This window comes from Natrix helvetica (genome assembly GCF_964273705.1).
Source record: "Natrix helvetica genome assembly, chromosome: W".
Taxonomy (NCBI): Eukaryota; Metazoa; Chordata; class Lepidosauria; order Squamata; family Natricidae; genus Natrix; species Natrix helvetica.
Genome location: NC_138555.1, coordinates 46,201,631 through 46,345,809, shown reverse-complemented (window position 1 = coordinate 46,345,809; position 144,179 = coordinate 46,201,631). Strand labels below are relative to the sequence as shown.

The 144,179-nt window shown below is 44.3% G+C and overlaps 1 protein-coding gene across 2 annotated transcripts; it reads right to left on the bottom strand.

The window, feature by feature from the left end:
• Window positions 1–35,804: 35,804 nt before the first annotated feature.
• On the bottom strand, window positions 35,805–96,401 carry LOC309400683 (ras-related protein Rab-5A-like; the record flags this gene model as incomplete). Of its 2 annotated transcripts, none has more annotated exons than XM_081969280.1 (5): window positions 35,805–35,920; window positions 46,242–46,335; window positions 58,165–58,287; window positions 86,631–86,782; window positions 96,239–96,401. In XM_081969280.1, the coding sequence occupies 5 exons, from the start codon at window positions 96,399–96,401 to the stop codon at window positions 35,805–35,807; spliced, it is 648 nt and encodes a 215-aa protein (XP_081825406.1). The 2 variants fall into 2 exon arrangements, with proteins under 2 accessions (XP_081825406.1, XP_081825407.1); XM_081969281.1 differs by having other exon boundaries at window positions 86,631–86,740.
• Window positions 96,402–144,179: the final 47,778 nt, after the last annotated feature.

The window sequence follows — 144,179 nt, the reverse complement described above, 5'->3', positions numbered from 1 at the left end:
TGTGGGGGCGTCCTGGATCGCCTTAATTTTCTTCGATGTTGGATGTATGCCCAAACCATCGATTCTATATCCCAGGAATTCTACACTAGGCACGTTAATTTGGCATTTTTCTTTTTTAAGGCGGAGACCCTTCTCTCTAATTCTGGCCAAAACAGTTCTAACTCTTTTTACTAGTTGCTCCTCGTTTGCAGCTGACACCAAGATGTCGTCAAAATACGGGACGACCCCTGGTATTCCCTGCAAAAGCCGTTCCATGACGCTCTGGAACAGACCTGGAGCGATGCTTACACCGAAATGCAACCGGTTGCATTTGAATGCACCCCTATGCGTCACTATAGTCTGGGCCTCCACTGTGGCGCTATCCACTGGCAGTTGCTGGTAAGCTTGTGCCATGTCTAATTTAGCGAATATTTTTCCTGGCCCCAACGAGTGCAATAGGTGTTGGACTACTGGCACAGGATATGCACTTTGTTGTAGGGCGACATTAATTGTGCATTTATAGTCCGCGCAGATGCGGACTGACCCATCTGGTTTAACTGGGGTCATGATGGGCGTTTCCCAGCGCGCGTGATCCACGGGTTCGAGGATCCCCTGTTCTACTAGTTTATCTATCTCCTTATCAATTTTGGGGCGGAGTGCGAAAGGCACTCTCCTTGGTTTGAGTCGGATTGGTGCCATGTTGGGGTCTAGATTGAATGATATAGGTTTACCCACATACTTACCAAGACCAGGGCTGAACACATCCTCGAACTCCTTAAAAATCTGTTCAGCGCTGCTGTTCTCCACGGCGTTGATTCCGGTGACTTCTAGCCACAGGGCTTCAAACCAATCCAATCCCAGGAGGCTCTGTAATGGCGCGCTGGCGACGGTCACAGGCAGCTGGTCTACGATGTCCTTGAACTGCACCCGAAACGTGCCTTGACCCACGATGGGGACCCTGTTCCCCTGGTAGTCTCGTAGCAGGATGTCTGGTGTACGCAGTTGGCGCTTTTTAAGGCTAGGGATTGCCTTCTTCATGGCAGACCATGAAATGATCGTCAGGGACGATCCAGTGTCAACTTCCAGCTCGCAAGGGGAGTCCTCCAGGAGGACAGTGATTTTCAGCTTTTTAGGCCGCTTGGTGCGGACCTGACCTATCGTTGTGAGATAGGTTCGCAATGGTTCTCTCTGGGTCAACTCTCTCTCGGCATCGGTATCCTGGGAATACTCTCTCTCGGTTCTCTGGTAATACGCTCTTTCAGCTCTTTGTGTGTATTCTCTCTCGGCAAACTCCCTTGGATTTCTCTCTGGGCGCCCTTTGTTTTTTCGCCAAGCCCCTGGGTTGGGCTTCTGTTGGCGGTACGTTGGAGGCTGCCGTTGTGAGGCAGGGGCTTCGCTCCGGCACACCCTTGTGATGTGCCCCAGTTTGTCACAATGCGAGCAAACAACGTTTCTGAAACGACAGGTAGACCGGGGGTGGTTCCCTCCGCAACTTGCACATGGTGGTAAACGGAATTCGGGTTTACCCACCGGTCTCATGTGACTGCTCCGCATACGGTAACTGTCCTCGAACTCGGACTCCTCGATTTCTTGATCGGTGTCCTCATAGTGAACTCTGGCGTGTCTGGTGCCGGTCTGGATCGCGCTGTATCCGCGTTGTATGGTCTCGGATGATCTGTCTGCTGATTCGGACGCCCTTGCTTCATCGAGTGCAATCTGTAGGCTTAAATTTGACTTGGCCAACAATCGTTTCTGTAGAGAGATGTCTCTCAAACCGCATATAAGTCTTGCCAGGATTTGCTCGTCCAGATCCCTGAACTCGCAATGCGTGGCCACTTTCCGTAGCGCTGCAACATATTGGTTGATTGATTCTCCCGCCTTCTGGTTCCTCGTGTTGAATTCCTGGCAGCGAACGTGGCGGGAAGGTTTTGGCGCGTAGTGCGTTTGTAAAGTCTGTTGTAGCGCCGCCCATGATACCGCTTGTATAGGTGTTGGCTCAGAGAGGTCTCTGGCCGTCTCGAAGACTTCTCGCCCACAGTAGCTCAGGAATATGTTCTTCTTACGAGAGTCAGGTACTCCCGTGTATTCGTTTGCTTCGAGAAAGCACTCGAATCTGATCATGTAGGACTCCCAATGATCGTTCATCGGGTCGAACGGAGCTGGAGGAGTGTGCATCGCCATCTTGTCTGCGTTTGAATTTGCCGCGCTGAGATGGCTGCCGGAATTCCCGCCGAATTCCTAGGCTGGATCGAATCCTTGGATTCTGGAGGTAGCGTCTTCGTCCTATCTGTCTCTCGATCCCACCCTCATCGCCAGTGTTAGATTCGGGCAACGAGAGAACAGACTCCGGACAAGTAGTGACTTAACAGCTCTTTATTAATAGTAGTAGTGATCCAGCTTTGTGTGTGGTCTGAGGGTTCCCCTTTTATAGGGATCGGGTACGCCTCTCGACCAATCATAATGATCCCTAGTTCCCGCCCTAGCGGCGGACCTGAGAGGAGACTTACAGCGATATATGCTAATATCTAACACCTGCTGTGGCTAAAGAGAGCCTCTTTTAGCTTAATGAAGATGAATAGTCCTTAAAATGATTAAGAAATGAAGGGCACAACTTACTGTCCATTTGAAAAATAAATTCCAAAACAGCGCCTTCTGATTGCAGCCCCGCCCCAGCTTTCAGCACACAAGCTGCTTGGAAGCACAGCTCCTGAAGCTACTTCCAGACCTTTGCTGTATTGGAGGATCTTGAGGGATAATTCTAGGACTTTCCCTAACCCAGGACACTCATATAAACTAAAGCAGGGGTCCTCAAACTACAGCCCCTGGGCCAGATACAGCCCATCGAAGCAGTTTATCCGACCCAAGCTCTTCTAACCGCCCCCTGCCCACATCCAAGCAAGCAATGTCACAGCAGGCAAAACCCCAGGGCAGCTCTGACAAGGCACCCGGAGGGAGGGGCTGGAGTTCCTAAACAAGCAACCAAGCTAAATGTCTGAAGGACCCCATCCCTTCACCAGGAGTCCAGGCGCCTCAGCAGGCAGCGTGCAAGGCCTCATCCGGGCTCCTCGGCAGACAAAGGGCTTCATAGGGGTCCGATCTAGCACCTGGGGCCGGCTCTGCCCTAAGGAGCCCAGGGGTGTCGTTGGGGCTCCTGCGAAGAGGGGCTCAGGCCCAGTTCCCACACGGCGCCATGATAGACTAGCTGCTGTTGGCGCTGCTCGGTACCCGGACAGCCTCTTCATGGACCGCCGTGGCTTGCAGGTGAGCACAGCAGTGGCACTCCCTCCACGGGCCCATCGCTCTTCATCCTCCTCCCCCACAATTGTCCCTGGAGCCACCATTCCAGCACCTGAGTGAGGCCACTCTCCTGGCCCACATCTGTTGCCTGGGCGCGCTCTATGTCCGCCTGCCTTAGTTCATCGAGCAGTTTGCCGAGCACGGCCAGCCGCCACTGCCCACCACCCCACCGCAGCTGCGCCTTTCCCAGCCTGCATAGTGGACTGTGGCACTGGGTGAGCCAGGGATGAATGAGTGGCTGGGCGCATGGATGGACTTCCAGTGCCGGAGAAGGTGGGGAAGGGAAGCAGCTGGGCTGCCATTGCCTTTCACTGGGGTGTGTGGAGAGAGACAGGGCTCCTCTTGTCATCTCTTCTCTCCCCCTATACGGGTTCCAAGTACAATACCCCCAACAAAATCAAAACTCCAAGGCAGGCTTTTTCCTCAAAGTTTGAATTTATTAGAGATGTCATATTGGCACATCTGGGAAAACTCGAATCTGAAAACTCCAGGTTTCCCCCACCCATAGTAAAGTCAAAGTTCACATGGGCATCACATGGTTGACTCCCAGGTCTGACAGTCATGTGTCCCCAGGTGCAGACTGAACGTCCTTGACTACCAAGGAAAAAAATGTTATGACTATACACCCCACGCTGTGTCCACCCCCCTCCTGTTCCCACAGCTTGCCCATCCACCACTGTGGCAGCCCTGAAGATTCCAATTTAAAGATGGCTCTGATGTGGTTTATTGAAGAAAAATGAAAAAGTGGTTGCAAGCGTGGCCTCCTAGTCTCTTCCCAAGTTGGACTGAGAACAAGGAGAGCAAAAAACAATACTCAAGCTCTACATTTTATACTTTCTACACAATGCATGCCATGCCTAATAAGCCCTCCCCTTCTCTTAAGTCAGTGATGGCTAACCTTTTTCTAAAGGTGTGCTAAAACTGTGTGTGTGCGTGTGCTATCGCGCTCGTGCATGCGCCCACCCATCTACACATTTGCGAGCGACCCCCCCCCCACACACACATGTGCAAGCGACCCCCGCATGAGGGATTTTCGCCCTCCCCAGGCTTCGGAGGCTTTCCTGAAGCCTGGGGAGAGCGAAAAATGGTGCAGCAGCTCAACCGGAAGTGCAGGAAGCCTCCAGAACCTGGGGAGGGTGAAAAATGGCCCAACAGTCCAACCAGAAATTCATTTCCAAACTTCCACTTTGCCTGTTGGGCCATTTTTCGCCCTCCCCAGGCTCCAGGAAAGCCTCCAGAGCCTAGGGAGGCCAAAAAACAGGCCCGATGGGCCAACCGGAAGTTCAGGGGGGAAAATCAGCTGAGGAATGCCAAATATGGCTCCGCGTGCCACCTGTGCCATAGGTTCACCATCACAGTCCTAAGTCATTCTTTAAGTCATTTTACACTATTAAAGGTCAGCATGACCCTTCCTGCAGAATCCCAGTTATCTTATCTTTGTTTCCTTGTGGGTTCGCCCTAGGCGGCAGATGTTCCTATCTCACCAAATGGTGGCCTTGCCTCATTTCTGTTTTCAAAGGAAGTTAGTTTTAGCAAGTCATCACGTAATGTTTTATTGAGTACATTTGGTTGTTAATTTGCAACAGGAAGAACTTTTATAGCTTATTGATACATTTAACACTTTTATAAAAGAGTAACTTATTATTTATTTCCTTCAAATCCACCCTTTTTCTATTCTACCTGAAATACTCTTTTATACTTGCAACATTTCATAACTTCCTATTTTCTCTCTTGGCTCATGCGGAAGCAAGTTTTTTTAATATTCCTAATTCTCTGTCCCTAGCCTCTGCCTTCCTACTTTCATTATTAACATGGTTTCCTTTTTCCCACTTTTTCATATAAAGTTTTTTTTATTTTTTCATTTTCATAACAAATAGCCACATGTATACTATTACATAACCAACGTCATATTATATTGCTAAATGTTTACATCAATACGTCTTACCATCAACTCCCCAAAACAATTATTGGCTCTTCTGCTCTCCATACACCATATTTGTCACTTTCTTCTCCCTCTCTCCTCCTCCTCCCTACCTCCTTTCTTCCCTCTGTCACCCTTCTCTTCTCTACTTCCCCTTCCTCTCTCCTTCTCCTCTCCCCTTTCCACTCCTTCGTTCTCTCCTCCTCTTCCCCCCGCCCTCTCTCCTATCCCTCTCTTCTTCCCAGAAGAAGAGACCTCTCTCCTCTACTTCACACTCTTCATCTTATTTACTTGGTATATTTCAGCCTCTGAGCGAGCTCCACTTTATGTTGATGGTATTTATAATTCCTTTTCAATATACATATTTAATTTTAACATATATCTTCCTCCTTTTCTAAAAGAAAAAAAGTATACATATATAGTAATTGTATTTTTAAACACACATACACACACGGCTATTTTTGGCCGAGATGTAGACCTGGTTACGATTCCCAGCTATTCTCATCATTATATTTATATAGTTATGCATCCTTACACGCCCCAAATTTGTAGTTCTGTCTTTATAATCTCAATAATTTCCCATTGTAAGTATATTTCGTGTTCCCTCTCCATTTTCCATATCTTGACTTAGATTACCCTTAATTATCTTTAAATAACAATCCTTACTGTTCAATGTTCAATTACAGTAACATTAATCTACTATATAGAACAACAAGCGGTACACATCTCACTTTGTTCATCATCTTAGGAGTTCTATATGTGTCCATATTTCATGTATTTTAGCCTATACTTAATTGTCCTTTCATTGTCATACTCAATCAATTAGCAACTCAGTTTAATTATCATGTATAAAAGTGAATCACATACTTCTACTTTACATTCTCCACATCACAGTTTCATATTTCTCCATATTCCATATATTTTAACCTTTATTTAATTATCTTTCCATTATCATATTCAATCAGTTAGCAACTCAGTTTTATTATCATATATAGGAGTAAATCACATATCTCAGCTTTATGTTTCCCATATAACAATTTCTAATGTCTGATTTTTTCCTAGTAAGTCTTTTGTCCCACTTGTCTATTACAAAAACGGAATGCACAGGTACAGTATAGGTGGTACCGTGCTCAAGAGTAGTAACTGTGAGACGGATCTTGGAGTTCTAGTGGACAACCATTTAAATATGAGCCAGCAGTGTCAGGGGAAGATTTATTTCACCCTGAACTAGATGAGGTCTTAGACCGCGGCGTTTCCAACAGGCATATTCTTTAAGGTGCGAAGAAAAGAAATAAAACATTCTGGAGAAACATATTCTAATTAATAAACAAATTTTAATACAAAAATAATAAATGGAAATAAAACAAAACTAACTAATTGTTACATTTTGAAAAAAGCAATCGTCTCCCAGTTTCCTGGTAGACGGACGAAGATCAAAAGGAAAACTCTGGAATGTGTGAAGAGCAGGCGCAGTACATCATTGTCAGATAAGCCCTTATGACCTGCACAGTAACTCTTTCAGTTTAACTATTTAGTTTCAATTCGTCAGTTCAGGCTAGCAAACAATTTAACGCAGTGACACCCCTTCTTTTGCTAGTTGGGCTGACGTCATCAAATCATCAATTAAGGCACATCTTCTTTCGCAGATACTCGTGTTGTGCTACTGGAAGTGGTTTGTTAAGCATGTCTGCAATCTGATCATGTGTAGAAACATATTGCAATTTAACAAAACCTTGCTTAACTAATTGCTTTGTGTTTTGATAACGAATGTCAATGTGTCTGGACCTAGAACCTGTGAAATGTGACTCAGAAATATAAACCACAGATACATTATCTTCCATCACGGTGATTGGTCGAATCGGACGTGTCCAGATATCTGTGATCAAAGCATCAAACCACGTTAGAGAATTACAAGCATCTGAAACACAAGCATATTCAGCTTCAGTAGATGAACATGAAACAAAACTCTGTTTTCTCACTTGCCAGTAAACAGGACATCCATTCAGGAACATCATGTAACCAGAAGTGCTTTTGCGTGATTTCTTATCACTTGCCCAGTCAGCGTCAGCATAACAAATTAACTGTGGATGATCAGTGTGTGTTGGTTCTAGCAATAACTTCATGTGTTTAGTGTGTTTCAGATATTTCAACAACTTCTTAATGCATGCCCAATGAAATTGTGTTGCCTTACCTACGTGTCGCGATAAAAGATTAACACTAAGTGCAATGTCAGGTCTGGTCCAACTACTAATGTATAATAGTGAACCAATGACTGAACGATAAAGTGTTTGATCCTCGAACTCAGGACTTGGTTCATGTGTCAAGTTGTGAAAATCTGTTTGCATGGGTGTCTTTGTTGCGTTAGCATCTTTCATGTTGCAATGATGCAGAATGTGGTCAATTTTCTCTTCTTGTGAAAGACTAAACCCCTTCTGTGTCTTTTCAATCTGAACACCTAAATAAGTGCTAATGTGTCCTAAAGATTTCAGTGTGAAGTATCTCTGCAAACTTTTGGCAAAAATCTCACTCATTTTCTTATTTGGACCAATGTAAACAATGTCATCAACATAAACAAGAATTATCTCATATGCATTGTTAGATCTTTTTGTGAACACGCATTCATCAGTTTCGGACTTAATAAAGCCCATTGAATTTAGTTTGTCAGTAAGACATAAGTACCACATTAAACCTGACTGTTTCAGACCATAAAGACTTTTGTTCAGGAACCAGGTATCCCCTTCTTGCTTTCGGAATCCTGGAGGGCTTCTTACGTAGATCTCTTCATCTAGGTCTGCATGTAGATAAGCTGTGTCCACATCAAATTGGAAAACTTCTAAACCAAGAAAAGTTGCAGTGGTTAAAGCAATTTTTACACTTTCAGTTCTGACTGTTGGTGAGTAAGTGTTTGTGTAGTCCTCAGGATAACGTTGAGCGAAACCCTGAGCTACAAGTCTGGCTTTGTACAAAGACTCACCATTCGGTTTCTTCTTGATTCTGTAGACCCATTGAGTGCCAATGACTTTCTTGTTTGCTGGAGGTTTTGCAGGTGTGAATACATTACATTTCTTTAAACTGTCCATTTCATCCTGCATTGCATCATACCATTTGTCTTGCTCTGAATCAGGAAGCTGTTTGATTTGTGTGAATGTCTCAGGAGGAAGAGTAACGTTGCAAATCAAAGGTAATGGTGTTTTTGTCAGTTGCCACAAATATCGTTGTGGAGGGATTCCTTTTGTGACCCTCTTGGAACGTCTAGGAACAATAGTCCAGTCTTCTTCTTCTTCGTCGTCGTCCTCGTCCTCACGTTCGTCGCTAGCATCAGCATCCGCGGCTTGCGAAGACGGAACATCAGGTTGTGAAGAACTGGTAGAAGGAATATCTGCCTGTAAATTGTCATCAGGCTGTGTGGCATCTGGAACACCATCTCTAGGAAAATAAACTCCAGGATCATTGGAATGAATCCTGGACCAGTCAATGTCTTCCTCAAAATTAGCAGATTGTGAAATGACAATCACATGTTTAGGATCAATAAATTTGCACCATTTTGAGTTATCATCAATACCCATAAATCTCAGTCTCTTTGCTACTGGACCTCCCTTTCTTCTTTGACTTAAGGGAGTGTTCACCATAGCATACGAACCAAAGATGTGGAGGTTCTTGAGATCAGGCTTGTAGCCATACAGCATGTAGAAAGGAGTTTGATTTATTACACTGCTCCAAGTACGGTTGACAATGTAATTTGCATATTTGATTGCTTCACCCCAGTATATGCTACCAAGATTGGCATCTTCTAGGAGACAACGCATCATGGTTTGTAGGACTCCTTGTCTTCTTTCTACGACTCCGTTATGAGCCGGTGTATATGGAGTGGATGTCTGATGAAGAATTCCATTCTTACGCATCCAGTCCTGGAAACGCTGAGACATGAATTCTGCACCACGGTCACTCTGGATTCTGGCGATGCGAACTTGGTATTGTGTAGAAACAAAAGCTGCAAAGTCTTTAAAGATCTGAAAGGTCTCAGATTTCTCTCTCATAGGATATACAAATCCATATCTAGAATGATTATCTACTATTGTTAGAAAATATTTTCTACCACCAATTGTTGGTGGGAAAGGACCCACTATGTCAGTGTGTACCAAATCAAAAATGCGTGTTGACAGGCGTGTAGCGTGTTTGGGAATCGCAGCTGCTTTGGATTTAGCTTTCCTGCAAACTGCACAATCCAAAAACACCTTACACCCCTTTAGATCCAAACCTTTTGCGAACTCCGGCATCTTTCTAAGAACACGGAAACTGGCATGCCCCAATCTTCTGTGCCACTTGTGGATACACCTGGAATGCAAAGGTTTACCAGTTAGTGAATTCTCAACATTAACAGTTTCATGAGGAACCTCAGGCTTGCTCTGAGCAACCTGCTTCTGTTTTCTCTGTTTGTTGGCTTTAGGAGCCTTTGGAATAGCAACGGGTTCTCTCTCTGAAGCAACTCTCTCTGGGCCCGTGCTGTCCCTTTTTGGAGTTTGCATACTTGCCTGTGCTTGCTTTTTAGGCTTTGGCTTTAAGAAATAAACACCACCAAACAGCATGGTTTCAGCAACAATATCTCCATCTTTAACTATGTAACTTGCTTTTTCGAGGTGGTGAACCTGGAACTTTAAATCTCTAGACAAGTGACTTTGACTAAGCAAATTACTGGTTGCTGAAGGTATGTAATAAACATCAGGGATGTATGTATCGAGCTCTTCAATGTAAACAGTTCCTTTTCCCACGACCTTGCAAGTGTGGTTGGTGAAGTACAGTTCTCGATACTCGGGCTCTGGCTCGCCCATCTCTGTGAAAAGTTCCTTTCTATGGGTAACGTGCACAGCTGCTCCACTATCTAAAGTCCACAAAAGACGTCTGTCGTACTTTGGATCAGGTTGTGGAACGTTGGTTATGGCCAATGTTGCGAGTGGAGCTTGTGGATCACGCCTTGGACTACGATGACCTTGTCTTCCGCCTCTACCTCTGCCTCTGGAGTCTGTTCCTCTGGGCTGGTATGTGACGGGAGCTGGGACTCGTTGGGGACAATCCCGGATGTCATGTCCCACACGGTTGCAGGTGTAGCATTTTGGCATCCTTGGAGTGTAGCCTCTTCCTCGGAAGGGACGTCTAGCTGGAGCCTTTGATGCTGTGGGTCGTTGCAGATGTGGCGTAGCTAACTTGATAGCTTCTTCCTCCACTAAAAGTCTGCAAACGTGGTTAACTGTGCGTTGAGCAATAGGCACGTAGTTAATCTTTGCAACAGCATCTTTCCATTCATAATTCAATGAGTTAATGATGATGCTAATCATTTGGATATCATCGATTACATGGCCACTTTGTCTCAATTCACTTCTCATTCTTTTCAGTTTGGTCAAATGTCCACCAATTCGTTCACCTTCGAACCATGGAACTCAGACATGAGCAAACATGAAGATTCAATTGAAACGGGCCTGTAGCAATCTTCCAAAATAGCCCCAATTTGTTGGGCTGTTGCATCAGGTGGAAAGGTAACCTGGAGTTCAGTTTCCATCGACATGAGCAAAGTGGTGGCTGCTCTGGTTTCTAGATCTCTCATTGCAGGAGTCCATGGCTGGGCAGGAGGATTAAAAACCATACAGTGTGTGCCTTCTCTGCGAAGCAAGAGTGCAATTTCACTGACCCAGGCTTTATAATTCTCTCCTGACTCCTTTAATTTTGACTCACCAGTCAAAGGAGTGACAGAAAATGCCTGCTGAGGGATATGCATTTGAACAACTTGCTGTGCAGGTTGAAAAGCTGGTTGTTGAACCAGGGGGTGCTGTAATTGCACCATTGGCCTTTGTGTGTGCTTGCTTGCATTTGCCTTTGGCTTTGCCTTGTTCCATCTAGGGAGGATCCAACACCACCAGGGGGAACTGAAGACTTAACCTTTGGAGGCAAAGCTTGGGCATCTAGAAGACTTATAGATAAATCTGCCCAGTTCCGGTGCAATTCTTTTAACTTGTGCTCTAATAAATTTTCTCCACCAGCAGATGGCAGTGCAGCTTCACTTCTTGGCTGCATCAGGCCTTTATACGGAGAAGTAGAACAAAGGAGATCACGTTACCTCGGTGACGTGTACATATCTCTCTGTTCTGATTCACCTAAAGCAATGTCCTCTATGGGGTGTGTCTTAGGTTGTTTAGAAGAAGACAAGATGGCGTCCTCAGACATTTTGGGAGTGGGGAAACCCCTCCTACTTCTTTCCCATCTTTCATAGTATTCTCTAACTTCTCTTGCATATTTTTCAAAAAATTCTATCTGGTCACGATAGCTTTTCATTTCTTCCCCAGTGCCTGAGAAGGATTCATAAGTTTCACTTTCTGCATGGGGGTGTTTTTCCTCTGCCGGCAGTTACCGCGGAGGCTTTGGCCGGACATCAATTGTTTCATAATCTCCAAGAGTTTGGGAGTGAAGTTGCTCTGGCAACGTGGAAAGTTTTGGCTTTGCCCCCAATATGGTATAATCTCTTGGAGATGTTTGGGAGCTTTCATAATGAGAAGGGGGAACTACTGACCTCGGTTCGTAGATCTCACCTCCTGTAGCCCCTTCCTCTTGTTTAAAAACTGCCTCCACAGTTGGCTCGGCTGCTGGAGAAATCTGTTGCTTTTGAAGTAAGTTTGAAGAATCTTGCATCTCTGTGTCTGAAGGAATCTCTGTATCAGAAGAAATGGATCCTTCCGAGCTCGTTCCATGTTTTTTCTTTTTCTTCTTTGGCATGGCTAGTTAGCCTGGTCGCCTTATCTCTTAAAGATAGCTTGAAGGAAAACAGCCGTAAATTATAACCATCTCTCTGCTTCCATTAATTGTCAGGGGAAGATTTATTTCACCCTGAACTGGATGAGGTCTTAGACCGCGGCGTTTCCAACAGACATATTCTTAAGGTGCGAAGAAAAGAAATAAAACATTCTGGAGAAACATATTCTAATTAATAAACAAACTTTAATACAAAAATAATAAATGGAAATAAAACAAAACTAACTAATTGTTACATTTTGAAAGAAACAATTCTGTCTGCCAGTTTCCTGGTAGACGGACAAAGATCAAAAGGGAAGACTCTGGAATGTGTGAACTATTTAGTTTCAATTCGTCAGTTCAGGCTAGCAAACAATTTAACGCAGTGACAAGCAGTGTGCAGCAGCTGCCAAAAAAGCCAACACAGTTCTAGGCTGCATCAACAGAGGGATAGAATCAAGATCACATGAAGTGTTAATACCACTTTATAAAGCCTTGGTAAGGCCACACTTGGAATACTGCATTCAGTTCTGGTCGCCATGATGTAAAAAAGATGTGGAGACTCTAGAAAGAGTGCAGAGAAGAGTAACAAAGATGATTAGGGGACTGGAGACTAAAACATATGAAGAACGGTTGCAGGAACTGGGTATGTCTAGCTTAAGAGAAAGAAGGACTAGGGGAGACATGATAGCAGTGTTCCAATATCTCAGGGGTTGCCACAAAGAAGAGGGAGTCAAACTATTTTCCAAGGCACCTGAGGGTAGAACAAGAAACAATGGGTGGAAACTAATCAAGGAGATAAGCAACTTAGAACTGAGGAGAAATTTCCTGACAGTTAGAACAATTAATCAGTGGAACAGCTTGCCTCCAGAAGTTGTGAATGGGTTTCCTGCCTAGGCAGGGGGTTGGACTAGAAGACCTCCAAGGTCCCTTCCAACTCTACTATTGTATTATTGTATTATTGTATTGTACTATCTTCTCCCTTTTCTTTGTTTTGGCATGTCCACCCTCTTCAATTTTCCCCAAGCCACTGTCAAACCCAGTGAAATCTTTTTTATTTCCCTTTGTTGGGGCGTAACCCCCTCTTCAGTTTTCCCTATACCACTGACAAACTCAGTGAGATCTTTTGTCTGCCTTTTATTCCCTTTTGTTGGGACAGATCCGCCCTTTTCAATTTTCCCTATACCACTGTCAAACCCAATGAAGTTTTTTGTCTCCTTTTTATTTTCCACCATTTCTACCCCTTCATTATCCCCCCCTTCTTCCTTCACTTCCTGCTTCTCCTCATTATCTAACTTCAAAATTCTATTTAGACTTGATTTTAATGATTTATGCATATTTTTTATAATTTCACGTAGTTCTTCAAATTCCCAACTTTCCATAATGTCCAGTTCCAAAATTACAGTTAGTTATACAATTCTTATTTGAGTTCTGGTCCACCTTAAATTTAGCTAGTTCAGCTGATGTGGAGAGGAAGAGAGGTGGGAACCATCTTGATCCTTTGTTCTTCCTTCAGCAAAAACAAAAAAAAAACCTGGAAAAAAAAACCCTTCGTATTTGCCCAGCCCTTGATTTTCTTCCCCTTGTTACATTCCACCTCTCATTAATTGGAGTTTCTTAAGATATGTTAGTTGGAAGAAACTCAAACTAAGCAAATCTCCTCGGTATGGTATGTTTTGGTTTCCGTTTCACCCTCCTAGTCTCTTTTAAAAACACAATCATTTCAAATCCAAATTTAAAGTTTGTGTTTGAATGGGTTTGTCACTTCTCAGTTTTCTCCTTTCTGTCCAAAATGTTTAAAGCAAATGACTCTTTTTGGGCTAGTGATTCAACCCTACATTTTCCCCCTTCGTTCTTTCTTTTTGCCAAAATCCCAATCTGTCTATCAATATTATTTATATTCTCAAAGTTCTTTGCCTTTTCCAAATTCTGATTTATGACTGTGGGTTAATTAGATCTTACCAGGCTTTCATCTCGTCTCCTGCACGCTCCTGTTCAGTTGCTCTGGCCTGAAGCCAGCTTCTTGGGCAGCCATGTTGCCATGCTGCCGCCCCAACGCTGATTCAGAGAGCAAATCTCTGACCTACGAGGGACCTGTTGTACTCCCTCTGGGTCTGATGAGACGCTGCCCCTGTCAACTTGTAAAGCATTGCCATGACTATTATCACTTTGGCATTGGAGGAAGCATTCCATGCATACCTTCGGCCAGAGTCGTTGATCCTAATAAATGAATGGATTTCTTTTGAACTTTGTCTCGAGGCTTGTAAATTAATTAGGTCATCTGGGAACTTCACAGCCCCTTCTTCACCCCACCCCCACCCCCACACAGGGACGTTCCGATCCAAAAAGGATCTCAGCATTGGTTTGTCAGAGAGAGTTCATGTGAGAGTCTTCAGCGCTCAGACCCCCTCATCTGTCCAGCTGGAGAGCTTCTGGTTGAATCTCCTTTTTCCCACTTTTTATTGATGTTGTAATTAAGGTCATGCTACTCAGGGTCCTTTTTATTAACATTTATATGAGGCGAATCAAACGTGGTAAAAACATGAGAGCCAGGAATCCTTATATTGCACATTTTGCTAGTTCTTTCCAAATTTTATATCACTTGGTTGTACAGCTCTTTTTTTCCGGACCTTATTTGATAAATCATCATATACAGTCAGTTTTTGTTCAATGGGGGGAAAAGCTTGGCTTTATTATTCCTAATATGCAAGATCCATACCACTAATCCATACAGTTAAGTAAATCATATTTCCTACTGCTATCATGTTATCATTCTTTCTTTCATAACACACTCTCCCTACTAAATTAGTCATTAAAGCCCACATTCCTTCCTTACCTTTTGTGAATTTTAAAGTATTATTTTTCCACATATCAACTACTATATTGTGACTTAATTCCTGAGCTTCCCATGGCCATTGTTCTCCCATATTTGTTCCTCCACACACAAAACAATTCTTTACCCTAAGAGTCTTAGCAAATTCTTCAGCCAATTGCACGAACATGTTTACTACCTTCTTAGGGAATTCAGGCAATTCTTATAACCACCTTATATTGTTCCAGCACATCTTCAATTATCTTAATATCACACTCTATCTTACACCCAATACAACTTGCACAATCGATGCAATGAGAACAACAACATCCACAAGCAATATTACAAAACCAACACGTCCGGGAAGGCACGTAATGGAATCTGCTCAATGGTAGTCTCCTTCAGCTGGGGAAACAGCATAGGCAACCATTCAATCCCAAAAAGGAAAAATACAAAAGTAGCCCAAATATTGAAGAACGCTATTCCCACTGGTAACATTACTGCCCACCAGTCCATTGGGTTCTTCGGATCATCAACTTCAGTGGATCTCTTTGGTGAGATTCCACCTTCCACTCCTTTGGGGCTGGCACGGGCCCTTTCACTTGGGAGTAATGAGTCCAACCTTTTTCAGTAGTTCCAATTGCCCTCTTGGTGATCAGCAGTACAATGAAAGGTCCTTCCCAAGTTGGAGTCAGTTTTTCGTCTCTCCGGGTATTTATCAGCACCCACTCTCCTGCTTTATATTGGTGTACAGCAAAGTCCAAGGGTGGTGTTTGTGCAAGAATACCTTTCTGTCACAAAAGAGAAAAATATCTGGACAGTACTTGTACATATTTTCTAACCATTCTGTCCTTTAATTCAATTCTTGGTAAACCTTCCCTCCCCATATCCCATCTGGGTATGATATGCTCCAACAAAATTCTAACAGTAGTATTTGCATTTGCATTTGCATTTGCATTTACACAAGGGAATGCTTCCACCCAGCGAGTCAAATGATCCACAATGACCAACAAATATGTCATCCTCCCCACCCTAGTAATCTCCTCTTATTTTCCTACTTCTTCCCTTAATTAAATGCCCTAAGTATTTTGCCTCTTTCTACATATTGTAATTCCTAACTCATCTCTGTAGTAATTCCCCAAAAACCCCTACAACTTGTGTTATTAACAAACAGACAGACAAACAAAATAGGGGCACCTTGACTCATAGGCATTTAAATATGTACTCAGATATAAAGATGTAAAAGAGGTAAGAACAGCTTCAAAAATAAACAAACAATTTAAATGAGATATTTTGAGCCAATGCTCTAAAATATTTTTTGGTTAAATTTTAGTATCAATTCTCTGCTTTTTAAAAAAAGTGAGTCAGATTCAGATTCCATTCAGATGGAAGAAAACTCTCATTAAGTAGTTTAAAAACATTTACAAATCCAAGCAAATGATTTCAGAGTCATTTCATATAAGTTTAATTAAGCATTTTAAATCTCAAAAACTTCCAAAAACATTAAATCAAACTGGTGTTCAGAAAAGAAATATATATATCTACATAGCTTTCTGTATTGCAAACAGTGCAAACTGCAAAACTACAAAGGCAAGTATCAGATGTCACCCTTTACCCCGCCTCCTCTCAGCCTGGCTCAGCAGAGAGGAAGAGGGGTGGGGGAATGGCACTGTGCTTTCCCCCCTTTCCCTCCCATGGTTCCGCAGAGAGGGGGAAAAATGGTGAAATGAACAGAAAACCGCAGCCCCCCCTCCATGCCCCTCCTGCTTCTTTTGCTCTTCCTTGCTGCAAAGAGAATACAGGGAGAGAAAGAAAGGAAAAAACAGGGAAAAACATTTGTAAAGGCTACCTCACCTCCTTTCTACATTCAGTGTCCTTTCAACAAAATAATTTTCTCTATCCCTCTCTAGCCTCAATAAATCACAGACAATTTCCACAAATCTCTTTCCCACAGCCTCCGTGGGATCTTTTTCATTTCTTTTCCTTGCAAACACTGACTATTGCCTTTTTCACTTACTTCACAACAACAAGAAAACTATGCAACTTACTGTTTCTTTATACGAAAGGGAACCCCTCTGAGAGTGGGGGGTCAACACACAGCCATTTACAGATCTCAGGATCACTTCACCTTATCACTCTTTATCAGCTTTGGGGCATCTCTCTCAAACACACTCACATTTGTACTGCAATCAGACTTTTTGTGTAAACCAATTTCACATGCAAAAAATTCATTTCATGCTTTCTCTATGCAAATCAATCATTATAATTATTTCAGGGAGCTTTTTCACAAGCCAATGAGCTCCATTTTCTATTATCAAAGGATCTCAACCTCCCTCCAGGTCTGGAAATGATTACACACAGACACACACAGACACACACACACACCATGGAACAACATTTTCAGACCTGGGGTTCTGTCCCTTTAAATCTTCATTTTTTCTTTCCTCATTCCCGAAGCAGTGGGAAAACTCAAGAGAGTAGCTTCAATCATAAATGTGATTGTGGGCCCTAACTACTACCTCTTCTTTCCCACAGCTTCAAGCTGAGAAGCTTACTTATTTTGCCGGCTGGTCAAACATATCACAATCAATTCAATCCCATTCAATTCTACATGCTATTATTATAGATGCACATCTAAGAATTTTTAACAGAAATCCCATCAAGTCAAATTATCTGAGTCTTCCCATTTAGACAGGCTTTACCTTTTTATTACCTGCTAAACCCTGGGTGGGAAGAACAATAAACCTTTTCTTCTTTATTCTTAGTTCTTTCAGAGTTTTCTGGCTCTTTTGAGAATGGTAAATTCTCAAGATCTTTATAACACTGCAGTATTTCCTTTTTTTTCTTCTACTCCTGGGTCTTCCTACCAGGCATAACAGCATAAACTAACCATATTAAAGTGGAATAAAATATGGATTAAAATATAAGAATGAAGACGTGGCATAAAAGGGACAGTTGGAAACTTGCTTAAAGGGACAGGGAAATGTCATCAGCCCTCAACCACAACATGTTCCAGTAAAAGTCTCTATGTCAAAAGTCCAAAACCACAAAGTTCAAATAAAGTTCGTTAATGACACGTAGCCCTTACCTGTAACAAAAGGAGAAGTAAGACCCCCATCTCCTTATAGGGCTTTTTCCTCAAGGTAACCAATAAGAAATGAGTTAAGTGTTGTTGGGAGAAATGTCCTTCTGGGTTCGACTCCAAGTGGGGAAAAAGACACTGGAGACATGGAAGCTGCTTGGAAAGATGGTTTTAATGGTGGACAGGACCACATGGCCTGAGCCCTGAACAGCAAAGGTGATCACATGCTTCAATGTTGGTGGAGAAGAGAAGAGAAGGGAAGAGAAGGGAAGAGAAGGGCTGAAGAAGGGCTTGCAGGGATTTTTATAATCTGTTCTGCCCCACCTATCTGTTTCCTGTTCCTGTGTAAGAAATGTATTCTGATTGGTTGCCAGACTCCCATGGGCCCGTGCAAGGGCAACCCTCTAGGCTGTTTTGAATTCAGGTTTGATTGAGTTCAGATGCCATGTGGTCAGTTGAGTAAAGGCTTATTATCCTGCCTTAATCCCATCACAGCTGAAGAGGAGAACTCTTTATTATGTAAAGTGGACTAGCTTGGCCTTCTTAATGGCCCATTGACAAAGTGGGGCTGGGCAGGAAGCTGTAGGAAATTAGTGTTTAAAATGTGTTTCTCCCTTTTTCACATCCAGGAAAATATAATATTCTGCCTTATCAATATTTCTTAGGATATTTCATTTTTCTGGGAGAGGGCTAGGTGATAACTTCCTACAGTGTTTCCGTGTTACACTGTCTTTGAGAATGTATAAGAATGCATGCTTCGATAATAAAGATTGTTCAGAATTTCCAATGCTAGCTATGTGCTTGCTTTCTGAACCTGGCTGCCAAATAAACTTTTCCTCACCCCTATTATAAAAGCCTCAAGGAGGAAAGAAAAAGCTTTGAGAGAGTCTCAACGAAACATTTAGTTCCTGTCTGTTTTAACTTGCATGCTTGTCCTTGATGATGTGTTTAAGTGTTTTTTTGTTTTGTTAAAAAGAAAGAACAAACGGTCCCATTAGGTGGGGCCAGGAGAAAGAAAACCAAAAAAGGTTATCGAAGGGATAGATCAAGTGGACCACAAACCTGGTCCAAGGGAGCAGTTGAGATAAAAACTCAAATTGCCCTAAGGGAATTTTATTGCCAGAAGCTGAGGGGGAGCTACGTAAGGTCTGGATATATGCTCCATTCTCAATGGCTGATTTATGTAATTGGAAAAATAAAATTCCTGCTTATAGAGAAAATCCAGATGAGATGCATGTCCTTTTTGCATCCATTTTTCTGAACTCACCAGTCTGCTTGGGCTGACATAAAAAGTCTGATGGAAATTTTATTAACCACAGAGAAAAGAATAAGTCTTTTGAATAAGCCTTTGCAGAAGGATCATGAAGAAAAAAAAACCAGACTGAACATGGTTACTGAAGGAACCAGATTAGGAACCTAGTCCATTCAGCTGCAAAACTATTGGACCTTAGTTTTGTTAGGATTCAAACAAAAGTTAAGAATTTAGGGAAGGTCTATTAAATTCAACAGAAACAGGATTAAAATCCAGGGAATTCCTAGAATGCATTTATCAAACCTTCAGGCAATATACCACATTAGATCCTGAGGTTGAAGAAAATAAGAGAATGGTCAAGATGATCTCCAGAAGATAGGTTAAAGATACAGAAGGATCTTGACAAACTTGAACATTGGCCACTATCTAATAAAATGAAATTCAATGGTGAAAAGAGTAAGATTCTACATTTAGGCAACAAAAATGAAATGCACAAGTACCTTGCTCAACATTAGTAACTATGAAAGGAATCTTGGAGTCCTAGTGGACAACCATTTAAATATGAGCCAGCAGTGTGCAGCAGCTGCCAAAAAAGGCAACACAGTTCTAGGCTGCATAAACAGAGGGATAGAATAAAGATCACTTGGAATACTGCATTCAGTTTTGGTCACCACGATGTAGAAAAGATGTGGAGACTCTAGAAAGAGTGCAGAAAAGAGCAACAAAGAAGAGGGAGTCAAAAAACTATTCTCCAAGGCACCTGAGGGTAGAACAAGAAGCAATGGGTGGAAACTAATCAAAGAGAGAAGCAACTTAGAACTGAGGAGAAACTTCCTGACAGTTAGAAGATCAATCAGTGGAACAGAAATTGCCTCCAGAAGTTGTGAATGCCCCAACACTGGAAGTCTTTAAGAAAATGTTGGATAGTCATTTGTTTGAAACGGTATAGGGTTTCCTGCCTGGGGTTGGACTAGAAGACCTCCAAGGTCCCTTCCAACTCTGCTATTGTATTGTATTGTACCTTCATTGGTCACTCTGCAGATGACATTAGGGAAAAAAGGGGGGTCAGGAAAGGCATCTCTGAACTTGTGGAATGAGCATACAAGGGCTCAAAACCTCAGATAAGAAGGAACTTCAAAAGGCAAAAGGAAACACATTTTTTTCTCGCCAAGGCTCTTAGATAGAGTGGGAGGCAAGGGGACCTGCTGGAAGAATTGTCGAGGAGGTTGTTGCAGGGATCGGTAGTTAGAGGCACACATGCTGTTAATCAGATTGCTGCAGCCTGTCTCTGTTGTGACAAAACAACCCAAAGACAGGATGGAAACTTCCTTTGGAAGTCCTTCTACAGGGCTCCCAGGTGCTGTGTGGCAAATAGATGTCCCCACAATTTTCCCAGAAAGTGAGATTTAGAGATCTCTTGGTTTTGTGTGTACTAAAAGACATTGTGCCAAGATTTGGAGTGCCTTTGAATAGGGCCTCAGATTCTGGCCACCATCAGATGAATCAAGAGCCCCACCCAGATGCAAACGATGTGTTAATGAAAGTCTCCATATATCTGGATCTTTAAAAATATGCCAGCGCGGGCTGGGAGATCCACCTAGAACCCTGGCTGAATGCAAACAATGTATGGACAAACATATCTATACATTGTCTCTATACATCTTGATCTTTAAAAATATGCCAGCGCGGCTGGGAGGACAAGATAGAAAACGGAACACCCCAGGGCAGAGACAGGTATTAACCATCTAGTGCTTAAGGAGATAGAACAACGGGCATAACTTCGAGCAAAAGTAAGAAATTTAGCAGGTTATAAAAAGGTAAAGCCTATTGAATAGGAAGATCTAGGTAATTGGACTTGATTAATTTGATGTAATTCTTAGGTGTGTATGTATACTAATAACATGTAGAATTGAATGGTGTTCAATTGATTTTGATATGTTTGACCAGCGGGCAAAATAAGTAAGCTTCTCAGCTTGGACTTGAAGTTGTGGGGAACAGTAGGATTTAAAGTTTTAATCTCTAAGTTTTCCCACGCTTGGAGAAGACCCACATGTTTCCCAAGGAAAGAAAATTGGAGATTTAAAGGGACGGACTCTTCCCCAGGTCTGAAAGTGTTGTTTCAGGCCATTTGTGCATGTAGGTCTGTGTGGATTGAATAAAATGGAAATTGCATGAAAGGTCTTTGTGAAAAGTAGAAGAAAGAAAGAGAGATGACAGGATGCAAAGTAAAGCTGAATTGCTGACAGTTGCATTGTCAAATAATTCCAAAGCCCAAAGCAGAGGTTGATGTAATTGGTGTAAGAAAAAAGAAAAGGCCACTGGCTACAAGAATGTCCCAAGACATGCTTGAATGCCCAGTCCCTCTTTTGGGTCATGATATCCTATGCAAAATGGGAGCTACACTGTCCTTTGAGGAAGATAAAATGGCTCTAACAATGAGGCACCCCCCAGATGAGATATGGCGAGTGATGGTAATTCAAGATGACCAGATCCCCGATACCTGGCAGGAATTTAAAGTACCTAAACTTTGGGCGGAAGACAACCCCCCCAGCCACGCATCTCATCATGCACCTATAATTATACAAGTGAAGCCTCTAGCTGTGCCTGTCCGCCTGAGACAGAAAAGTTATCCCCGCTCCGTTACGCAGGCAATTCAGGACCATATTGTCAAATATTTGGAAGCTGGCATTCTGAGAACAATACAGTCTCCCTGGAATACCCGAATTTTGCCCATACCAAAACCAGATGGCTCTTACAGGCCAGTTCAAGACCTGAGAATTTTGAACATCGCCACGGTAACTGTACATGCCATTGTCCCCAATCCATATACTCTTTTGAGTCTGATTCCAGCCTCAGCTACTTGGTTTTCAGTGGTAGATTTAAAAGACGCCTTCTTCACCATCTCAATACACAGGGACAGTCAAAAACTGTTTGCGTTTGAATGGGAGGATCCCTTAACAGGTCGTAAGAGGCAATACGCTTGGACTCGGCTTCCCCAAGGTTTCAAAAACTCACCTACCCTTTTTGGTGAAGCCTTGGCCTCCGACTTGGAAAATTTCCAGCCTTGTGAAACCGGAGATGTACTACTCCAATACGTAGACGATATCTTAGTGACAGGACAGACGAAGGAAACTTGTTGGAAAAATACCAACCAATTACTCCATCTATTAATGGAAAAGGGATATCGGGCCTCCAGGAAAAAGGCACAATTAGTAAAAACCCAAGTTAAATACTTGGGATATTCCATAAGTCAGGGACAAAGAGCAATAGGACATGAGCGAAAGGAGGCTATTTGCCGAATTCCGGAACCAACAAACAGGAAAGAGTTGTGAGGATTTTTAGGTGCAGCTGGATATTGCAGAATCTGGATTCCAAATTTCGCTCTTTTGGCCAAACCTTTGTATATCTCCATGAAGGGGGGTGAAAAGGAACCCTTCATTTGGGGGCTGGAACAAAAATGGGCATTTGAAGCTCTAAAAGCAGAATTATCTCAAGCTCCGGTAATGGGGCTCCCCAATTTGGAAAAACCTTTTAATCTTTTTGTGGATTCAAAAGGCAACACTGCTCTGGGAGTCCTGACACAGGAAAAGGGAAGCTGGCAGCAACCGATCGCTTATCTATCCAAACAGTTGGACTATGTTGCAAAGGGATGGCCCCATTGTCTAAAAATTCTAGCCACAACTGCCCTCCTGATGGAGGAAGCTAATAAATTAACTTTCGGACAGCCCACCACTATCTATACCAGCCATGCAATTCAAGGGATTTTAGAAACAAAGGGACATTTGTGGTTAACAAACCCTAGAATTTACAAATATCAGGCACTCCTGACTCAAAATCCACAAGTGACCTTGAAGCAAACAAATGCCCTAAACCCTGCCACCCTTTTGCCAATACCAGGACCCGAAATTGAGTATAATTGTATGAGAATCATTGAGAATCAGTTTTCATGCAGACCAGACTTAACTGACGTGCCGTTGAAATATGCAGACTATAGCTTGGATCAAGCTTCATTACTATGGGAGAACATTATGCAGTCTCCCTTGCCCAAGTCTTTGAGAGTGGACCTCTCCCAAAAGGCACCAGTGCCCAAGTGGCAGAATTGTGGGCTTTAATTCGTGCATTAGAAAGAACAAAGAATGAAAGGGTGAACATCTGAACTGACTCTGTATGCTTTCCTTACTTTGCATATCAATACTGCTGATTATAGGGAAAGAGGTCTTTTAACTGCCTCAGGAAAGAAATTAAGCAAATGTGTGAATTGCACTGTTAAGGAAAAGATAAGGTGTGTTTTGATGCCTTACCCTTAGCTCTCTGCTCTGTGTGATGTACTCCATGTAAAGAACTTAATTTATCTCCTTCTGAAATGATGTTTGGATGGCCACCAGTTATAAGTCATAATTTGAAAAATCATATAAGGGACCTAGGACAATTGGGGTCCTCATGGGTGAATCAAATGGTGGGAGAATTGAATAAGTAAATACAAGTAATCCAACAGTATTGTGTCTCCCTTACCCCCACCATTTTTAACAACTTCCAGTCATAATATTCAGGTGGGGGACAGAGTGTGGTAAAACACTGGAAAGGGAAGAATTTGAAACCTAGATGGAAGGGCCCATATACTGTGGTCATGTGTTCTCAACTTGCAGCAAAAGTGTTGGAATCCAAGCTTTGGATTCACTGGACTCAAGTTAAGCCAGCTGCTGATGAGTATTGGGAGCAGAGGAAGAAGCCCTTCCTCTAGTGATATGCTTAAAGAAACGCCTCCTATAAGCTTCCCTACCGGTAACGGGTAAGCTCTTACGGGGCAGAAGAAGCCCTACTGAAGTCACCCCCTGGAAGCTGACTTCTCGACGTAAGGCTGAAGATTTGGAGGAGGAAGACAACGTTTCATTTATTAGATATAAGATGTATTAGAAAGTGTGAGCACCTGTCAGGAAATGACAAGCCAAGTATTCATAGTCATAACTGTACTATCTCTCGCTTTAGTGAATGTACTTATTTGTTGTATTGCATATTCATCCCTCAGGAATTGTCCCCTCCAGAGGAAGACAGGTGCTGAGGCTAAGATCATTAATTGTAATCAAGAGGAAAATGAATCATCTGATGACACTTATGTTTGAGGAACCGTGGGAATGGGTTCTTTGAAGTATAATAGGAGTTTTTGGATTGTGAGAGATATATTTAGCAAATAAGATTTGGTTTTGTGGATTGCCCAAAGCTGATATTGCCATTCCACAAACTATATATAACCCCTGCCTTCTCCCTGACATGGTGATTCAGTGGGCTAAAAGAATTGTGTTAGGAGAAGTTTTGCGTGAGGGACAATTATGAGCCTTTTGTGGCTCTGTTATTGGCAATGAACTTGTTAAGTGATAACATTTTGAATGTTGCGAAAATATCCGAGCAACCCCTCTTGCTCTTGAAGAAAGATCTGTGGATGCTATAAATCCCAAAGAACAGGGTGGAATCAAGTTACAGGATGTGGTACAGGTCTGCTTCCGCCAACAATGCATCATTTATGCTTGGGGACAGAACCGTAAGCCAATCCCAACACCTAAAGTCAATTATTTGACAAACCCTGTAAGAAAAAGGGCAAAGCATAGGGAAAACAGACCCCTGCAACAATTGAGAAAAGGGGAACAGAAAAAAAGTGCTGGAATTAGGTCAAAGCTTAATCAATCAGTCTGATCCTGCCCTGGGTCAAAAAAATACTGGTTGTGTCTGTCTGCTGGATCTTTACCTTATCATGCTGTTTCAGTTGAGCAAGATCTTTGAAAACAACAACAACAAGAAGAAAGCTTAAGATAGTTCTTGTACATCAAACGATATCAAGAACCTGGCATTCCTGTGAGGTGACTATCAGAGGAACAATGCCCATCTGAAATGTACCTTGCCCCCAGGAAAACCCTTGTAGATGTGAAATTGACTCACAGCATGTCTCCCTCTGCTCAGAAGCTCTTCCAACAGAGGGTCACTTTCTCGCTCCAACCTCCACTTGTTTTTAATCGATGGGAAGGGAATCTGACCACTGGAAGCTGCCCCAAGGCCATTCCAGCCACCCCGACTTCCCGTTTGGCTTTCAATACAATCCACCATGGGATTTTGTATTCATTTTTCCCCTGGAAACACCACTTCCCACCATCTCTTTGAAGGACCAGTTCTCAGGGATAGGCAAATGGACCCTAACCAAGAAGTTCCATTACAGCCCCTAACTGGTATGTACTTGGCAGGAACCTTACAGGTCTGGACTAATGAAAAGAACCTGTGAGCCCATGCCTTTTCTATGAACATAGGAGTGTGTGTAGGGGAAAATGGAGTCTTCTTCTTATGCGAAAAAGCTTACTGTTTTCATATGAATAGATCAGGGAAAGTCTGGGGGATGGTCCAAGAACTAGTTTGAGCTTCCTCTATTGGTCAAAAAAGTACAAGGAACAGATGTGTGGTTCTCTTGGCTACCGGGAACAGGTTGGATCAAGCAAATGCTATTTCTTTTATTATGTGGAATCGCAAGTTTAGCCTTCCTCCCCTGCATAATACCCTTGTTTAAACAACTATGAGGTCTGTAAAGGAAACACAGGGTGAAAAGTAATTAATGTTAATGGAAAGCCTAATTCCACATACCCTCAAGGAAGATGAAGTCTCAGATACTAGTTCCTATATTCAAATTGCCCTCTTAGAAGTAGAGAAAGTGATTTTGGAAGATAAGCCCTAAGATGTGTATTCTTGTATCCTTGCTTTTTCTGCTATTCTGTATTCTGCATGCTTATATTGTTAATCTAACAGGCTAGACTCAATTGTGGGCCTTAATAGAGTCTAGAAGGGGGGAAATAAAGTGGAATAAAATATGGATTAAAATATAAGAATGAAGACGTGGCATAAAAGGGACAGTTGGAAACTTGCTTAAAGGGACAGGGAAATGTCATCAGCCCTCAACCACAACATGTTCCAGTAAAAGTCCCTATGTCAAAAGTCCAAAACCACAAGGTTCAAATAAAGTTCGTTAATGGCACGTAGCCCTTACCTGTAACAAAAGGAGAAGTAAGACCCCCATCTCCTTATAGGGCTTTTTCCTCAAGGTAACCAATAAGAAATGAGTTAAGTGTTTCCGTGTTACACTGTCTTTGAGAATGTATAAGAATGCATGCTTCGATAATAAAGATTGTTCAGAATTTCCAATGCTAGCTATGTGCTTGCTTTCTGAACCTGGCTGCCAAATAAACTTTTCCTGTATCGTGAGAAGTCTAAGCCTGTCATTTTCTGCAACAATTCCTTCTTTGGTCAGTCCCAATGCATGGAGGGGCTTCCCAACCTGTAAGTATTTTTCCCTAAAGGACTAGTCAAGTCCATTTACAATTTGAGATTCTTCCTAATTGTTTTAGTGAACATCTCACCTTTACTCTGTTGAAAGAAATGTCCTTCTGGGTTCGGCTCCAAGTGGGGAAAAAGACACTGGAGACATGGAGGCTGCTTGGAAAGATGGTTTTAATGGTGGACAGGACCGCATGGCTTGAGTCCTGAACAGAAAAGGTGATCACATGCTTCAATGTTGGTGGAGAAGAAGAGAAGGGCAGAGAAGGGAAGATGGAGGGGCTTGCTAGGCTTTTTATAACCTGTTCAGTCCCACCTCTCTGTTTCCTGTTCCTGTGTAAGAAATGTATTCTGATTGGTTGTCAGACTCACATGGGCCCATGCCGGGGCAACCCTCTAGGCTGTTTTGAATTCAGGTTTGATTGAGTTCAGCTGCCATGTGGTCAGTTGAATAAAGGCTTATATTATCCTGCCTTATCCCATCACTCTGGAGTTAAGAGGAGAACTCTTTATTATGTAAAGTGGACTAGCTTGGTCTTCTTAATGGCCCATTGACAAAGTGGGGATGGGCTGGAAGCTGCAGGAATTTACTTAGTTGTTTAAAATGTGTTTCTCCCTTTTTCACATCCAGGAAAATATAATATTCTGCCTTATCAATATTTCCTAGGATATTTCATTTTTCTGGGAGAGGGCTAGGTGATAACTTCCTACAACTCGAAGTTACACCTATTGTTCTTTCTCCTCAAGCACTTGATTGTTACTACCTGTTTCTGCCCTGCGGTTGAAACTCTTTCTTTTTAGCTTGAATCTCTCAGCAGGCGCTTGCTTATTTTTAAAGATCCAAACTTCTCTATCTGTCTAGAAGATTAGTGGCTATCTGGTCCGACATCAACATATTAAACTGCCCTTGCAATAAGATAAATTACCTCTTTTGTCTTCTTATCATCTGGTTTAGACATTAACTCCTGTTCTTTTTTTTTTTTTAATCTCTTCCTCTAATTCCCTTTGTTTCTCCCTTTGTCTGCGCCTATAAATATTATTCAAATTTATTAAAACACCTCTCATGTATGCTTTACTTGCGTCCCAAACCATTTCCAGAGATATCCCCTTATGCATATTAATTTTGCATGCGATTTTTTTGAGGAAAAACGGGCCATTTGTTGCTCATTTTTGCCCCCCCCCAGGAGCACTCCACAAGCCCCCCCAAGGCTATTCATGCCTTTTGGGGGGGGGGGGAACTAGACCCATTTTTGTGAAAAACGGGTCATTTTTGGGAGGTTTGCAGAGTGCAAAAACTTTTTTTTTCCTTTTGGAAAGCTCTTCAACTGATTGATGAGAATTGCATTGATCAAGTGCTGCGCAAGCAAACACCTACCTATCTACTGTATTTGTCTCTCTATTTCTCTCTCTATCCCTCTACCTACCTACCTACCTACCTACACTCTCTCTCCCTACCTACCTACTGGATTTCTTTCTCTCTCTCTATTTCTCTCTCTCTCTATATATATATATCCCTTTATCTACCTAACTACCTAACTACTCTCTCTCTCCCTACCTATCTACTGTATTTCTCTTTCTATTTCTCTCTCTATCCCTCTACCTACCTACCTACCTACCTACTCTCTCTCTCTCTCTCTCTCTCTCTCTCTCTCTCTCTCTCTCTCTCTCTCTCTATTTCTCTCTCTATCCCTTTATCTACCTACCTACCTAACTACTCTCTCTCTCCCTACCTACCTACTGGATTTCTCTCTCTTTCCCTCCCTCTCTATCCCTCTATCTACCTACCTACTTTTTTTAAAAAAATTGCCTCTTCAAAACCTTGGTGCGTCTTATACTCCGAAAAATGCGGTACTTATTTTATTCTTATTTAAGTAGTAAGTGCACAAAATAATAAATTTACTTTTTTATATCTTCTTTTTGTAGGTCATTCATTGGGGCAAAGAATTCAGTGACATTGACTTGGCCACTCCCACCCAGTCACATGACTGCCAAGCCACTTCCACCCGGTAACATGATCGCCAACCCACTCCCACCTGGTCACATGGCTGCCAAGCCACTCCCAGCCAGTTACATGACCGCCAAGCCATGCTCACAAAATAGGCCACACCCACAGAATAGGTAGTAAAAAATTTTGAAACCCACCACTGATCCCAACGATAGTCAGGAGGACTTATAATATATTTTGGACACTTTCTTTGATATAACCTAATCATCTGGCTTGGTTAATTTACATATCCATGTAGCCAGGTTAGTATCATCCCATTTGGGATAATAATTGTCCCAGAGGACTATCTGTTAGTCATATTTTATATTGTTTGTTTTCCCGAGGCTTAATACAACAACTACAACTATTGCCCATCCTCTTGAGCTTTTCCCTGACTATGGTTTCCTGAGGTCCCCAATTTTACGGCCACTCAAAATCCACAACACCAGTCTGCTTTCCTTCAAGTTTGCCTTCCTCCTCGCGGAAGGAACTGCAACCTTTCAGGTCCACACTTGCTTTGGACACACTAGTGTTCCCGGAACACAGTCCAACACACACACACTGCTGTTATCGAAAAAGCTCCCACAATTGCTCTCCTGACCACCCAGGTACAATTGCATGTTTCCCTCCTTCAGGGCAAAAGTTACTTACCTGGGCCGGTGCACCAGGTTGCCTGGTCCTGGGCCTGAGTTGTTGGTGCTCTCTCTCTCTCTTTCTCCTTTGATATTGCAGACCAGAGTTGTCAATTTAGTTTGGCTTGGGGCCCGCAAATGGAAGCTACGTCTCAGATAACTCTAGGTAGTTGAAATCAACAGGCACACCCCCAGAATTACTGAGGATCAACCCCAATTGAGGCCTTCGAGCCCCACATTGGGGGTCAAGATTGTGAGATGTAAGACTCAAAGAGTTTAATCCTCACAATACAGAAAGAAGTCTGGTTAACAATTCAAAGGTTTATTGAAGAGAAATGAAAAAGTGGTTGCAAATGTGGCCTCCTAGTCTCTTCCCAAGTTGGATTGAGAACAAAGAGAGCAAAAAACAATATTCAAGCTCTACATTCTATACTTCCTACACAATGCATGCCATGCCTAATAAACCCTCCCCTTCTCCTAAGTCCGTGATGGCGAACCTGTGGCATGTGTAGCCATTTGGTAGGGCACGCATGCCACAGGTGGCACACGGAGCCATTTGGTATGGCACACCAGATGTTGCCCTGTCAGCTCCAGCGTGCATCAGCTAACTGCAGCCTTCTTTTTTGGCCATTTTTCGCCCTCCGCAGGCTTCAAGAAAGCCTCCTGAAGGCTCTGGAGGGCAAAAAATGGCCCTAGGGACAAACCAGAAGTCACCATTCCTGAACTTCTGGGTTGCTCGTACGGCCGTTTTTCGTGCTCTGAAGGCTTCTGGGAAGCTCCTGAAGTCTCTGGAGGGCCTGGGGGGCGGTTTTGCCCTCCCCAGGCTCCTAGAAGGCCTCTGGAGCCTGGGGAGGGCGAAAAAAGTTCCCCCAAAGCGGGAGGGTTGCGCGCACATAGGAATATGGGTATGGGCACGCCCACGCATGCCCCCCTGTGCTCCCACCGCTTTTGGCACACGATCCAAAAAAAGTTAGCCATCACTGTCCTAAATCATTCTTTAAGTCATTTTGTTTGTTTGTTTGTTTATTGGATTTATATGCCGCCCTTCTCCCAAAGGACTCAGGACGGCGTACAACATTAAAAAAACACATATTACAAAAGTTAAAAAGGAAATTAAATAAAGTATCCAAAAACAAACCCAATTAATATTAACAATAAAAATTTAAAAATTAGATTAAAATTAACAATTAAATTAATCATTTATTTTATTCTGTTCAGGCCAGGCTGGCTTGCTGGAAAAGCCAACTTTTTAGGGTGCGTCAGAAGGACCGGAGGTCGGGGATTATGCGAAGCTCCGGGGGCAGCTCATTCCAGAGGGAAGGCGCTCCCACAGAGAAGGCTCTCCCCCTGGGGGTCGCTAGCCGACACTGTCTGGCCGACGGCACCCTGAGAAGGCCAACTCTGTGGGATCGCACTGGACGGTGGGAGGCTACTGGTGGCAGTAGGTGGTCTCACAGGTACCCTGGGCCTAAGCCATGGAGCGCTTTAAAGATCATAATTAGTACCTTGAATCGCACCCGGAAAACAACCAGCAACCAGTGCAGGCCGCCTAAAAGGGGTGTAACATGGGAGCACCTAGGTACCCCCATGATAACCTGCGCGGCCGCATTCTGGACCAGCTGAAGCCTCCGGGTGCTCTTCAAGGGCAGCCCCATGTAGAGAGTGTTGCAGTAGTCAGGCGAGAAAGGACGAGGGCATGAGTGACTGTGCACAGAGCATCCCGATCCAGGAAGGGGCGCAACTGACGTACCAGGCGAACTTGGTAAAAGGTCCCCCTGGTTACAGCCATCAGGTGTTCTTCTAAACTAAGCCCCGTATCCAGGACGACTCCCAGATTGTGGGCCCTCTCTGAGGGGGCTAAAATTTCTCCCCCTATCATAAAAAATGGAACAAGATGCACAAATCAGGATGACGGAAACCACAGCCACTCAGTCTTGGAGGGATTGAGCTTGAGCCTGTTCCTCCCCATCCAGATTCGTGCAGCCTCTAGGCATCAGGACATCACGTCGAGGGTATCATTTGGGTGGTTTGGGGTAGAGATGAAAAGTTGGGTATCATCAGCATATTGATGATACCGTACCCCAAAACCACGGATGATCTCGCCCAGCGGTTTCATATATATGCTGAACAGGAGGGGTGAGAGAACCGACCCCTGGGGCACCCAAGTGACGCGCCTCGAGGTCGATCCCTGTCCTCCAGTCAACACGAACTGCGACCGATCCGACAGGTAGGAGGAGAACCACCACAAAACGGTGCCCCCACTCCCAACCCCCCGAGTCGTCGCAGTAGGATACCATGGTTGATGGTATCGAAAGCCGCCGAGAAGTCTAATAGGACCAGGACAGAGGAGTAGCCCCTGTCCCGGGCCCGCCAAAGATTATCAATCAATGCAACCAATGCCGTCTCCGTGCTGTACCCGGGCCTGAAACCTGACTGAAACGGATCCAGGTAGGCAGCTTCATCCAGGTACTGGGGAAGCTGACTTGCTAACCACACTCTCGACAACCTTCGCTACAAAGCAAAGGTTGGAGACCGGACGATAGTTGGCTAAAGAAGCTGGGTCCAGGGAAGGCTTCTTAAGGAGGGGCCTCACCACCGCCTCCTTCAAGGTGGTGGGAAAGAACCCATCTCTCAATGAAGCGTTGGTAATCGCCTGGAGCCAGCCTCGTGTCACCTCCCGGGAAGCCGAAACTAACCAAGAGGGACACGGGTCCAGTACACAAGTGGCAGCACTGAGTCTCCCCATAATCCTGTCCATGCCCTCGGGGGTCACAGGGTCAAACTCATCCCAGATAGTCTCCACAAGATTCATCCCCGTCGACTCGCCCGAATCTACCCAGTCAGAGTCCAAGCCTGTCCGGATCTGAGCGATTTTATCCTGCAGATACTGAACAAATTCTTCTTATTTTACACTATAAAGGGTCAGCATGACCCTTCCTGCAGAATCCCAGTTATCTTATCTTTGTTTCCTTGTGGCTTCACCCTAGGCGGCGGATGTTCCTATCTCACCAAATGGTGGCCTTGCCTCGTTTCTGTTTTCAAAGGAAGTTAGTTTTAGCAAATCATCACATACTGTTTTACTGAGTACATTTGGTGGTTAATTTGCAACAGGAAGAACTTTATAGCTTATTGATACATTTAACACTTTTATAAAAGAGTAACTTATTATTTATTTCCTTCATAGCAACTAATGGACTTTGGGAAGTTTTGGATAAAAGTAAGTTTGCACTATTATCTTTGTTTTCTGCTTATTTAGCAAAGTATCAACATTCCCAATTGATAAAAAATTGTACACACAAAGCTTCAAAGTATCTTTGGAAGATCAATTCTATTCATGTTATATGAATCATGATTTTTTTCTTAATCAGATTTAGATAATGAAGAGGAAACGGAATCAAGTTTTCAGTTGAGGTTCTCAATTAACAATGGATAAGAAGAGAAAGTAGTAATCCAGTCAAGTTGTTGTACCATTTCTACAGAAGGGTAACTATCAGGAAATTCTTTAGAAACATCATTTTGTGTTGCTACATATTCAAAAGAAAACACTCCAGTAGGCACTAAAGTAGTTCAAAAAGAAAATAACAAAAATGCAGAGGAACTTGGTATCTACAGTCATGATTTTTTAGATATCTGAAGATTCAGAAACAGATTCTAGGATATTTTATAATCTTGCAGCAAAGTATATTAATAAACACCTAGTAAAAGCTGCTCTTAAAGCAAGTTCTAGAAATGTTTCTGTTCTGCTAGCTCTTAAATGGATGTGATAACATACCTAATTTTATTTTTATTTTTTTAAACAAAATTTTATTGGTTTTTAAAAAAATAAACAAGGAAAGGGGTGGTGGAATAGGTTACAAATTTTGGCAGTTACAATATGCAGGAAGTGCCCCCCCCCCCCCTGTTCTCATACTTTTCATTTATTAATACATTTGATTCTTACTAGTTAGTGGTATTTTGTCAGCATATAAACTTTTATCTTCAAATAATTTCAATCATTTTACATCAAACAGATTTTCTTGTTCATTTTTGTGATCTGAGTTTTCTCGATGTTGCCCCTTCTCCCCCCTCCAGCAGAGCTCCAGCACCTCCCGTGTCCTGTATGTCCTGTGCAGTGTCATCCGATTTGTCTAAGACGACTTTATTTTTTTCCATGAAGGCCTGAGCCTCTGTAGTTGTGTTGATTCTAACTCTCGTGTCATCCCAGAATATTAGCATACCTTCTGGCATCAGCCATCGAAACCACACCCCTTTCTGGTATAATTTCTTCGCTAATAGCGAATAATTTTTTCTTTTATCTCTCACTTTCTTAGGGATCTGTTTCAGAATGGCTATTTCTCTATCTTGGTATTTTAATACTTGCCCCCTTTGTGCACTCCCCTCACCTCCCCCCTCATCTCAGCCGTCCCCTCCTCCAAAAGATCCAGTCTCTGTGAGTTGTTAATCGCCCGGTCTTGGTTCTCTCTAAGCTGCTCATTCATCTCCTTTAGTTGGTTTTTTAAATCCTCCTGCCCCTTTAAGAGTTGTTGGAACATCTGCTGAAAGTCCACCTCAGAAGGCTTGGGCTGGAGCAAAGAAGTTAAAGTCTGTTGTCCACTGGGGCTGGACGCTGAAGATGTTGGGGCGGAGATGGCAAATCCCGGCTTCCCCGGGGGTGGTCTTTTGGGTGGCATTGTAATAAGCAAAGAGATAACAATGTCAGTACAGAGAGGAAACAATTAGGGAGGAAAACCGCCAAGTGAGGTTACGAGGCAGGGAGTCCAAGCAGATAGGAACCTTTTCTGGATTCAGCTCCTGGCAATAAAGCAATAAAGTCCTTTGTTCCAAGCAGAGTAAAATGTAGCAAGAGATTTATCTAAGTGTCACGGAGACAAAGACAAGATGCCTGAAGCTTCTATGGGTGGAGTCAAGTTTCAGTGTCTATGAAGACGACGGAAGTGTGCCATCTTGCCCTGCCAGCTCTGGGATCAGAAGGCAAAGACCAAAATTTTTCAAAGTTTTCAGATCATCACCTCATTTACACAATTGCAGTCCAAAATCTTCCTTTGCTATGAGCGTGATTTCGTTGCATGGCTCCCCCCCCTCCTCCTCCTCTGGGGGCAGAGAGCAAAACCGTTTAAAGCCGCTTGTCCAAGGGGGGGGGGAATCCCCCTCCCTCCAATCACACTTCTCCAAATCAAGTTGAAAGTTAATTCTAAAGAGCTGGCAATTTTTTTTTCCTTCAGTCGAACAAGGGAACGGGGGGAAGTTTCCACCTCACCGCACAGCAGCTGCGTCCTTCAAATCTTGCTTTCTTCCAGCTGCCTCATCGCGAAGACGCCGCGGCGCCTCCCCTCTTGCCTCCCGGTGCCTAGGGCGATGCGGGGAGCCCCCCCCCGGCCGCCGCCGACACAGGGGGTCCCTTGCTACGCCGCCCCCTTGGCAGGAGCCCCTCCAGGGCGTCCTGTGCCCCCCGGATCAGTGGGGAGCCCACCAGGAGTGCGCGGGGCGAGCAAAGCTTGCCCGTCGCGATCCACAGCCGGAACCGGAAGTCTACATACCTAATTTTATTTAGCACGGATGTGCTTATGGGGAAAAACTGAGTAAGAAACTCTGACATAATACACAAAAATAAACACTTGTTTAAAAAGAATGATTACTATCATTTCCTTTTTATACCACTTTATTCAAACCTGAGCACCTCAATATAAAACTAAACATTGGTGAATTGACATTTTCCTTGCTAAACCCAAATTACTGAAAATTTACATCTGCACATGTAAGTTTTTGCTAGCAGTTCAACATTTAAATAGATTAAATGCTATTTTCAGATACTTTGTATTTTTCATATAATGAAAATAAAAAATTAGTGCAATATACTGTACAGATCAAAATAAAATGGACTTGAGAAAACAGCATTGCAGAATTCATTACAGACAGATAGTAGTACTTATGTTGCAGTTACAGTAGCTCTTTGAAGTAACTGTACATATTGTATACTTTTAAGCACCTCTTAAACAGTACAGAGTATTAAACGAATGTAGACTACAGTGCAATACCCTATTTACAGTACATTAACATCCCAATTTAAAATCAAGTTGAATATACATAATTGTTAGTTGTCTGACCAATTATATCCTTAGGGAAAAGGTAATTGTGTTAATGGTCAACACTGATTAAAATCAAAATCAGCTACCTAGTTTTTGTAATATATGTCGCAAGAGGAAAGGAAAGATGTTTTGCTGCATCAGAAGTTCAATTCATTTGGTTGTGACATTTTAAAAGCAGGAAAAAATCTGTGAAGCTTGACTTTTTAATTTTAAATTGTTTTGACAAATTTATATATAGTGTAACAACTAAAAAATGTAATTGTTCTTTTTGCCATACCACAAATGGAGAAACCAAATTCTATTCATTACACTTCAACAGTAACCAATATCAAACACTTGAGGAACTAACTGGTTAGTGGAAGATTCATGGAGTAGTTCAGTCTTTATTCCTAATAACATGTGATCCAGTTATAAATCTCTCAACTGAAGCAGGTTTATCCAGCTTCCTTCCCCACTCCATCCCATCCCGTTGTTGAAACGTAACAGCCAGTGATACATGCATGTTATTAAAAATTAGGACAAAAACATTATGTATTAGAAACAACTATTTCATAAGTCTCTTTTGTTTTTGGAAGCTGTATTGGGCCAGGTTAAACAGTCCAAATTATTCCATTGTTATTAACAAATTAGAGGAAGCTGAATTATAGTCAAGACAGTTTAAAGCAGCTGAAAGTTTAGTTGCTACAACACTGACTCTTAGTTGGTTGTGTTGGTTCAGTAAGATCTACTCCTCTTCCTCTACCAGAGTTAGCTCCTACATTCTGTGGTTCATTCTTTGGCAACTTTTTAGCTATAAAAAATAGTAAAAATAGCATTTTTTTTAAAAAAAAAGCATTTCCTTTCATGCTTGGTTTAAATCCCATTCAAATTAATTTCATTGCTTCATAAATTCTTAACTTTCAGGGTTACTTTTAGTTCTAATTTTCTAACTCTTAATAATATAGGATTGCACTGTTTTTGAAGTATACAGTAGACAGCAACACATAAAAGACAGCTCAGTACTGAAGACTATTAAGGGCAAGTTTTAAAGTAAACACTTTGCTGGAATACTTTTCAACAGAGCCTTCAATCAACTGAACAAAATACAGTAAACATTATTGGAATGAGTTGAGTTCATCACATTCAGTAAAAACTGAGCTACTGTGTATTCTCAGGTATTGGAATTAAATATAACTTTGGATTTGGGCTTAGTCTCAAGCCATTTCAAGTATGATTAATGAATAGGTTATGCCAAATTAAGGCTTTACTTTAGGCCTCATTCTACATACAGCTAAACTTGAATTCCATTCCACATGTATCTAATTTAAGCCTTCAGATCTAACATGTATCTAAGACTTCAGATCTTAACTTATTTAATACATTTATTAATCATGTGCTCTATCTAATAAATCTAAATTTTCCTCAATTTATCATGATTTATGGGGCCTTCAACTACTACTCATATAGCATTATGAGAAAAAGAACGTTGGTCCTTACCTGAACGTTTCTTTTCTGTAGGGAGGAGGGAGGGGCTACATAGGGTTTAGTCACAGCCTGATTGGTCCAGAGACTGAGGGATTTTTCTTTAAGTATCCTCCTATCCGTCTTGGCTCCCAGTTTCACGAGGTCGAATGGAAAAGCTGCGAGCATTGTGTAAGGAAAACCACAACATACAAATTTCCGACCACCCCGAACCCCACTGTCAATGCCATGGGTGGGAATGTAGCCCCTCCCGACTCCCTACAGAAAAGAAACGTTCAGGTAAGGACCAAAGTTCTTTTTCCTGTAGGCTCGGCGGGAGGGGCTACAACAGGGACATACCCAAGCTAAGTCCCAGGGTGGGAAGATGGCCCTGGGGGAGGAGAGGTCGCCACCCGTTGGAGGACCCTATGGCCAAAGGCCACATCCGCTGAAGCAAAACGATCCAGACGGTAATGTCGGATGAAGGGAGATGGAGAGGCCCAAGTGGCCGCCCTACAGATGTCCTCTAGGGGTGCCCTGGTGGCCCACGCGGCGGTGGTAGCTGCACTTCTAGTGGAATGGGCCGTAATTCCCTGTGGTGGAACCTGGTGCAACGCCTCATAGGCGTCTCTGATGACCTGTCTCAACCATCTCCCTATAGTAGTGGAAGAGACCCTGGCGACCAGAGTGCTGGGTTGGAATGAAAGAAACAGCGCCTCCAAACGCCTGATGGGGGACGTGCGCTTCAGATAGATGCGCAAGGCGCGACGGACGTCCAGTTGGTGCCAAATAATCTCCCTCTCGTGAGAGGGGGATGGACAGAAATTGGGAAGGATGACCTCCTGTGATCTATGGAAAAGGGAATTGACCTTCGTGAGAAAGATCGGATCGAGCCTGAGGACCACCCTGTCCTGGTGAAATTGACACAAGTCCTCCTTGGACGACAGTGCACCCAACTCGGAGATCCTTCTAGCCGAGATTATGGCGATGAGGAAAACCACTTTCAGAGTTAAGAATCGAAGGTGGACTGTCCTCAATGGCTCGAAGGGGGCCCCTGTGAGAGCCCTAAGAACCAAGGAGAGATCCCAGGTGGGGAATCTGTGTACCGGAGGTGGACACAGGTTCGCCGCTCCTTTCAGGAACCGCTTAACTAAAGGGGACTGAGCTAAAGACCAACTGCCCTCTCCAGCTAAAACCGAAGAGAGCGCCGCTGCCTGTCTCCTCAAGGTGTTATGGGAGAGACCCCAATCCAGGCCATGCTGAAGGAACTCGAGGACCTGGGCAACTGAGGCATTGGCCGGGGAAATATGCGACTTCTCGCACCAAAAAGCGAAAGTCGACCACGTAGAGTTGTAAATTTGTGTGGTTGAAGGTTGCCTAGTGGCCTCGATGGTAGAAATGACCTTGGCTGACAGATTCGCGTCCCTTAGGAGGTGTCACTCAAGTGCCAGGCGGTCAGCTGGAGCCACTGGGGCTCCGGATGGATCAGGACCCCCTGGCACAGAACGACCTCCTCCCGGTGACTCCTCCATGGAGGAGATATGGATAGCTGGACTAGGTCTGCAAACCAGAGACGCCTCAGCCAGAACAGGGCTACCAGGATGACGTGAGCCCCCTCTAACACTATTTTCCTTAGGGTCCCCTGGATGAGAGGAATGGGGGGAAAGGCATAAAGAAGGCCTGGTGGCCACGGGCTTCTGAGGGTGTCTGTGCTCTCCACAGTGTATGCCGGATAGCGGGAGAAATATCTGGGTAACTGGGCGTTGGTCGGACTGGAAAACAAGTCCACTAGTGGATTGTCGAAGCGGAGGCAGATTCACTGGAAGAGTTCTGGAATCAGCTGCCACTCGCCGTGGTCGCCCGTCGCCCGACTCTGCCAGTCGGCCTGGTGATTGGCCACTCCCGAGATGTGCTCTGAAATTATGGAGGCCAGGTTCTTCTCCGCCGAAAGTGTGAGTGTCTGGGCCTCCATCCAGAGGCCCCTGGAATGTGTTCCAACTTGCCGATGTATGTGTGCTTTTGCGGCTACATTGTCTGTCAGTAGTAGGACGTGGTGGTTTGTTAATGAGTGACGGAAATGGAGAAGGGCCAGGCAAGTTCCAGCCTTCCTCCTTCAATTCCAGCCAATTGATGTTGTGGCGCAGGTCGGATTTCGACCACTGGCCCTGCGCCATGCTGGATCCCATCACTGCTCCCCAGCCAAAGAGACTCACGTTTGTTGTGATGGATGTGCGGGCCGGCTCCCAAAACTCGGCCCCACGGTTCAAGGCTGGAGACAGCCACCACTTTAGGGACCAGCGGAGGCCCGGAGTCAGACGGATCGAATGTGACGAGTTGCTCATGCATTGTCATTGGAAGGGAATGAGCAGCCACTGAAGAGTCCGGGAGTGGAGACGGGCCCAAGGCATGATTCCTATGCAGGACACCATCTTGCCCAGCAAGCTGGTCAAGGTCAGGATGGAAGCTGACCGACTTGCGCGGACGTGCCGTGCCAAGGATTGAAGGCTCGACAGGCATTCTGGCGAGAGGCGGACTAGCCCTGATCTCGAGTCTATCACTGTGCCCAGATGTAGGATTCTTGTTGAGGGTGAGAGGTGACTTTTGGGAAAGTTTATAGAAAACCCCAGGTGTCAGGCCTGTAGTTATGTTCCTTTTAGGATCTTTGGCCTGCCACACTTTCTATTATTTCACTGTGCTGTTTCATTAGTGTAGTAATTGGGAGGGGGAATAGAAAGGAGTAGAATTGTGGAATGTGTTGTTGTCATTCTTTTCTAGAAGCCCAAGGTCATCTTTTGTCTCCTCACTTCTGCACCTGACCGGAACCAGCTGGGTGGAGATGCCAGCGTGGCCGAAGAAGATTGGACCATGTGATGGATTTATGGGTGTGGGGATAAGATCATGAACTTTCAACTGGGTGGAATCCCAGGAAGTTTTCAGATTTGGGATTCCACAGTTTGTTGCCAACATGTCTGTCTTATTAAATTGGAACTTTAAGGATAGCGCTGCCTTGGACTCTGATTTAATTCTGCATGATATTTGGAATGCTGACATTATCCCAAATCTTTCTCTAAAATAAATCACCAGCACCCCGGCACGGGGGCTGGTGAGGGGGTGCTGATTTCCCAACGCTGACCAGGTCAGCGTAAAATATCAGCAAACAATTAAGAGAAAGCTTTTTGAGATAAGAAGCTGAGATGGGACGCTTCTCTACATCTCTCCCAAGAAGCGAAGGAATTTGTGGGAGAGGGAAATTTCAGATAAATAGCGTCGGGGAAGATGTGACCGGAGGAGGAAACTAATTCACCACACGGAGGGAGAATGAAAGTCCCAGATCAGCTTGAGCAACTAAATGTGAGTGCATGCTCCCCCTCCTTCCCCCCATCTTGGAAGCAAGGCTTGGGGGGAAAAAAACTGGAGTGGAGATTTTGACTCCTTCCAAACAGCGATAAATGAAATCATCCATTACCCTGCAACTGAGTTGAAGACAGATTCCCTATCAAAATGGGAAATTCAACCCAGCCAGCAAGAAGGGATTTGGCCAGCATCTTTCACTTGCCAGCCACCGGAAATTGGGCTGCAGCTTGTGAATAAAGCACCACCAAATTGGGCTTTCTTCCCAGAGTATGGATGGAAAAGATACCACTTTTCAGGTTCTCAACAATGGAAGAAGGGATTACCAAGGGGGAAGCTACAGGATGGATAGCGGAACAATGTGATGAGGCGGTTCCTAAGTTTAGAGATGTAACTAGGTTCCTTTCCTCGTGGGGGCAAATAAAATGTCACCGTTGCTGTCAACTTGACCACAGAGCAGCAGAGTGCTTGGCTCCAGCCCCAATGCCACAAACGTGTGCACCAACTGCCACGGCAGTAAAGAGAAGGCCCCAGATACCACCAGAAAAGAGTCATCTGGGCCAACAACCTCTGGAAGAGGATCCCCAACCTATGGTGACGAAAAGTCCTACCAAGAGGGAGGCCTCGGAGGAGGAAAATGCCGAAGATGACCCACTGGTGAGTGCACCCATCCACCCCTTCGCCTTCCAAATCAACCTCCAAGTACCTGAGACGGGGGTGGAAGGGGAAGTTGAAGCAGTTGTGGACACCGGTTGCACTCGATGCTTAATCAGCATGTCGATTGTCAAGCAACTAGGCCAGCGATGGCAAACCTTTTTTGGCTCGCGTGCCACAAGTGGAGGGAGCGCAGGGGGGGGGTCGTGTGCGGGCGTGCCACACCCATAATGCAATGCGTGAACCCCCCAGTGGGGAGGGTGAAAAATGGCTTTAAAAAAGGGTGAACTCAGCTGGCCAGCACGCGCATGCACGCTGGCCAGCTGACAGGGCAGTGCCTCGCGTGCCCTGACAAATGGCTCCGCGTGCCACCTGTGGCACGCGTGCCATAGGTTCGCCATCACTGAACTAGGCATATGCACAAGACCTCTAGCCAGTCCCATTTGGGTTGAGCAGGTAGATGGAACGCTAATTGGAGGGGCCCCAGCCACACTAATAACTGAACTGGTGAAATTAAAAGTGGCCCGCCACTATGAACTTCTCAGATTCATTGTGGCTCCAGAGATGCCGGAAAAAATAATCTTGGGGCTTGCATGGCTTGACAAGTGGAAGCCTACGATAAAGTGGGAAGACGGTGGTAGGAAATTGATTATTGCGTTTGGGCCGCTAACACCGGTGGAGGAAAAGGGCCAGTCAGGGATGATTGAACCCAAGAGCCCAGAACCTGCAGCACCTACAGCAGAGACCAGAAACCCAGGGGTCCAACAAGTACCCAAAAACTTGTTGGGGGATGTTTTGTCGAGAAAACCGCAGTACGACAGTAACCGAAGCCAGGATAAGCTGATGACAGCTATGAAATTGGCGCTCCCAACAGACCAGTGGCTCACCAATAACCAGGAAATCCTAACGATGGAAAATGGATTAGCCTGGAAGGGGTCCAAACTGTACATCCCCACATGGTTGAGGCTGGAAGTTCTACAGCGAAGCCATGAGGCGGAACTAGGAGGCCACTTTGGATTCCTAAAAACGCTCCACCTCACCAGGCGTCAATTTTGGTGGCCAAATATGGAATCGGAGGTGGAAGATTCTTGAACATCTAGAAGTGCCGGTAAACTAGGTAAGAGTTTAGGCGCTTCAGATCCAGGATCGCCCTCTATCCCCCGGAGCTCTTCGGGACGACAAACAGGTTGGAGTACATACCCAGACTGCACTCCTCCGGAGGGACCGGTTCGACCGCCCGAATCTCCAGCAGATGTTGGATTGCCAGGAGCATCAAACGATGTCGTTCCGGATCCCTGGACAGTGGGAAGGTCCTGAAGAGCCTCGGGGGAGGGAAGAGGAACTCCAGGCGGAGGCCATTCCTGACTGTTGACCTGACCCAGGCATCTGATATTATGTGGTCCCACTGATCCGCAAAGGATGCTAGACGGCTGCCTATGGGTTGACTCGGGTTGGAGTCATTTCCCTCTGCGGAAGGGGCGGCCGCCTTGTTAGGGATGTAACGCTAGTCTTGGCTTGGCAATGTATATAAGCCATGATTGTAACAAATGTATCTGTTACTTTAAATGCTAGAGAGATGTAATTGGTTCCTGTTACCTCAAGCAGCCATAAGAGGGAGCCAGAATGACTGTTAGCTCTTTGTTTGTTAGACGCTGATCGGTGTATTGTGAGGTACTGTGTTTTGCTACTGTTAGCTGTTTTGTGTGCTAGACTGATTATTTGATAACTGACTGACTGAACCGAGTATGACTTGGACTGTAAACTGAACTCTGAATACCTCTATATTTCCACATAGTAAACTACTATATTTTTATACTATTCAGTGTCCCTGTATGCTGGTTTGTGCGTGTTCTTCCATACCACTCTCATTACGCTTCTCTGCACATTCGCTCTCCTAACGGGGAGCTTACTTACTTAACACGCCCCCTCCATGAAAGGGCCGCTTGGACTGCCCCTGGTATCTGTTTCTGTCTTGATAGAATGGCCGCTGACTCTGTCTATCATATCTGTAAGGGGCGTACTGCTGCTGACGGTAGTCCTGGTCTGGGGGTCTGTAAGAGAAGGGCCTACGGTACGAAGATTGACGAGTGTCCGGCTTTTTAGTGTTAGAAGGGAGAACCTTCTTCTTATCTTTGTTCTCCACAAGGAGGGGCTCTAGGGAAGCCCCAAAGAGGTTAGGCCCAGAGAAGGGGTCAGCTGCTAAGTTCCACTTGGACTTATTGTCCATCTAACAATTGCGAAGCCACAATAGGCGTTTCGAAGGTACCGAGGTGGACAATGCCCTGGATGCAAACTTAATCGAATCAAGAGTGGCACATGACCGTGGTCCGATTAAAGTAGGACGCTGCTGCAGCGGATTTAATGGCCCAGGCAGAAGCGTTGAAATTCTTACGGAGGGTAAGCTCCGCACGCTTGTCCTCTGGTTTAAGTTTATCGGCCACGTCGGCTGAAACTACGGTGGAAGCATTAGCGAGCAAGGCGACCGGGGCATCCACTGTGGGAAGCTGAAGGGCCTGGGAGAAGGTTCCAAAGCTCCGGTGGCCGCTTGAAGCGGCTTCTAGGAATTACGCGGCTCTGCTGATCTGCCGCCCGCCGAACTTGATGCGCCCAGACTGCCATGAACGTGCCACCCCTGCACACCCAGGAATCGGGCCGTTCTCAAGTGGCTGGGGTAGGGCCTAGGCCCTCCCATCGTAGGGATTAATCCCCCTGGCCGCAGTCTATCTCAATTTATTTCAATATTCTCTCTTTTTAAAAAATTATTATTATTATTATTATTTTGCAATTTAAGTTTAAATCGAATTACTCGAATTTTTCCTTTAAGTAGAATAAAAGGTACCTCGCTGGAGCCACAGCTAGTGCTTGGAAAGACTGAGGGAAACTGGGAGCCAAGAGGGATAGGAGGATACTTAAAGAAAAATCCCTCAGTCTCTGGACCAATCAGGCTGTGACTAAACCCTGTTGTAGCCCCTCCTGCCGAACCTACAAGAAAATACTGTATTTTTTACCTAGAAATGGTTCATGGAGGAGTTGCGGGTTTTGAAAAGGGTTAACAGATGAGGAGAGCATTGCTGGAAGAAAACAAAGGATGATGCCAACTGGACACAACTTAGAGCCGCTATCAAGGCCTATCTCATGGTGGTAGGAGGCAAAACAGCATTATTCTCCACTCTTATTGTGTCTGTAGAGTGTTGCCCAGCGGCCCTGTTCCGGGTCATGTAATCCCTCCTGGGATGGGATGGTTCGTGCGATCATCTTCGGGCCATGCAGAGGAATTTATTCAACATCTGACGGACTAAGTCACTCAGATTCATTCTCAGTTTGAACCCATGCATAAAGCAGATCCATGTGAGATGCCCGGGGAGAGGTCTTGCCCAGTTATATAGAAACAATTTGACCCTGTTGATCCTGATGAAGTGAACAGGGTCCTCAATGCTGTTAGTGCCACCACCTGCCATTTAGATCCTTTTGCCTCCTGGATGGTGAAAGCCTCCAGGACGGTGACTAGCAGGTGGGTTCAAGCAGTGATTAATACATCACTTCAGGAGGGGATGTTTATAGGGCCTTTTAAGGAGGCCCTGGTTTGCCCCCTCCTCAAAAATCTATCACTTGATCCCACCTACCTGGACAACTTCTGTGCAGTTTCCAATCTTCCCTTTTTAGAGAAGGTTGTGGAAAAGGTCAGGATTCAGGCCCAGTTATGGGACAGAAACAGCATTGGTCACACTTGTTGGTGACCTCTAGTGAGAGTGGGATGCAAGTAGTGCAACCATCCTCACTCTCCTTGACCTCTCAGCTGCCTTCGATACCATTAGCCATGGTATCCTTTTGGGATGGTTACGGAGGGTGGGGCTGGGCAGCACTGTCTTGTGTTGGTTTGGCAGTCACAGCTAGAAGAGCCTTTGCACAACTTTGTTTTGTGTGCCAGTTGTGGCCTTTCCTGGATCAGGAATCCCTGCGCTCATTCACTCAAGCCCTAGTCATCTCACGTTTGGACTATTGCAATGCACTCTACATGGGGCTACCCTTGAAGAGCATTCAGAAGCTACAGCTGGCACAGAGTGCAGTGGCATGGGTAGTTCTTAGATCCCCTAGAATGGCCCATGTTACACCACTGCTTCGCAAGCTGCACTGGTTGCCAGTGTTGTTGCGGGTGCAATTCAAGGTGTTGATTATCACCTTTTAAGCCCTGCATGGCATGGATCCAGGCTACTTGAGGAACTGTCTCACCCCAATGGGACTGGACTGGCCCACCCCACCCACACTGGCAGAGGGGGCATACTGCGGATCTTGTCAGCCAAGGAATTTTGGCTGGCAGGCTCCTGGAGAAGAGCCTTTTCTGCCGTGGCTCCTGCCCTCTAGAACATCTTACCTCCTGAGGTGAGATTGGCTCCCACCCTCCTGACATTCCATAAGAGCTTTAAGACCTGGCTCTGCCAGATGGCTTAAGGACCCAATGGGGGAGCTTCATATTGGAGGTGGTTGACTAATTAAAACTTAATCCCACCTCCCCACCCCGTGTGTCCAGCTCCCTCCTCTCCCATTCGGTGTTAATGATTTTATTTGTTAATGATATTATCTGCTGTGTTTCTATGATTGTTGGTTTTAATGTTTTTCAATGTTTTAATGGCTTTATGCTGTAAGCCACCCAGAGTCATTGGATATGAGATGGGCGGCAAATAAATTTCATGAATAAATAAACAAAAGTGCTTCATTAAAGATAAATCAAGTTGCATGTTCAAAGTGAACTTTATCTTTGTAAATCTTTTTATTTCAACATTCTACATTCTATCAATGCTGTTTAAAGACTATCAATTTGTAAATAGCTGCAATTTATATAAAACTACCCTACATTTTATGATTAAGAATGAAAAATTATTTGCCACTCTAGTTTGATGATTTTGATGATTGCTCTGTCTTAAATGTGTCACACAAATGTTTTAAAACTATTCCTCTAAGTCAGGGATGTCAAACTCAAGGCCCACGGGGCCAGCCTGGAAATGTGAAAGGACCGGCCCGCAGTACCTCTGCTGGCCAAAACAGGCTTTGGGGGGGGGCGTGGCGTGTGGCCCCCGCACGCATTTTTGGCCGGCAGAGTGCTGCAGGACTAGATTGGACTGGATTGCAATTATGTGGCCTCAAGTAAGTGCCTGATCTGGATAGAAAACAAGCAACATCCTATGTTAATAGTACAGTTTAATGCCAGATTTTACATACTGTAGGTCCATTTAATCTACAATCAACAATCTATAATTGACAGCCATTTCTATTTACTATCCTGGAAATTCACCCCTGCTGTTAGAGCTTGTATTATGTTATTTATGCTATTGAATTATTATTATTAGTTGAATAATAAAAATACAATAGTCTAAATAGCTTTTCTGCCTGGAAAAACAATTTACTATTAAACAATAGGGTATAAATTTAGAAATAAAAAGTTTAGTGGAGTATGAAGTATAAGTAATAAATTTTTGCCAGTAATATCTGGTAGAAGAGATAGCCTGCGTCAAATGGCCATGCCCACCCCGGCCACACCCACCATGACCACGCCAACCCCTAGCCACACACACACACACACACCAGCCCTCCGAGGTCAAACACAACCCCAATGTGGCCCTCAATAAAATAGAGTTTGACACCCCTGCTCTAAGTAATAGTTTACTTACCAATTGCCATGAATTTTTCATTTACATTCATTGATGTTTTAGCTGATGTCTCCATGAATAATAAACTGTTGTCATCTGCATAAGACTGTGCTTCCTGTAAATTTAAAATGCCCATATATTTTTCTTGGAGTAGTTTTGTGTTATATAAAATGTAAGTATTGTCTGCAGCTAGAACTGTGTTTAAAGGTCAAATTTTAACCTGACTAGTTAATCAGATCAATGCTCTCAGCAACAGAATATATTTGTGAAGGTTTGCAGTGACAACTACACAAATGATCACAAATGCATAGACCAAGAAAGCACTACTTTAACTCGGTGAAGTAGAAATGAAATATGGGGCTGCTGAATGTTTCCTTCTCAGGACCTATAAATGCTCACTATTCCAAAGCTAAAATCTGAAAGTGGGTGATCATAGGATAAAGAAAAATAGATTCTAATTAAGGCATTATACTTATTAGAAGACACAACTGCCAACAAGGGAAATTGTTAGAAGTTACAGATATGGTTACAGTGCTATTTATATAGATTCTATATAAACTTGAATGTTTCATTTCAAATTCAGTGTGGTGGTATACAGTGGCCAATTGTCAAAAAATGTATTATTGTCCCATATATACTAACCTGACTAGATATTCTCACATTCCATCTTGTAATAAACCTGTTAAGTAGTTTAAGGATTGACCAAAATCATCCCATGTACTCCAAGACTATCAGACAATTTGAAGTTAGGCCTCCACAGTCCAAATGCAGTATTTTATTTATTCAAACATATTAACTAATGCATGTTACATAAACTAAATAGTGTACACCCAGGCTTTTGAACTTCTGGTAGCATCTAAGATTAAATATTCTTTTAGCTTTCTCTTTGGAAATATGTAGTGATAGTATAACATGAGTTACGTTCTTCAATTTCATCTGGCAGCTATAATCAATTGAAATTATTGTACCAAATATGACCATGTTGTTTAATAATGAGGGAGAATTTATAGTTCTTTTTGTAGTACTCTGTTGGCATAAATAATTAAAACCATTTGCTTCATGTCTAATTAGAGTCTCAGTCATCCAGGTCATGGTTGTTCCAAAGGTGCTTTTTCAAAAGGCAATTGGAATGAGTGTCAGGCCTGGAAGCCATCTTTTGCATTGGGCCTTCAGGCATGCCACATTTATTGCTGTGAGAAACTGGGAGGGGGGATTATATGGAGTGGGGTAGATACAGTCAAAATAACATTCCAACATTCCTTTCTCAGAGAGTCAAGGACATCTTGCCTTGCACCTGGAGTGGCGTGACTGGGAGGCACCTCCAGTTGGGATGGTGCTTGATTGGACCATGTGATGGACATATTGGGGGGGGGGGGGCAGGGACTTGAACTTTCGTTTGGGTGGGGAAAAGCTGGAAACTTTCAGATTTGGATTTTCCCAGATGTGCCAATATGACATCTCTAATAAAATGGAACTCTGAGGAATCTCAAGCCTCAGAGTCTTCTTTCATTAGGGGTGTTACTTGGAACCCTGACAATTAACCCAAATCCCTTTTAAAACCTCAAACAGCTCCCCCGAACTCCGGGGTGCTGTCCAGGGTCCTGAGCCCTGATCATCAACCCGAAACCGGGAGGCGAGAAGACTCAGGGAAGATGGAGGAAGACAAGAAAGCCACGGATGGAGCCACAGGGGATGGTTTGTTGCTTTATGTCAAGAACATCTACTCCCCTACCCAAACAGTGGTGGAAGCAGAAAAAGCCGCAGAGAGGGCGCACCAGATGGGTGCCCGGCCCAAAGAGCTGGTGCCTGAGCAGGCCGAGCAACTGGACCAGACCCTGTGAGATGAAGCTGCAGGAGCCATGCCATTCCAGAAGATGCTGTCAGAACCACAGATGGATGTGGGACAAGCCCCAACCCTCAAGTGGAGAATGCCAAAGCAGATGCGCCGCAAGCGCTCTGAAGAATGGGGATTCCTGCCACCGTCATGCAGCCAGTCACTAGACGGTCTCCTGGAGCAATTTGGCCAACTCAGTGTGGGCAGTGCCACTCAACACCTTGGCAACAAACAGCCTAGATGGACTTTGGCCCAGCCTATGTTCACCTTCCCAGGCAAAGAAACCGCAGCACCACTGAGCGGAGCATCTACCTCCTTCCACTCAGCATGGACCACTTCAGCCCACAGCCTCACACATCGGGCTAGACCTGCTGCGGCAGCGGTCACCACAGGATTGCAGGTGACCCAGCAACTGAGTCTACTGAACCAGCCCAGCCCAGTGATGCAGGGACTGCAGCAAGGATTCTGCGGCACAAGTACTCCACCACAGCAGCCGGTCTTTGGACTGCTGCCAGCGAACCAGAACCCATCTTGATGGGCATTCTACCCCGGCCAATGGTGGGTGCAATACCAGTGGACGCTTGCCCCAGTACCACAACCAATGCCCTTCCATTCCAGCTGCCAGTTATAGCTCTGCAACAGGTACCTGTCCAGCCACAGCCACAATGCCAACCTCTGGCTGTGGTCCCAGAACAGGTTCCAGCCAAGCAACCCGCACAGGCACAGCAGCCAGTCCCACCAGCTGCTCCCCCTCCGTGGTTCAGGGCGACGTTTGACGGGACTCCAGGGAGGCTAGCCTACTTTCTCAACCGACTCTGCACTTACATCGATCAATATGGAAATCAATACCCATCTGATTGGGAATTGATTTCAGCCATCGCAGATGGCATGAACGAAGGAGATGTGGTGGACTGGATAGAGGAACTTCATGACAAAGAAGCACCTGAGCTAGAAGATGCCGACGAGTTTGTCCAACTGATGCGGGGTCGGTTCAAGGACATGGCCCATTGGGTGGAAGCTGAGATCAAGATGCAGAAGCAAGCTGGTCGACCCCTAAAAGAATTGATTTGGGAGTTTCAGAGACTAGCCAGGAAGCTAAGAGATTGGCCAGAACGCCTCCTAGTACACCACTTCAAGGAGGCCCTCGACCCAGACCTCAGGCAAGCCTGCAGCATCAGAGGTGTACCAGAACTCATACAAGAATGGTACAACACAGCTGTCGCCATGGACCTGGAAATCCACCTGCACAGGAAACCATGGGCAAACCAGCGAGAAGAACCCTGGGGCGCCGAACCCAGGTTAAAAAAGCTGAAGCGATACCTCCCACACTGTCCAGGGCTGTCAAATGCTACTGATGTGGTCAACACAGGCACCGGGCTTCTGAATGCTAGACTCCGGCCCCGGTTCCTCAAGCTCGGCCTTCAGCCATGGCTGGGACGAGGAGAACCCTGTGGAAGCTGCCCGATAAAGGAAGACTCGCCAAGCAGGCTGTAGAGATTCCACTCCTTCCCGACTAAGTCAGGAATGGAACTCCAGCCAGAGAGGCTCCTCTAGCTGCCGCAAAAGAGAGCAGCAGCAACGACAACCCGATGGTAAGTACAGCCATCTGCCCCTTTACTATCAAGACCAGAATAGTAGTGCCAGAAATGGGGTCCAGGGGGAAGTAAAAGCCATCACAGACAGGGGCTGCACTTGCTGCCTAATCAGCCTCCCCATAGTTGAGAAGTTAGGCATATGCATGAGACCCCTAGCGTGCCCCATCTGCTTTGAGCAGGTCGATGAGACACTAATCGGCGGGGGCCCTGCCACATTAGTCACCAAGCTTGTCAGACTGGAAATGGGTCACCACCGAGAACTCATCTGGTTAGTCATAGCCCCAAAGATGACTGAATCAATTATACCAGGTCTTGCATGGCTAGACAAATGGGGACCAACCATCACCTGGGAGGACAGCTACAGAAAAATAAACATAGACATTGGGTCACTGCCACCCATAAAGCCAGAGCAGTGCTAGAAGGCCACAAGCCCCAACAGTGCCAGCGAACCCGAAGCCGCAGTCTCTGCTACTGATGGACTGCCCAGTGGCCTACAGGTGCCAAAAGAATACCGAGATATGTAGGGGGGGTTTAGTGAAGAAGATTGCAACTTTCTACTACCCCCTCACCACTCAACCGATTGCGTGATCAAATTCGTGCCAGGGGCTAAACTACCCAAACCTAAGAAGTACTCCATGACTCCTAAAGCAATGGATGAGTTGAGAAAATACATCGATGCTAACTTAGCTTCATCCAAGCCGCAAAATCCAAAGTGGCAGCCCCAGTACACTTTAAGGAAAAGACAGACAGGGGTGGTGGTGGTGTGAGATTTTGCATGGATTTTCGTGGAATTAATGCTGTGTGCATGGAGAACACCTACCCTCTCCCCCTCATGAAAGACATGCTAAACCACTTAGCCAAGGGCAAGGTGTTCACCAAATTGGATTTAAGAGAAGCCTACTACCACATAAGAATCAAGGAAGGAGATGAATGGAAAACCGCCTTTAACTGTCCACTCGGTAGCTTCCAATTTAAAATCATGCAATTCAACCTGCAGGGAGCCCCAGCAGTGTTCATGCAGCTAATCAATGAGGTACTACATGAGCACCTATACAAAGGGGTCCTCGTTTACCTGGTTGACATTCTTATATTCAGTGAGACCCTTGATGAACATGTAAAGCTAGTGCGGCAAGTGCTGAAAAAACTCGTGTCAAAGCTTTACGCAAAGCTGTCAAAATGCAAATTTGACAAACGTTCTCTAGATTACCTAGGCTACCAGATATCCAGCGAAGGGGTGGAAATGGATCCAGGGAAAGTAAAACCAGTGTTAGACTGGCAACCCCCCACGCACCTGCAGACAACTTCAAAGCTTCTTGGGATTTGCCAAATTTTACAGGCAGTTTATCCTGGCATTTGCAGAAGTCGCCCTGCCTCTAACAGAGCTGCTTACGACACAAAAGCCAAACCCGCCACTTGCATGGACAATGGACTGCTGAAAAGCCTTTGAGAATCTAAAATGGCTGTTTGCCCAGGAGCCGATCCTTCAGCACCAAGATATAGAACTAAAGTTCATCATCCAAGCAGACACCAATGATGTAGCCATGGCAGATGTGCTCCTCCAAAAGGACCCCCAAGGGCAACTCCTGCCCTGTGCCCATGTGTCCAAAAAGCTCACTGACACTGAGAGAAGGTGGGCCATTTGGGAGAAAGAAGCCTACGCGGTCTGGTGGGCCCTCCTCTCCTGGAGGCATTTCTTGGAAGGGGGGAAGGTGCTTTTCGAGGTCTGGACTGATCACAAAAACCTCAAGGCTCTGAAAACCCCTAGGAAGCTGTCTCCCAAGCAAGTCCGCTGGGCACAATACTTTAGCAGTTTCAAATTCAAGCTGAAGTACATCCCAGCAGGAAAAAAACCTGCTAGCTTATGCCCTGTCAAGAAAGCCGCAATTTGACAGCCACAGGGAGGAAGTCATCCACGCCATCATCCCAACACACACACACAGCAAGCAGCGCAGGTCACCACCAGAAGCCAATCTAGAGGGCCACCCAACCCCAGCTGGGACAAGTTGACAGCCACACTAAAAACCACACTTCCTGAAGACCCTTGGCTCACAGACAACAGAGACGTCCTGACCATGAGGGATGGGCTAGCCTGGAAGGGATCCAAACTATATGTCCCTGCAAGCTTGAGGCTGGAGGTGCTGATTGCAGATGGCAATTTTGGAGGCCAAAGATGAAAGTGGAAGTGGAAGACTATGTGAAAAGCTGCACCACCTGTGCTGCCATGAAGATGAGACTTTCAATGACTCCTTCAAGAAGTGGCAAGCCCCAGCAGACCTTGGGAAGAAATTGCAATAGATTTTATCATCAAACTCCCAAACAGTGGGGGAAACACAGTGATAGACTTATTTTCCAAGCAAGCCCACTTTACCGCTTGCTCAGGGTTGCCTTCTGCAAAGAAGCTGACCAAGATGTTCATCAAATAAATTTACCTACTGCATGGAAGACCCTGCCAGGTCATCTCAGATCAAGGAGTCCAATTCACTGCAAAGTTTTGGAGGGAGTTACTGAGATCCATCAGATCCACACAAGGACTCAGCTCGGCTTTTCATCCAAGCATGAACGGCGCGGCAGAACACACAAACACAACGGTGGAACAGTATATAAGATGCTATGTGGATTACCAACAAGAAAACTGGGCGGAGCTGTTGCTGTTTGCAGAAGTGGCGTAGAACAATGCCATGCACAGCAGCACAGGATTAACCCCCTTCCAGGTTACCAGAGGCACAGAGTTTGTCCCCATGCCTGAACTGCCCAGAAAACCCCACTCTTTCATGACTTTGACTGAATGGATGGAGTCACTAAAGAAGAGGTGGGAGAATACAAAAAAAAGCACTCGCAGAAGCCGCTGACAAGTACAAAGAGCAAGCAGACAAACACTGATCTCTTCAAACCCCCTTCCATGTGGAGATAGGGTTTTTCTGTCTACCAAATACATATGGCTAAGACTGCCTAGCAAAAAGCTGGGACCTAAAATTTTAGGTCTGTTTCCAATAGTGTAAGTATTTAACCCAGTAACACTTCAGCTTAGCCTCCCCTGCATTCTAGGGAAAGTACATCCTGTATTTCACTGCAGCTTGCTGAAACCAGCCCTTGGGTCTCGCTTGAGACCTCAAACCCAGGCACCTCCTAAGCCTATAGTAGAACTAGGGGAAACCTATTGTGAAGTTTCCTAACAATGTCGTAATTGATTCATAATAATCAAGCCAATGTTTTAATACAAAAACCAGTGATTTATTAACATCTTCATTAGGCATTATTCATTAGGCAAGATTTATTCGCAGCCATTTCTTTGCTTTGTTTATCTGCTTCTGAACTTTGCCCCTGTTCCTTTCCTCCCCTCAGTCTGTGTCATAAATCACGTTACCCAATAGATACACCCATCTCAAACCAGCTACTGTAATCTGAGATCTGGCTCCGCCGACGGTATGCATGGAATGTCAACAAGGAGAGTTGACACGCATTATGAAATAAAAAAGATTTTGGACTGCAGATTGTATAGGGCTCGTTTACAATATTTAGTTCATTGGAAAGGGTACCCTTTGTCTGAAGCTACGTGGGTCAAAAGCTGGGATTTGAAATCAGATAGGCTAGTTAAGAAATTCCATGACAAATATCCTGACAAGCCAAAGCCCCCCCCCCCCCGGGGGGGAAGGTGGTTAGGATTTTGATGTTAACCCCGTGTTATTCTCGTTGCAGGACATGATCTTCTGATGTGGGGGAGGGGGTGGCCTGTCAGTCCTGGAAGCCATCTTTTGCATTGGGCCTTCAGGCATGCCACATTTATTGCTGTGAGAAAGTGGGAGGGGGGATTATATAGAGTGGGGTAGATATAGTCAAAATAACATTCCTTTCTCAGAGTCAAGGACATTTGCCCTGCACCTGGAGTGGCGTGACTGGGAGGCATCTCTAGTTGGGACGGTGCTTGATTGGTCCATGTGATGGACATGGAGTGGGGGTGGGGGCAGGGACTTGAACTTTCATTTGGGTGGGGAAAGCCTGGAAACTTTCAGATTCAGGTTTTCCCAGATGTGCCAATATGGAACTTTGAGGAATCTCAAGCCTCGGAGTCTTCTTTCGTTAGGGGTGTTACTTGGAACCCTGACACTGAGCAGTTCTAAGAATGTTTCACACCCATTTACACTATTTAGTTGACACTGAGGGCACAGATAAACCTGCAAGTGGCCTCAATGACTGTCAGAGAGAGTGCTAACAACCAGATAGCAAGGAATATAATGGAAAACCTTCCATTCTCCATCATTCAGTCAGAAATGAAGAAGCTTCTTGGATATGAAATGAAACATCTTCAAGGGGGAAAAATACAAGAGAAAGTCCAGTTGCCTTTTGAAAAAGCACCTTTGGGACAGCCATTTGCTTCCCAACCACTGTCATTGTCATTTCAGATTTTAGAAAGTGAGTGATGACTTAAAAATATTCACAATATGAAGCACAAAATAAAGATCTAACTAGCAGAATCCTACCGAAGTAATACTATGACTATACACTGTGTGCACAATTATTAGGTATCATTTTAATGAATATTTTCCACCTCCAAGCTGTATGAACTTGAATGCTTAGTGGATATAAGCATATCAGGTGATGTCTATTTGTGTAATGAGGGAGGGTGTGGCCTAAGGAGATTTACTATATCAAGGTGTGCATAATTATTAGGCAGCTTCTTTTCCTCAGGCCAAATGGGCAAAAAAAGAGATTTAACTGACTCTGAAAAGTCAAAAATTGTAAAAGGTTTTTCAAACGTTTTGTTGCAAATAGTCAACAGGGTCGCAAGAAATGTGTTGGGGAAAAAAGATGCACCTTAACTGCCAAAGATTTGAGAAGAATCAAACGTGAAGCTACCAGGAACCCATTATCCTCCAGTGCTGTCATATTTCAGAACTGCAACCTACCTGGAGTGCCCAGAAGTACAAAGTGTTCAATGCTCAGAGAAATGGCCAACGTAAGGAAGGCTAAAATCCGACCACCACTGAACAAGACACATAAATTGAAACAGCAAGACTGGGCCAAGAAATATCTGAAGACAGATTTGTCAAAGGTTTTATGGACTGATGAGATGAGAGTGACTCGTGACAAACCAAATGGATGGGCCCGTGGCTGGATCAGTAATGGACACAAAGCTCCACTTCGACTCAGATGCCAGCAAGATGGAGGTGGCGTACTGGTATAGGCAGGTATTATTAAAGATGAGCTAGTTGGACCTTTTCAGGTTGAAAATGGACTCAAAATCAACTCCCAAACCTACTGCCAGTTTTTAGAAGACACTTTCTTCAAGCATCGGAACAGGAAAAAGTCTGCATCTTTCAAGAAAACCATGGTTTTTTTGCAGGACAATGCTCCATCACATGCATTGAAGGCCTTAAAGATGACAGAATAATGACATGGCCCCCTTCCTGAAATGACCTAAACCCTATTGAGAACTTATGGGCCCTTCTTAAACAGGAGATTTACGGTGAAGGAAAACAGTACACCTCTCTGAACAGTGTCTGGGACCCTGTGGTTGCTGCTGCACAAAAGGTTGATCATCAACAGATAAAAAACTGACAGACTCCATGAATGGAAGGCTTAAGACTGTTATTGAAAAGAAGGGTGACTATATTGGTCACTGATTTTTTTTTTTGAAATGTTTATTTACATGTTATTAACATGTTTATTTGTAAATTTTGAGTTGTTTATTATTTTTACTTTAACAGATGAAAATAAGCAAGTGAGATGGGAAGATTTTCATTTTTCATTTAGTTGCATAATTGTGCATACTAATAGTTGCCCAATAATTGTGCACACATAAATATTCTCCTAAGAAAGTCAAAACCTCACTTTTACTTTCTTAAATATTCAGGTCTGCAGTTTCTTAACATTTTGAATTGACCAAGACCATTGTAGTTGTTCAATAATAAAATTAATCTTCAAAAATACAACATGCCTAATAATTGTGCACACAATATAGTGTTTCACATTCCTATATATCAGGGGTCTTCAAACTACGGCCCCCAAGCCAGATACGGCCCGCCGAAGCAATTTATCTGGCCCACATTCCTCTAACGCCCCCCCCCCCGCCACCCTCCAAGCAAGCAACGTCGGCGCAGGAAAAACCCCAGGATAGCTCTGAGAAGGGAGGGAGGGGCTGAATCTCCTAAACAGGTGGCCAAGCTAAGTGCCTGAAGAACCCCATCCTGTCACAGGGAGGTGGGAGAGGCCTCAGCCGAGCTCCTCGGCAGACAACAGGCTTTGCAGGGGGTCAATCTAGCCTGGGACCAGCTCTGCCCTAAGGAGCCCGGGGGCATCATCGGGGCTCCTGCGAAGAGGGGCTCAGACCTGGTTCCCATGCAGTGCCATGATCCACGAGCTGCTGCTGGAGCTGCGCAACTACCCGGGCGGCCTCTTTGTGGGTGGCAGCCTGCAGGTGGGCACAGCAGTGGCCCTGCTTCCCTCCGTGGGCCCAGCCCAGCGCCCTTCCTCCTCCCCCCCCCCAGATGTCCCTAGAGACACCGCTGTTCCTGCACCTCCTGGCCCACGTCTGCCACCTGGGCGTGCTCTACATCTGCCTGCCCAAATCATCGAGCAGTTTGCCGAGCACGCCCAGCCGCTGCTGCCACCATCCACCCCACCACAGGTGCGCCCTTCCCAGCCTGCTTGGTGGACTGTGGCACCAGGTGAGCCCAGAGACACAGAGAGGGATGAATGGGTGGCTGGGTGCATGGCTGACACTTGGCTTCCAGCGCTGGAGATGTCAGGGAAGTGTTGTGGAAATTGAGAACTCAAAGACCAGCTCTTTGCAATGCAAGAAAGTTTATTGCGCAGGTTCAAACAGCTCAAACAGCATATAGGGGTTTGAACCCCGAACAGTCTTTATCAACAATCCTATATAGTCATTTTGACGTAAGCATATACGTAGGCATATATTTGCTAAATTGGTAAAAGGAGAAATGGAAAAATACAGAAGAAGCCAAGAATAAAAATACGTTAAGGAACATTTAACATCTGCTAGACAAATACGGAACTATCCCCTGTCCTGGACAGGTAACAGGATACACCCCTCATGGTCTGTCTGAACATAAAGATAAAAATATAAATGTCTACAGCTAAAAATATAATTGTTATGCCCCATCGACCCCACCCTGCAACTGTCTGCAACTATCTTTTTCCTTGACCAGTCTTTGCTTTGTTATAATGAACCAAAGTTTGAACCAAAATTCGGGGCCTGTCTTCCCGCCTTCCTTAGAAGGAAAGCAGCTGGGCTTCTGCTGCCTTTCATTGGGGCATGTGGAACAAGACAGGGCTCCTCTTGCCAGCTCTTCTCCCCCCCCACCCACCCACCCCCGCTGGGCATGGCAGGGCTTTCTGCACCCCTTTAGCGATGCAATTTAGGGGTGGCAGGTGGGGGAGGGGTGTGGGCGGGGGAGGAAGGCTATTCCCGACTCCTGGGCTGACTGGCTTCTTCCCGGCAGCTCTTTCTCTACTTTCGGCATCGGCTGTCAAAGACAACGTTTTTGTAAGCAGAAGAGCTTGTCTCATCCACCGCCGCCCAGATGCCCTCGCTTCCTCCAAGCATTTCTTTGGCTCCCTGATTTCCAGCTCCATCACGTTTCTTGCCATGTGCAGGGAAACAAATGTTTGTGGGACTAAAAAACAAAAGTTCAATCAGTCAATTCCAACTTCTGGCGGAAAAAAAAAAAGATCTTCGCAAAGTTGGAATTGAATGAACTTTTTTTTGTCCCTCAAACTTTTGTTTCCCTGCACACGATGGCAAGAAACACGGCGGAGCTGGAAATCAACGAGGCAAAGAAATGCTTGGGGGAAGCAAGGGCATCCGGGCGGTGGTGGGTGGGGCAAGGTCCACAGTGCTGTGCTGCAATGGAGAAACAGGCAATTGAGCGGCCGGTGCGAGGGAAGGAGGAGGACGTTTTCCCTCTCTTCTCCCTCCTCCTCCTCCTTCCTTCATGCCCGCTGCTTGATTGCCTGTTTCTCCACTGCAGTGCAGTGCAGTGCAGCGCCCAGGATCCACTTTGATAGCTCTGTGTGTGTGTGTGTGTGTGTGTGTGTGTGTGTGTAATAATTTGCCGGGCCAAACTAACCCCGCAGTCTCCCCTACATTGATCCCAGCTTCGATCATGCTGCCAACTTAATTCCTCGCCCCTCTCACTTTTGCCCACAGACTGACCAATACCCACTGCATGCAGCTGGGGAGGGAAGAATTCCTCCCACTTCACCTTCCCGTGCGAGCTCTCGGGAGCATCAACTCCTTGTCTCTATGGTAAACCCCTCCTTCCGCGTTCCTCGGAAACCTTGCCTCTTAAAAGAGCCACATCCAGAAGGCTGAAACAGCCACAAGACCAATGTGCAGACAAGCACCCTTGGAAACAGCCTTTTAAACTATAGTCTGGCCCACCAACAGTCTGAGGGACTGTGAATTGGCCCCCTATTTAAAAAGTTTGAGGACCCCTGCTATACATTATTTTAGCAAAGCTACAATTGCAGATAAAATATTAGAACTAAAACTTACCTGAAAATCTACAGCCCTTTTGTTAGCTAGATCGGCCTTATTTCCTGCTAAAGCTATTACAATGTTGGGACTTGCTTGCCTCTGGAGTTCTTTTACCCAGTATTTTGCTCTTTCAAAGGATTCCTGTCAAGTATTTAAAAAGAAATTTTGTTTCTTTTTCCATTTTACAAGATCTCAATAAAAGGATATGGCTGGATATCCAGTGCCAAAAACTACATTTTAACTAAATCATGTTTTCCTTTCTGTTGCACAAACTCCTAATTTCACAAACTCCTATAAATGTAAACTGCTACAAAACTCTTAACCATCAATGGAGATTTATTTAGGATTACAAATTAATCTATAAAATAGCCAAATCATTTGCCTGAAACAGGCAAAGGAAAATGTTTTGCAAATAGCCATTATCTATGTGGCTTATTATGGTCTACCACTCCTACATTTCTTTTTCTTTTGACAAATGTTATTATTTTACTGCATTTTATCTTGCATATAAATCCAATTATCTTATTCTGTGCACATTTGATGAAATAGATTACAATCCCTAACAGTTTATTCTAATTTACTGTAAATGTAGATTCATTACAAGATTCTTCTAATATCTTGAGGCAAAGAACTAGATACAATATAGATGTTATCTCATTGCCTTAACATAAAACAGATACATTATTTTAATTTTATATTATTATGGTTAATCACAGTCAGCCAGATGTTCAAACTGGATTTGGCATTTTTGGTCACCTAGCGAGTCCTTCCCAAGGACCTGGGATAGGAAGATGTTGATGTTTGACGGTGTTAGTGGTATCATTGCAGGATGTAATCTGTTCCAAATAAAATTGCCTTTTGCAATTGACTAATGGTGATTTTTATATATTTTTTTATTGTTTTTACATTTAAAACAATGCAATGCCGCGGGGTCGGAGTGATCATACATTCACATTATGTACAGCTAGTTTCAACCATTAACAATTAATCTACTTAATGCATTGTCTGTCCTTCTGTTCAATCACAATATATACATTGGTTCCAGTCTTGTCATCTTGTCTTATACCAGTGCTTCTCAATTATTTTCTGTCATGCCCCCCCCTAGGAAGAAGAAAACATTTCGCGCCCCCCCCTGCGCGACTGTAAATAGTATCATTTGTCTATAAAATTGTTACAAGTACACCTCTGCATAACATAGCACACCGGTCTTTCCTCGTCTCCCACCGTAGTCACATGCTTTCTTTCCTCTTTCCCTCTTACTTGTCTATCCTTCCTTCCACCCTCCCTTCCTCCTTCCCTTCCTTCCTGCCTCCCTTCCAGTTCCCTCCTTCCTCTTTCCCCCTGCCTGCCTGCCTTCTTTCCCTCCTGCTTATCTATGCTTCCTTCCTTCCTTGCACCTCCCTCCCTTCTGCCTGCCTGCCTTCTTTCCTCTTTCCCTATCCTCCTATCCTTCCTTTCTCCCTCCCTCCTTCCCTGCCTCCCTTCCAGTTCCCTCCTTCCTCTTTCCTCCTGCCTGCCTGCCTTCTTTCCCTCCTGCTTATCTATGCTTCCTTCCTTCCTTGCACCTCCCTCCCTTCTGCCTGCCTGCCTTCTTTCCTCTTTCCCTATCCTCCTATCCTTCCTTTCTCCCTCCCTCCTTCCCTGCCTCCCTTCCAGTTCACTCCTTCCTCTTTCCTCCTGCCTGCCTGCCTTCTTTCCCTCCTGCTTATCTATGCTTCCTTCCTTCCTTGCACCTCCCTCCCTTCTGCCTGCCTGCCTTCTTTCCTCTTTCCCTATCCTCCTATCCTTCCTTTCTCCCTCCCTCCTTCCCTGCCTCCCTTCCAGTTCACTCCTTCCTCTTTCCTCCTGCCTGCCTGCCTTCTTTCCCTCCTGCTTATCTATGCTTTCTTCCTTCCTTGCACCTCCCTCCCTTCTGCCTGCCTGCCTTCTTTCCTCTTTCCCTATCCTCCTATCCTTCCTTTCTCCCTCCCTCCTTCCCTGCCTCCCTTCCAGTTCCATTCTTCCCTCCTTCCTTCTGCCTCCTTCCTGCCTGCTTGCCTTCTTTCCTCTTTCCCTCCAGCGTGTCTGCTTTTCTTTCCTTCCTTCCACCTCCCTTCTGCCCTTCTTCCCTCCCTCCCTGCCAGCAGCTCCTCCAGCATCCCAGCTGGAAGCAGCAGCACAACAGTCGCCGTTACCAGGGGCGAAGGGGTGGCGGTGGCAAGATCGGGCGACCGCCGCCCCTTTGTCCCTTCCCCAACAGCGGCTGTTGCAGTGGAGCTTCCAGACGGAATGCTGGCGGTGGAGCTGCTAGCGGGGAGGCGAGCTACACGGTGGCGAAGACGGGCGGTCCCATGCTTCCCTCCCTCCCACCCCCGCCCGAGCAGGCTTCTTGCACAGCTCCAGCCCGCGGCTCCAATGAAAATCCACAGTCCGAAGTGCTGCCACTTCCAGGCGGCATATATTATGCCTCGCCCACGCCTTCGCCGCCGTTGCACCCAGATGGAAAGGGAGCCTTCGCGCCCCCCTTTACGGAGCCTCGCGCCCCCCCAGGGGGGCGCGCCCCACTATTTGAGAACCGCTGTCTTATACCAATCATAAAATCTATTCCATACCTCAAAATATTCTGATTCCCCTTTATTTTTAAGTTCAAGAGTGAGCCTATCTGCTTCTGCACAGGCCAACACTTTTCTGATTATATCTAGCTCTGATGGTGTATTTTCTTTTTTCCAATACTGTGCATAGGTTATGCGCGCTGCAGTTAGTATATGTATAATTAGATAAAGTGTATGTTTCTTAAACCCCTCCGGTATTATGCCTAGGAGAAAAGTTTCTGGTTTAAACATAATTTGTTCTCCCACCATTTGTTCTAACCACGACTGAATCATTTTCCAATATTTTTTGCCTCATTGCACGTCCACCACATATGATAGAAAGTGCCTGGTGTTTTTTTACACTTCCAACAATTTGGGGCCAGATTTTTGAACATTTTGGAAAGCCATGCTGGAGGGAGATGCCATCTGTAGAACATCTTATAAAGATTTTCTTTATACGCCGTAGCCAATGTTAGTTTCTGATTAAGTATCCAAAGTTTTTCCCACTTAGCCAATTCCACATTGTAACCGAAATTTTTCGCCCAGGCGACCATGGTTTCTTTGACATGTTCTTCCTCTAGTTTATATTCCAACAAGAATCTATACAGCACTTTGATCAGTCTGTTTTCTGTCTGTATCAACAGTTTATCTAATATTGTGTAGTCTTTGGCAATACCTTCGTTCTTCCTATCCTGTGCATACCTTGATTGTATCTGTAAATAAGACCACCATTCTACTTGTACTCCTTGTGATGTCAATTCTGATCTGGTTTTGATCTCCCCCTGACTGTTCAATAACTCTTTATATGTAACTATATTTTCCATGTTGATTAAATTTGGGTGTATGTATGCTTCCATCGTAGATAGCCAAATAGGTATTTTGGTATAGTGATCATGTTTAATTTTGTTCCATATTATTAACAGAGATTGTCTGATGTAATGTCTACTAAAATATTTGTGTGCAGATCCTTTTTCTTAGTGTCTTGCATGGCCTTAAGTTTTATTCTTGGTTTTCTTCCCTGCCAGATAAATTTCGAAACCAATTGATTCAAGTCCTTGAAGACACCTTTTTCTAGTTTAATGGGAATATTCTGAAATAGGAAAAGAAATTTTGGTAATATATTCATTTTCATAACTGCGATCCTGCCCATCAGGGACAGTTGTAGGTTTTTCCATCTTTCTAGATCCTTCTTAGTTTCATTAATCAGATTGGTATAATTGTCTTCTTTGATGGTCACACACCTCGCAGATAAATGTATACCAAGATATTTAACTTTTTTGACAATTTGGATACCCAATTTCTTCGTGAACTCCTCTTTTGCTTTTGATTTCATATTTTTAGTCAGCATTTTGGTCTTTGTCATATTTATCTTTAGACCCGCTATTTTCCCATACTCTGTCAATTCCTCAATGAGTTTCGTACCAGACTTTATAGGATCTTCTAGCGCAAACACTAGCTCGTCCGCAAAGGCCTGTAACTTAAATTGCTCCTTTTTGATTTCTAGTCCCTTTATCTGTACCTCTTTACGTATATTCCTAGCTAGTACTTCTAGGGTTAGTATAAACAACAGGGGGGATAGGGGGCAACCTTGTCTTGTACCTTTCTGGATTGCAATACTTTGTGTTAATTCACCATTGATTATTACTTTGGCTTTTTGGTTTGTATAAATTGCTCTGATCGTGTTTATAAATTTATCCCCACAATCCATGTATTCTATTTGTTGGTGCAAAAATTCCCAGTTGACGTTATCAAATGCCTTTTGGGCATCGAGAAGGATTAATGCAACCTGTTTGTCATTGTGCACTTCATAATATTCAAGAATGTCCAACATAATTCTCATATTGTTTTTAATTTGTCTTCTGGGGAGGAATCCATTTTGATCTGTATGGATGAATGATGTAAGAAATTTTTTCAACCTTTCTGCTATTATTGAGGCAAAGATTTTGTAATCTGCATTTAGCAGTGAGATTGGTCTGTAGTTTTGTATAAACACCTGGTCTGTGTCCGCCTTAGGTAATAATACAATATTAGCCTCCGTCCATGATAACGGTGTCTTCGCCTCTTTCAACACAGCGTTATAGACTTCCAACAACGTTGGGACAAGTATATCCTGGAATTCTTTATATATTTCCGCTGGCAACCCATCCGGCCCTGCAGTTTTATTATTCTTTTGTCTTTGTATGGCCTCGGTTATCTCTGATGTTTTAATGTCTTCATTGAGCATGTCCTTAATCTCCTCTGGTACCTTTGGCAAATCTGACTTTTCCAAATACTGTAATATTCCTTCCTTTGTATGGTCTCGGTTTTCTCTATATAATTGTTCATAAAACTCTTGGGTAATCTTTTTCTTTTCCTCTAGTTGGTAGCAGATCTCGCCTTTTTCATCTTGTAGTTTATTGATCCAATTCTCTTGCTTTTGCTTCCTCAACCTATAGGATAGCCATCGCCCCGGTTTATTTGCATTCTCAAAGAAGTTTTGTTTTGCTTTTTTATAGATTGTGCCAATTTTGCTTTTTCAAATATAGCCAATTCATGTTTAATCAGTTCCATATTTCCTTTTATACTTCTGTTCTGCGGTTTCTTTTGCATTTCACTCTCTAAACGTCTATACCTTTCTTTCAGCTCTCTTATTTTTAGATTCTCGGTTTTTTTCTTCCTGGCTGTGGCTGATATTGTGACCCCTCTTATAAATGCCTTAGTTGTATCCCATAAGTTTTGTATGGATGTATCTCCTGGTCCATTTTCTTTAAAGAAGAATCTTAATTCTTGGTTGACTCTTTTAATATATTCCTGGTCTTTTAGAATTGATCTATTGAGTAACCAACGATAGCTGCCCTTTTGTTTTTTCCAAATAATCCTCATGGGATTGTGATCAGCCCATAGATTGGGTTCTATATCTATCTCCTTCACTTCTGAAATTAACTCCATCGGCAGCCAGACCATGTCTATCCTTGACCAGGATTCATGTCTATTCAAGTAGAAGGTATATTGCTTTCCCTCTGGACATCTTTCTCGCCATACATCAAACAGATTAAGTTCTTCAGCCATTTGGAAGAATGACCTTGGCAAAGTTCTCCTAGCTCCTTTTCTCTTCTTTCCACTTTTATAGTCCCGTTTTGGGTCAACTATAGCATTGAAGTCACCCAGTAAACAAACATTTTCGTTTCCCATCTCTCGAATAATGCTATGTAGTCTATGATAGAAATTTTCCTGGCCTTCATTACGTGCACATATTACAACCAGTGACACCTTTTTTTGGTTTAACATTATTTCTACTATTAGTATTCTCCCTTCCTCATCATGATAAATTAGTTTAGTCTGGATTGTGTCTTTGACATATAATGCTATTCCTCTTTTCTTTTGGTCAGCTAGTGCCACGTAAAGTTTACCCACTCTAGGACATTCTAAGATCTGGATCTGTCTTTTAGTCATATGGACCTCTTGCATTGCAATTATATCATAGTTAATATGTTTCAATTTATTAAATATTGTTTTCCTCTTCTGGGGTGAGTTTAGACCATTAATATTCAATGATAGAATCTTGATTTCTCCCGACATACTTCTAAGTGTATTTGGGTCGTGTGCTTCTTGTTGCCCTTATTTCTCTCACTTCCTTTGGTTCTTCCCCTTTTTCATCTAGAACGACTTCTTTCTCCTTTCGTGTCTCCACTGGTTCCTTTTCTCTTCTTATCTGTGCCCTGGGTCCTTGCCTCCTTGCTCCCACCTGTTCTCCTTCGTCTTTCTCATCCTCCTGCCCAGCAAGGGTATTGTAAAAATCTTCCGCTTGTTCTACCGTGTCTATTCTAAATCTTCTATCTCTCCAAGTTACCAGTACGCCCTCCTGCATCAGCCATCTAAAGTTAATTTCAAATTTGTTCAGGACAGATGTTAAAAATTGATAGGGCCTTCTTAATTCTCTAATTCTCCTCGGTACCTGTTTTAGAACTGTTAGTTGTCGTTGGTTGTAAATTATCAGGTCGTCTCTTGTTCTATTCAGCACCTCGTCACGTATTGATTTTTTAGCAAACTTTACATGAACTTCTCTTGGTAAATTATTCTTTTTTGCGTAGTTTGTCTGTATTCTATACGTCTCGTCGATCACACTTGCCATCTCATCCTTTTCTATTCCCAAAGCCTTTGCCATTAGGTCTGCCATCGTGTCTGGTAAATCCTCGCCTTTTTCTTCCTTTACGTTCTGGAACCGTAGGAATTGGGCTGCTTTCTCAGATTCTAACGCGAGGACCGTTAACTCAAGTTCCTTGTTTGCCTGGATCAGCCTAGCACTCAGCTGCTCCATTTTTTCATCCTCCTTTTCCAACCTTCCTTCTATTACATTTATTCTTTGTTCGTGTTTGTTGATCTGTTCCTGGAACTTCTCAAATTTATCGTCCATCTTCTGCATTCTCTCCTTTAATTCTGCCGTATCACTCCTTATTTCTTTAATATCCTTTTTAAGTTCTTCGTGATTTTTAGCCATTGCCTCCTGCATGGTCTGTAGTATCATCTGCAATTCCTTAGTTGAATTGGATCTTTCTCTCTGAGGCATATCCTCCGAAGATCTTTGGTTCGAGGGACTGGCAGCCGCTAGGGATGGCTGGGATGCTGGCTTCCTCCCCGTGCCAATTTTCGTTAAATTTGTACTACTTGTCAATTTTTGGAGGAATTGGATCCCTACTTTAATTTTTCTCCAGAACTCCCACTTTCTTCTCTCCCTCGTAACTTTCTCCAGTCCTCCTTCTTTCTTTCTTTCTTTCTTTCTTTCTTTCTTTCTTTCTTTCTTTCTTTCTTTCTTTCTTTCTTTCTTTCTTTTTCTTCCTTCCTTCCTTCCTTCCTTCCTCCCTTCCTCCCTCCTTCCTACCTTCCTTCCTTCTTTCTTTCTTCCTTCCTTCCTTCCTGCCTACTTGCCTTCCTGCCTTCCTTCCTCTCCCTCTCCTCCCTTTCCCTCTCCTCTTCCCTCTTCCTCTACTCAATTATCAATTTTAAATAGTGATAGGGGGTAGTAAACTCTATGTGTCGATAAGTTCGTATGTTATATGGGAACAGCTGTCATAGGATAGTGAGAGAGTGAGAGACTTATCGGTTTATCACTGTATATATATGTGTGTGTATGTCACACTTATAATACTCCTAACTTTCTATTAACCTATTAATCTATTTTATTAACTTAATAAAATCTAAGAGTAGAATGCTTATAGTTATTACTTGTATTATGATCAAACAATCTCCTAAATTAATCAGTACTAGTGCCCATAATATCGAAAGGAGTTAGGATTAATAATCTTACATCAATAACAATAACAAAAACAGTATATTCCTTTGATGGTAGTAATATAACATTAATTCCTATTTTTAAAGTTCAACCTTAGATGCGTCCCTCCTGTGTTGGATAATTATATGGAAGTGTTCTGGGTTCCCCTGCTACGATAGATCTTCTTTCTCTCTCTCCAGTTGATTCTATTAGTAGTGTCCAAGGATTAGCCTCAAAAAACTGTAATAGTTTATCCAGAGAATATAGTCAGCAAAGTCCCTGTTTTCTCTTAAGGTATTAAGAGGGGAAAAATTCCAAATTTCAACAGTAGATGTCGCTCTTCCACTCGTCCAGAAGCTAACCAACTGCAGTCAATCCACATATATATGTTGCCAAGTTATATTTCTTCCTTCCTTCTTCCTCCTTCTCCTTTCAAGCCTTCAAGACTTGGATAATTAACTCAAAACCCCCTGAAGATATCTGTATAGTCAGAGTTATTATTTACAGCCGGCCTTTGTTATGTTAACAAATTAGATTTAGGTTCAGCTTATCAGACAGTTCAGAGAGTAAAAAGAGATAGCCTCCATTTTTCACTCAGCATATTACTCTCGCCGCTATAATGAAGGGGGGTAAGCAGCCCTCCCACTTCTTCTTGGAGCCCTTAATCTCTTGAGCTGTTTTGGGATAGAATTACCTTCTCCAAGATCAGGAAACTGTTAGGTCACTCACAACTCCGACAGCTTCTCTGTGATAAATCCTCGCTTGCTTTGAACTGTTGTCAGCATTTTGGGACGGCCATTACTTGTCGCCCTCTTTCCACGGCCGGGGTTATGAAGGAGATTTCAAGCACAGACCATGGATTGCCGTCCTATGGTCGTGCCAAACCAACCTTCTCTCTTCATTCTTTCCTCCAGGAAGGCTTGGCTTATCAAAATCTTTTCAGCAAACCCCTCCGGACGTTAGATCTGGCTGCTGCTAATGGAGCTCTCCGTCCAAGCAGCCATTCATGCTGGCAGCAAGCCTTTCCGACTAATGGTGATTTTGTAATCAAGTGGTGCTCCAGTTGTTTTGGGATTATACCCAAGGTGTCTATTACTATTGATACTAGCTTTGCTTTCTTTTGCCACAGCCTATTTCTATTTGCAGGCCTTTGTATTTTGTTATCTTCTCCAGGTCTTTCTGTTGTATTCTCCTGTCTCCAGGTCCTGCTATGACCACTATCCCAAAGGTGCTTTTTTACAAGAGGCAACTGGACCGTCTTGTTTTTCTTTGAAGATGTTTTGCTTCTCATCCAAGAAGCTTCTTCAGCTCTTACTGGATGGTGGGGAATGGAAGGATTTATACTCCTTGCACACAGCTAGTCATTTGCATTCTTTTAGCAAGTTGTTAAGGCCACCTGCAGGGTTATCTATGTCATCAGGGTCACCTGAGTGGTGCAAATGGGTGTGCAGCTGTCTTGGAACTGTTGAAAGAACTGTGTTGTAGACTGGAGATAGATGATGCCGTATTCCCCCCCCCCTTATTATTGTAAGTGTAACAACAATGAAATAGATGGGCTTAAACCCTTTAATCCCAGCAGTAACTGTGGCTGTTTTGTCTGTGTAGCCAGGCTAATAAGTTGCATAGCATAGACTTTCAATTCATCCCTCAGATGAATTGCTCAGGACCTCCCTGTAAACAACATTTTTGGTTTTGCTCTCTGGCTGGAGGATGACCAGGCTGTCAGGTGAGCTGACTCTGGAGCATGCCACATAGAACTGGCCATGGGAGAAACAGTCACTCGTTAGATGCACACCAGCCACTTTCAAAGTCTGTCCTTGTGCCTTATTAATGGTGCTGGCGTAGTAAAACTTAACAGGAAATTGTAGACATTTTGAACTCAAAGTGGTAGTCTGATGGGATCAGAGGAATTTGGGGTATGAAAACGGTTTCTCCCTGATTGACGTCTGTGAAAATCATGTCTTCGATTACGTGTTTGTACAGAGTCTTCACCTGAAGCCTGGTACCATTGCACAGTTTCGGAGGGGTTAGATTGCATAACAGCATGATTGGAGTGCCGACCTTGAGGTAGAGGACATGAGGTGGTAATCCTGGTGGGTTGAGAGTGTGCAAGAATTCCACAGGGTAATGTACAGCATCCCCGATCTCCATTACTGAGTCCACAGATTCATACTTCATATGCTCAGTGGACAACTTTTCCAGCAGAAAGTTGTTGATGCTGTTGGCTGAGTCATTTGTTGGAGTGAAAATAGCTCTTTCCCTCAGCCATGAATCGCAATCCACTCCATCCTGATGAATGTTGCAGTATATTCTGTCAGTCAAGCTGTTCAGATCTCTCACAACATAGCAAAGGTTATTTGGAATAGTTATTCTTCACTCCTCTTCCAAAAGCTTGCCATCACCAATATCAAGTAATAATTTAGAAAAGTCTTTTGCCCTCAAATCACATTGAAGGTGGATATGCATGTTAACTGTCAAGGTCAGGACTTTGACTCTAGGTCATAAGATGGATGACTTGAGACAGGCCTTGACTTCATCTGCACGTGTCCCTCGTGGCACAACAGGCAACGTCTGTCTGAAGTAACCAGCCCAAAGCATCATAACTCCACCCATAAGACGGTTGTTGTCCCTAATGTCCTGCAGCGTCCTGTTTACAGCCTCAAGACCTCCTTTGTGAGTCATGGTGCACTCATCCCACATGATAAGTTTGGCTTCTCAAAGCACCTGAGTCATGTCACTCTGCTTAGAGATGTTACAAAGTGCAGACTCAGAATGATTCAGGTTGAGTAGCAACTTGAAGGCAGAGTGAGCCGTCTTGCCTCCATCGATCAAAGTAGCTTCAATTCCTGAGGAAGCAACGGCTAGGGCAATATTCCTTCTGCTTCTAATTTTGGCCAGCAAGAGATTGATCAAGAACGTTTTGCCAGTGCCACCAGGCGCGTCAAGAACAACTGCCCAAAATCAGAAGCAATACTGTGCATGATTTCATCGTAGACTTTCCCCTGTTCTTGATTTAATTTTGGAACATTCACAGGAACTGCTTGTATCAGCTGAACGGTATTATAAAACACTTCACTCAGGTATTGACGGTTGCTGACAATGGCTCCTTGCTCTCATGAAGGTGGTGGAAATCTGAACAGTAGGAGTGTTTTACTCGACATGGATATGACAATATCCTCAAGAAGCAAGAGGCAGCATAGGTAGCAGCACTCAGCATTACCGGGATGGATGGTGTACACTCTACCCTAAACCTGATCTTTCTTCACCCCCAGATAACCTAGTACAGGCTTCCCTTGTTTCCTCCTGCAGAACTGGTTGCCTTTCCATATGTAGTAAGTTGGAACTTCGCAATATAAAAGTGTCCTTGTGAAAGCATTGACTTTGCACAGCTCAAAAAAGGCCATAAGTGTTGTTTTTGGAGGGTTATTCATCCTCTCAACAACATTGTCCTCAGTAAAATAAACTCTCTGGCCATTTTCGAGATATATTGCAAGGTGCATAACAGGAGGAAACCTTTCATGAATAGGGAAGCAGAGAATGCGCCAGGCTGCCTCAGCTGCCGATGTATCATCCTGCCACGTACCTCATCACCTCGTCCACATCTTCAATGGTGAACGCTGCCTGGTCAGACCCTTTGTTAATATACTTGCAGATGTATTTTATGGATTTAGCTGAATTGCAGTACTCAACATTTATATGAGCCGAGAAGGTTCGAGACAGGACGGGGTTGTATGGCACCACCCAGCGATTGTCAAGATCGAGTCCAGTGATGTTGGCAGTGAAGCCACCATCTGCCAGGGACCACCTATGATACTAAGGATAGCCGTCCTCTCCAGTTTGAGTTTCCTTCAAAAAGGGCCGGGAATACTTCTTGCTGCATGTGCCATCCACCATGCAGGGTGAGTTTCTGTTGAGGGGTCCACATGGGCCGTGGATCACTGATAATGTCATGGAAGGCTAGGTCTAGGTCGGAATCAGGTACTTCAGCACTTATAACTTTGTCAATGGACTCTGGTCTTATCTTATCTTCTAGCCACAGAAGAATATGCACGTGGGGGAGTCCACATTTCTGCCATTCCACGGAGTACATGTGACACTTGGTATTTCCAAAGATGCAAACTTGCAAAGCTGTGATAAGTGGCTGTCAGTTCTTGTCATGGTATCCTTCAGGTGCACATTCTCCTCACTTCTCATTTGGGGGGGGTGTGTGTTCTATGAATCCAATTGAGTCTTTCACTCTCCATTTTAACATACATATCAACCAGAAATTGATTGAGAAGGTTGCAGAACAGCAGTAGGTAGCATTCTTTGCCATCACGCTTCATTATCCTATGTAAAAGGCAGCAGCAGACACAGTTTTCTTGAGAGGAACCTTGGTGTTTGGTTCACACTGAGGTATATTGATGTAATAGCCATCTTTTCCACAGCAGAACATCAGAGGGTACTGGAGAGCGTCATAGGCACAGTGCGTCTCACTGATTCGTAAGAACCTGTTGTCTCTGCTGTGGAGAATGATATATCTCTTCTCAAAATCCTGGTCAATGAGAACAGCCACTTTTGTAGTCATGGGGGCATTGAAACGACCTTGGTGCTCTCCAGAAGGTTTTCTATCACCACTTGGAAGTCCTTTTGGCTCTTAGGAACAGATTCAACAGCAGTCTTAAGTTCCAGAATATAATTGTGTTCACGCAGCAACTTCTGCAGTTGGCTAACCAGTTGTGGATTAATGCCTGGGTAGATTCCACAATGGATGTCCCTCTCATTGTCATCATCACCAATAAAGTATATCTGGAGAAATGAAGGCTGCTGCTGAGGCCCCGCCATGATACTCCCTATCCTGTGAGCGGAGTGGGGGGGGAGGGAGAATGATATTCCAATAGAGGGTTGTTTTATTCCAACGGTCGTGGGGAGGGGTGGATGCGAGGATAGAAGAAAATCTCGTAGTCGGTTGGGAGACCGTGGCTGTTGGACACGCCCAGTCGCTTGTACCAACCCCCGCAGTCTAGGTGGCCAGGACCTACAGAGCCAGGGCCTGAGGCTGATGCTTTGCAATGCAAGGTCCGTTGTTAACAAGGCCCCCCTCGTTAATGAGTTGATCTCGGAGGGGGAGCTGGACCTTGCAGGGATAACGGAGACCTGGTTGGGCCACGAGGGTGGTTTACCCCTCGTGGAAATGTGCCCACCGGGCTACCGTGCATTCCATCAGCCGCGGGCCCTGGGTAAGGGTGGTGGGGTGGCGGTAATTATACGGGAGAGTCTGGAACCGAGGGAGTTCACTGTGCCACAGATATCCGGGTGTGAGTCCCTTGGCGTGAAATGGGGCCCAGGGAGGCAGTTGGGCTTGCTGATTGTATACTTGGCTCCTCGCTATGCATCAGCGGCCCTGCCCGAGCTCCTCGAGCTGATCGCAGAGACGGCGGTTGAGACCCCCAGACTTCTGGTTATGGGGGTTTTCAACCTGCCGTCGACGGGTGAAGCTTCCGAGGTGGCTCGGGAGTTCATGGCTTCCATGACAGCCATGGACCTGACCCAACTAATTCAGGGCCCCACACACGAGGGTGGCCACACGCTGGACCTTGTTTTTGTCTCTGGACAGTGGACGAGTGATCTGGGAATAGGGGATTTGGTTATTACACCCCTGTCATGGTCAGATCACTCATCTCTCCGGCTCGACTTCCCTGGCGCTACCCCCCGCCGCGGGGAGGCGGAACCAGATCATCCCAGAGGTTTCCGCCCCAGGCGCCTGATGGATCCGGATAGGTTCCAGACGGAGTTTGGGCCACTTCCTGTAGCCCTGACCCGCTCCCGGACGGAGGACCTAGTGGCCGCATGGAATAGTGCGGCTGCCGGGGCCTTGGACCGGGTTGCGCCTTTGCGGCCTCTCCTGCGGCAACGAACCACCCTGGCTCCTTGGTTTACCGAGGAGTTAAGGGTGATGAAACGCCACAAGAGACGCCTAGAGAGCAGGTGGAGGTCCTCACGCTCCGAATCTGACCGAACACAGGTGAGAGCCTATGTACGGACCTACCTTGTGGCACTAAGAGCGGCCAAACGTAGACATTGTGCCGCTCTTATTGCGTCCGCAGATAACCGCCCTGCCGCCCTGTTTCGGGTGACCCGCTCCCTCCTATCGCAGAGGCCGCGGGAAGCCCGTTTGCAGGGTAGAGCAGAGGAGTTTGGGGAATATCTGCAGGACAAAATCGCTCAGATCCGGAGTGGATGGGCCCCCTTCAGTGGACCAGGGGAGACGTCAGCAGCGAATCTTGAGGGACCACGCTGGGAGGAGTTTGAGTCTGTTGCCCCCGAGGATTTAGACAGGTTACGTGGGCGGCTGCGAGCCACTACATGTTTATTGGACCCGTGTCCCTCCTGGCTTGTACTGGCATCCTGGGAGGTTACACAAGGCTGGCTCCTGGGTCTAGTGAACGCTTCATTGGGCGAAGGGTCCTTACCGGCCGCCTTGAAAGAGGCGGTGGTGGGGCCCTTACTCAAGAAGCCTTCCCTGGACCCGGTGGAGCTAGCTAATTATCGTCCCGTCTCCAACCTTCCCTTCTTAGCGAAGGTTGTAGAGAGTGTGGTGGCACAACAGTTCCCACGTCACCTGGAGGAAACCGATTATCTAGACCCGCGCCAGTCCGGTTTCCGGCCCGGTCACAGCACGGAGACGGCCTTGGTCGCGTTGGTAGATGATCTCTGGCGGGCCAGAGATAGGGGTTGTTCCTCTATCCTGGTCCTATTAGACCTATCAGCGGCTTTTGATACCATCGACCATGGTATCCTATTGCACCGGCTGGAGGGGATGGGAGTAGGGGGCACCGTTTTACGGTGGTTCTGCTCCTACCTCTCCGACCGGACGCAATGTGTGTTGGCAGGGGAGCAGAGGTCGACCCTGAGGTCGCTCACTTGTGGGGTGCCGCAGGGGTCGGTCCTCTCGCCCCTCCTGTTCAACACATATGTGAAGCAGCTAGGTGAGATCATCCGTGGTTTTGGGGTCGGGTACCACCTGTACGCTGATGACACACAGCTGTACGTCTCCACCCCAAACCACCCCAACGAGGCCGTCAAAATGATGTCCCGGTGCTTGGAAGCTGTTCGGGTCTGGATGGGGGACAACAGACTCAAACTCAACCCCTCCAAGACGGAGTGGCTGTGGCTACCGGCGCCCCGGTTCAACCAGTGGATTCCATCGCTGGCCATAGGGGGCGAGCAACTGCCCCCCGTGGAGCGGGCGCGCAATCTGGGCGTCCTCCTAGATGCCCGGCTGTCGATGGACGACCATGTGGCAACCGTGGCGAAGGGGGCGTTCCACCAGGTTCGCCTGGTGCGCCAATTGCGCCCCCTATTGGACCGGGATGCCCTACGCACAGTCACTCATGCGCTGGTGACGTCCTGTCTGGACTACTGCAACGCTCTCTACATGGGACTCCCCTTGAGATGCACCCAAAGACTACAGCTAGTTCAGAATGCGGCCGCGCGGGCTATCATGGGGAGTACCAGGTACTCCCACATAACACCTCTCCTGCGCGAGCTGCACTGGCTGCCTGTGGTTTTTCGGGTGCGTTTCAAGGTGTTGATTACCATCTTTAAAGCACTCCATGGCACAGGACCTAGTTACCTGCGGGATCGCATCTTACCTCATACATCCCTGCGACCAATTCGCTCCCACAGAGAGGGACTCCTCCGGGTGCCGTCCACTAAGCAATGCCAACGGGCGGCACCCAGGAGTAGAGCCTTCTCTGTGATGGGCCCAACCCTCTGGAATGACCTCCCCCCCGATATCAGAACCACTACCGACCTCCGCTCCTTCCGACAGAAACTCAAGACCCACCTGTTCCAATTAGCTGGCCTGGCCCATTTATAGTTCCATTTTTAACCTCCTGGCAAACATTTTATTCTGGGGTAGCTTTTTTAGGGGTAGTTTTTAATGTATCTCCAATTTTTAATTTTAACTATTATTGTACAGTTTATATGTCACCTCCTCCATCTATATTTATTTATATTTATGTATTTATACTGTGTTTTAATATGACTGTACACCGCCCCGAGTCCCTTCTGGGAGAGGGCGCGGTTTATAAATTAAATAAAGTTAAAGTTAAGTATCCTGTGGTAGACCTGCCCCTGCACTTTGAATGTTGGCATAAAATTTCCCTCCTTCACCTCTCTGGCTCCAAAAGATGTCATTTGGAAGCATCTGTTGTACTTCTGGACAGCAGAAAGTAAGTGCTTTGCCATTGGATGCTGGTGGGTGAGAAGGCTGTGTAAGGGTTCAGGGTAGGGCTGAAGGGGAGGGAGGTGGACTTTACCGCCAATGTAGCACATCCCGGGACTCTCATCCTGCCACTTTAGAGCACGGCACCAGGCACAGGGTAACCGGGATCCGAGATCAACAACCTTGTCCCTGGAGTAATCAATCTGAGGTTCATACAGTATTTAAAACCAGACAAATACTTATTAGTCCAAGGCATTGATCTCATTTGTGACTGATTAATGTAGGGGTTACTAGATGTATACTTTTTTACAGCCTTTCTACTGACTTAGGGATGAGTTTGACAATACTTTGATGATGCAGCTTCCCTTACTTGTGTTTTCCTAATCGCATCTGTGAATCTTTTTCTGCGTTTTTTGCCTCTTTTCCATTTAACTGGTGTTAACAGTAGAAGGAACAGATTCATCTGAACTGAGGAGGAAAATAAGGGGAAAAATCTGCCTCTGCCTACCAGCATCCATCAGTATTCATCTGGCTAGCATCCTGTCAGTGTGTGCAAGAGTTGAGGTGTGTTGGGAAACTCAAACAGTATTTGCTGTGTGAGCAAGGAGGAGACAGGAAGGAGCATGGGTGTGGCTTAGCTCAACTGTTCTGTAGTAAAGCTGCTTGCTGCTATGAAAGTAAAACTGAAACTCCTCTTTTGAGGTGAGGAGGGGGAGTAGAACTCCTTAGCATAAGAGGGCTGTTTGGAAAGTGAAACAATATTTGCTGTGTGAGCAAGAAGGAGACAGAAGGAGCCTGGCCGTGGCTTAGCTCAACTGTTCTGTAGTAAAGCTGCTTTCTGCTGTGAAAGTAAAACTGAAACTGAATATCCTCTCCTTGTGTTTTGCATTTGGAACAGATTTCTTTTCAGGTGGGTAGGGGGAGTAGAACTCCTTAGCATCAGAGCGTGTTAATAATAATATAGAAAATACGAATGCTCTGATGGTCATTTTGAAAAATCCTTTCTTAGTGAGCACCTAGAAGCCAAGAGGAACATACGTGGCAAATTTGAAGTTTGTAGGCTTTACAGTTCTGGAGATTTTGTGATGATGCATAAGTGGCTTTTCACTTTTATATATATAGATTATAGTATTGGCATCTTTTAATACTTGTGCTAGCTGTTTCTTTGGAACAAGCGTCAATGCACGCAACCTTATTCTGTTGTTTTTATATTATATATTATGTAATATTATATATGAAATACTTATATTATAAACATAAAAAATGAATAAACAAGGAAACAAGAACCCACAAAAGAGGCAGAACTATCTGTATAAAAATATGAAATTAAAGTGGGATAAAATATGGATTAAAATATAAGAATGGAGACATGGCATAAAAGGAACAGTTAGATGCTTGCTTAAAGGGACAGGGAAATGTCATCAGCCCTCAACCACAACATGTTCCAGCAAATGTCCCTATGTCAAAAGTCCAAAACCACAAGGTTCAAATAAAGCTTGTTAATGGCACATAGCCCATACCTGTAACAAAAGGAGAAGTAAGACCCCCATCTCCTTATAAGGCTTTTTCCTCAGGGTAACCAATAAGAAATGAGTTAAGTGTTTCCGTGTTACACTGTCTTTGAGAATGTATAAGAATGCGTGCTTCGATAATAAAGATTGTTCAGAATTTCCAATGCTAGCTATGTGCTAGCTTTCTGAACCTGGCTGCCAAATAAACTTTTCCTGTATCCTGAGAAGTCTAAGCCTGTCATTTTCTGCAACAATTCTGGCGACCGTGGCGGCAGGACTTAGAGCGATATTTCACTGAGGATGGAACGGACCGACCGGTGACCCATCGAGGCCATCTCGCCCTTCTTCAGGCGCCACGGAGATCTTTCTCTGGAAGGGGGCCGATGACCCCTCTTGGGCATCCGGAGGACACCACCGATCCAAGAATCTGACCAGGATCAGGACAAGTTAATAAAATTTACGCCGGCTGAGAAAGAAGATGCCTGCAGGCAAGTATTAAAAGAATTGTAGACCCACTCGGTTAGGAGTGGAAGAGGGGGCCCGATCACCCCCCTGAGCCCGGGATAGCGTCCCTTCCAAATGGAACCGGCGCATCCTAATGAGGCTCTAGGTTTGTGTGGGTGGTTAAGTCATCGCAGTTCCTGAAGGCGACCGTGGTATTCCGGCACCCCAGGTCGGTGACAGTGTCTTAGAAATAGAACATGGGAAGGTGGGGAGCGTTCCTCGAACGCCTCTCCAATACATGTTGAGGAGAAGAAAAAAAAGCTTTGAGAGAGTTTTAGTAAAAAGTCTCTGGCAGAGAAATTATCCTCACCCCTATTATAAAAGCCTCAAGGAGGAAAGAAAAAGCTTTGAGAGAGTCTCAACGAAACATTTAGTTCCTGTCTGTTTTAACTTGCATGCTTGTCCTTGATGATGTGTTTAAGTGTTTTTTTGTTTTGTTAAAAAGAAAGAACAAACGGTCCCATTAGGTGGGGCCAGGAGAAAGAAAACCAAAAAAGGTTATCGAAGGGATAGATCAAGTGGACCACAAACCTGGTCCAAGGGAGCAGTTGAGATAAAAACTCAGATTGCCCCTAAGGGAATTTTATTGCCAAAAGCTGAGGGGGAGATACGTAAGGTGTGGATATATGCTCCATTCTCAATGGCTGATTTATGTAATTGGAAAAATCAAATTCCTACTTATAGAGAAAATCCAGATGAGATGCATGTCCTTTTTGCATCCATTTTTCTGAACTCACCAGTCTGCTTGGGCTGACATAAAAAGTCTGATGGAAATTTTATTAACCACAGAGAAAAGAATAAGTCTTTTGAATAAGCCTTTGCAAAGGAATGGAAAAAAAAATCCAGACTGGACATGGTTACTGAAGGAACCAGATTAGGAACGTAGTTCATTCAGCTGCAAAACTATTGGACCTTAGTTTTGTTAGGATTCATACAAAAGTTAAGAATTTAGGGAAGGTCTATTAAATTCAACAGAAACAGGATGAAAATCCAGGGGAATTCCTAGAATGCATTTATCAAACCTTTAGGCAATATACCACATTAGATCCTGAGGTTGAAGAAAATAAGAGAATGGTCAATATGATCTCCAGAAGATAGGCTAAAGATACAGAAGGATCTTGACAAACTTGAACATTGGGCACTATCTAATAAAATGAAATTCAATGGTGGAAAGAGTAAGATTCTACATTTAGGCAACAAAAATGAAATACACAGGTACAGTATAGGTGGTACCTTGCTCCACAGTAGTAACTGTGAAAGGAATCTTGGAGTCCTAGTGGACAACCATTTAAATATGAGCCAGCAGTGTGCAGCAGCTGCCAAACAAAGCCAACACATTTCTAGGCTGCATAAACAGAGGGATAGAATAAAGATCACTTGGAATACTGCATTCAGTTTTGGTCACCACGAGGTAGAAAAGATGTGGAGACACTAGAAAGAGTGCAGAGAAGAGCAACAAAGAAGAGGGAGTCAAAAACTATTCTCCAAGGCACCTGAGGATAGAACAAGAAGCAATGGGTGGAAACTAATCAAAGAGAGAAGCAACTTAGAACTGAGGAGAAACTTCCTGACAGTTAGAACAATTAATCAGTGGAACAGCTTGCCTCCAGAAGTTGTGAATGCCCCAACACTGGAAGTCTTTAAGAAGATGTTGGATAGTCATTTGTCTGAAATGGTATAGGGTTTCCTGCCTGGGGTTGGACTAGAAGACCTCCAAGGTCCCTTCCAACTCTGCAATTGTATTGTATTGTATCTTCATTGGTCACTCTGCAGATGACATTAGGGAAAAAAGGGGGTCCAGGAAAGGCATCTCTGAACTTGTGGAATGAGCATACAAAGCGTAGATTAATTAGGGCTCAAAACCTCAGAGAAGAAGGAACTTCAAAAGGCAAGAGGAAACACATTTTTTCTCTCCAAGGCTCTTAGATAGAGTGGGAGGCAAGGGAACCTGCCGGAAGAATTGTCGAGGAGGTTGTTGCGGGGATCGGTAGTTAGAGGCACACATGCTGTTGTTAATCAGGTTGCTGCAGCCTGTCTCTGTTGTGACAAAACAACCCAAAGACAGCATGGAAACTTCCTTTGGAAGTCCTTCTACAGGGCTCCCAGGTGCTGTGTGGCAAATAGATGTCCCCACAATTCAGTGACATGCGGTGAGGTTTATGACTGGTGAGGCACTGACACAGTGCTGGGTTTCAAATATTTTTAGACTTGTAGACTTCCAATTTAAAGCGACAGCATTTGTTTTTCTCCTTTGCTCCTTCTTTCTTTTTCTTTTTCTTCTCCTTCCCCTCCTTCCTCCCTCTCTCCCTTCCTCCCCCTCTCTCAAACACAAACACGCGTGCACACACACACACACACACACACACACACACACAGAAGTTGGATTGGACTATCTCTCCTACCCCTTCCCTCTCTCACTCACTCTCAAACAAGCCCCCCCACACACAAAAGTTGGATTGGATATCTTTTCCAGTGGCTTGAAAGCAGCTCCTCTGCCACCCCCCCCCCCCATTCCCCTGCTGCCTTTCCCAAACACCTCCACCATTGCAAATGCAGCCTGCTGTCTGGGTGGGAAATGCCTGGAACACAATAAAGCCCACCCACCACCTCCTGCTGGCAGGCTGGGGTGAGAGGAGAGGCAGAGAAGCCGGAGGGGAGCCGAGCCTTCCAAAAGAAAGAGGCTGGGGGGAAGTGTGTGTACTACAGCATGGCTCTTTGCCTGGCTTCCTGCCTCCTCCTGTGGTCTCCTCAGTGCTCACTTGTGCTCTCCCTCCCCAAGTGTAGTTTGATTGCAGGTGGAGCCACGTTGCCTTTTCAAACTTGTAATCAGTGAAGCTGGGCTAGATTTTTATATAGTTTTATCCAGCTGTGTGTGTGTGAGAGAGAAATGAATGGGGGCCTGGGGAGGAAGTCACTACACTTGGGGAGGGAGAGCACCAGTGAGGTTAAGCAGAGTCATCCACGGTGAGGCAGCAACTAGCTCAGCTTTTTCCTTTTACTTTTTTTTTTCATGATGAGAGTGGTGAGGCTGTGCCTCACTTGCCTCACCTGACTGCACGTCACTGCCACAATTTTCCCAGAAAGTGAGATTTAGAGATCTCTTGGTTTTGTGTGTACTAAAAGACATTGTGCCAAGGTTTGGGGTGCCTTTGAATAGAGCCTCAGATTCTGGCCACCATCAGATGAATCAAGAGCCCCACCCAGATGCAAACGATGTGTTAATGAAAGTCTCCATATATCTGGATCTTTAAAAGTATGCCAGCGCGGGCTGGGAGATCCAACCTGGAACCCTGGCTGAATCCAAACAATGTATAGACAAACATCTCTATACATTGTCTCTATACATCTTGATCTTTAAAAATATGCCAGCGCGGCTGGGAGGTCAGGATAGAAACGGAACACCCAGGGCAGAGACAGGTATTAACAATCTAGTGCTTAAAGAGATAGAACAACGGGCATAACTTCGAGCAAAAGTAAGAAATTTAGCAGGTCATAAAAAGGTAAAGCCTATTGAATAGGAAGATCTAGGTAATTGGACTTGATTAATTTGATGTAATTCTTAGGTGTGTATCTATACTAATAACATGTAGAATTGAATGGTGTTCAATTGATTTTGATAGGTCGAAAATCGGCCCTACGGACCAACAGGAAGTCACCATTCCTAAACTTCCGGGTTCCCCGTAGGTCCATTTTTTACCCTCCAGAGGCTTCAGGGAAGCTCCTGAGGCCTCCGGAGGGCATCCAGGGGGGGCGGGGGCAGGGAGGCTGTTTTTGCCCTCCCCAGGCTCCTAGAAAGCCTCTGGAGCCTGGGGAAGACAAAAAAACCATGGCAAAAGGAGGGGGGGTGTTGCTGATCGCATGCATGCACGCAAGCTGGGGGGGTACATGCGCATAGCATTATGGGTGTGGCATGCCGGCGCACACCTCCCCTGTGCTTCCCCCGCTTTTGGCACGGCAGCCAAAAAAGGTTTGCCAGCACTGTTCTATGGTATAAAACAGACCTTTTTAATATTTTACAAATTGAGAAGAGAATTTGGGAACACACAATGAAAACTGCTTTAAAACCTGAAAAAGAGCAGCAATTTTAGGGGCAATGTATAGCACATTGTTGTGGCCCAGCCGGTGCCATTGCCGCTGCCCCCAGACTCTGAGAGTGATAGTCCCTACGAGTCAGCTCCAGAGGAGATGGGCGACCCTGGACAGGATTCGGATGCTGAGCAGGGATCCGAGAGTCTGGTCGGCCACCAGGAGGCGCCTGAGGCATGCAGCAGCGGTGAGAGCCAGAGGAGGGGGGCTCCCGATGCCATGCCTTGGAGCAGCGGGGAAGACTCACGAGACAGTGAGTCAGAACTCAGCAGGGAGTTTCTGGACGCCCGTTACCGGCGCGCCCACAGACGCAAGGAGCGTGGGCGTAATTATAGGCGGTAAAGAGCTCAGCTGGTGTTTGGGAGGCGCCCTTTTTAGGTTATAAAAGGGTTGACTTTGCATACACCCTTCGCAGCAGTCAACAGAAGACTTATGCCAGAAGCTCTAGTCTGGGATCCTGGCAAGCTGGATAGCTGCTTTTGTGTTCTGTTCCTGTGAGTTTTGTCTTGGTGGCTTGCTGCCACGGAACCTCTTGTCTGTTTGTGCAATAAACCTTGTTCCCTTGTACTGTTCCGGAGTGTGTGTTCTGTGTGGGCAACGGAGGAAGGGGGGTCAGAACAGTTTGACTGCTGCCCCAAACGAATCTCCATTCAGCAGTAATGGAGCAACTCCAGGCGGAGAATGCCCTCTTCGCACAGCAACTTGCCTTGCTAACAGCGCAAGTTGCGCAGCTGTCTGCTCCTGTCAACCCCCCACCCCCCCAGCAGCAACGGAGGAAATGCCCAGTGGCCATGCCGGATAAGTTTGATGGCAGTCCGAAACTTTTCTCGCCGTTCCTGGGCCAATGCCGGTTGTTTATCGGCTTGAGAGCGGAGGACTTTCCCACCGACCAGACGAAGGTGGGATTTATTATTAGCTTGCTCTCAGGCACAGCAGCGCGGTGGGCTACACCTTTGCTGTCTCACCCGAGCCCCCTGCTGGACGACTTCCAGGGTTTTTGTACTCATCTTCGGCTGACGTTTGAGGATCCCATCAAGGGAGAAACAGCCACCAGACTCCTGAAAGAGTTGCACCAAGGGCATGGTTCTTTACTGGAGTACGTTAGCGAGTTCCGGCTGCTCAGTCAGGACTCTGAGTGGAATGAGCCAGCCCTTATGGATGCTTTTCAGGATGGCCTGTCAGATGACCTGCAGGATGAGCTGGTGAGAGTGGACAGGCCTCCAACGTTTGACGCGTTGGTTCATTTATGCCTCCGGATTGACGGCCAGCTGCAGAGGCGGAGGCCTCGCCGAGCGTCCCGGGAGGTTATGAGAGTGCCAGTTCCACGAGAGACTCCTGTCCCACGGGAGGAGCCCATGGAGTTGGGTGCAGCCAGACCCCACTTGTCACGCACGGAGATGGATAGACGGCGTGCAGGAGGGTTGTGTTTTTACTGTGGGGACCCGGGACATCTGGCTACGGTTTGCCCCAAGAAGGGAGGTAGAGGGGCTGCACGGTCTACGGCCTCCCCTTAACGACGGACCTCCGTCTCGGGAAACGGGGAAAGCCCGATCTGAGGGAGACTTCGGGTCGGGCACAGGCCGGAACAGAGGCGGAGGGGCCTCCACGGCATCTGATTCTAGCAGCGCACATTCTCTTGTCGGGTAGTCCGCAGGGAATTCCAGCCCATGCCTTGGTCGATTCCGGGGCTACCACAAACTTCATGGATGCAGCGTTTGCCACGAAATATCACGTCCCTCTGTGCCCGGTAGACCCTCCGATGCGAGTGGAGACCATTGACGGTCGGGTGCTTCTGTCTGGGCCCATCAAGAACGCCACGCAGCCTTTGTGCCTGATCCTCGGGGAGCATGAGGAGGCCATCCAATTTTACGTGGCTTCGGGTCTGCATTTCCCTGTGGTGTTGGGCTTGGCTTGGCTGCGGCTGCATGACCCCCAGATCCACTGGTCGCAGAACAGGATCTCGTTCCCGTCCTTGCAATGCGTCGACCACACCCGTCATGTTTGCGCGGCTCAGATGCCCAGTTCGGCCGAGGTGACAGTGCCACCGGATTTAGCGGAGTTCGCGGACGTTTTTAGCGAACAGGAGGTGGACCAACTGCCACCGCACCGGCCTTATGACTGTCCCATTGACCTGGTACCTGATGCGAAACTCCCGACGGGCCGCTTATACTCCATGTCTGAACCGGAGTTGGCCGCATTGCGGGACTTCATTGACAAGAACCTTGCCCGGGGTTTTATCCGGCCTTCGTCTTCGCCCTTGTCTGCCCCGGTTTTGTTCGTCAAAAAGAAGACCGGGGATCTAAGACTTTGTTGCGATTACCGGCGCTTGAACGCCATCACGATCCGTAATCGCTACCCGTTGCCTCTGATTCCCGAGTTGTTGGAGCGGCTCCGGGAGGCCGCGGTGTTTACAAAACTGGACTTGCGTGGGGCTTACAATCTGGTCCGAGTCAGGGCGGGGGATGAATGGAAGACAGCCTTTGGCACCCGATACAGACATTTCGAGTACACGGTCATGCCGTTCGGGTTGACCAATGCCCCAGCTGTCTTCCAACATTTTATGAATGATATCTTTCGGGACCTTTTGGATCAGTTTGTTGTTATCTACCTGGACGACATCTTGATCTACTCCACGTCTCGGAAGGATCATCAACAGCACTTGCGTCAGGTCTTGCAGCGACTTCGAGAGCATCGCTTATTTGCCAAGCTGGAGAAGTGTCAGTTCTGGCAGACCACCATCGAGTTCCTGGGGCACCGTATATCCCCTGAAGGAATTGCGATGGAGCCAGGCAAGGTGGAGGCGTTACGAAGTTGGCAATCTCCTCGACGGATGAAAGACGTTCAGAGACTCCTCGGGTTTGCCAACTACTACCGGTCCTTCATCCCCGGCTTTGCTTTCTTGACCGCACCCCTCACTCGGCTCCTGCAAAAGAAAGTGCCGTTTCACTGGGGGTCCACGGAACAACAAGCGTTCGTGGCCTTGAAGCGCGCTTTTACAAAGGAGCCGATCTTGAAACACCCTGATCCCCATCGCCCCTTTGTAGTCGAGGCGGATGCGTCTGACATCGCAGTGGGGGCGGTGTTATTGCAGGCTCACGCCCCTGATGGCACCCTTTTCCCTTGCGCCTATTACTCTCGGAAACTCAATCCTTCCGAGCGCAATTATACCATCTGGGAGAAGGAGTTGCTGGCTATCAAGGCGGCGTTCGAAGCCTGGCGACATCACCTGGAGGGGGCCAGGCATCAGGTCGAAGTCCGGACAGACCATCGGAATTTGGAGTTTTTGACAATAGCGCGGAAGCTGAATCAACACCAGATCCGGTGGTCTCTGTTTTTTGCCCGGTTCCATTTCAAGGTCACGTATATCCCCAGTGCCTTGAACCAGAGGGCGGATGCCCTGTCTAGAAAGCCGGAGTACTCAGACCCTGCTGATTCACTTCCCCCCGGACGGTCCTACCCGTCGAGTCCTTCGCTGCAATCCAGGAACCCGTGGATTTACGGTCGTTGATACGGGATGCGCAGTGGAACGACGAGTGGGTGGACCAACGGCGGGCAGAGGTAGGGCCGACATCCCCGTGGACCTTTGACGAGGACCTTTTGAGGTATCGGGATCGGCTCTACGTGCCTGCAGGACCGCTCCGTGGATTGGTTCTCTCCCAGTGTCATGACACTCCGGCAGCGGGACATTTTGGCCTGTTCAAAACCTTGCACCTGGTTTCCCGTACGTTTTGGTGGCCTCGCCTGCGACACGATGTGCAGACGTACGTCACGTCGTGTGTGCAGTGTTGACAGGCCAAATCAGCGACGGGAGCTCCTCCAGGCTTGCTACAGCCATTGCCGACCCCGGACAGACCCTGGGGAGCTGTGTCCATGGACTTCTTCACGGAACTGCCTCCATCGTCCGGTTTCACTACGGTCCTGGTGGTGGTGGACATGCTCACCAAGATGGCGCATTTCATCCCCTGCCGGAGATTGCCGACAGCCCGCGCCACCGCCCGCATGTTCATCCAGCACGTGTTCCGGCTGCACGGCCTACCAGACCGGGTTGTCTCCGATCGTGGTACACAATTCACGGCCCAGTTCTGGAAAGGGCTGATGGCCACTCTTGACGTCCAAGTTTGTTTGTCCTCGACGCACCTTCCCGAAACCGATGGGGGGACGGAGAAGGTGATTGGGATTCTGGAACAATATCTGTGCTGCTTCGTGAACCAGCAGCAGAACAATTGGGCGGAGTACCTCGCCGTGGCGGAGTTTGCGTTCAACAACTCGCAGCACTCCTCCACATGGACGACGCCTTTCATGGCGAACGGCGGGTACCACCCTCATTTTTTCCCTCTCACCCCAGTGGACTCTCCGGTCCCAGCAGTGCAGGATTTCCTCTCTGAGCTTCAGGCGGTTCACCAGATGGTGCGCAGCTATTTGAATCAGGCGAAGGAGGATTACAAGCGAGTAGCGGACAGGTCTCGCCGTGTGGTGCTGGAATTGGCTGTGGGTGATCGCGTGTGGTTGTCCACGCGGCATCTTCCATCCCACCGGCCTACGAGGAAGTTGGACCACCGGTATCTGGGGCCGTTCCCTGTGGAGGCCGTTATCAATCCGGTGGCCTATCGCCTGACCCTCCCGCGCTCGATGCGAATACACCCGGTGTTCCATCGCTCGCTCCTAATAATAATAATAATAATAATATATTTATTTCTTAGCCGCACCCTCTCCCGAAGGACTCGGGGCGGCGTACAACGAAACATTCGAAATAAATATGTAAACAAAACAAACATATAACAAAGGTACACTAAAACATACATACATACATAAGGAGGAGATCGATTGATAAAAACAATTAAAATACTGTATTTAAAACCCCTAGAAATTAAATGTAATTAAAATACCCAGTTAAAAACCCGTCAGGAGCGATATGGTTAAATCAAAGTTGAGCCAGGCCAGCTGCTTGGAATAGGTGGGTCTTAAGCTTAATACGGAAGGAGCGGAGGTCAGAGGTATTCCTAATATCCGGGGGGAGGTCATTCCACAGGGCTGGGCCCGCCACAGAGAAGGCTCTACTCCTAGGCGCCGCCCCTCGACACTGTCTGGTGGACGGCACCTGGAGGAGGCCCTCTCTGTGCGAGCGGATTGGTCGCAGGGATGTATGGAGCAGAATACGATCCCGCAAGTAACTAGGTCCTAAGCCACTAGGTCCTGATCCCTGAGCGGTCGGATTGTCCTCTCTGATGTCCCTCTTCACCCCTGCCGTCGTCGCGTGAGGTGCACGCACAGCCATCGCACAGAGTGACCCGGATCCGTGACTCGAGATGGCTCAAGGGTCGGTTCCAGTATTTGGTTGACTGGGCGGACGAGGACTCGGACGGAGGGACCTGGACCGATGCGACGGCTGTGCATGCTCCAGCTTTGGTGCGGGCCTATCATGGACAATTTCCCTTCCGACCGCATCCCGAGCGTCAGGCCCGGGGGAAGGGCCCTGCGGTGAGGGATAGTGTTGTGGCCCAGCCGGTGCCGGTGCCGCTGCCACCAGACTCCGAGAGTGATAGTCCCTACGAGTCAGCTCCAGAGGAGATGGGCGACCCTGGACAGGATTCGGATGCTGAGCAGGGATCCGAGAGTCTGGTCGGCCACCAGGAGGCGCCTGAGGCATGCAGCAGCGGTGAGAGCCAGAGGAGGGGGGCTCCCGATGCCATGCCTTGGAGCAGCGGGGAAGACTCACGAGACAGTGAGTCAGAACTCAGCAGGGAGTTTCTGGACGCCCGTTACCGGCGCGCCCACAGATGCAAGGAGCGTGGGCGTAATTATAGGCGGTAAAGAGCTCAGCTGGTGTTTGGGAGGCGCCCTTTTTAGGTTATAAAAGTGTTGACTTTGCATACGCTCTTCGCAGCAGTCAACAGAAGACTTATGCCAGAAGCTCTAGTCTGGGATCCTGGCAAGCTGGATAGCTGCTTTTGTGTTCTGTTCCTGTGAGTTTTGTCTTGGTGGTTTGCTGCCATGGAACCTCTTGTCTGTTTGTGCAATAAACCTTGTTCCCTTGTACTGTTCCGGAGTGTGTGTTCTGTGTGGGCAACGGAGGAAGGGGGGTCAGAACAGCACATGATGATTTCCTGCAATCTATTCTATATTCAAAACCCCTAATACATAGGAAAGTGGCAGAGAGAAGAGGGGGAAACGCTCTGTCATCCTAAATTGTTTGAAGATAAATAAACTATGTCATTGAACAACTGCCATTAAATGTTAAAAGTAGAGCAAAAATACTGCAAAAAAGAAAAATACTGATTTATATTGTGTTAATGAATACTATATCAACATTTTCTATTAAGAACTGAGAGTCCAACTATCACATTAACTTTACCTACCTCATTGGTAATATCATATACAACTATAGCTGCCTGTGCTCCTCTGTAATACATTGGTGCCAAACTGTGGTACCGTTCTTGACCAGCTGTATCCCAAATTTCAAATTTTACTGTTGTATCATCAAGACATACAGTTTGCGTTAAAAAAGCAGCTAAAGAAAAAGAGAAAGGAACAGAAATTGGGATCCTCTGTATGTTCCATTGGCTTACAACATTCTTTCCTGCCACATGCCATTAAAAATTCCACGATAGTAACAATGCTTTATTTTAATGATTATAGACAGATGGCTGTATTTTAGAGTTCTCTACTAATATTACTGTATACTGTAAGGTCAAATCTAAATTCAACTCATAACTTTTGAAATGTATAGTTAAAATGTATAGATATTTAAATATAGAAATACAATTCTCATATAGCAAAGTAGAATTTTGTTTAATCTATTTTCCCTAACCTTGTGCTGATGGCATTTATCTAAATCCAAATGATATGGGGCACAGCTGATTAATGATAAGATAATTCCTACATATTTCAAGATTACCAGACTGGGGAAGATTCATTTAATAACTTGTCCATGTGATCACCAGATACTGAGCTTGACTTAAAAGAAGACTTTACCTTTATTTGGAAGGAAAACTGATCTTTGTTCTATATTATTTCCTTACTTTCTATGAGACACATTGCTGTGCCTCAGGTTTCTAAACTTAAATGATCAATTCCAAATTCATTTGTCTTCATTTAGTTATTACTATGAATTATCTCTTTCTTAAAGACAATTTCAGTCCAGATGGAATAAAAATTATATCTGGGTGTATGGTATTCTGGGAAGAAAAAGTAGAACCAATTATATCAATCAATCAGAATAGAGCTGGGACTTTGGAGTTCTTCTAGTCCAGTGATGGCTAACCTTTTTCTAAAGGTGTGCCAAAACTGTGTGTGTGCACTATCGCACGCACGTGCCCCCCCACTTGCGCATGTGTGAGCGACCCCCCCCCACTGTGCATGCACCCCCCACGCAGGGGTGGGTGGGGGATTTTTGCCTTCCCCAGGCTCTGGAGGCTTTCCTGGAGCCTAGGGAGGGCAAAAACAGTCTCCCGCGGCCCTCCAGCACACACCAGAGCTGAGGGCTGCTGAGGGCTGACATGCTGGCAAATATGGCTCTGCATGCCACCTGTGGCATGCGTGCCATAGGTTCGCCATCACGATTCTAGTCCAACCACTTGCTTAAGCAGGAGACCCTATACCAGGGATCCTCAAACTTTTTAAACAGGAGGCCAATTCACAGTCCCTCAGACTGTTGGGGAGCCAGACTGGCTGAGTGGGCATGGCTAGGTCATGTGACTAGGTGGGCGTGGTCAATTTAAAAGTCCATTGAACAATGCACACAAATTAAATTTTAATTTGTTTTGCTCCTGGGGGTGCCCCTAAACCCTTGGGGCTTTCTCAAGCCCCAAGGAGCTTGAGAAATCTCAATCTCTCTCTCTCTCTCTCTCTCTCTCTCTCTCTCTCTCTCTCTCTCTCTCTCTCTCTCTCTCTCTCTCTCTCTCTCTCTCTCTCTCTCTCTCTCTCTCTCTCTTTATCTTCTGAAGGTGGGGGAGGTAAAAAACGGGCCTCCTGGGGCATCTGTGCACCCCATTTTTCACCTATCCTGCCTCCAGAATGTCTCTGAAGGCCAAAATTGTTGGCCTTACCTTTCAGTTCCAGCACGAGGGACTCGCGAAGGTAAGTCCTGCACTTGGCCAAAGGTTAGGCGGGGCGATGTGGGGTGGGGGAGCAACCTCATGGTCCTGTGTGGGCTGGATTAATGGCTTCAGCGGGCTGAATGTGGCCCACGGGCCACAGTTTGAGGATCCATGCCCTATATCATTTCAGATAAGTGGCTGTCCAGTCCCTTCTTAAAGACCTCCAGTGATGAAGCACCTACAACTTCTGAAGGCAAGCTATTCCACTGGTTAATTGTTCTCACAGTTAGGAAGTTTCTCCTTAATTCCAGATTGCTTCTCTCCTTGATTAGTTTCCACCCATTTTTTCTTGTCCTGCCTTCTGGTGCTTCGGAAAATAAGTTGAACCCCTCATCTTTGTGGCAGCCTCTCAAATACTGGAATACTGGTATCATGTCACACCTAGTTCTTTTGTCTAGACCAGTCATACCCAGTTCCTGCAACCATTCTTCATGTCAGCCTCCAGGCCCTTAATCATCTTAGTTGATTTTCTCTGCACTTTTTCCCATCTCAACATCTTTTTTGTAATGTGGTGACCAAAATTGGTTGCAGTATTATGTAATATAATATAAATCCTATTCTCCAAAGCACCCAAGGGTAGAACAAGAAGCAATGGGTGGAAACTAATCAAGGAGAGAAGCAATTTAGAACTAAGGAGAAATTTCCTGACAGTTAGAACAAATAATCAGTAGAACAACTTGCCTCCAGAAGTTGTGAATGCTCCAACACTGGAACACTGGAAGATGTTGGATAACCATTTGTCTGAAATGGTATAGGGTTTCCTGCCTAGGCAAGGGGTTGGACTAGAAGACCTCCAAGGTCCCTTCCAACTCTGTTATTCTAGTCTATTCTAATCTATTATATCATGGTGACCAAAACTGAATGCAGTATTTCAAGTGTGGCCTTACCAAGGCATTATAAAGTGGTATTAACACTCCACGTGATTTTGATTCTATGCCTCTGTTTATGCAACCAAGGATTGCATTAGCTTTTTTGGCTGCTGCCTCACACTGCTGGCTCATATTTAAGTGATCGTCCACTAGAACACCAAGGTCCCTCTCAGAGTTACTGTTTTTGACCCAGGTTTCGCCTAATCTGTACGTGTACCGAAGGGGATTTTTTTGCCTAAGTGTAAAACCTTGCTTTTCTCCACATTAAATTTCATTTTGTTGGATAGGGCCCATTGTTCAAGTTTGTCAAGATCCTGAGCTTGTCTTTTAGGGTGTCGGCTATTCCTGCCAGCTTAGTGTCATCTGCAAAATTTGATGAGCTCTGCTTCTATTCCCTCATTTAAGTCATTTATGAAGATATTGAAGAGTACTGGGCCTAAGATGGAACCTTGTGGTACCCCATTGCTTACTCCCCTCCATGTACAGTAGATATAGTAACATTAAGGAGTACTTGTTGAGTAGTTTGTCAGCCAGTTACACATCCATCTGGTGGTGATGACATCTATCCCATATTTTTTTAGCTTACCAAGAAGTAGACTGTGGTCTACTTTGTCAAATGCCTTACTGAAATCTAAGTATACTATGTCCATGGCATTTCACTGGTCTACTAATTTAGTCACTTTGTCAAAGAATGAAATAAGATTGGTTTGGCATGATGTTTTAGACAAACCCATGCTGACGTTATACTTTTATTTGTTTCTAGATGTTCGCAGATCTGCCTTTTGATTATCTTTGCCAGGATCTTCCCAGGTATTGATGTCAGGCTGATTGGTCTGTAGTTTCCTAGGTCTGTTTTTTTCCCCCTTTTTTTTGAAGATGGGAACCACATGAGCTCTTTACCAATCCTCTGGTAGTTCCCCAGTGCTCCAGGAATTTTGAAAGATATGGTACAATGGTTCTGAGATGACATCTGCCAGCTCCTACTCTGGGATGTAATCCGTCAGGTCCCAGTGATTTATATTCATCAAAATCAGACAGCTGTTCTCTTACCATTTTCTTGCTTATTTTAATTTTTATTTCTAGTTTGTCTTTTAGAGTTAGGTTTTTGGTATGTTGATCTATGGTTTCTTTTTGCGTGAAGACTGATGCAAAGAATGAGTTAAGCAGTTCTGCTTTCTCTGTATTGCCTGTTACTTCTTTGCCATCTTCTCTCTTTGGTGGAACAACTGTTTCCTTGACCTTTTTCTTATTATTTATATGTTGAAAGAAAACAGTTTATTTCAACTCCACCAAAACAAGATGGGGGTAATATAATGCTATAGTTGTGCAGTATGTTGCAAAGAAAGGAGTAACAGTATAAAACACATGAAAACAAGCTTTAACACTAAGGTGTATTACAGTGATGGCGAACCTATAGCACGCGTGCCACAAGTGGCACGCGGAGCCATTTGTCAGGGCATGCGCGCGCTGGCCAGCTGAGTTCACCTTTTCAAAAGCTATTTTTTGCCTTCCCCAGGCTCCAGAGGCTTTATAGGAGCCTGGGGAGGGCGAAAAGAGCCTCCCCCGCGCCACCCCACCCCCACCCCCGGAGGCTTCAGGGACCGTCCGGAGGCTTCCCTGATGCCTTCAGAACGCTTAAAATGACCCTCCGAGCAACCGGTTTGCTCGGAGGGTCGTTTTAAGCACCCCGAAGGCTTCAGGGACCGTCCGGACGATCCCTGAACCCTTCGGAACGCTTAAAACCACCCTCCGAGCAACCCGGAAGTCACTTCTGGTTTCAATCAATCAATCAATCAACTTTTATTTATAACCCGCACCCTTTCCTAAGCAGGACTCGGGGCGGTGTACAGTCATTATTAAAAACCAAATACATATCAAAATAGCATAAATATACATAAACATAGACATAGACGGAGGAGGTAGAAAATATACTGTACCATATTTAGTTAAAATACAAATAAGATTTAAATTCCCTTAAAAATTCCACAATAAGATGTTTGCCAGGAGGTGAAAGATGGAGCTATAAATCGGCTAAGCCAGCAAATTGGAACAGGTGGGTCTTAAGCTTCTGTCGGAAGGAGCGGAGGTCGTTAATAGTTCTAATATCGGAGGGGAGGTCATTCCAGAGGGTTGGGCCCATCACAGAGAAGGCTCTACTCCTAGGCGCCACCCGTTGCCACTGCTTGGCGGATGGCACCTGGAGGAGTCCCTCCCTGTGAGAGCGGATAGGTCGTAGAGATGTGTGAGGTGAGATGCGATCCCGCAGGTAACTAGGTCCCATGCCATGGAGCGCTTTAAAGATAGTAACCAACACCTTGAAACGTACCCGAAAAACCACAGGTAGCCAGTGCAGCTCGCGCAGGAGTGGTGTTATATGGGAGTATCTTGTTCCTCCCATGATGGCCTGCGCGGCCGCATTCTGAACTAGCTGTAGTCTTCGGGTGCATCTCAAGGGGAGCCCCATGTAGAGAGCATTGTAGTAGTCCAGGCGAGACGTCACCAGCGCATGAGTGACTGTGCGTAGGGCGTCCCGATCCAATAGGGGGCGCAATTGGCGCACCAGGCGCACCTGGTGGAACGCCCCTCTCGCCACGGCTGTCACATGGTCATCCATCGACAGCCGGGCATCAAGGAGGACGCCCAAATTGCGCGCCCGTTCCACGGGGGGCAGTTGTTCGCCCCCTATGGCCAGCAATGGCATCCACTGGTTGAACCGCGGCGCCGGTAGCCACAGCCACTCAGTTTTAGAGGGGTTGAGTTTAAGTCTGTTGTCCCCCATACAGACCCGAACGGCTTCCAAACACCGGGACATCATTTCGACGGCCTCGTTGGGGTGGTTTGGGGTGGAAATGTACAGCTGCGTGTCATCAGCGTACAGATGGTATCCCACCCCAAAACCACGGATGATCTCACCCAGCGGCTTCATGTATGTGTTGAACAGGAGGGGCGAGAGGACCGACCCCTGTGGCACCCCACAGGTGAGTGGCCTCAGGGTCGACCTCTGCTCCCCTGCCAACACACACTGTGTCCGGTCGGAGAGGTAGGAGCGGAACCACCGCAAAACGGTGCCCCCTACGCCCACCTCTTCCAGCCGGCGCAATAAGATACCATGGTCGATGGTATCGAAGGCCGCTGATAGATCTAATAGGACCAGGATAGAGGAACAACCCCTATCTCTGGCCCTCCAGAGATCATCTACCAACGCGACCAAGGCCGTCTCCGTGCTGTGACCGGGTTGAAAGCCGGACTGGCGCGGGTCTAGATGGTCTGCTTCCTCCAGGTGACGTGGGAACTGTTGTGCCACCACACTCTCTACAACCTTCGCTAAAAAGGGAAGGTTGGAGACAGGACGGTAATTAGCTAGCTCCTCCGGATCCAGGGAAGGCCTCTTGAGCAGGGGCCTCACCACCGCCTCTTTCAAGGCGGCCGGCAAGGACCCCTCCTCAAGTGAAGCGTTCACCAGACCCAGGAGCCAGCCTCGTGTAACCTCCCAGGATGCCAGTACAAGCCAGGAGGGACACAGGTCCAGTAAACATGAGGTGGCTTGCAGTCGCCCACGTAACCTGTCCAAATCCTCGGGGGCAACAGAGTCAAACCCCTCCCAGCGTGGTGTCTCAAGACTTGCTTCCGACGTTTCCCCTGGTCCACTGAAGGGGGCCCATCCACTCCGGATCTGATCGATTTTGTCCTGCAGATATTCCCCAAACTCCTCTGCTCTACCCTGCAAAGGGGCTTCCCGCGGCCTCTGTGATAAGAGGGAGCGGGTCACCCGAAACAGGGCGGCAGGGCGGTTATCCGCGGACGCAATAAGAGCGGCACAGTGTCTACATTTGGCCGCTCTCAGTGCCACAAGGTAGGTCCGTAAATAGGCTCTTACCTGTGTTCGGTCAGATTCGGAGCGTGAGGACCTCCACCTGCTTTCTAGGCGTCTCTTGTGGTGGTTTGCTCGGAGGGTGGTTTTAAGCGCTCCGAAGGCTTCAGGGAAGCCTCAGGACGGTCCCTGATGCCTCCGGAGGGCCTCCGGGGGGGGAGGGCGGGGGAGGCTCTTTTCACCCTCCCCAGGCTCCTATAAAGCCTCTGGAGCCTGGGGAGGGCGAAAAAAGCATGTACAAATGGGGGGGGGGTGTCACACGTTGTGCACGCATGCGCACTGGGGGGGTGTCGCGCATTGCATTATGGGTGCGGCACGCCCGCACACGACCCCCCTGCTCTCCCCCCACTTGTGGCACGTGAGCCAAAAAAGGTTCACCATCGCTGGTGTATTATAACTGATAAAGTTTGTGAGGCAGATTTCAAATTAGGGGTGTTTGGTTCTCTCTGAGCTTGGTTGTTTTCTTGCAACAGTTTCACTATCCAAATTAGGCAATATCATCAGTGCCAGTGTTGTCTCGTTTGGGTAATGAAACCCAAGCTCAGAGAGCACCATCATTTCAACCCTGAGCTGCAAATATTCTTCTCCATTAGACTTCAAATTCCTGAAAAAGTACAAATTAGATCTAATGGTTTATAAATTTGGAGCACAAAGAGCAGGGTGTATCGAGAATTTTCACTGTGGTCTAGTTTACATGTAACATTATTTCCTCTGTGACATGTTTTCTACAACATAGTCGCTGGGAGTCAGGCAGCATATAAATTATTATTAATTTTCCCATAGTTCATTGAATGAACTGCAATTCTGAATTATGATTTACAAACCACAATGTCTATGTTCACTGTTTTCTATTGCAAGAAATCTGAAGCGACATGATGATGTAGCAGATTGTGTGAACCCAAGCACTGTATAATGTATTTCTTTCAGCTTACATTAGCACGTCTGTATGACCAAAGATGGCAGCAAAGAGATATAGACATCTCTTTGCTGCCATGTATTTGTTGTCCAGTTCTTTACGGTTCGCATTTGGTAGCCCTAATTTTATTGGTTACCACATGCAAAGATTACTGGCTAATAACTCACAGGGCAACCTTCATGGTAGGCCTTTGGCAATGTCCTAGAATACAGATTATATGTTTTCATCCCACTATTGCATACATAGCCAGTGTATTGGCCCTCAGCTAGATCAGATCTTAAGGCTCAAGGGACCTATTTCTTTGTTTTCAGGTTGTCCTATACCCATTTACTATTAAAATTGATTTAATTAAAAAAATCAGTTCATGAAGTAAGGCTAATGTTCAATGTCGCCACCCAGTGCCTGATAACCAACCCAAAATTGGGAAGTAACTTCTTCTACATAATCAGAATCTGTGTATTAAATATTAGTGTTTTGATCATACAATACTGTTATTCAAAAAGGAACAGCAATTTGTTCATTAAATATGTCAAAACATTATTATCAATTACTAAGGATGTACAAAACAGTCCATGAAAAAATTGTCCCTGAATAGAACACCGAAACCTAAACATGTGCCTGATCCATGAAGTGTTTTGGATGGAGGGGAGAATGCTGGAAAAACCCAAGCAAATCAATGACAGCTCTCTCGCTCTATGTAAAAAAGAATTTCTGTGTAAGGGTTATTGATTAGCAGTGTTGATGATCACTGTTTTACAACTACAATAGAGGAAGCAACATAGGGTTTTCTCTACTTTCTTCATAAGTGCTCATTCACCATCATGGCCAAAGACGACTTTAGGTTCCTACCAACAATTGAACTAGGCAGTCAGACAGAATCTTTTATTTTGGTCACTGACCAATAAAAGTACATACAATAAAACAACCAACCAACATAAAACTTTCTCCTAATGACAAGAACTATTGGCAATGATTTGTGGGCGAAGCTTACACATAATGTAGTGAAGTTTTGCTATTTTGGGGAAATAAATGTATCTTGATTTGACAGATAATGCAAATAAAAATTTTCAGAGTTCCCTGGACATTTACAGAAAAGAGGGGTAATCAACTGGTGGTGAATGTCCCTGTAAAACTAGCAATACAGACATAAGCGTATCACAGGAGCAGTATTGAGTTTTATATGGGTTTTTCCTATATTTTCCTTCCAGGACAGCTGTAGGGAGAGCATTAAGCAGAGCTAAAGATAAGGGTCTCCTGAATTTGGGGACTGTGATATGATATAAATATGATGGACTACACAGTGACTCACAACCATGTAATCATGAATGAACTTTAATATATTGCTTAAGGTTACTGCAAAGATGACACAGAGACTCATTTCCTAGTTAGCATCAGAAGTATCAGGCTGCTAATATAACACAGCTAGCATGTTTTAGGCACTTAAATTGTGATTCAATTTGTGGTCATAGGCAACATCTTTTCTTGGACAATATCAATAGTAGACCTAGATACTGTTCCAGGACCTCTACTAGCAGCTATGACAGAGTGGTAACAGTAATGCTCTGAACAGCCAGCATGTTAATTTTCCTCATAAACATCACTGGTATCATGCTGCATGCCTCTGCAGGGGGAACCCCACCCACCTCCACAGGTCAGGCACAGGAAAACACTTACTGACTGTAAGAATTAGATTATCTGTCTATCTTTCCTGTCTTGTATACCTGGTAAGGCTGACATCAATCTGGCAAGTCTGATAGTATAATTCTCCTGCCATCACCTTTACAGCTTGATAACTTAGGGAGGGTCCCTCCCAAGCCTCTTGCTCTGCCAATTATGTAGCTGTGAGCTATGCTCCCACTTATCTGATTGTTACCTGGGCAGCATCTTTTCTCCGTCTCTCAGGGTCACATCCACATACCATTACAGTAAGTGACAATTACCTGTAACTTAACTGTAAGATACAGCAGGTTATAAAAATATATACACTTAACTGTATCTTATTTGAAGAACTTTCACTAAAAATTGTCACCTGGATTTTTAAATGATACTTTAAAACATCAGTGAAAAAAAGAATTCAAAATCATTTTAAAATTACACAAGTAACATAATAAGTCTGTGACAGTGAAACAATCAAGCCATAATTATTTACCTTGACATGCATTACTGATTCATAAGCATAAACAATTAAACTTGAAATTGTAACATTTCTCACCTCCAATTGTACTCTCTTGGAACTCATGAAACTGGCCTTTTACAAAGCGAAGCACCAGACTTGATTTGCCAACTGCAGATTCACCAAGAAGAACTAATTTGAACTGACATATTTTATTCTCAGCATTGGGCCCATTGGGTCTACTTGCTCCTCGGTTGGCCATATCCAAACTAGAAAGGAGTCCCTTGTTTCAGATTCTTAGAAAGAAGATTCCAGGATGCGAACCTCAATGTGCCTCCACCTCAAGGCACCCTGTAATATAAAATAGCATTCACATTTTAGAACAGATATTGAGCACACAGCAGTGTCTTACTAAAAGTTATAGTTATCTTTATAAGGTGCCTTGCTTTTTAAAACAGTATACATATATTTGACAGTATTGGGAGTAAAATTCAGTCCCGTTCCAAGCCGGGAGAAAGACATAGGAGCCAATGAATTTGGAGGCAGGCTGCAGGAAAGGAGGTCTCCATTTATTTAGGAATCAGAAGTGAAGTGACTCTGCCAGGACAGAGAGTCTTCCGGCAGCCGCCCCACAACCATAGAGTGCACTCCCAGAGCAGCCGCTGCCGGAACACTCGGCAGGAGACCTCCGGGGTTTGGCAGCTGCAAAAGAAGCCATGTTGGGATGCAGGGAGAGCTGGGCCAGGGCATGGTGAGGCTGGGAGGCGCGCAAGCGGGGGGGGGGGGGCGGAACAGGCACTTGTGCAACTCCCCTCTCCAGCTGGGCAGAGCGCCACTCACTGACCTAGGGGTATCCTAAAGGTGCCAAGCCGCAGGAGCCGGGGGGTGGGGAACAGGCACTCACATGACTTGGCGCCTTCAGGATACCCCTATGTTGGTGAGTGGCACTCTGCCCGGCTGGAAAAAGGGGTTGCTGGGCAGCTGCTCATGAGCGTGGTCAACTTATGGCTGCTGTGTTGCGCTGCTGTGACAGCACAACACAGCCGTTGGCCCCTGAGGCTGGGCCCGGCTCTTCAGGAGCCCACTCGCAAGAGACCAGCTGCCTGGCAAACCCCCTCTCCAGCTGGGCACAGCGCCGCTCACAGACCTAGCAGTATCCTGAAGGCACCAAGCAATGTGAGCGCTTTTGCCCCCCCCGGCTCCCGCACCTTGGCGCCTTCGTGATTCCGCTAGGTCAATGAGCGGCACTCTGCCTGGCTGGAGGTGGGGGGGGGGGGTCCAAGGGGCTTATTTTCGGGGAAGGGCTTATATTTTTGCCCACCTGAAAAATAAGGCATGGCTGTCAATGTGTAAAGCGTTTCCATGACTACTATCAACTTGGGAAGGGAGGAGAATTCCATGCATACTTTTGGCTCGTCAAGTCTCATATTCTTTGCAGCAGGCCTGTGAATGCACATGTCTATAACCTGCCGTAACATCTTGTTGGTGAATGTTATTAATGACTTCAGGCAGAGGGGAGGGGACACAGGGGTGAAGTTCAGATGCCATTAAGTGGAATTTAGTTTCGGCTCCACAGAAAGTCATGCCAACATGTTGATCCTAATAAATGAATGGGGTTTTTTGAACTTTGTCTCGAGGCTCGTAAATTAATTAGGTCATCTCTTGGGAACTTCAGAGAGAGCTGAAACTGACTTTTAAAAATCTATCAAGATTTCCGGGTTTCCTGAATCCTGGGCTCTCTGAGCACTCTCCCCCCCCCCCCAATATTTAGGGTGCTTGGAGGGAAAATCAGGCAACAGGAGGTATGCGGCAATGCCAACAGCGATGCCTTTCCCAGCAGCAGAAGCAAGAAAGGATGAGTACTGGTGGAAATTAGCCCCTAAGGCAGCTGAAGTAAAGTTCCCTCAACCTAGTCCCCAGATACAGGGAAGGGTCTCAAGCACGCTGGCAAGGGTGGACTGGAGGTGGGACTGGGCACAAGCCAATGTCCCAAAGCCCCAGATGGAATCCCTGGAGAGTGCAATAGAGCAACAGAGGGAGGATCTTGACCGGACCACCCTTGCTGATGAGGGGCCATCATGCCGCCCAAAAGAGAAGGGAGGGACATCTGATCCTCTTGAGGAGAAGAGATGCAGACTGGAGTGCACCCCCCGTCCTCCACCCAATAGAAGGAGAAGGAGCCCAAAACTGCAACCAGTGCCTCTCCCACGCAGCAGGCAGGCTGCCAGGGTCAGACAAACCCCTCCCTCCCTCCGAACTAGAGGTGAGGAAGACAGCCAGCCATATCAGGTGCAAGCATACAGAAGCCGACAGGAGGTTGGAGGAGTAGGGCTGAATGACCCGCCCCAATTCAGGGGAAAGTTTGACGGGGACTCAGACCAGCTAGCTCTATTCCTCGATTCAGCTGATATCCACCTAGAACGCTATGGGCACCTCTATCCATCCCCCAGGGCCATGGTGAATACCATCACAGAGGGGCTAGAGGGAGAAGCAAGGGAATGGTTAGCAGCCCTCCACAAGAGAGACCCCCAACTGCAAGACATAGATGACTTCATGCAACTGCTAGAGGCCAGATTTGAGGAGGGGGGAGGAGGACCCATATGCAGAAGAGGAACTCAGCAACCTAAGACAGAGGGGTCCAGTTCACAGCTAAGCTCTGGAGGGAGTTCCTGCGCTCCATTGGGTCATCTCAGGGTATTAGTTCAGCTTTTCATCCCAGCACCAATGGGGCAGCAGAGAGACTGAACGCCATGGTGGAGCAGTACCTGAGGTGCTACGTGAACTATCAGCAGTCCAATTGGGCAGACCGTTTATCTTTTGCTGAGGTTGCATACAATAATGCTGTTCACAGTAGCACAGGACTTACGTCATTCAAAGTAGTAAGCAGCATGGAATTTGTCCCAATGCCTGAGTATCCAAGGGATCCCCCCTCCTCAGTCAGCTTGACTGATTGGATGTTCATGCTGAAAGCAACCTGGGAAAATGTCAAAAAAGCACTGGCTAAAGCAGCACAAACCTATAAGAAACAGGCAGATAAACACCGGGCTCCACAACAGCCATTCCGGGTGGGAGAGAAGGTTTACCTCTCCACAAAATATTTGAGATTAAAACTGCCTAGCAAGAAACTGGGGCCAAGGTTTATGGGACCATTCCCCATAGTAAAGATCATCAACCCAGTCACAGTGCAATTGAAACTGCCTCGATTGTTAGGGAAGGTACACCCAGTGTTTCATAGTAGTCTCTTAAAAAAATGTGATCGGATCCACTCTGAGACCACTACCCCGGGAGCCCCCAGGCCCTATGGTCATAGGGGGCCAAACCCATTATGAAGTTCAATGAATCCTTGATTCAAGGTGGCACAGCAGACAACTCCAATACTTAATCAAGTGGAAGGGTTACCCCTTATCAGATGCATCTTGGGTGAAGAGTAGAAATATCCAGGCTGATCGCCTTATAGCAAAATTCCATGCAGAAAATCCAAGCAAGCCTGGGGGAGGAACGCATCCATAAGTTATACACCTGTACTCAAATTGCTTTGTTTTACACAGGTCGCTTTCAGGAAGTGAGGGGAGCCGGATGTCAATGTGTAAAGCATTTCCATGACTACTATCAACTCAGGAAGGGAGGAGAATTCCATGCATACTTTTGGCTCGTCAAGTCTCATATTCTTTGCAGCTGGCCTGTGAATGCACATGTCTATAACCTGCCGTAACATCTTGTTGATGAATGTTATTAATAACTTCAGGCAGAGGGGAGGGGACACAGGGGTAAAGTTCAGATGCCATTAAGTGGAATTTAGTTTCGGCTCCACAGAAAGTCATGCCAACATGTTGATCCTAATAAATGAATGATTTTTTAAAAACTTTGTCTCGAGGCTCGTAAATTAATTAGGTCATCTCTTGGGAACTTCACAATGGCCTTATTTTCAGGATATGTCATATTTTGGGGGAAACACAGTATTTGAGACGAAATTGGGATATTCAAAGAAATGAGTGGTATAATGAAATTTGGAGTATGGCAATAAATGATAAATTAACAGAAATCAAACTTTAAAAAGGGATGATTAAAGTAAATAATTATAATGAAATATGGGGGGATTTTATAAAATCAGTGTTGGTAGAAGGCAAAGGGAATAAACCTACTCAAGAATATATGTTGTTTTGGAGGGTCTAAGGGCACAATTGGAATATATTGTATATCTAAGAAATATAAGGGGGGGGAAAGGTCTCCAGGGGGTTGGGGGGTGCACTGTAATATGTGTTTTTTTCTTTTGGCTTTTTTTAAATAAAGTTTTTTGTTTTATTTCTGTTACATAATAAAAAATTCTTTTGTGAACAGTGTTGTCTGGATTCCCCCTTTAACATTTCCACAAACACATAATTCATTCTACATTATATTTCCATTATTTCCAATTTTTAGCCGTATTACATTTCCTCTCATATTTTCCAATTTCTAATTTTTAACATATATAAACAATATCGTTTTCCTTCTTTTTGAAAATAAACTTATCATGTCTTTTCCATCAATTTTCTATTAACAACATATCTTCAAATTCAATTTTTATATGGTCAGCATTTAACATACCATATTTTTCAGAGTGCAGGGAGAGATTTATTACGAGATAAAAAGAATTCTAGACTCTAGACTGTACAAGGGGAGACTACAATACCTAGTGCAATGGAAGGGATACCCATTGTCCAAGGCCTCCTGGGTAAAAAGCTGGGATGGTTAGAGAAAATGCTACACCGACGTATAGAGCTGAGACCAAAGGTATTTTCACTGGGTATCCTACCAGAGAAATGTAGCAAAGAAGACACATATTTGATCATACATATAATAACAGCGGCTAGAATTGTATTTGCACAGAATTGAAAAACAGACAAAATCCCGTCAGAAGGAGAGATAATAAAGAAAATTCTGTACTGTGCAGAAATGAACAGGTTAACTCTGAGAATAAAGGATAAAGAGGAATCAGTGTACTTCAGGACATGGGGGCGATTTTATGATTGGTTAGAAAAGGAATATGAATAAAAGATTATAGATTAAGTAACCCAGTTACTTAACACACTATTACACACTATTAAATAAAGGGAGGGGAAGGGAAAAACAGAAAAGTATTAATATACAAATATACAGTTAAAAGATGACATGTGGAACTATTACAATGAAAATAAAATGTGGAAGAGGGAATCTATTTCTATGTAAATATAGAACCGGGTTTGCTTGAATCCCACCCCGAAAATACATCAGATTGAATAAGAAAATAAGTAAATACAACAACGGAAGGAGGGAAGGAAGAGAGGAGGAGAGGGAAAGAGGAAGAGGAGAGGAGAAAGGAGAGGGAAAGAAGAAAGGGAAAAGGAGGGGTAAGGTAAGGGAGGGGTTGTAAGAGTAGGAGAGAGGGTAGGAAGGGGAAGAAGAGGGGAGGAGTGGGGGAGAGGGAGGGGAAGAAGAAAAGACAAAGGAGAGGAGGAGAGAAGAAGGTAGAGAAGAAAGGAGGATGGGAGAAAAGGAGATGGAGGAAGAAGTAGGGTTGTTGTAAAACAAGGTGGATGTATGGGGTGGCAGGAAAGCAACCCTGATTATATTTTTAACCTTTTAAATGAATGGTGATAAATGTTAAAAGATAACATATAAATATTAATAGTACTTATGAGAATGTATATTTGTGAATGTATATATGAGAAATAAAAATAAAAACTTCTTTTTAAAAAAGTGAAAAGCTGGGATGTAAAAGCAGATAGACTAAGAAATTCCGCAATAAATACCCTCAAAAGCCAAAAGAACCTCCAGGGAGAGGGAGGGGTGGCTGATGGAAAACCAATTTATTTTCTGTTTGAATTTTCCAGGAACTTCTCTCCAGTTAAGGGGAGAAGTCCAACTGTCAACTTTGAAGCGAACCTGGCGGAAGCCATCTTTTGCTGCCTCATAGTTGCCACCAACCCTGAGCGGGGGAAGGGAGGGGGGAAGTAGATAGACTGGCTAACAGTCAAAAGACAGAGTTTTCTTGTGGGAACCAAGGTCATCCCAAAAGGTAGCAGTTGAAGGAGGAGAGGAGTGACCAAGCAGCAGCACCTTCATTGGACAATGTGACTAGTGACATGGGGGGGGGGGGGAATTTGCTCTTTTAATTAAGTTAAAACCATGGGAACTTTTAGAGTTGGTTTTCATTAGCTGTGTCAATATGATGTATCCAATAAACATGTTCTTTGGGGAATCTACCTGCCTTGGAGTTCTGCTTTTGGAGGATGCGTTACACGCAATGCTGACAGTCTCCTTTAGGGAGACTGCTAAAAACAATTGCCTGTCCAAGCAGGAATGAAAAAGAAGGGTGCACACCTATTATGTAAAGACTGGTCTTTGCTCAGGGACAAAGCTGGAAAACCAATCTGGCTAAATAAAGGTACTTAAAAGAAAAATATATAACAACATTGATTTTTTCTCTCTCTTCTATGCAACTACTTAATATGTTTGTTGACAATGACAATGACCAGGGTATGTAAACCTGAGTGTTTTGTTGTCCTTTTCTTTTCTCTTACCCTTGTCTTTGTGTATGTGTCTACGTCTTTGTGTGTTAGGTAATTGTTAAATGTCTCTGATACCTAGAGACAAGAATGTTAAATTGTTAGAAAAAGGTTAAAGTAATGAAAAGAAAAATACCTTCACCCTAGTTTGCCTGGACAGCAAAACAGGGTGAAGAGAACTGTGTTCCTCCGCGCCCCAGCCCCCCTTTCCTCTGTATATTTTAAAAACAGACCAAGGTTGTCAGGGAGGGAATGTTTCAAGTTCAAAAGTTTTACTTACTGTATGTGTTTAAGTGGGTTTTATCTGTCTATTTAAAGTCTAGTGTCAACTCATGCCTTTTCAAACCCTGCCTGTAAACTATCCACCCCACTCCACCACTCTATCTCTTATCCTCTGCTCTCCATTCCTATGTCAGACCAACAATGCCTTTTCTGGGAGGGTCACCCACAAAGCGGGGAGGTGGTCTTGTACTCATATCTTTCAGCCCTGCACAGATGACTCTGCAACCTTTGGAAACAGCACACTGACCCAGACGCTGCCTCCAGAGGAGATTTTCCATCCATTTGAACCAGGGAATTGGGTTTGGATCTGGTCATCTACCATACTACAAAGCAGTGACGTGCAGTCAGGTGAGGCAAGTGAGGCACAGCCTCACCACTCTCATCATGAAAAAAAATAGTAAAAGGAAAAAGCTGAGCTAGTTGCTGCCTCACCGTAGATGACTCTGCTTAACCTCACTGGTGCTCTCCCTCCCCAAGTGTAGTGACTTCCTCCCAAGGCCCCCATTCATTTCTCTCTCTCACACACACAGCTGGATAAAACTATATAAAAATCTAGCCCAGCTTCACTGATTACAAGTTTGAAAAGGCAACGTGGCTCCACCTGCAATCAAACTACACTTGGGGAGGGAGAGCACAAGTGAGCACTGAGGAGACCACAGGAGGAGGCAGGAAGCCAGGCAAAGAGCCATGCTGTAGTACACACACTTCCCCCCAGCCTCTTTCTTTTGGAAGGCTCAGCTCGGCTCCCCTCCGGCTTCTCTGCCTCTCCTCTCACCCCAGCCTGCCAGCAGGAGGTGGTGGGTGGGCTTTATTGTGTTCCAGGCATTTCCCACCCAGACAGCAGGCTGCATTTGCAATGGTGGAGGTGTTTGGGAAAGGCAGCAGGGGAATGGGGGGGTGGGATGGCAGAGGAGCTGCTTTCAAGCCACTGGAAAAGATATCCAATCCAACTTTTGTGTGTGGGGGGGTTTGTTTAAGAGTGAGTGAGAGAGGGAAGGGGTAGGAGAGATAGTCCAATCCAACTTCTGTGTGTGTGTGTGTGTGTGTGTGTGTTTGAGAGAGGGGGAGGAAGGGAGAGAGGGAGGAAGGAGGGGAAGGAGAAGAAAAAGAAAAAGAAAGAAGGAACAAAGGAGAAAAACAAATGCTGTCGCTTTAAATTGGAACTGAGCATGCCTGGCTGTGGAATTCTGGGAGTTGAAGTCCACAAGTCTAAAAATATTTGAAACCCAGCACTGTGTCAGTGCCTCACCAGTCATAAACCTCACCGCACGTCACTGCTACAAAGTCACCACTGCAACCAGAGTGGAACAGACCTTCCCAAGCCTGACTGACCGGCCTTAGCACCAAGCCAAGCCCAACACCACCCACCAGAGTTAAAAGAGATGGACCAGTGGAGACTAAAGACTCTCTTTGAAACCCCAGAAGACAACTGGAAAGACTATTTGGGGGGACAGGGACTCATTGTAAGGTTTTCTTTGTCTCATTTACATTGTAAAATGGATTCATGGAGGGATGACATTTGGGAGTGGTTGGCACAGCAAGTCTTGAACATCTTAGCCTTCTGTCTGGACGGAGGGAGAATTGTCAAGAATGTTTGTACTAGTAGTAGCTGCACACCTACACCATTCAAAACCACACTGAGGCTATCCTCTTCACCTACCTCCACACAAAGCTTCTCCTAGGTTGATTTTTGCTCTGTGGCACTAAAGCCCAAGCAGTCACTCCCTGCTAATTCCATGGGGGAGGGACGTCCCACCCTCAGGCAATTCCCTCACTTGAAGAGATAGCAAAAAAAGAGATCTCCAAACCCCAAGCCCTGACTGTGACTCACAAATGATGCTGCCCAGTTGCCCAGTAAGGCAGAATATATTGCACTGGTGGTCTCATTAGTAGGAGTACCAGGGCCCATAGTGCATAATTTCAAAAATATTAATAGCCTGGCTTGCAAACTGGCTAACTTCAATTTGGCCTCACAAACCCTGGATTCACTAAACTAAGAGCTAAGGCAGGTTCAGGAAGCAACCCTTGGCAGCCTTTGATTATTTACCACGGCACAATCATGGTTGCAAGGAATTTTGGGACATGTGCTTGCTTCAAACCTGACTGAAAGCTCACAGAAAGAAAAACAAGGTTTTACGCTTAGGTAGGAAAAACTGTAGGTACAAGTACAGATTAGGCAAAACCTGGCTCAAAAACTGTAACTGTGAGAGGAACCTTGGAATGCTAGTGGATGATCACTTAAATATGAGCCAGTAGTGTGCGGCAGCAGCCAAAAATGAGATTACTGTTTTAAAATGTTTGGAATATATTATATAGGTTGTAAAAATGAATAATAAGCATGTAACATTATTTTACTCCTAAATAAATGTCCTAGATCATTTTACAAAATGTTAACTTATTACCTTAATAGAACAAATGGTCCCTCTGATTTATAAACTTTATTCACAATATGGATATTCACATTTTCAGGTTTAAATACAAATTATTTCAAAAATAATGGAAAAGTCTTGTAGCATTCAGAAGATACATTTTTTTCAAAAAAATCACTTAAGTTGTATTGAATAGTACTACAGTTTATAATTATGTTCCTGAAATTTTCTTTATACAACTAAAAAAACCTCATTAGGTAGGTAGTTGTAATAAGAATGTAAATGATTTAATATAGAATTCAATGTATTTCAATTGCTTCAATCAAAATAGCAATTTGCCTTTTTTAACCAGAACTACAATATCACCTGAAATGTAGGAAGATAATCTGAAACCAGTATTCTTGCATATGAAGGATCAGATGATGGAATGTATGTCCAGCTGAGGCCCTGGTGATCGGAGGAAGGGTCATATGTGGCAACAGGACCCAGGTGTGGATGGAATGGACATGAGAGTGAGGAATATGAATTCTGATCAAACATTTTCTCTGTCTTTATTTCTTTGCCTTGACAATTAAGAACTTTGCTCCTTTCCTGTCTCTCACTGAAGAGGGTGGGGGGAGCTGCCTCAGATAAAACTATTTGTTCTTTTATTCTGCTCTGCAATAGGAAGGGGGGCTGCACATTAACAGCAAGACAAAAGTTAGCACCTTAGAACCACTAGCCAGGATGTTAGTAACAAGAATAGCTCGCTTATAAGAATAACCCCAAAACCCACATAGAGGTGGCACACTTTGCAAGATACCTGTGACCTGGGGTGAAAAACAAGTGACGTGAAATCCAAATAACCAATCAATATTATCTGTTATGCATGCATTATTAGGGGAAGGGCAAAGGGTTGAACATGACCATCCCTTGACTATAAAAACTGCTGTAAGATTCTAATCTTGGCCCTTGGTTAGCTTTTCAAACCAGGGTCCTTATATCTTGATACCAAAATAAAACACTTTCATCTATTTCGATACAACAATTAGTCAAATTGAGCTTGCCTCATTGCAGATAAAAATAAACATTAGTCATGTCAGCAATTCTTACAAGAAAGGAAATAAAGCTTTTGGACTTGATCAGACTTTTACAGGCCTGGGCCTGTAGCCTGATTTTTAGGCCTGAACCAAGGTTTTAGGCTATCTCACTTCTAACCTTCCTCATCAAAATGAGAATTACATTATGGGAACTCCAAGATAGAGGTCCGTAACTTTCCTTGACTTCCGTGTTTCATCCCCTCTTCGAAAAGATGCCCTCCTCTGTATTCAAAAGTTCCTTCTGCCCCACGACATCGCCTTTCTCCACTTGTTCAGCAGCTCTGCCCCAGGAATAAGAGGAAGTGGAAGAATTGGGCGCACCATTTTGAGGGTGAAAGGCTCAAGTTCTGTCTTTGCCGCATCTCCTTCCAAGTCCACGCCGATTCACGGGATCGTGGACCCAGCTCAAAAAAAAAAGGGCGGGGGGCATGCAGTGTTTTTTTGTTCGCGGCCGGGTCTGTTTCCCTCCCCCATTAGGTGTGGCTTTGCTGTATCTTTACCTGTCTGTGACAGAAAGCTGGAGCCTCTTCGACACTTCCGTTCCCCACTAGCAAATCCCTGAGAAAAGAAAGGATGCCGCCTAACACCTGGTATTACAATTTATGGCAAACGGGACAAGGAAGCGGGGTTCTTCCGTGTCCCACGACGGGGTGAACGCGGCTTCCCACTTCCGTCTGTCCCTCCTCTTTCTACTCCCGAACCAAAACAAACACGCAACTTCCTCTAGCCGTGCCACTTCCTCTTGCCATGTCATCGCATCCGTCCTCATGCGACTTCCGCTTTACACAGTCTTGTACTAGTCAGGCAGTTGTTGCAGGTTGTGGGAAGGAATCGACCCCCACCCCCCACCTTCATTTCCCCACATAAAATATTAGTCATAAGAAAAGGCTCCCAGAAAAGCAAGGAAAAATCCTGCTAACAAACCTGCCTGAGGCTCATTCCGGCCAGCTGCCTAAAAGAAACTTTGTAACAAGAAAACAGCTACCAGTGCTTAGAGATAATGAGCCTATAGAAAGTGGAAGCCGGACGTTCGGCTCCATTCACAAGCAGGCAAACAGATCGGTAGAAAACCCGTTCAAGACAGGATATTTCGAAATGTCCCCATGGCAAGATTTGGCAGCTAACAAAACAGTAGTAGAATCAGAATAAGCAGCCCCCACACTCAAGACCCGACACAGAATGAAAGTCATTTAGCCACAATGGGAATTACCCAAACCCTTTTAGAAACACAAAGTCCATATTGCACGAACCCCAAAACTTCAAAAACAGAACCATGTAAAAACCTCTTATCCAGTTTGTTGTTCAGTTGAGCTGACCCAGAAGCGAACTGCTGAGCGTCACTTCACTTCTGCAATTAAAAACCTCCTTCCGAGCAGCTGCTTCTTCGCTTTTCAATTTAAAGCGACAACGGCGTCTTTTTTTTCTTCTTCTTTTTTTTTTTTTTCAAAAAGTTTTATTGGTTTTTTTAAAAACATTTATGTGGAAAAGGGTAGGTGGAATTACAAATTTTGGCAGTTGCAAGTGTGGCAGACGCCCCCTCCCTCCAAACTCCTAGGTTACATCAAAATATCAAATCTTAATACATGATCATAAAAAGTCAGCATATTAATTCTAGAAAGAATAATTTTCAATCAATTTATATAATTATAATATATAGTCTAGTTATAAATTCATTTTTACTTTCGGTCTGTTTATAACATTGTGATTTTCTTATTTATTTTTGTGATCTGAGCTTTCTTGGTGTTGACCCTTCACCCCCCGCTGGCAGAGCTCCGGCCCCTCCCGTGTCCTGTATGACCGTTGTAGTGTCTTCTGTTTTTTCTAGGTTGGCTTTATTTTTTTCCATAAAGGCCTATGCCTCTATGGGTGTATTAATTCTGATTCTTGTCTCCTCCCAGAATATCAGCATACCTTCAGGCATCAACCATCTAAACCACACCCCCTTCTGGTATAATTTATTCGCCAATTGCGAATAGCTTTTTCTTTTTTCCCTAATTTTTTTGGGAATCTGCTTTAGAATGGTTATCTCCCTGTCACAGTATGTCAATGTTTGCCCCCTTTGTACACCCAGAATTTCATCTCTTGTGGTTTTCCTAAGGAATTTAATGTGAACCTCCCTGGGTACATTATGTGTTCTGGCATATGCTGAATTCACTCTATAAGCTAGGTCTATCTCCCATTCCATCTGCTGTTTATCTTTGTGTATGTATTCAGCTAAAATATTAGTCATAATGTCCCTTATGTTTTCCCCATCTGCTTCTATTACATTTTGAAATCTAAGATAAAAGGACATTCTCTCAAATTCTATTTTCATTTGTTGGATGTCAAGTTCTTTGTTCCCCTTCTGTAAAGCCTCTACCCCCCCCCTCGCCTCCGCCACCCCACCCTCCACAAGGTCCAGTCTCTGTGAGTTCTTAAAGATTTGGGCTTGGTTCTGTTTAATTTCATCTTTCATTTCCCTTAACTGTTTCTTAATTTCCTCCTGGCCCTGTAGAATTTGTTGAAGCATTTGTTGAAAGTCTATCTCTGTAGTCTTGGGTTGCATCAGTTCTGTTATCTTTGACTGTGTAGCTGGGCTAGACGTTGCAGACGTTGGGGCAGAAGTAGCAAATCCAGGCTTTCCAGGAGGTGGTCTTTTTGGAGACATGGTTTTTAAAGCAAGGAAATCAGTCAAAGTAGAGACTGGGCAGCTGGAGAAGTAGAGCAGGCAGGCGAATCCAGAAGGCAGAGGATCCAAACAGATGGGGATTTCTTTAGTCAATCTAGCAATAGATGAAAGTTTTTTCCCCAAAGAGTTCAGAAAAGAACAATCCACAAGAGATTCCTCTGGGTGACTCGGAGACAAAGACCGGAAGCCTGAATTTTAAAGGTGGAGTCAGGTTTCACAGTTCATGAAGACAACGGAAGTGTGCCATCTTGCCCTGCCAGCTTTGGGCTCAGAGGCATAATAAAATTTTAAAAGTTCAAAGAGTTCTCAGTTCACCCATAAGTTCTGGAGCTAAGTCCAATGAAAGTCACTTTTATGAGGGTGAGGCATCATTAGTTGGCTCTCCCCCCTCCTCCTTCCCCTGAGGGCGAAAGCAAAATCTTCTCAAGCCGCTTGTCCAAGGGAGGGGGGGAAATCCCCCTCCCTCTAGCCGCACCTCTAGCAGAAATCCGAAAGTTTAACTTTTTTTAAAAAAAAAATGCTGAAAGGTCCATAAATTCAAGATAGAGGGAATGGAGAAGGGAAGCCTCTCACCACATTGCCGCTGCTTCGTTTTTTTTCTTCTTCTTCTTTGCCAAGCGATCTCCCGGCTGAAAAGCGAGCCCTGATTTTTTTCCTTCTAACAATTCTGGCAACCACGAAAGGACTCCCAGCTAACCCAGCCACCGGACCGGGCCCGGAGAGCCACTACCCTGCCAGCGACAGGTTCCTTTACCTGTGGGTAAGCTCTACAGATCCTGCCCGGGTGGCACAGGAGTAATAAAGGGAGCCTTGAGGTTTCATCACTCAATGGCTGCTGGAAAGGTGGTGAATACCACACAAAATTTTCTGATTGATTTTAGAAGCCCACGAGGTGAAAGAGAGGTGTATGTGTTTGTGTGTGTGAATGCACTTGAGGAAAAATCCCTTCTCTACCACAGCTGGATCCTGCTCCCTCTGCAATCTTTCTAGCCGTAAACAGGCTCACTGCAGCATGGGCAATTGGGTGTCCTGCTAAGGTCAGGAATCCCCTTTGTTTCCACAAGGCTCCAGTTGCATGGCAAACCCAAAAAGAATATTGTGAGTCTGTGTAGTAAAGTAGAATAAAATATGGATTAAAATATAAGAATGAAGACGTGGCATAAAAGGGACAGTTAGAAGCTTGCTTAAAGGGACAGGGAAATGTCATCAGCCTTCAACCACAACATGTTCCAGCAAATGTCCCTATGTCAAAAGTCCAAAACCACAAGGTTCAATTAAAGTTCGTTAATGGCACGTAGTCCATACCTTTAACAAAAGGAGAAGTAAGACCCCCATCTCCTTATAAGGCTTTTTTCTCAAGGTAACCAATAAGAAATGAGTTAAGTGTTTCCGTGTTACACTGTCTTTGAGAATGTATAAGAATGCGTGCATCAATAATAAAGGTTGTTCAGAAATTCACAACGTTAGCCATGGGCTAACTTTTCTGAACCTGGCTGCCAAATAAACTTTTCCTGTATCCTGAGAAGTCTAAAGCCTGTCAATTTCTGCAACAGTAGGAAGTTAAAACCCATCCCTCTCCTACAAAAATGAAATATCCTAGGAAATATTGAAAAGGCAGAATATTATATTTCCCTGGATGTGAAAAGGGAGAAACATGTTTTAAAGACAAAGTAGCTCCCAGCAGCTTCCTGCCTGCCCACCCACCCCTTTGTCAATGGGCCATTAAGATGCCCAAGCCAATCCCTTTTCATAATAAAGAGTTCTCCCCTTCAGCTCCAGGGTGTTGGGATTAAGGCATGATTAGCCTTTACCCACTCACCACATGGCATCTGAGAACTCAATCAAACCTGGATTCAAAACACAGCCTAGAGAGTTGCCCCTGCATGGCCCCATGGGAGTCTGACAACCAATCAGAATACATTTCTTACACAGGAACAGGAAACAGATAGGTGGGGCTGAACAGATTATAAAAAACCTTGCAAGCCCCTTCTTCACTCTCTCTTCTTCTCCACCCAACATTGAAGCATGTGATCACCTTTTCTGTTCAGGACTCAAGCCATGTGCTCCTGTCCAACATTAAACCATCTTTCCAAGCAGCCTCCATGTCTCTAGTGTGTTTTTCCCCACTTGGAGCCAAACCCAGAAGGACATTTCTTTCAACTGCTGTGTATACGTATATAGGTAGACCGGTTCGCTGCACCTTCACAGGCTTGAATCGGTACTACCAGTTCAGCAGCTTGTGCGCTATAGGAAGCTACAGGATTGATTCGCTGGAGAACTTTGAATGGGCCCAGAAATTTAATATCTAGCTTCTTGGAAGGTCTTGAAGTGGCTAAGAACCTAGTAGAGAGCCAAACTTTGTCTCCTACTGCTATGGGTGGGCCGTCCTGGTGATGAGCGTTTGTTGCCTTCTTGTAAGCCTGTTTCACTTGGTCAAGGTGCTGTTTCAAAAGATTTAGGGCTGCAAGTTGCTCTTGTAAAACGTCAACCACCCCTGGAACAGTAGAGTCCAGTGCATGGTGGTTGGGCAATACCTTAGGGTGTGTGCCATACATGACTTGAAATGGTGTCATTGAAGTCAATGAGTGCAGCAAAATTCTGCAAGTGGCAGTAACATTGGCCACTTTTTCTTGGCTGTAGGTGCAGTAGCACCTCAACTACTGCTGGAGGAGCTGGTTAGACTCTCCATTCATGACAGGGTGGTGAGCTGAGGAGAGGTTAGGCAAGAGGCCACATATTTCATGATGTCTGCAGCCATCTTAGGCCACCAAAAGTCTCTTAATATTCTGTGCAGGGTTTTGAACACCACCACCACCCCATTCCCAGACGTTTATCATGGCAAAGCTGCAGTACCTTTCCTGTATGGGAGCTAATATTCTGCCTCTGTGTTTCAGGGCACCTTCATCCACAAGAAGCAATCTAGTTGTTGCTGCATCTTTCTCCTTGTGAATTAGTCCTGGTGCAGTTGGGCAGCTCCCAACCTCTCAGTGGTTGGTGGTAATTGGTGAAGCTGGAAATTGGAAGGTTGTAGCAATAGCACTTAGACTTATATACTGCTTCACAGTGCTTTACAGCCCTCTCTAAGCAGTTTAAAGACTCAGCATAATGCCCCCCAAAATCTGGGTCCTCATTTTGTCAACTTTGGAAGGATGGAAGACTGAGTCAACCTTGAGCTGGTGAGAATCGAACTGCTGAACTACTGGCAGTCGGCAGTCAACAGAATTAGCCTGTAGTAATGTATTCTAACCACTGTGCCACCATGCAGGATTGTTGTTGGTGCTGGAGTCTGTTGAACAAGAGAATATTCTGGTTTGCGAGAAAGCACATCTGGCATTAAATTCTTGGAGCCTGGGACACATTTAATGTAGAAATCAAAACATGAGAAGAATTGGCACCATTTGACTTGTCTGGGCAAAAGCGACTTGGTTTGTTGCAGGGTGTATAGATTTGTGTGGTCAGAACTGACTTCTATAGGAAAGTGTGCACCTTCTAGAAAGTGTCTCCCGTGCTAGAATGCTGATTTAATGGCAAGGAGTTCTTTATTAAAGATGTCATAATTGCTTTCTGAGGCAGTCAGGGCTCTGGAAAATAAGGCACATGGAAGAAGGCTTTCTTTTGTCTCCTCGTCCTGTAAAAGAACAGCCCCAATGGCAACATCTGAGGCATCAGTCTGGACAATAAATTTGTTTGATGTGTCTGGGTGCTGAAGGAAGGGCTAGCAAGCAAAGACCTGATTTAACTCTTTGAATGCTGATTGGTGTGTAGAGGTCCACGTGATTTTAACTCCCTTCTTCATCACTTGAGTCAGTAGTTTGGCTTTATGAGCAAAGCCTGGTATAAATTTCCTGTAGAAGTTAGCAAAACCCAGGAAGTGTTGGACGTCTTTGGCTGTGCAAAGGGCTTGCCAGTCTAGTACAGTTTGGACCTTCTGGGCATCCCTCTGGATGCTTTTTTGTTGAAATACGGTAGCTGAGGAAGACTATTTGTTGTAAATCAAAGGTACATTTTTCTGACTTGGCAAAGAGGTGGTTATGTTTTAGTCTACTGAGGACTGTACACTGGAAGTTTTTAAGAAGATGTTGGATAACCATTTGTCTGAAATGGTATAGGGTTTCCTTCCTAGGCAAGGGGTTGGACTAGAAGACCTCCAAGGTCCCTTCCAACTCTGTTATTCTAGTCTATTCTAGTCTATTCTAGTCTATTCTAGTCTATTCTAGTCTATTCTAGTCTATTCTAGTCTATTCTAGTCTATTCTAGTCTATTCTAGTCTATTCTAGTCTATTCTAGTCTATTCTAGTCTATTCTTTTATGGTGACCAAAACTGAATGCAGTATTCCAAGTGTGGCTTCACCAAGGCATTATAAAGTGGTATTAACACTTCACATGATCTTGGTTCTATCCCTCTGTTGATGCAGCCTAGAACTGTGTTGGCTTTTTTAGCAGCTGCTGCACACTGCTGGCTCATATTTAAATGGTTGTCCACTAGGATTCCAAGATCTCTCTCACAGTTACTACTGTTGAGCAAGGTACCACCTATACTGTACCTGTGCATTCCGTTTTTGTTGCCTAAATGTAGAACCTTACTCTTTTCACCATTGAATTTCATTTTGTTAGATAGTGTCCAATGTTCCAGTCTGTCAAGATCCTTCTGTATCTTAAGCTTATCTTCTGGAGTGTTGGCTATTCCTGCCAGCTTGGTGTCATCTGCAGATTTGATGAGTTCCCCATTTATCCCCTTGTCCAAGTCATTGATTAAGATGTTGAAGAGTGCTGGGCCCAAAACAGAGCCTTGGGGTACTCCACTGCATACGTCCCTCCATGTAGATGCAGTTCCATTGAGGACTACACGTTGAGTGTGGTTGGTCAGCCAGTTACGAATCCATCTGGTGGTGATGCTGTCTAACCCACATTTTTCTACTTTATCTAGTAGTAGGTTATGGTCTACCTTATCAAATGCCTTACTGAAGTCCAAGTAAATTATATCGACAGTATTCCTTTGGTCCACTAATTTTGTCACATTATCAAAGAATGCAATAAGATTAGTCTGGCATGATCTGTTTTTGACAAATCCATGTTGGCTTTTGGTTATTACTTTGTTTGCTTCTAGGTGTTCGCTGATTCGTTGCTTGATTATCTTTTCCAGAATCTTCCCTGATATTGAGGTCAGGCTGATAGGTCTGTAGTTTCCTGGATCTCTTTTATTTTTTTTTGAAGATGGGAACTGTTAGGGATGTAACCCTAGGCTTGGCTTGGCAATGTATAGAAGCTATGATTGTAACAAATGTATCTGTTACTTTAAATGCTAGAGAGATGTAATTGGTTTGTTAACTCAAGCAGCCATAAGAGGGAGCCAGAATGACTGTTAGCTCTCTGTTTGTTAGACGCTGATCAGTGTATTGTGAGGTACTGTGTTTCGCTACTGTTAGCTATTTTGTGTGCTAGACTGACTATTTGATAACTGACTGACTGAACCGTGTATGACTTGGACTGTAAACTGGACTCTGAATACCTCTATATTTCCACATAGTAAACTACTATATTTTATACTATTCAGTGTCCCTGTATGCTGGTTTGTGCGTGTTCTTGCATACCAGTCTCACTACGCTTCTCTGCACACTCACTCTCCTTAATGGGGAGCTTACTTACTTAACAGGAACTACATCCGCTCGTTTCCAGTCCTCTTAATTAAATCAGGAAAGATGTGATCCATGAATCTGGAAAATACAGCCAGGGCACTGCACAATCCAAAAGGCAGCACTGTGTATTCAAAATTGTCTTGTCTGGTATCAAAGGCAGTTAATTCATGGCCTTGCTTGATTCGTATGAGGTTGTAAGCATTGCAAAGGTCGAGTCTCGTAAAAATGCTTGCTTTCTGCAGTCTATCTAATAAGTCTGGAATTAGAATTGAATAGAATTCTTTATTGGCCAAGTGTGATTGGACACACAAGGAATTTGTCTTTGGTGCATATGCTCTCAGTGTACATAAAAAGTTAAGATACATTCATCAAGAATCATAAGGTACAACACTTAATGATATTCATAGGGTACAAATAAGCAATCAGGAAACAATCAATATCAATATAAATCATAAGGATACAAGCAACAAAGTTACAGTCCTGCAGTCATAAGTGGGAGGAGATGGTGATAGGAACAATGAGAAGATTAATAGTAATAGTAATGCAGCCATAGTGAATGGTTTGACAGTGGTGAGGGAATTATTTGTTTAGCAGAGTGATGACGTTTAGGAAAAACCTGTTCTTGTGTCTAGTTGTTTTGGTGTGCAGTGCACTATAGCATCATTTTGAGGGTAAGAGTTGAAACAATTTACAGGTGAAACTCAAAAAATTAGAATATTGTGCAAAAGTTCATTTATTTCAGTAATGCAACTTAAAAGGTGAAACTAATATATGAGATAGACTCATTGTCAGGCCTGCAGCAGTTCCTTTAAGAATCTTTGGCCTGCCACACTCTCTCTTCTAGCTTCATCTTTAGTATGCATATTCATTAAGGGGGGGAATAGCAATGGGTAGAATGTGTTGTTTTCAAAATAAAAAAATTTCTTTCTAGAAGCTCAAGGTTATTCTTTGTCTCCGCACCTTGGCACCTGACCGGAACCAGCGGGATGGAGATGACAGCGTGGAAGAAGATTGGACCATGTGATAGATTAGTGGGTGTGGGGACAAGATCATGAACTTTCACTGGGTGGGAATCCTAGATAACTTCCAGAATTGGGATTCCACAGATGTACCATGTCTGACTTATTAAATTGGAACTTTAAGGAAAGTTCCCTAACAATATCTCCCTCTCACCAAAAGGCAGCTCAAGTCACCACTCGAAGCCAAGATAAGCTGACGACTGAGCTGAAAGCGGCACTCCGGACAGACCCATGGTTCAACAACAACAAGGACATCCTAATGGTGAATGATGGCTTAGCCTGGAAGGGGTCCAAACTATACGTCCCTGCAGGGATAAGGCTGCAAGTTCTACAGCAGAGTCATGATGCAAAACTAGGAGGCCACTTCGGATTCCTAAAAACGCTCCACCTCACCTTCTGCATTATTGATTTATTTTCCAAGCAAGCACATTTCATCGCTTGCTCAGGGCTGCCATCTGCAAAGAAATTAGCGAAAATGTTTGTGAAACACATTTATCGCCTGCATGGGGTGCCAAAAAGGGTCATTTCAGATCACGGAGTTCAGTTCAACGCCAAGTTCTGGAGACCGTTCCTCAGATCGATTGGGTCCACACAGGGACTCAGCTCAGCATTTCATCCCAGCACAAATGGCGCAGCGGAGAGGGCCAATGCGATGGTGGAACAATACATCCAGTGTTATGTGGACTATCAGCAAGACAACTGGTCGGACTTGCTACCCTTCGCCGAAGTGGCATACAACAATGCAGTCCACAGCAGTACCAGATTAACTCCTTTCCAGATTACCAGTGGCATGGAATTTGTTTCCATGCCTGAGCTGCCTAAAGAACCTCCCTCCTCCATGTCTCTGAATGAATGGATGGACACACTAAAAAAGGGATGGGAAAATACGAAGAAGGCTCTAGCAGATGCGGCAGAAGCCTACAAGAAGCAATCTGATAAACATCACTCCCTCCAACCCCCCTTTCGGGTGGGGGACAAAGTTTTTGTACCTACCAAATACATAAGATTAAGGATGCCTAGTAAGAAATTGGGTCCAAAATTTCTAGGTCCTTTCCCAATAGAAAAGATAATTAACCCAGTTACAGTTCGACTTAGCCTACCCAGAATTCTAGGGAAAATTTACCCGGTATTCCATTGTACCTTGTTGAAACCAGTAATGGGGTCTAGCATAAGGCCATCCACCCAAGCTCCCTCTCCTCCTGTAGTGGTAGAAGGGGAAACACATTATGAGGTGAAAAAAATCATAGACTCCAGGCTGAATAGGGGTCGCTTACAATATTTTGTGCATTGGAAGGGGTACCCTTTGTCTGAAGCTACATGGGTGAAAAGTTGGGCTCTAAAAGCAGATAAATTAGTGAAACAATTCCATGAGAAGTTCCCTGATAAGCCAAAGGGTCCCCCTGGGGGAGGCAGAGGTGGTTAATTGTGTTATGGTAACTTCTAATTTTAATTCTCTTTTCCAGAAACAGTTTCCCTTTTGAAGAGAAGCTGTCTGTCAGGCCTGCAGTGGTTCCTTTAAGAATCTTTGGCCTGCCACACTCTCTCTTCTAGCTTCATGCATGCATATTCATTAAGGGGGAGGGGAATAGCAATGGGTAGAATGTGTTGTTTTCAAAATAAAAAAATCCTTTCTAGAAGCTCAAGGTTATTTGTCTCCGCACCTTGGCACCTGACCGGAACCAGCGGGGTGGAGATGACAGCGTGGAAGAAGAAGATTGGACCATATGATGGATTAGTGGGTGTGGGGACAAGCTCATGAACTTTCACTGGGTGGGAATCCTAGGTAACTTCCAGAATTGGGTTTCCACAGATGAACCAACATGTCTGACTTATTAAATTGGAACTTTAAGGAAAGTTTTGCCTTGGACTCTGATTTAATTCTGCATGATAATTGGAACGCTGACACTCATTACATGCAAAGCAAGATAGTTCAAGCCATGTGTTAGGGGGTATCTCCGTTGGGAGACAGAGAGTAGTGAAGCGGAATGTGCAGCCGGAGAGGAAACATTGCTAGTAGAAACACACGAATAGAGTCACAGACACTGCTAGTAAATTTAAGTAGCTTTACTACTAAATTTGCTTCACAAGCAGTGATAGTAGATAGTAGATATTAGTCCAAACACAATTCAAAGAAGAAACAATTGCTTACAGTCGCAGTTCACGTTCCAGTCATCAAGTAATCAATCATAGGACAAGCAGAGAGAGAATCAGAGAGAGAATGAGCTCTCCTGACTTCCTCTTATAGCAAAGCTAATTACATCTGTTAGGTACATCCACTCATTTAAAGTAACAGCAACCATTTGTCATGGTAGATAGATATTGCCTGCCCAACACTAGGAGTATACTCCCAACATAATTGTATACATTATGGCTTACAGCTCATGAAAACCCCAAATCCACAATCTCAGAAAATTAGAATATTACATGCAATCAATAAAACAAGGATTGTACATAGAACAATATCGGACCTCTGAAAAGTATAAGCATGCATATGTACTCAGTACTTGGTTTGGGCCCCTTTTGCAACAATTACTGCCTCAGTGCGGTGTGGCATGGAAGCTATCAGCCTGTGGCACTGCTGAGGTGTTATGGAAGACCAGGATGCTTCAATAGTGGCCTTCAGCTCTTCTGCATTGTTCAGTCTCATGTCTCATCTTTCTCTTGGCAATGCCCCATAGATTCTCTATGGGGTTCAGGTCAGGCAAGTTTGCTGGCCAATCAAGTGCAGTAATCCCACTGTCATTGAACCAGGTTTTGGTGCTTTTGGCAGTGTGGGCAGGTGCCATGTCCTGCTGGAAAATGAAGTCAGCATCCCCATAAAGCTCATCCGCGGAAGGAAGCATGAAGTGCTCCAAAATCTTTTGGTAGATGGCTGCGTTGACCCTGGACTTAATGAAGCACAGTGGACCAACACCAGCAGATGACATGGCTCCCCAAATCAACACAGACTGTGGAAACTTCACTCTGGACTTCAAGCATCTTGCAGTGTGTGCCTCTCCATTCTTCCTCCATACTCTGGGTCCTTGGTTTCCAAATGAGATGCAAAAGTTGCTCTCATCAGAAAAGAGGACTTTGGCCCCCTGAGCAACAGACCAGGTCTGTTTTTCTTTGGCCCAGGTAAGACGCTTGTGGCGTTGTTTGTTGTTCAGGAGCAGATTGACAAGAGGAATACGATATTTGAAGCCCATGTCCAGGATCCGTCTATGTGTGGTGGCTCTTGATGCACTGACTCCAGCCTCAGTCCACTCCTTGTGAAAGTCCCCAACACTTTTGAATGGCCTTTTCCTGACAATCCTCTCTAGGCTGCGGTCATCCCTGCTGCTTGTGCACCTTTTTCTTCCACACTTTTCCCTTCCACATAACTTTCTATTAATGTGCTTTGATACAGCACTTTGGGAACATCCAACTTCTTTTGTAATTACCTTTTGAGTCTTTCCCTCCTTATGGAGGGTGTCAATGATGGTTTTCTGCACAACTGTCAGGTCAGCAGTCTTTCTCATTGTCACGATGTTAAAAAGTTTGCTAGGCCTGAACTGCCTAAACTGACACTCAAGAGTTAAACTAAGAAAGCTTTATTGCGCAGGTCATAAAACAAAAAAGGTTCTTATCTGAAAGTGATTTATTGCGCACGCGTTACACATTCCAAAATTCTTCTCTTCTTTGTTCGGCAGCCAACTTTGGCAGACGTAGCTTTCATTATCAAAATGTAACCATTAGTTATTTTCTGTTTCATTTACTTTTATTATTTTCGTATTAAAGTTTGTTTATTAATTAGAATACTTTTGAAGATTTTTATTTTTCTCAATATCTCAAAAGATATGCGGAAGGGAATCAGCCACGGTCCATTGATCTCAGATTTCCCCAGGGCATTTTTTTTTTTCCCTGACAACTTGGTAGCAGAGTTGGTCCGATGATACAAGCTGAGATGGCTACAATTTATGGCTGTATTTTCCCTTCATGCTATCTAAAGATAACCGACTACGCTAATTAGCAATGTCGGAGAAAAAGAAAAAAGAAGAAAAATGGAAAGAGCTTTTTCTGACAAGGAGGCCCCCTCGGACACAGAGAAGCAAGATCAAAACGTGCTTCAGGAGCAACAAAGTGCCGAGCCAAATGTGGGGGAAGGAGCTACAGGACGCGACATCCACGAAACGAGGTCAGTGGTTCCTCCTTCTAAAATATCTCCAGGAGATTATGAATTTTTGGGGGCCAAGCCAAAACTTCCCACTCTGCCAGAGCCACTCCATTCCCAGACCCTCGCAGATTATCAAACAATTGATGAATGGCAACTGCCGGCACAAAAAAAATCCTCCCACGCAGAAAGCAGATTTTATGAAATCCCCCCAGATGATGAGCAAGAAATGCAAAGCTATCTTGATCAAATAGAACGTTACGAAAGATATGCTAGGGAGGCGAGAGTGTGTTTTGAAGAGATAAGGCGAAGTAGGAGAAGCTCCCCCACTCCCAAAATGTCTGAGGACGCCATCTTGTCTTCAAAACAACAGCCTAAGACACACCCCACAGAGTTCATTGGTCAATTAGAACAAAGAGACATGTACACGTCACCGAGGTCACGTGGTCCCTTTGAGTCAACTGAACTTCCGCATACGTATAGAAAGGAGAGGCAGCCAAAAAGTGAAGCTGCACTGCCATCTGCTGGCGGAGAAAAATTATTACAGCAAAAGATAAAGCAATTGGACGAGATTTTTAGAGATCTGTCTATGAGTTTTACAGAAGCCCAAACTTTGCCCCCACCCCCTGGCTGTGTTGAATCCTCCCTAGATGAAAAAAGGCAAAGCGAAAGGCGAATTCGAGGAAGCCAATTTGATGTTGCCACGCAAAGGCCAATGATGCAACCCCAGCATCCCCTGGTTCAACAACCAGATTTGCAACCAGAGCAACAAATTGTTCCGATGCACATTCCTCAGCAGGTATTCACAGTCACCCCCTTGACTGGTGAGTCCAAATTAAAGGAGTCAGGAGAGAATTATAAAGCCTGGGTCAGTGAAATTGCGCTCTTGCTTCGAAGAGAAGGCACATATTCCATGGTTTTTAATCCTCCCCGTCAACCCTGGACGCCTGCAATGAGAGACCTCGAAAACAGAGCAATCACGACTTTGCTCATGTCAATGGAAATTGAGATCCAAGGTATCTTTCCACCTGATGCAACTGCCCAAGAAATATGGGCTATTTTGGAAGATTGCTACAGGCCCGTTTCAATTGAATCCTCATGTTTGCTCATGTCTGAGTTCCATGGTTCGAAGTTGAAACCTGGTGAACGAATTGGTGGACATTTGACCAAACTGAAAAGAATGAGAAGTGAATTGAGACAAAATGGCCATGTAATCGATGATATCCAAATGATTAGCATCATCATTAACTCATTGAATTATGAATGGAAAGATGCTGTTGCAAAGATTAACTACGTGCCTATTGCTCAACGCACAGTTAACCACGTTTGCAGACTTTTAGTGGAAGACGAAGCTATCAGGTTAGCTACCCCACATCTGCAACGGCCTCCAGCGTCAAAGGCTCCAGCCAGACGTCCCTTCCGAGGAAGAGGCTACACTCCAAGGATGCCAAAGTGCTACACCTGCAACCGTATGGGACATGAAACCCGGGATTGTCCCCAACGAGTTCCAGCTCCCGTCACGTACCAGCCCAGAGGAACAGATTCCAGAGGCAGAGGTAGAGGCGGAAGACAAGGTCGTCGTGGTCCAAGGCGTGATCCACAAGCTCCACTTGCAACACTGGCCATAACCAACGTTCCACAACCTGATCCAAAGTTCGACAGACGTCTTTTGTGGACTTTAGATAGTGGAGCAGCTGTGCACGTTACCCACAGAAGGGAACTTTTCACAGAGATGGGCGAACCAGAGCCCGAGTATCGAGAACTGTATTCCTTCACCAACCACACTTGCAAGGTTATGGGAAAAGGAACTGTTTACATTGAAGAACTCGATACACACATCCCTGATGTTTATTACATACCTTCAGCAACCAGTAATTTGCTTAGTCAAAGTCACTTGTCTAGAGATTTAAAGTTCCAGGTTCACCACCTCGAAAAAGCAAGTTACTTAGTTAAAGATGGAGATATTGTTGCTGAAACCATGCTGATTGGTGGTGTTTATTACTTAAAGCCAAAGCCTAAAGGGCAAGCACAGGCAAGTATGCAAACTCCAAAAAGGCACAACGCAGACCCAGAGAGAGTTGTCCCAGAGAGAGAAAGCGTTACTGTGCCAAAGGCTCCTAAAGCCAACAAACAGAGAAAACAAAAACAGATTGCTCAGAGCAAGCCTGAGGGTCCTCATGAAACTGTTAATGTTGAGAATTCACTAACTGGTAAACCTTTGCATTCCAGGTGTATTCACAAGTGGCACAGAAGATTGGGGCATGCCAGTTTCCGTGTTCTTAAAAAGATGCCGGAGTTCACAAAAGGTTTGGATCTAAAGGGGTGTAAGGTGTTTTTGGATTGTGCGGTTTGCAAAAAGGCTAAATCCAAGGCGGCTGCAATTCCCAAACACGCTACACGCCTGTCAACACGCATTTTTGATTTGGTACACACTGACATAGTGGGTCCTTTCCCACCAACACTTGGTGGCAGAAAGTATTTTTTAACAATTGTAGATAATCATTCTAGATATGGATTTGTATATCCTATGAGAGAGAAATCTGAGACCTTTCAGATCTTTAAAGACTTTGCAGCATTTGTTTCTACACAATACCAAGTTCGCATCGCCAGAATCCAGAGTGACCGTGGTGCAGAATTCATGTCTCAGCGTTTCCAGGACTGGATGCGTAAGAATGGAATTCTTCATCAGACATCTGCTCCATATACACCGGCTCATAACGGAGTCGTAGAAAGAAGACAAGGGGTTCTACAAACCATGATGCGTTGTCTTCTAGAAGATGCCAATCTCAGTAACGCATACTGGGGTGAAGCAATCAAATATGCAAATTACATTGTCAACCGTACTTGGAGCAGTGTAATCAATCAAACTCCTTTCTACATGCTGTATGGCTACAAGCCTGATCTCAAGAACCTCCACATTTTTGGTTCCTATGCTATGGTGAACACTCCTATAACTCAAGGACCAAAGAGACTAAGATTTATGGGTATTGATGATAATTCAAAATGGTACAAATTCATTGATACTAAACATGTGATTGTCATTTCACAATCTGCTAATTTTGAGGAAGATATTGACTGGTCCAGGATTCATTCCAATGATCCTGAAGTTTATTTTCCTAGAGATGGTGTTCCAGATGCCACGCAGCCTGATGACAATTTGCAGGCAGATGTTCCTTCTACCAGCTCTTCACAACCTGATGTTCCGTCTTCGCAAGCCGTGGATGCTGATGCTAGCGACGAACGTGAGGACGAGGATGACGATGAAGAAGAAGAAGACTGGACTGATGTTCCTAGACGCTCCAAGAGGGCCACAAAAGGAATCCCTCCACAACGTTATTCATGGCAACTGACAAAAACACCAGTACCTTTGATTTGCAACGTTACTCTTCCTCCAGAGACATTCACACAAATCAAACAGCTTCCTGATTCAGAACAAGACAAGTGGTATGATGCAATGCAGGATGAAATGGACAGTTTAAAGAAACTTAATGCATTCACACCTGCAAAACCTCCAGCAAACAAGAAAGTCATTGGCACCCGATGGGTCTACAGAATCAAGAAGAAACCAAATGGTGAGTCTTTATACAAAGCCAGACTTGTAGCTCAGGGTTTCGCTCAACTTTATCCTGAGGACTACACAAACACTTACTCACCAACAGTCAGAACTGAAAGTGTAAAAATTGCTTTAACCACTGCAACTATTCTTGGTTTAGAAGTTTTCCAATTTGATGTGGACACAGCTTATCTACATGCAGACCTAGATGAAGAGATCTACGTGAGAAGCCCTCCAGGATTCCGAAAGCAAGAAGGGGATACCTGGTTCCTGAACAAAAGTCTTTATGGTCTGAAACAGTCAGGTTTAATGTGGTATTTATGTCTTACTGACAAACTAAATTCAATGGGCTTTATTAAGTCCGAAACTGATGAATGCGTGTTCACAAAAAGATCTAACAATGCATATGAGATAATTCTTGTTTATGTTGATGATATTGTTTATATTGGTCCAAATAAGAAAATGAGTGAGATTTTTGCCAAAAGTTTGCAGAGATACTTCACACTAAAATCTTTAGGACACATTAGCACTTATTTAGGTGTTCAAATTGAAAAGACACAGAAGGGGTTTAGTCTTTCACAAGAGGAGAAAATTGACCACATTCTACATCATTGCAACATGAAAGATGCTAGCACAACAAAGACACCCATGCAAACAGATTTTCACAACTTAACACATGAACCAAGTCCTGAGTTCGAGGATCAAACACTTTATCGTTCAGTCATTGGTTCACTATTATACATTAGTAGTTGGACCAGACCTGACATCGCACTTAGTGTTAATCTTTTATCACGACACGTAGGTAAGGCAACACAATTTCATTGGTCATGCATTAAGAAGTTGTTGAAATACCTAAAACACACTAAACACATGAAGTTATTGCTAGAACCAACACACACTGATCAACCAAAGTTGATTTGTTTTGCCGACGCCGACTGGGCGAGCGACAAGAAGTCACGCAAAAGCACTTCTGGTTACATGATGTTCCTAAATGGTTGTCCTGTTTACTGGCAAGTGAGAAAACAGAGTTTTGTTTCATGTTCATCTACTGAAGCTGAATATGCTTGTGTTTCAGATGCTTGTAATTCTCTAACGTGGTTTGATGCTTTGATCACAGATATCTGGACACGTCCGATTCGACCAATCACCGTGATGGAAGATAATGTATCTGTGGTTTATATTTCTGAGTCACATTTTACAGGTTCTAGGTCCAGACACATTGACATTCGTTATCAAAACACAAAGCAATTAGTTAAGCAAGGTTTTGTTAAATTGCAATATGTTTCTACACATGATCAGATCGCAGACATGCTTAACAAACCACTCGCCGCAAATCAACACGAGTATCTGCAAAAGAAGATGTGCCTTAATTGATGATTTGATGATGTCAGCCCAGACTAGCAAAAGAAGGGGTGTCACGATGTTAAAAAGTTTGCTAGGCCTGAACTGCCTAAACTGACACTCAAGAGTTAAACTAAGAAAGCTTTATTGCGCAGGTCATAAAACAAAAAAGGTTCTTATCTGAAAGTGATTTATTGCGCACGCGTTACACATTCCAAAATTCTTCTCTTCTTTGTTCGGCAGCCAACTTTGGCAGACGTAGCTTTCATTATCAAAATGTAACCATTAGTTATTTTCTGTTTCATTTACTTTTATTATTTTCGTATTAAAGTTTGTTTATTAATTAGAATACTTTTGAAGATTTTTATTTTTCTCAATATCTCAAAAGATATGCGGAAGGGAATCAGCCACGGTCCATTGATCTCAGATTTCCCCAGGGCATTTTTTTTTTTCCCTGACACTCATGATTGTGATTCCTACTGAACCAGACTGAGAGACCATTTAAAGGCTCAGGAACCCTTTGCAGGTGTTATAGCTTAATTAGCTGCTTAGCTTGGGACATTAGCTGCACTGGCTACCTGTAGTTTTTCGGGTGCGTTTCAAGGTCCTGATTACCATCTTTAAAGCGCTCCATGGCACAGGACCTAGTTACTTGCGGGATCGCATCCTCCCACATACATCCCTGCGGCCAATCCGCTCTCACAGGGAGGGGCTTCTCCAGGTGCCGTCCACTAGGCAATGCCAGCGGGCGACGCCAAGGAGTAGGGCCTTCTCTGTGATGGGCCCAACCCTCTGGAATGACCTCCCCCCCGATATCAGAACCACCACAGACTTCCGCTCCTTCCGACAAAAATTGAAGACTCAACTGTTTCGATTAGCTGGCCTGGCATAATTATAATTGTGACAACTGTTACCTCCTGGAAACATATTCTTACCTGGTTATTTATAGGGTACGGTTTTAAATTTAACTGATTTTAGGGTTTTTAGAACCAGATTTATATTCTTCCGTACAGTTCTTTTTAAATTTTTAACCTCCTCCTTATGTGTATTTATATCTGTATTTATATTTGTATTTGATACTTATTGTTTGTTGTGTGGACTGTACACCGCCCCGAGTCCTTTTCGGGAGAGGGGGCGGTCTAGAAATTCGAAGAAAATAAATAAATAAATAATAAATAAATTTTGAGCATAGAATATTGCACCTTTTCACAATATTCTAATTTTCTGAGATTGTGGGTTTGGGGTTTTCATGAGCTGTAAGCCACAATCATCACAATTATGACAAATCACGGCTTGAACTAACTTGCTTTGCATGTAATGAGTCTATCTCATATATTAGTGTCACCTTTTAAGTTGTATTACTGGAATAAATGAACTTTTGAACGATATTCTAATTTTTTGAGTTTCACCTGTATGTCCAGGATGCGAGGGGTCTATAAATATTTTCACGGCCCTCTTTTTGACTTGTGCAGTGTACAGGTCCTCAATGGAAGGCAGGTTGGCAGTAATAGTTTTTTCTGCAGTTCTGATTATCCTCTGAAGTCTGTGTCTGTCTTGTTGGGTTGCAGAACCAAACCAGACAGTTATAGAGGTGCAGATGACAGACTCAATAATTCCTCTGTAGAACTGTATCAGCAGTTCCTTGGGCAGTTTGAGCTTCCTGAGTTGGTGCAGAAAGAACATTCTTTGTTGTGCTTTTTTGATGACATTTTTGACGTTTTAAGTCTTGAGATATGATAGAACCTAGAAATTTGAAGGTCTCTACTGTTGATACTGTGTTGTCTAGTATTGTAAGAGGTGGTAGTATGGGAGGGTTTATCCTAAAGTCTACCACCATTTCTACGGTTTTCAGTGTGTTCAGTTCCAGATTGTTCCGGTCACACCATGAGGCTAGTTGTTCAACCTCCCATCTGTATGCAGTTTCATTGTTGTCTTGAATGAGACCAATCACTGTTGTATCATCTGCAAACTTCAGTAGTTTAACAGATGGATCATTTGAGATGCAGTAGCAGTAAGAGTACATACGTGTTTTAGGACTAGTTAGCCCCTCCCCTTTTGTTTATGTTGTAACCCTGCCTCTTTTGTGACGTGTTTTGTTTACAGTGTAGCCCCACCCCTTTTTAAACATTAAAAATAAAATGTGGTACTTATGCACATGCTTATTTATGGCAATAGGGTACAGGGCAAGTTGGGGCCTGCCCTGGGGTGGTTTGGCATGTGGGCGTACTCAATATACACTTGTTAGAGAGCATGCGTGCGACGCTCGTGATTGCATGTGTGACAAGTTTGCTTAGAGGCTTGTTCGGACCTGTCCCAGGTGTGACCTGCTTTTGGGTTGATAAAAAGGAGGTCTCTGCAGACAGTAGCCGATTTGGCCGCCTAAAACGTAGACAGTGCTTAATAATAACATGGTCCCTTGCACTGGAAATAATAAAAATGATGCTAAGTTAGAGTCAGAGGTTGAGTTATTCAATGTAAATGTGAGACCTGAACCAGCAAAGAGAGGCCTTCGAGTTAGGAAAAGATGTAAAATGTTTAATATCAAGAGTAAGCGTGACTTGGTGCTTAAGATTTGTTATTGTCAGTTCTGTCAAACAACAAACGATGAGGGTATGCAGAATGTGTAAACAAACAAAAAAAGTTTCATGATTTGAAAATTGAATACATAATGTAAGGTATTTCTTCTTTCAGAACTGGTCGTTCAACAGAACACAGGACTTTTGCAAATTGTCAAGAGTTGTGTTGTCAAAATTCTCCATCATTGTTTAATGGGACGCCTGCAAAATGAAGACCAAATGGATGGAGCCGGTGAAACAAACATTGTTAAAAGCATGTGTCTTCAAATATCTAGACCTCAAATTGTATGGCTGATTATTGATATTTCAGACAAAATGAGTAAATTATATTTCACAAGGGATACCCTGAATGAAGTCAATGCCTATATAGAAAGCATTGAGAAGGCGAAGGACCCACTGGCATTAATGACAAAGATACAAGAAGATACCCCTATATCTGTCAAGAGATTGATATGCCAAAGTGTATCAGAAATTTATTAGAAGAAAATGTTAATGTAAATGGTGTGAATTTCAAATAAAACAGTTATACTGAGCCAATTGCAAATGTGTTGTTATTTCTATTCTGTAAGGGGGTAATGACTCATGGATTATATGTTTTTTAAACAATTTTTTAAATTTTTTTATTCTCTTACATTTTACATTTTAAGTATCCATTCACATAATTGTTATTCTTTTTTACATTTATTATTCTTATACATTTATTATTTCATTTAATAGGTTATAATATACAGTTTGGGTTGCTTTATTTACCATCCCTTCCTCCTGTTGTAACACCACCTTATTTTCCCTTTCTTTTCTCCCTCCCTCCCTTCTCTACTTTCTTCCTTCGTTGTCTCCTTTCCCTTCCTTCTTCCTTTCCCTTTCTCCTACTCCCACTCTTCCCCTTCCCACCCTCTCTCCTTCTCTTCCACTCCCTTCCATCCTTCTCTCCTTACTTCTTTCTTCTTTCCCCTATCTTCCTTTCCTTCTCTCCTCCTCTCTCTGCTTCTTTTCTATTATTGTAGGTGTCTCTTTCAGGTCTCAGTTTATATTTCCTTGGGATGGTATTTCCGCAAACCCAAATATAATTTGATATCATTTCTTATTCCCTTACCTTCACTAATCTATCCTAACTATATTCCCCCCCTTTATGTCTCGCTCTTAGATATATACTCATATATTTAATATTTTCTTTTCTGTTTTCCCCTTCTTCCCCCCTTTTCCATTTAACAGTGCATCATCTGGGTTCTATATCTTCTCCCTACTTTCTTTTCTAGTTTCCTTTCTGTAGCCAATCATAAAATCTTCCCTATGTCTTGTAGTACTCCGACTCCTCTTTATCCTTTATTTTCATTGTCAACCTATTCATCTCTGCACAATCTAATATCTTTTTTATTATCTCTTCATCTGTTGGTAGCTTATTTAATTTCCAATTTTGGGCAAATACAATTCTCACTTGTAGTTATATGTATAATCAAATAAGTATCCTCTTTCTTGAATTTCTCTGGGATAATACCTAGTAAAAATATATCTGGTCTAAATTCTATTTCTTGTTGTAACATTTTCTTTAACCATACTCTTATCTTAGTCCAATATTTCCTTGCTTCTGCACATGTCCACCACATATGATAATAGGAACCTATTGCTTGTTGACACTTCCAACATTTTGCTGATTTGTCTTTAAACATCTTTGCTAATTTTTCCAGTGACATGTGCCATCTATCAAACATTTTGTATAAGTTTTCTTTGTAAGCTGTTTACATGGTTAATTTATAGTTCCTTTTCCATAGTTATTGCCACTTTTCTAAGTCAATCATGTGACCAAAATTCTTTGCCCAAGTTACCATTGTATCTTTAACCACTTCTTCTTCTAACCTAGTTCTTAATAGGTAGCTATATAGTTTCTTAATTATTCTTTCTTCCATTCCCATAAGTATCTTACCCAACTCCAAACTTCCTAAGTTGAAACCATATTCCCTTTTATCTTTTTCATATCTTGATTGTATTTGCAATTGTGATAACCACCCTATATCAATCCCTTGTTTTTCTAATTCTTGTTTTTGTTTTAGTTCCCCCCTTTCTGTTAAGATACCTTTGTATCTAATGATATTTTGCATACTACAAATATTTGGATGTGTCAGTGCTTCCATTGTTGAAAGCCACATTGGTATTTCTAAATAGTGTTTCTCTTTCACTCTTTCCCATATTGTTAACAATCCATTCCTTACATAATGTCTTTGAAAATAGCCATGTACCTTACTTTTACCATACCACAAAAAAGCATGCCAACCTAGTTGCAAATCATGACCTTCCAATGTCAATAATCTTGTGTTACTCAATAAGATCCATTCTTTCATCCAAGCTAATCCCACTGCTTGATAGTACAATTCGCAGTTTGGTAATCCAAATCCACCTCGAACTCTTGCATCTTGCAACATTTTTAGATTAATTCTTGCTTTTTTCCCCTGCCATATATATTTTCCCACTATTTTCTTCATACTTTCAAAGTATTTTTTCTCTAATTTTATCAGTATTGTTTGGAATAAGTATAGCAGTCTTGGTAGTATATTCATCTTTACTACTGCTATTCTTCCCATCAATGATAATTGTAGGATTTTCCATCTTTCTAGATCTATTTCTATTTGTTTTCTCACCTTATAATAGTTATCCTCCTTTAGTGTTACACACCTTGATGTCAATTGAATACCCAAGTATTTCACTTTTTTCACCATATGTATGTCCATTTTCCCCATCAACTCTTTTTTCTGTTTTTCTGTCATATTTTTCACCATCATTTTTGTTTCATCTTTATTAAACTTCAAGTCCGCTACTTCTCCATATTCTTCTATTATTTCAACCAGTTTTGGTCCTGTTTCTATTGGATCTTCCATAATAAACACCAAATCTTCTGCAAATGCTTGTAATTTATATTCTTCTTTCTTGACCCTCATCCCTTTTACCTCTTTATTTTGTTGTATTTCTCTATTCAAAATCTCTAGTGTCAGTATAAATAATAATGGCGATAGTGGACAGCCTTGTCTAGTTCCCTTCATGATCTCTATCTTTCCTGTCATCTCACCATTTGCCATTACCTTTGCCAATTGGTTATTATATATCGTTTTGATCATATTTATGAATCCCTCACCAAATCCCATCATTTGAAATTGCATTATCATAAATTGCCAGTTCACATTATCAAAGGCCTTTTGTGCATCCAGAAATTGTGCCATTTGCTTCTCTGGGTGGGCTTCGTAGTACTCTAGCGTGTTCAATACAATTCACATATTGTCTCTAATCTGTCTCTTAGGGAGAAATCCATTTTGGTCTATGTGTATAAGTTCATTTAAAAGTCTCTTCATTCTTTCTGCCATTATTGATGCAAAAATTTTATAATCCACATTTAGTAGTGAAATAGGTCTATAGTTTTTTGCTTGTTGTAGATCTGACTCTTCTTTTGGTATAAGCGTTATATATGCCTCCATCCATGTTTCTGGTATCTTTGCCTCCCTTAGTAAGTCATTAAATAATTCCAACATTACATTGCTTAATACTTCTTGTAGTGTTTGGTACAGTTCTGCCGATAATCCATCTGGTCCACCTGGTGTTTTCCCCTTCTTTTGCCTTTTGATGCCTTCTATTACCTCCATCATTGTAATTCTTTCTTCTAGTGCCTTCTTAAATTTTTCTGGGATTCTAGTTTTCTCTAAGAAATGTCTTATTTTCCCTTCTGGTACCCTCTTCATGTTGATACAGCTTGTTATAATAGTTCTCAATTATTTTTTTCTTTTCTCCATTTGAGTGTTGTAGATTCCTTTCTTCATCCACCAATTGGCTTATCAGCTTTTTTTCTCTTTCCTTTTTCAACTTGTAAGCAAGCCAACATCCTGGTTTATTTGCATTTTCAAAAAAGTTTTGCTTTGCCGATTTTATTTTGTTTGCCAGATCTTCATTTTCTATCAAGTTCAGTTTATGTTTTTGCAGTTCCAACATATTTTTTACTTTTTTGTTTTGTGGGTTTTTCTGCAACTCCATCTCCAAACTTTTGTATTCTAATTCCAACTACTTTTGAGTTTGCCTGTTCCGCCTATTCTTTTTCCCTAAGTATGTCATTGTGAGGCCTCTAATATATGCTTTACAGGTGTCCCATACATTCTGTAATGATGTGTCTCCCTTTCTATTTTCCTGGAAGAAATATGTCAGTTCTGTTTCCATATATTGCTGGAAACCTTTTTCATTTAATATTCTTGAGTTTAAAGTCCATCTTCCCTTTTTCCTCTGTCCCTTCCAAGTCATTGTTATTGGATTATGATCAGCCCATGTGCTTATGTCTATGTCTATCTTGAATGTTTTGAGTGTTAACTCTGTTGACATCCACATCATATCTATTCTTGACCAAGACAAGTGTCTGTCTGAGTAGAAAGTATATTGTCTTTCTTTCGGGTGTCTTATTCTCCAAACGTCTTGCAAAGTTAATTCTTTCGCCATCGTGAAAAATGTTTTGGGTAGGGTTTTCCTTGGCTTCTTGTTCATCTTTGTGGATGTATGGTCTATTCCATTATTTACAATTGGATCAAAGCCTCCTTGTATGCATATATCTTCGTATTCATATTGTATTATCTTTTTGTGTAGTTTCCCAAAAAATTCTTCTTGTTTATAATTTGGGGCATATATTGCCACTAATAATATCTTTCTCAAATTCATCATTATCTCCACCATCAGTATTCTACCCTCCCCATCTTCAAAAATTATATTTGATTGAATTGTCTTTCTAATATATAGTACTATTCCCTTTTTACTTTGGTCAGCCAGAGTTGTGTATAAATTACCTAATTTTACCTGTTCCAAAAATGTCCTGTGTTTCTTTCTAATATGTACTTCCTGTTAGCATATAATGTCCAATTTCAATTTCTCTAATTTGTTGAATATTCTTCTTTTTATTGCCGGGTTTAATCCGTTTATATTTATTGAGATTAATTTAATTTCTTCCTCCATGTCATTGGTTTATAGGTTTAGTTGACCTATGATGGATTCAGAAACCAGTCATCCTTCACAGAGTTTATTGCTTTCTATACAGTTTAACAAGCAGCAAAGAGTATACTACTTTGGAAAGGCGAAATGGGGAACCAGGTATCACACATCAGTCGCACAAGAAGAGCAAGGTATGCAAAAAGAGAAGTCACCTTCTGGTTGGTGATTCAATCATAAGGGATGTAAATTTAGGAAAGGATATGGAGGTTTTAAAAGAGGTCAGGTGTCTGCCAGGTGCTACTGCCAGCAGAGACAAGAGGCATATTCTTAAGATAGTCAAGAATGCAAGGACTGTGATGTTGATGCTATTATACATCTTGGCACAAATGATCTGTCCCAAAAAGATGTACTTTCTGTGAAGAATGATTTCCAGAGCTTGGGGTATGACCTTAGTAGTATAGGTTGTAGACTTATCTTTTCAGAGGTTTTACCAGTATATAAGGAACAAAAAAGGAAGGGCCAGTGTGTAGCAGAGTTTAATGTGTGGCTAAAGGAGTGGTGCAAAAGGGAAGGCTTTGGTTTTATTAGTCATGATGTCTGCAGCTGGTCCAATGAAAAACTGTACAAAAGAGATGGGTTGCACCCATCCAAGAAAGGGAGTTAGTTACTTGGCATTAAATTCACAGATTTTCTGGATAAACATTTAAACTGAACAGCGGGGACAGAGAATTAATTCATACAGAACATTTCTGTCCCCAGCAATCTAAAATTCATAGGGTTATCAGTGCATGTAACACAGATGTTTGTGCAGGTAAGATTATCACTCCCGCTGTCAAGCAAAACCAAGCATTTAATGGTGAGTACCATACCATGTGCATGAATCATACAAGTGGCAAGAAAATAGGGGCAGTCAAGCACAACACAGGTTATGTCGACAATAAACACAGGGTCAATCAAAATGGACTCAAATGTCTATACAACAATGCACAGAGTATGAGGAATAAACAGGGCGAATTAGAAATTCAAGTAAAAGAGGGCAGATACGATATTGTTGCCATTACAGAAACTTGGTGGGATGAAACCGACAAATGGAACATACAGCTAGAAGGATTTAAATTATTTAAAAGAAATAGACCAAATAAAAGAGGAGGTGGAGTTGCACTATATATAAGAAATAGTTACCTCTCTACAAAAATAGAGCAAAACAATGATGAGAACTATCTTGAATGCATTTGGGTCAATATTAAAGGTTGGGGGGGGGGGGATGACATTGCCCTAGGTCTATACTACAGGCCACCCAACCAAGCAGAGGAAGTAGATGAACTTTTTGCTAGTCAGCTAACTAAGGTATGTAGGAAGCACACCACAATAGTAGTGGGGGATTTTAACTACCTTGACATCAACTGGGAAACAAACTCTGCACCAAGTGGAAGATCCAACAGGTTCCTAACAAACCTAGCAGACAACTTTGTTTCCCAAAAAGTAGAGAAGGGAACAAGGGGATCAGCCATATTGGACTTAATTCTCACTAACAGAGAGGAAATGATAGAAGGTGTTGAAGCCACAGGAACCTTGCGGGCGAGTGACCATGCAATATTGGAATTCAACATTATGCAAACACAAGTAGTAGAACAAAGTGAAACTAGTGTCTTGGACTTTAAGAGAGCTAATTGCAATAAACTTAGAGAGAGCTTGGAAAAAATTCCATGGATGAGAATCCTCAAAGGGAAAACAACTCAAGAAGCTTGGGAAATTTTGAAAAATGAGATTACAAAAGCTCAGTCTAGCACAATACCAATAAACAAGAAAAATAACAGCTCCCAAAAGAAACCAGCATGGCTGCACAAAGAACTCTCTGACAAATTGGCTTCCGGTGGCAGCGTCGGCGTTGAAGGACGCTCCCTAGGGAACGCCAGCCCCGTGATTGAGTACAAGCTGCTAGAACAGCGTAAATCAGCTGTCTAGCGGCTTGAACCCCCCCCCCTTGGGAAAAGAGGGGAAGGTGAGCAGCCGGGCAAGGGTAGAGCTTCCCTAGATCCCCAGGAGCAAACCGACAGAGCTCCTCGTTCGGGACGCTTCTGCTCTCGCAGAAACAAAATGTCACGACCATCCCTGCAGTCAATGTTTTAATCTACATTTGAATAAGAAGCAGGCAGAGCAAAAACAGGAGTGATTACAATCGCAAGTATAAACCTTAACTCTGTTGTATTATACTTCCTTCTCTGAAGATTAAGGGAACTAAGAGGAAGATGGCGCCTGAATAACAAAGGGTGTGGTGAAAGCGAAACTTAAAAAGGATAATATTTGTTAAGTGCCTGTTAAAGTTGTTAAAAGATTTAAGAGCTCAAGACTAAAGAAAACAGCATTAGTTTACTAACAGGCTATAAGATTTAACAAATCTGGGGAATAGGTGAGTTTCTGGACTTAATAATTTGGCCGTTGAAAAGTTTGATTTGAATATTTTGAAATGGCTTCAAAACAAACAAAACTAAGCATTTCTAAGAGCACTGGAAGTTCCCCAGCCCAGAACCAGAAATTGCAATCTTTATTACCTCCAGCGGACACACAAACTCTGACACTTGAAGCTCTCCAAAATGCCCTAAAGGAACAAGCCGTTGTTTTGGAAGGAAAGATAGCAAATGTTTTTAAAGATGTGTCTGATGAAATGTCTGAAATTAAGGATTTAATCCAAACCCGTAACCAACAGATAACAGAGGATATAGTGGATGCATTTAAGGGCTTACTTGGTTATGTAACATCTCTGGAGGATAGGGTGGAAGAAATTAATCAGTCTAATGTAAAGCTGGAGAATAAAGTTGAGGAGGCACAAAGTAAGATCGATAAGTCAGAGGCAGAGGTTACAATTGTCAGGCCTGTAGTTGTTTCTTTTAGGATCTTTGGCCTGCCACACTTTCTATTAATTTCTTATGCTGTTTCATTAGTGTAATAGTTGGGAGGGGGGAATCGAAAGGAGTAGAATTGTGGAATGTGTTGTTGTCATTCTTTCTAGAAGCTCAAGGTCATCTTTTGTCTCCGCACCTCGACACCTGACCGGAAGCAGAGGGGTGTAGATGCCAGCGTGGAAGATGAAGATTGGACCATGTGATGGATTGTGGGTGTGGGGATAAGATCATGAACTTTCAACTGGGTGAACTCCCAGGATGTAAATCAGATTTGGGATTTCATAGCACAATGCCAACATGTCTGTCTTATTAAATTGGAGTTTTAAGGATAGCTCTGCCTTGAATTCTGATTTAATTCTGCATGATATTTGGAAAGCTGACATTATCCCAAATCTCCCTTAAAAATAAATCACCAGCAACCCCCCCCCCCTTGCACGGGAGGGGGGGGTTGGAAAGGGGTGCTGAATTCCCAACGCTGACCGGGACAGCATAAAATATCAGCGAACAATTATCAGTAAGCTTTTGGAGATAAGAAGCTGAGATGAGACGCTTCTCTGCAAATCTTCAAAGGCAAAGGAATTTCTGCTTCAAGATTTATTGCATCTGGCAAGAGGCACAGCCTGAGTGGGATGGAACGGAGGGAGCTGGAAAGACTTTTTCTACACCCGAGTAAAGGATGGCCAGAAGATCTAATGAATGGAGATCCCAGCCATCCCCATGCAGTCATCTCGGATGGGCTTCCCGGACCATTTCGGAAAACTAAACGTGAGTGCATGCTCCCCCTCCTTCCCCCCAGCTTGGAAGCAAGGCTTGGAAAAAACCTGGAGTGGAGATTTTGACTCCTTCCAGACAGCGATAAATGAAATGACTTATTATTCTGCAACTGAGTTGAAGACAGATTCCCTATCAAAATGGGAATTTCAACCCAGCCAGCAAGAAGGGATTTGGCCAGCATCTTTCACTTGCCAACCACCACAAATTGGGCTGCAGCTTGTGAATGAAGCACCACCAGATTGGGTTTTCTTCCCAGAGTATGGATGGATGAAATGCCACTGGGCACCTCCTGTGCCATCAACATGGGAAAATGCTCCAAGCCAGCAGAGGGCACCTACTTGGCCTAAAGGAAAACTGGGCAGTGGCCAACTGAGGGATTGACCTCCCCACCAGTTCCAGTCTCCCCTGCAATGCCCCAAAAGGTTCTTACCCCACCTTCCTACAGAGAAGCAATCTCCACCATGGAAGAAGGGATTACCAAAGGGAGGCCTGCAGGATGGATGGCAGGACAAAAAGCACCTGCAATGCACCAACATTGGGGGTTGCTCCTCCATCCTGGTCCTATTAGATCTCTCGGCGGCTTTTGATACCATCGACCATGGTATCCTACTGCACCGACTGGAGGGGCTGGGGGTGAGGGGCACCGTTCTGCAGTGGTTCTCCTCCTACCTCTCCGGCCGAGTGCAATTTGTATTGGCAGGGGGGCAGAGGTCGACCTCGAGGCCGTTCACTTGTGGGGTGCCACAAGGGTCGGTCCTCTCGCCTCTCCTGTTCAATGCATATATGAAGCCGCTGGGCGAGATCATTCGTGGGTTCGGGGTAGATTACCATCTGTACGCGGATGATACCCAGCTGTACATCTCTACCCCAAACCACCCCAACGATGCCGTCAAAGTGATGTCCCGGTGTCTGGAAGCCGTACGGATCTGGATGGGAAGTAACAGACTCAGGCTCAACCCGTCCAAGACGGAGTGGCTGTGGCTACCGGCACCCCGGTTCAACCAGCTGATTCCATCACTGGCCATTGGGGGCGAACATCTGGCCCCCGTGGATCGGGTACGCAATGTGGGCGTCCTCCTAGATGCCCGGCTGTCAATGGACGACCATGTGACAGCCGTGGCAAGGGGGGCGTTTCACCAGGTTCGCCTGGTGCGCCAATTGCGTCCCCTATTGGACCGAAACGCCCTTCGCACAGTCACCCATGCGCTTGTGACGTCCCGGCTAGACTACTGTAACGCTCTCTACATGGGGCTCCCCTTGAGATGCACCCGAAGACTGCAGTTGGTTCAGAATGCGGCCGCGCGGGCAGTTTTGGGAGTCGCTAGATACTCCCACGTAACACCTCTCCTGCGCGGGCTGCACTGGCTACCTGTAGCTTTTCAGGTGCGTTTCAAGGTGCTGGTTACCATCTTCAAAGCGCTCCATGGCACAGGACCTAGTTATTTGCGGGATCGTATCCTGCCCCACACATCCCTTCGGCCGATCCGCTCACACAGAGAGGGACTCCTCCGGGTGCCGTCCACTAGGCTGTGCCAGCGGGCGACGCCCAGGGGAAGGGCCTTCTCTGTGATGGGCCCGACCCTCTGGAATGACCTTCCCCCTGATATTAGAACAACCACGGACCTCCGCTCCTTCCGCCAGAAGCTCAAAACCCACCTGTTTAATCTAGCCGGCCTGGCCTAATTCCAGCTCTCCCACCCCAATCTGTATTTTTAAATTTCACGGGTTGGTCTTAAGGCTAAGTTTTTAATTTTTATAAACTTGTACAGGGGTCTAAAGGTTAATCCAATTTTAATTATATTTATTACTGTTTGTATGGTTTTTAATTTGATACCTGTACACCGCCCCGAGTCCCTCCGGGGAGAGGGGGCGGTCTAGAAATAAAATAAAATAAAAATAATAAAAAATAACAGGTTCTTACCCCACCTTGCTACAGAGAAGCAATCTCCACAATGGAAGAAGGGTTTACCAAGGGGAAAGCTGCAAGACGGATAGCAGTCCAATGTGATGAGGCGGTTCCAAAGTTTAGAGATGTAACTAGGTTCCTTTCCTCGTGGGGGCCAATAAAATGCCACCGTTGCTGTCAACTTGGCCACAGAGCGTCAGAGTACTTGGCTCCAGCCCCAATGCCACAAACGGGCACACAAACCGCCACAGTGATAAAGAGAAGGCCCCAGATGCAACCACAGAAGAGTCATCTGGGCCAACTACCTCTGGAAGAGGATCCCCAACTTAAGGTGACAAAGAGTCCTACCAAGGGGGAGGCCTCGGAGGAGGAAAAGGGCAAACAACCTCCAGAGGAGGATCCCCAACTTAAGGTGACAAAGAGTCCTACCAAGGGGGAGGCCTCGGAGGGGGAAAAGCCCAAACAACCTCTGGAAGAGGATCCCCAACTTAAGGTGAGGAAAAGTCCTACCAAGGGGGAGGCCTCGGAGGAGGAAAAGGGCCAGCCATGGATGATTGAATCCAAGAGCCCAGAACCTGCAGCACCTGCAGCAGAGAGCCCTAACCGGCCATGGGAAGAGGTCACAATGGACTTCATCGTGGAACTCCCACACAGCAGTGGGAATAGAGTAATCTGGACAGTTGTTGATTTGGTTTCTAAGCAGGCACACTTCATTGCTTGCTCAGGATTGCCACCCGCAAAGAAATTAGTGAAAATGTTTGTGAAACACATTTATCGCCTGCACGGAGTACCCAAGAGGATCTTTTCAGACCGCGGAGTCCAGTTCACAGCCAAGTTCTGGAGAGAGGTCCTGAGATCCATTGGGTCCACACAAGAACTGAGCTCAGAGGTTCATCACAGCATGAACTGCGCAGCAAAGAGAGCCAATGCGGTGGTGGAACAATACATCTGGTATTTTGTGGACTATCAGCAAGACAACTGGTTGGACTTGCTACCCTTCGCCGAAGTGGCATACAACGATGCGGTCCACAGCAGCACAGGATTAACGGGGTTCCAGATTACCAGTGGCATGGAATTTGTTGCCATGCCTGAGTTGCCTAGAGAACCTCCTTCCTCCATGTCTTTGAATGAATGGATGGACACGCTAAAGAAAGGATGGGAGAATATGAAGAAGGCTTTAGCAGTTGAGGCAGAAGCCTACAAGAAGCAAGCTGATCAACATCGCTTGCTCCAAACCCCCTTCCGTGTGGGGGACAAAGTTTTTGTATCTACCAAATACATAAGATTACGAATGCCTAGTAAGTAATTGGGTCCCAAATTTCTAGGTCCGTTCCCAATAGTGAAGATAGTTAACCCAGTTACAGTTCGACTTAGTCTAGGGAAAATTGACCCAGAATTTCATTGTAGCTTGTTGAAACCAGTAATTGGGTCTAGCATAAGAGCATCCACCCAAGCTCACTCTCCTCCTGCAGTGATAGAAGGGGAAACACAATCTGAGGTGGAAAAAATCGTAGACTCCAGGCTGAATAGGGGTCGCTTACAGTACTTAGTGCACTGGAAGGGTTACCCTTTGTCTGAAGCTACTTGGGTGAACAGTGGGAACCTAAAAGTGGAGAAGTTAGTAAAACAATTCCATGAGAAGTTTCCCAATAAGCCTGGGGGAAGAAGAGGTGGTTATTGTGTTATGTTGACTTTTATGTTGTTCTCTTTTCAGGAAATGTTTTTCTTCTGAGGAGAGGCTGCCTGTCAGGCCTGTAGTTATGTTTCTTTTAGGATCTTTGGCCTGCCACACTTTCTATTAATTTCTTATGCTGTTTCATTAGTGTAATAGTTGGGAGGGGGGAATAGAAAGGAGTAGAATTGTGGAATGTGTTGTTGTCATTCTTTCTAGAAGCTCAAGGTCATCTTTTGTCTCCGCACCTCGACACCTGACCGGAAGCAGAGGGGTGTAGATGCCAGCTTGGAAGATGAAGATTGGACCATGTGATGGATTGTGGGTGTGGGGATAAGATCATGAACTTTCAACTGGGTGAACTCCCAGGATGTAAATCAGATTTGGGATTTCATAGCACAATGCCAACATGTCTGTCTTATTAAATTGGAGTTTTAAGGATAGCTCTGCCTTGAATTCTGATTTAATTCTGCATGATATTTGGAAAGCTGACAACAATGATACAATATAGAGTGATGGAATTTGCTTTGAGAATAAGAGGCTTGAGAGAACATAACCAAGAAAATCTGAGAGAGATTTTTGCAGAAGCTTTTGCTCAATTAACTGGCGAACCAAAGGCAGAATGTGATTGGCAGATGGACAAAATTTACCGTGTTAATTCATGGATTGCCAGACAAAGACAACTACCAAGAGATATTGTAATCTATTTTGTCACCAGGAAAACTACGAATGGAATATTACAAGCAACTTATAAAAACAAGCTACAAGTGGCAGGTCAGGATGTGGCAGTATTGAAGAAAATTCCCCCTAAAATGTTGAGATCCAGAAAGGATTATGCATTTCTAGTGGATGAACTCAGAAATCGCCAGATACAGTACAGATGGCCCCAGCCGGACTGGTGGTGAATTACCTAGGAGAAAGATATCGTCTTAATTCAGTTTGGAAGGCAAGAGATTTTTACAGCAATGTATTAAAAGCTGGATACCCTCCATCTCCAGGATCTAGAGGAAGAAAAGAAGCATGGGAGACCAGACAGGAAGATATCCAGGCACAAGTGGGTGCTGCTCAAGCTTTGGATTTACTTGAGGAGACAGAAGAAATTATGGAACAAAGACAAACCCAAGCTGCTACTAAACGTAAAGAGCAAGAATTAAAGATGCAACAAGCCCAGACAATAATCTGAGAAATTACAAATACAAATACAGAAGCTGTGGGGGGAGCAAGACCGAAGAAGAAATCCCAGCAAGATTTCCAGGTTGCTCTTAAAAAGCTTCAGGGGGCTGAAGATGACAATTAAATTTCTAACCTGGAACTTTAATGGTTTAAACTCACCACAAAAAAGGAAAAAATATTCCACTATCTGAAACAATTTAAAAATGATGTGATTTGTCTGCAAGAAACACATATTAGAACACAGGATCAGAAATATTTGATGAATGCAAGATTGGGACTACATTTTGTGGCATCTGCTCTGGAGAAGAAAAATGGTATAGTTATATACTTAAAAAAAGATTTAAAGGCTGAATTAATTGAAGCAGATCCTCAAGGAAGATATATTGCAATTGAACTATTAATAGAAGGAAAGAAAATACTTTTAACAGGAGTATATGCTCCCAATCAACAACAAGAAAATTTTTACAAGTTGCTTCATACCAAATTAATACAATGGGATTATAGATCGTGTATATTATTGGGTGATTAGAATGGAGTATTGAACACCATGAAGGACAAGAAGGGGCTTTTGCAAAATATTCAAACACGAGCAAGATTGCCTAAATCTTTCTTTGACATGATGGATGATATGGAATTGAGAGACATTTGGCGAGAACGGAATGTTAAAGAATGTGACTTTACATTTTTTTCCAATAGGCATCAATCCTTCTCCTGAATTGACTTCATATTAATTACAAATGATTTCCTTTCTAGGGTGAAGAAGGCGAAGATATGCCCGAGAACTCTAACAGACCATAGTCCAGTTTGGATGGAACTGGAATATGGAGAGGGATCTAGAAGGTCTTGGAGGTTAAATGAAAATCTATTTAGATATGAGAGAAATGTTATAAGAATGCAAAAAAGTATTGAAAGAATATTTTGCTTTTAACTTGCATAAGGGAACATCTATGGAAATGGTTTGGGACGCAAGTAAAGCATATATGAGAGGTGTTTTGATAAACATGAATAACCTATATAGACGCAGACAGGGGGGAAAACGAAGGGAATTAGTAGAGGAGATAAAAAAGAAAGAGCAGGACTTTATACTTAATCCAGATGATAAGAAGACAAAAGAAGCAATTACTTTACCGCAAGGGCAATTCAACATGTTGATGTCAGATCAAGTAGCCACTAATCTGCTATACGCTAAACATAATACTTTCTGCAATGCAAATAAACCAGGCAGATGGTTAGCATACATGTTAAGGAAAAAACAAAAGTCTCGTACTATAGAGAAAATAGAATACAAAGGTAAAGAAGCCTATCGACAGGATACGATTAAAAAGGCGTTTTTAGAATTTTATACGAGATTGTACGCTGGTGATAAAATACAAGGTTTAGATATAGATAGATATTTTGAGAAAGAGAAAATCCCTATAGTGACAGATGAGCAAAGGGAAAGACTGAATCAACCAGTAACCATGGAGGAGATTCTTGGCAATTAAGCAGTTAAAAATTGGGAAGGCCCCTGGTACAGATGGATTGACAGCGGTTTATTATAAAAATTTACAATTAGAAAATTCAATTGGAAGGAATAGTACCACCATCTTGGAGAACAGCCTTTATTTCCCTGATTCCGAAAGAAGATCAGGATCACACTCAGCCAAAAAACTATAGGCCCATATCATTACTTAATATAGATTATAAAATTTTTGCTAAAATACTCAAATAGGCTGATATCAGTTATACAACAAATGATCCACAACGATCAGTCTGGTTTTATACATGGGAGACAAATGAAAAGTAATGTAAGACAAATTGTTAATATATTGGAATATTTGGGGAAGAATAACCAAGTCCCCGCAGTGCTTATATTCTTGGATGCGGAGAAAGCATTTGATCGAGTGAATTGGCACTTTCTAATGAAAATAATACAAAAGATGCAGTTTGGAGAGTACTACACACAATCTATCAAGGCAATATACCAGAAACAAACAGCACAAATCATAGTTAATGCTAGCCTAACAGAATCCTTTAAAATTGAAAAAGGAACAAGACAGGGGTGTCCCCTGTCTCCATTATTCTTTATTTTAACTTTGGAGTTATTGCTGAATAGAATACGTGGGTCAGATGATCTACAAGGAATTAAGATCAGGCATTATGAATACAGAGTACGAGCATTCGCGGACGACTTGGTTGTAACTTTAACCCAACCGGGGAAATCAGCTATAGGTTTAATGAGTACAATTAATCAATATGGTCAAGTATCTGGGTTTAAAATAAATCTAGGGAAAACAAAGATGATAGTTAAAAATATGACTACAAACCAAAAAGAAGAATTAGAAAGTGTAACAGGATGTGAGATAGTAAAAAAGGTTAAATATTTAGGAGTTCATATTACAACCTCAAATGGGAAATTATATAAGTATAATTATGAACCATTATGGCATAAAATACAGACAGAGATGAATAAATGGAAAAAACTACAATTGTCCTTGTTGGGAAGGATAGCAGCAGTAAAAATGAATGTTTTGCCTAAATTTCTATTTCTTTTTCAAATGATACCAATACTAAAAAAAGATGCAAATTTGGATGAATAGCAGAAAGGCATTAATAACTTTGTTTGGGCAGGGAAGAAACCGAGAATAAAACTTAAAATAATGCAAGACATACGTGAAAGAGGAGGTTTGAAAATGCCCAACTTAAAATTATACTATGAAGCAGTAGTTTTATCAACAATTAGTGATTGGATTAACTTAACAGAGGATAGAATATTGAATATTGAGGGATATGATTTGGTATATGGTTGGCATGCTTATTTAATATATGATAAGAAGGTGGACAAGATTTTTAAAAGTCATATTTTAAGGAATGCTCTATTGTGTGTCTGGAAAAAATATCAATATAAGTTAAATCATAAGATACCTATGTGGGTAGTACCCAGACACGCGATAGAGAATATAAGTATAGAACAAAAACAGGATGTAATCACATATAGAGAGCTTCTTAACATAGAAAGAGGTGTACCACAGCTAAAGCCTTTGAATGTACTAAGAGAGGAAAGGGTAATTCAAACCTGGTTTCAGTATGGACAGTTACAGGCTAGATGGAAAAAAGATCAGAAAATTGGTATCATGCAAAATGAGGATAATTTGGTAAAACAATAATAATAATAATAATAATAATAATAATAATAATAATAATAATAATAATAATAATAATAATAATAATAACAACAACAACAACAACTCTTATTTCTAGACCGCACCCTTTCCTAGGCAGGACGCGGGGCGGTGTACAGTCATGTTAAAACCATATACAAATACATAGACATGAACATAGACATAGACATAGACATAGACGTGGACGTAGACGGAGGAGGTAAACAATATACTGTACAATTCTTAGTTAAAATACAAATATTAAAATTCCCTTAAAAATTCCCCAATAAAATGTTTGCCAGGAGGTGGAAGATGGAACTGTCAATCAGCTAAGCCAGCTAGTCGG